This window comes from Pseudophryne corroboree, chromosome 10 (genome assembly GCF_028390025.1).
Source record: "Pseudophryne corroboree isolate aPseCor3 chromosome 10, aPseCor3.hap2, whole genome shotgun sequence".
NCBI lineage: Eukaryota > Metazoa > Chordata > Amphibia > Anura > Myobatrachidae > Pseudophryne > Pseudophryne corroboree.
The window spans coordinates 376,106,046-376,247,961 of NC_086453.1; the positions used below are offsets into that span (position 1 = coordinate 376,106,046).

The window sequence follows — 141,916 nt, forward strand, 5'->3', positions numbered from 1 at the left end:
CTGTGACGTATAGCGGCAGTGACATGACGCACGGCGGGGAATGGAGTATAAGCTGCAGCACGCTGTATAAGCACTGTGACGTATAGCGGCAGTGACATGACGCACGGCGGGGAATGGAGTATAAGCTGCAGCACGCTTGTATAAGCACTGTGACGTATAGCGGCAGTGACATGACGCACGGCGGGGAATGGAGTATAAGCTGCAGCACGCTGTATAAGCACTGTGACGTATAGCGGCAGTGACATGACGCACGGCGGGGAATGGAGTATAAGCTGCAGCACGCTGTATAAGCACTGTGACGTATAGCGGCAGTGACATGACGCACGGCGGGGAATGGAGTATAAGCTGCAGCACGCTGTATAAGCACTGTGACGTATAGCGGCAGTGACATGACGCACGGCGGGGGAATGAGTATAAGCTGCAGCACGCTGTATAAGCACTGTGACGTATAGCGGCAGTGACATGACGCACGGCGGGGAATGGAGTATAAGCTGCAGCACGCTGTATAAGCACTGTGACGTATAGCGGCAGTGACATGACGCACGGCGGGGAATGGAGTATAAGCTGCAGCACGCTGTATAAGCACTGTGACGTATAGCGGCAGTGACATGACGCACGGCGGGGAATGGAGTATAAGCTGCAGCACGCTGTATAAGCACTGTGACGTATAGCGGCAGTGACATGACGCACGGAGGGGAATGGAGTATAAGCTGCAGCACGCTGTATAAGCACTGTGACGTATAGCGGCAGTGACATGACGCACGGCGGGGAATGGAGTATAAGCTGCAGCACGCTGTATAAGCACTGTGACGTATAGCGGGCAGTGACATGACGCACGGCGGGGAATGCAGTATAAGCTGCAGCACGCTGTATAAGCACTGTGACGTATAGCGGCAGTGACATGACGCACGGCGGGGAATGGAGTATAAGCTGCAGCACGCTGTATAAGCACTGTGACGTATAGCGGGCAGTGACATGACGCACGGCGAGGAATGGAGTATAAGCTGCAGCACGCTGTATAAGCACTGTGACGTATAGCGGCAGTGACATGACGCACGGCGGGGAATGGAGTATAAGCTGCAGCACGCTGTATACGCACTGTGACGTATAGCGGCAGTGACATGACGCACGGCGGGGAATGGAGTATAAGCTGCAGCACGCTGTATAAGCACTGTGACGTATAGCGGCAGTGACATGACGCACGGCAGGGAATGGAGTATAAGCTGCAGCACGCTGTATAAGCACTGTGACGTATAGCGGCAGTGACATGACGCACGGCGGGGAATGGAGTATAAGCTGCAGCACGCTGTATAAGCACTGTGACGTATAGCGGCAGTGACATGACGCACGGCGGGGAATGGAGTATAAGCTGCAGCACGCTGTATAAGCACTGTGACGTATAGCGGCAGTGACATGACGCACGGCGGGGAATGGAGTATAAGCTGCAGCACGCTGTATAAGCACTGTGACGTATAGCGGCAGTGACATGACGCCGGCGGGGAATGGAGTATAAGCTGCAGCACGCTGTATAAGCACTGTGACGTATAGCGGCAGTGACATGACGCACGGCGGGGAATGGAGTATAAGCTGCAGCACGCTGTATAAGCACTGTGACGTATAGCGGCAGTGACATGACGCACGGCGGGGAATGGAGTATAAGCTGCAGCACGCTGTATAAGCACTGTGACGTATAGCGGGCAGTGACATGACGCACGGCGGGGAATGGAGTATAAGCTGCAGCACGCTGTATAAGCACTGTGACGTATAGCGGCAGTGACATGACGCACGGCGGGGAATGGAGTATAAGCTGCAGCACGCTGTATAAGCACTGTGACGTATAGCGGCAGTGACATGACGCACGGCGGGAATGGAGTATAAGCTGCAGCACGCTGTATAAGCACTGTGACGTATAGCGGCAGTGACATGACGCACGGCGGGGAATGGAGTATAAGCTGCAGCACGCTGTATAAGCACTGTGACGTATAGCGGCAGTGACATGCGCACGGCGGGGAATGGAGTATAAGCTGCAGCACGCTGTATAAGCACTGTGACGTATAGCGGCAGTGACATGACGCACGGCGGGAATGGAGTATAAGCTGCAGCACGCTGTATAAGCACTGGTGACGTATAGCGGCAGTGACATGACGCACGGCGAGGAATGGAGTATAAGCTGCAGCACGCTGTATAAGCACTGTGACGTATAGCGGCAGTGACATGACGCACGGCGGGGAATGGAGTATAAGCTGCAGCACGCTGTATAAGCACTGTGACGTATAGCGGCAGTGACATGACGCACGGCGAGGAATGGAGTATAAGCTGCAGCACGCTGTATAAGCACTGTGACGTATAGCGGCAGTGACATGACGCACGGCGGGGAATGGAGTATAAGCTGCAGCACGCTGTATAAGCACTGTGACGTATAGCGGCAGTGACATGACGCACGGCGGGGAATGGAGTATAAGCTGCAGCACGCTGTATAAGCACTGTGACGTATAGCGGCAGTGACATGACGCACGGCGGGGAATGGAGTATAAGCTGCAGCACGCTGTATAAGCACTGTGACGTATAGCGGCAGTGACATGACGCACGGCGGGGAATGGAGTATAAGCTGCAGCACGCTGTATAAGCACTGTGACGTATAGCGGCAGTGACATGACGCACGGCGGGGAATGGAGTATAAGCTGCAGCACGCTGTATAAGCACTGTGACGTATAGCGGCAGTGACATGACGCACGGCGGGGAATGGAGTATAAGCTGCAGCACGCTGTGATAAGCACTGTGACGTATAGCGGCAGTGACATGACGCACGGCGGGGAATGGAGTATAAGCTGCAGCACGCTGTATAAGCACTGTGACGTATAGCGGCAGTGACATGACGCACGGCGGGGAATGGAGTATAAGCTGCAGCACGCTGTATAAGCACTGTGACGTATAGCGGCAGTGACATGACGCACGGCGGGGAATGGAGTATAAGCTGCAGCACGCTGTATAAGCACTGTGACGTATAGCGGCAGTGACATGACGCACGGCGGGGAATGGAGTATAAGCTGCAGCACGCTGTATAAGCACTGTGACGTATAGCGGCAGTGACATGACGCACGGCGGGGAATGGAGTATAAGCTGCAGCACGTTGTATAAGCACTGTGACGTATAGCGGCAGTGACATGACGCACGGCGGGGAATGGAGTATAAGCTGCAGCACGCTGTATAAGCACTGTGACGTATAGCGGCAGTGACATGACGCACGGCGGGAATGGAGTATAAGCTGCAGCACGCTGTATAAGCACTGTGACGTATAGCGGCAGTGACATGACGCACGGCGGGGAATGGAGTATAAGCTGCAGCACGCTGTATAAGCACTGTGACGTATAGCGGCAGTGACATGACGCACGGCGGGGAATGGAGTATAAGCTGCAGCACGCTGTATAAGCACTGTGACGTATAGCGGCAGTGACATGACGCACGGCGGGGAATGGAGTATAAGCTGCAGCACGCTGTATAAGCACTGTGACGTATAGCGGCAGTGACATGACGCACGGCGAGGAATGGAGTATAAGCTGCAGCACGCTGTATAAGCACTGTGACGTATAGCGGCAGTGACATGACGCACGGCGGGGAATGGAGTATAAGCTGCAGCACGCTGTATAAGCACTGTGACGTATAGCGGCAGTGACATGACGCACGGCGGGGAATGGAGTATAAGCTGCAGCACGCTGTATAAGCACTGTGACGTATAGCGGCAGTGACATGACGCACGGCGAGGAATGGAGTATAAGCTGCAGCACGCTGTATAAGCACTGTGACGTATAGCGGCAGTGACATGACGCACGGCGGGGAATGGAGTATAAGCTGCAGCACGCTGTATAAGCACTGTGACGTATAGCGGCAGTGACATGACGCACGGCGGGGAATGGAGTATAAGCTGCAGCACGCTGTATAAGCACTGTGACGTATAGCGGCAGTGACATGACGCACGGCGGGGAATGGAGTATAAGCTGCAGCACGCTGTATAAGCACTGTGACGTATAGCGGCAGTGACATGACGCACGGCGGGGAATGGAGTATAAGCTGCAGCACGCTGTATAAGCACTGTGACGTATAGCGGCAGTGACATGACGCACGGCGGGGAATGGAGTATAAGCTGCAGCACGCTGTATAAGCACTGTGACGTATAGCGGCAGTGACATGACGCACGGCGGGGAATGGAGTATAAGCTGCAGCACGCTGTATAAGCACTGTGACGTATAGCGGCAGTGACATGACGCACGGCGGGGAATGGAGTATAAGCTGCAGCACGCTGTATAAGCACTGTGACGTATAGCGGCAGTGACATGACGCACGGCGGGGAATGGAGTATAAGCTGCAGCACGCTGTATAAGCACTGTGACGTATAGCGGCAGTGACATGACGCACGGCGGGGAATGGAGTATAAGCTGCAGCACGCTGTATAAGCACTGTGACGTATAGCGGCAGTGACATGACGCACGGCGGGGAATGGAGTATAAGCTGCAGCACGCTGTATAAGCACTGTGACGTATAGCGGCAGTGACATGACGCACGGCGGGGAATGGAGTATAAGCTGCAGCACGCTGTATAAGCACTGTGACGTATAGCGGCAGTGACATGACGCACGGCGGGGAATGGAGTATAAGCTGCAGCATGCTGTATAAGCACTGTGACGTATAGCGGCAGTGACATGACGCACGGCGGGGAATGGAGTATAAGCTGCAGCACGCTGTATAAGCACTGTGACGTATAGCGGCAGTGACATGACGCACGGCGGGGAATGGAGTATAAGCTGCAGCACGCTGTATAAGCACTGTGACGTATAGCGGCAGTGACATGACGCACGGCGGGGAATGGAGTATAAGCTGCAGCACGCTGTATAAGCACTGTGACGTATAGCGGCAGTGACATGACGCACGGCGGGGAATGGAGTATAAGCTGCAGCACGCTGTATAAGCACTGTGACGTATAGCGGCAGTGACATGACGCACGGCGGGGAATGGAGTATAAGCTGCAGCACGCTGTATAAGCACTGTGACGTATAGCGGCAGTGACATGACGCACGGCGGGGAATGGAGTATAAGCTGCAGCACGCTGTATAAGCACTGTGACGTATAGCGGCAGTGACATGACGCACGGCGGGGATGGAGTATAAGCTGCAGCACGCTGTATAAGCACTGTGACGTATAGCGGCAGTGACATGACGCACGGCGAGGAATGGAGTATAAGCTGCAGCACGCTGTATAAGCACTGTGACGTATAGCGGCAGTGACATGACGCACGGCGGGGAATGGAGTATAAGCTGCAGCACGCTGTATAAGCACTGTGACGTATAGCGGCAGTGACATGACGCACGGCGAGGAATGGAGTATAAGCTGCAGCACGCTGTATAAGCACTGTGACGTATAGCGGCAGTGACATGACGCACGGCGGGGAATGGAGTATAAGCTGCAGCACGCTGTATAAGCACTGTGACGTATAGCGGCAGTGACATGACGCACGGCGAGGAATGGAGTATAAGCTGCAGCACGCTGTATAAGCACTGTGACGTATAGCGGCAGTGACATGACGCACGGCGGGGAATGGAGTATAAGCTGCAGCACGCTGTATAAGCACTGTGACGTATAGCGGCAGTGACATGACGCACGGCGAGGAATGGAGTATAAGCTGCAGCACGCTGTATAAGCACTGTGACGTATAGCGGCAGTGACATGACGCACGGCGGGGAATGGAGTATAAGCTGCAGCACGCTGTATAAGCACTGTGACGTATAGCGGCAGTGACATGACGCACGGCGGGGAATGGAGTATAAGCTGCAGCACGCTGTATAAGCACTGTGACGTATAGCGGCAGTGACATGACGCACGGCGAGGAATGGAGTATAAGCTGCAGCACGCTGTATAAGCACTGTGACGTATAGCGGCAGTGACATGACGCACGGCGGGGAATGGAGTATAAGCTGCAGCACGCTGTATAAGCACTGTGACGTATAGCGGCAGTGACATGACGCACGGCGGGGAATGGAGTATAAGCTGCAGCACGCTGTATAAGCACTGTGACGTATAGCGGCAGTGACATGACGCACGGCGAGGGAATGGAGTATAAGCTGCAGCACGTTGTATAAGCACTGTGACGTATAGCGGCAGTGACATGACGCACGGCGGGGAATGGAGTATAAGCTGCAGCACGCTGTATAAGCACTGTGACGTATAGCGGCAGTGACATGACGCACGGCGAGGAATGGAGTATAAGCTGCAGCACGCTGTATAAGCACTGTGACGTATAGCGGCAGTGACATGACGCACGGCGGGGAATGGAGTATAAGCTGCAGCCACGCTGTATAAGCACTGTGACGTATAGCGGCAGTGACATGACGCACGGCGGGGAATGGAGTATAAGCTGCAGCACGCTGTATAAGCACTGTGACGTATAGCGGCAGTGACATGACGCACGGCGGGGAATGGAGTATAAGCTGCAGCACGCTGTATAAGCACTGTGACGTATAGCGGCAGTGACATGGCGCACGGCGGGGAATGGAGTATAAGCTGCAGCACGCTGTATACGCACTGTGACGTATAGCGGCAGTGACATGACGCACGGCGAGGAATGGAGTATAAGCTGCAGCACGCTGTATACGCACTGTGACGTATAGCGGCAGTGACATGACGCACGGCGGGGAATGGAGTATAAGCTGCAGCACGCTGTATAAGCACTGTGACGTATAGCGGCAGTGACATGACGCACGGCGGGGGAATGGAGTATAAGCTGCAGCACGCTGTATAAGCACTGTGACGTATAGCGGCAGTGACATGACGCACGGCGAGGAATGGAGTATAAGCTGCAGTACGCTGTATAAGCACTGTGACGTATAGCGGCAGTGACATGACGCACGGCGGGGAATGGAGTATAAGCTGCAGCACGCTGTATAAGCACTGTGACGTATAGCGGCAGTGACATGACGCACGGCGGGGAATGGAGTATATACTGCAGCACGCTGTATAAGCACTGTGACGTATAGCGGCAGTGACATGACGCACGGCGGGGAATGGAGTATAAGCTGCAGCACGCTGTATAAGCACTGTGACGTATAGCGCAGTGACATGACGCACGGCGGGGAATGGAGTATAAGCTGCAGCACGCTGTATAAGCACTGTGACGTTATAGCGGCAGTGACATGACGCACGGCGGGGAATGGAGTATAAGCTGCAGCACGCTGTATAAGCACTGTGACGTATAGCGGCAGTGACATGACGCACGGCGGGGAATGGAGTATAAGCTGCAGGACGCTGTATAAGCACTGTGACGTATAGCGGCAGTGACATGACGCACGGCGGGGAATGGAGTATAAGCTGCAGCACGCTGTATAAGCACTGTGACGTATAGCGGCAGTGACATGACGCACGGCGGGGAATGGAGTATAAGCTGCAGCATGCTGTATAAGCACTGTGACGTATAGCGGCAGTGACATGACACACGGCGGGGAATGGAGTATAAGCTGCAGCACGCTGTATAAGCACTGTGACGTATAGCGGCAGTGACATGACGCACGGCGGGGAATGGAGTATAAGCTGCAGCATGCTGTATAAGCACTGTGACGTATAGCGGCAGTGACATGACCGCACGGCGGGGAATGGAGTATAAGCTGCAGCACGCTGTATAAGCACTGTGACGTATAGCGGGCAGTGACATGACGCACGGCGGGGAATGGAGTATAAGCTGCAGCACGCTGTATAAGCACTGTGACGTATAGCGGCAGTGACATGACGCACGGCGGGGAATGGAGTATAAGCTGCAGCACGCTGTATAAGCACTGTGACGTATAGCGGCAGTGACATGACGCACGGCGGGAATGGAGTATAAGCTGCAGCACGCTGTATAAGCACTGTGACGTATAGCGCAGTGACATGACGCACGGCGGGGAATGGAGTATAAGCTGCAGCACGCTGTATAAGCACTGTGACGTATAGCGGCAGTGACATGACGCACGGCGAGGAATGGAGTATAAGCTGCAGCACGCTGTATAAGCACTGTGACGTATAGCGGCAGTGACATGACGCACGGCGAGGAATGGAGTATAAGCTGCAGCATGCTGTATAAGCACTGTGACGTATAGCGGCAGTGACATGACGCACGGCGGGGAATGGAGTATAAGCTGCAGCACGCTGTATAAGCACTGTGACGTATAGCGGCAGTGACATGACGCCACGGCGGGGAATGGAGTATAAGCTGCAGCACGCTGTATAAGCACTGTGACGTATAGCGGCAGTGACATGACGCACGGCGGGGAATGGAGTATAAGCTGCAGCACGCTGTATAAGCACTGTGACGTATAGCGGCAGTGACATGACGCACGGCGGGGAATGGAGTATAAGCTGCAGCATGCTGTATAAGCACTGTGACGTATAGCGGCAGTGACATGACGCACGGCGGGGAATGGAGTATAAGCTGCAGCACGCTGTATAAGCACTGTGACGTATAGCGGCAGTGACATGACGCACGGCGGGGAATGGAGTATAAGCTGCAGCACGCTGTATAAGCACTGTGACGTATAGCGGCAGTGACATGACGCACGGCGAGGAATGGAGTATAAGCTGCAGCACGCTGTATAAGCACTGTGACGTATAGCGGCAGTGACATGACGCACGGCGGGGAATGGAGTATAAGCTGCAGCACGCTGTATAAGCACTGTGACGTATAGCGGCAGTGACATGACGCACGGCGGGGAATGGAGTATAAGCTGCAGCACGCTGTATAAGCACTGTGACGTATAGCGGCAGTGACATGACGCACGGCGGGGAATGGAGTATAAGCTGCAGCACGCTGTATAAGCACTGTGACGTATAGCGGCAGTGACATGACGCACGGCGGGAATGGAGTATAAGCTGCAGCATGCTGTATAAGCACTGTGACGTATAGCGGCAGTGACATGACGCACGGCGGGAATGGAGTATAAGCTGCAGCACGCTGTATAAGCACTGTGACGTATAGCGGCAGTGACATGACGCACGGCGGGGAATGGAGTATAAGCTGCAGCACGCTGTATAAGCACTGTGACGTATAGCGGCAGTGACATGACGCACGGCGGGGAATGGAGTATAAGCTGCAGCACGCTGTATAAGCACTGTGACGTATAGCGGCAGTGACATGATGCACGGCGGGGAATGGAGTATAAGCTGCAGCACGCTGTATAAGCACTGTGACGTATAGCGGCAGTGACATGACGCACGGCGGGGAATGGAGTATAAGCTGCAGCACGCTGTATAAGCACTGTGACGTATAGCGGCAGTGACATGACGCACGGCGAGGAATGGAGTATAAGCTGCAGCACGCTGTATAAGCACTGTGACGTATAGCGGCAGTGACATGACGCACGGCGAGGAATGGAGTATAAGCTGCAGCACGCTGTATAAGCACTGTGACGTACAGGATAGTGCCACTCCCCCCTTCCCCCCCCCCACACAGGGCAGTGACGCCCCCTCTCACACAGGGTAGTGCCGCCCCCCTCACACACACACATAGGGTAGTGCCACCCCCCCATACACACACACGGTAGTGCCACCGCTCACACACACACACACACACACACACACATAGGGTAGTGCCGCCCCCTCACACACACACATAGGGTAGTGCCACCCCCCCCTCCTCCCTATACACACACGGTAGTGCCACCCCCCTCACACACACACATAGGGTAGTGCCGCCCCCTCACACACACACACATAGGGTAGTGCCGCCCCCTCACACACACACATAGGGTAGTGCCACCCCCCCTCCTCCCCATACACACACGGTAGTGCCACCCCCCTCACACACACACACACACACACAGGGTAGTGCCACCCCCCCTCCTCCCTATACACACACGGTAGTGCCACCCCCCTCACACACACACATAGGGTAGTTCCACCCCCCCTCCTCCCCATACACACACGGTAGTGCCACCCCCCTCACACACACACACATAGGGTAGTGCTGCCCCACCCTCCACACAGGGCAGTGAGCAACCCTCACACACACAGAGTAGTGCCAGCCCCCTCACACACACATAGGGTAGTGCCACCCTCCCACACATGAGCTAGCTCCTCCCCGCGGCACAGGAAGCAGAGCCTCAGCTTGTACCTGTATTACCCTGACATCACCATCATTGTAGTCACAGCGCCACCTCCCGGCCGCACACTGCGTCTCAGGCTCATCCCGTAGCGGCGTCAGTCAGAGGCGGCACGATGACGTCATTCACCTAGCGCGGGTGATGCTGGGGGTGGAGTCAGTTGTAGAGATGCTCCGCCCAGGCGCTGGCGGGGGCGGAGTCACGCACAAGAGAGCTCGCAGTTGCTGTTAGAGACGCGGAGGCATGCTGCAAGGCGGAGGCCGCGGACTGGGCGCTCTGGCGAGTGCAGCTTTCCACCGCCTGCCACAGCACTGTAACTATACTCACACCGTCCCGGGGACCGCAATCGTTATGTCCTGTGGTGGGGGTGCGGGGATTCGGACCCCAATCCCTCACCCGCTGTGATGGGGGCGTGGCTCGCGGAGAAGCCACGCCCCTTCTTGATCACGGGGGACACACTTACACCGTTCTTATCAATCATTATATTCCACCACTGTCACACTGTGTCCTCTATATCACATGTATACCTCTCCTGCCTCCCTGACTCTCATGCCTCCCTGCCTCTCCTGCCTCATGTTCCTTCTGTGTCTTCTTCCGCCTCATGCCTCCCTGACTCTCCTGCCTCATGTTCCTTCTGTGTCTCTTGTGCCTCATGCTTCCCTGTCTCTCCCACCTCATGCCTCCCTGACTCTCCTGCCTCATTGTCCTTCTGTGTCTCTTCTGCCTCATGCCTCCTTGTCTCTCCCGCCTCATGCCTCCCTGACTCTCATGCCTCCCTGTCTCTCCTGCCTCATGCTCCTTCTGTGTCTCTCCTGCCTCATTCCTCCCTGTCTCTCATGACTCCCTGTTTCTCCTGCCTCATGCCTCCATCTCACCTGCCTCTTGGTCCTTCTGCTTCTCTTCTGCCTCATGCCTTCCTGTCTCTCATGCTCCTTCTGTGTCTCTTCTGCCTCATGCCTCCCTGTCACTCATGCCACCCTGTTTCTCCAGCCTCATGCTTCCCTGTGTCTCCAGTTTCATGCCTCCCTGACTCTCATGCCTCCCTGTGTCTCCAGCCTCATGCCTCCCTGTGTCTCCAGCCTCATGCTCCTTCTGTGTCTCTCATGCTTCCCTGTCTTTCCAGCATTATACCTCCCTGTTTCCCCAGCCTCATGCCTCCCTGTCTCTCATGCCTCCCTGTGTCTCCAGCCTCATGCCTCCCTGTCTCTCCAGCTTTACGTTCTCCTGTTTCTCCAGCCTCATGCCTCCCTGTGTCTCCAGCCTCATGCTCCTTATGTGTCTCTCATGCTTCCCTGTCTTTCCAGCCTCATGCCTCCCTGTGTCTCCAGCCTCATGCCTCCCTGTGTCACCAGCCTCATGCCTCCCTGTCTCTCCAGCCTTACATTCTCCTGTTTCTCCAGCCTCATGCCTCCCTGTCTCCCCAGCTTCATGCCTCCCTGTCTCTCATGCCTCCCTGTGTCTCCAGCCTCATCCCTCCCTATCTCTCCAGCCTTATGTTCTCCTGTTTCTCCAGCCTCATGCCTCCCTGTCTTTCCAGCCACATCCTCTTTCTGTGTCTCTCCTGCTTTAATGCCTCCCTGTCTCTCCAGCCTCATGCCTCCCTGTCTTTCCTGCCACATGTTCCTTCTGTGTTTCTCCTGCCTCATGCTTCCCTGTCTGTCCAGCCTCATGCCTCCTTTTGTGTCTTCCATGCCTCGCTGTCTCTCCAGCCTGACACAGTTTTAGAAGGAGCTCGGCAGAGAGGTTTTTCCAAAACATTTTGGAGAATTCTTGTTCAAATCCTTCTGTCTCTTCATGTAATCCATGTAATCCCAGACAGACTCAATGATGTTGAGATCAGGGCTCTGTGGGGGCCATATTATCACTTCCAGGACTCCTTGTTCTTCTTTACCCTGAAGATAGTTCATAATGACATAGACTGTATATTTGGGGTCGCTGTCCTGCTGCAGAATAAATTTGGAGCCAATCCGACGCCTCCCTGATGGTATTACATGATGGATCAGTGCCCGCCTGTATTTCTCAGCATTTAAGCACAAAGAATCTGGCAACATTGAGGTGCGTTGACGCACTGGTCAGCCAAGGGAACTTATGCTGCATTCACACCGCAAATGCCGGGTCCTACCCGGTAAGACAAACGTGTACTTACCGGGTGGGATCCGGCATTTGCGCTCCGTTGCAGGCTTCCCGACCCGGCAATATACCGGGTCGGTTGCCATGACAACGGAGGCCGCAGCAGCAGCAGGGGCGGGGGTGGAGGCGGCGTCGGGAGATGAGCTCATCTCCAGCGCCGCCTCTCCCTATCTTGTGAATGGGAACCGTGTCGCATCGACACGGCTCCCATTCACACCGCACCTGACCCGGTAATCAACCCGGGTAAAACCCTTCTTTTTTACCGGGTTGATTTACCGGGTCAGGCGACCCGCTAAATCGCCCAGTGTGCTTTCACATCGCACACTGACCCGGTTCGACACGGCAATATGCCGTGTCGGTACCGGGTTATTTGTGCGATGTGAAAGGGGTATTAGTGTATCAGATGACAGACACATCATGCTTAAGGTGGGTACACACTGGCCGATATATCGTCCGTTCTCTTGAACGGCCGATATATCGCGGGTCCGTCGGCCAGTGTGTATGGACGATATGTCTGTGAACTCCGTCGTTCACAGACATATCGCGTCGGCCCCGCAACACAGCCGACGGCCAATATATCTACCGATATACTGACGCGTCGCTATGTGTGTACGGGCGACCAGCCGGCCGCCCGTACACATGCTGCGGCATTCGGCGGTGATTGACAGCTGAATTGGGCGGGCTTGTGTACACGCCCGCCCAGTTCATGACGTCAGTCCCCGACGAATCGGGCAGTATGTATGCACAGCACACTGCCCGATCCGTCCATAGATATATCTGCAGATCAATTGATCGGCAGATATATCTATCAGTGTGTACCCACCTTTACTTCCCTCCGAAATCAGAAGATGCCCAGCAGTGCCATATGCTCAGAACCTGCAGAAACCAGTGGGACCCAGGTACATCCGTCTACTGTTCAGAGAAGTTTGGCCAGAAGTGGTCTTCATGGAAGAAGGTACAGTAATGAGTGGCTGCAGGCAACAGAGAAGCATGGTGGAGGTTCCTCACAGGTTTGGGGCTGCATTTCAGCAACTGGAGCTGGGGATTTGGTCAGGATTACTGGTGTCCTCAATTCTGAGAAATACAGGCAGGTACTTATCCGTCATGCAATACAATCAGTGTCTGATTGGCTCCAAATGTATTACTTATATACAACAAATATCATTAAGAACTATCATCAGCGTAAAGAAGAACAAGGAGTCCTGGAAGTAATTATATGGCCCCCACAGAGCTCTGATTTTAACATCATTGAGTCTGTCTGGGATCACTTGAAGATATGGAAGCACTTGAGCAAGCCTACATCTGCAGAAGATCTGTGGTTAGTTCTCCAAACTGTTTGGAACAACCTCCCTGCCGAGTTCCTTCAAAAACTGTGCGCGAGTGTACCTAGAACAGTGGTTCTCAAACTCGGTCTTCAGGACCCCACACAGTTCACGTTTTCCAGATCACCTAGCTGGTGCACAGGTGCAGTCATTACTCATTGATACATTTTAAAAGATCCGCAGGTGGAGCTCATTAGTTCACTTGTAATTCTGTGAGGAGACCTGGAAAACGTGAACTGTTTTGGGGACCTGAAGACCGAGGTTGAGAACCTGTCACCTAGAAGACTGATGCTGTTTTGAAGGCAATGGGTGGTCACACCAAATATTGATTTCTCTTCTGTTGATTCACTTTGCATTTTGTTAATATATAAAAAAAAAATTATTAACACTTCTACTTTTTAAAGCATTTTTACTTTGCATAATTTTTTCCATGTCTGCCTAAAACTTTTGCACAGCATTATGTATATATATATATATATACACACATATATATATATATATCATAGTAACATAGTATCTAAGGTTGAAAAAAGACAATTGTCCATCGAGTTCAACCTATTTGTGGTCTCCTATGCACGATTATTTTGTATAAAATGTTGACTGAAGTTGATGACTGCCGTTACGTTTTACCCCTCTTTCTCTGACGTCCTAGTGGTTGCTGGGTACTCCGTAAGGACCATGGGGAATAGACGGGCTCCGCAGGAGACTGGACACTCTAAAAGAAAGATTAGGTACTATCTGGTGTACACTGGCTCCTCCCTCTATGCCCCTCCTCCAGACCTCAGTTAGAATCTGTGCCCGGCTCGAGCTGGTTGCACACTAGGGGCTCTCCTGAGCTTCTAGTAAAGAAAGTATTTGTAAGGTTTTTTATTTTCAGTGAGATCTGCTGGCAACAGACTCACTGCTACGAGGGACTTAGGGGAGAGAAGCGAACCTACCTGCTTGCAGCTAGCTTGGGCTTCTAGACTACTGGAAACCATTAGCTCCAGAGGGATCGAACACAGGCCCAGCCTCGGTCGTCCGGTCCCGGAGCCGCGCCGCCGTCCCCCTTGCAGAGCCAGAAGCAAGAAGAACATCCTGGAAATCGGCGGCTGAAGACTCCGGTCTTCATTAAGGTAGCGCACAGCACTGCAGCTGTGCGCCATTGCTCCCTATGCACACCACATACTCCGGTCACTGATGGGTGCAGGGCGCTGGGGGGGGCGCCCTGGGCTGCAATTAGAGTACCTTACATTGGCAAACAGCACATAATATAGTCTAAAAAACTATATATGTGCAAAAATCCCCTGCCATAATATTAATATAAGAGCGGGAGAAGTCCGCCGTGAAGGGGGCGGGGCTATCTCCCTCAGCACACTGGCGCCATTTTCTCTTCACAGTTCCGCTGGAAGACAGCTCCCCAGGCTCTCCCTTGCAGTTTCCAGGCTCAAAGGGTAAAAAAGAGAGGGGGGGCACTAAATTTAGGCTCAAACTATACATGTAAAGCAGCTATAGGGAAAAATCACTTTGTGTTAGTGTAAATCCCTGATTATATAGCGCTGTGGTGTGTGCTGGCATACTCTCTCTCTGTCTCCCCAAAGGACTTTGTGGGGTCCTGTCCTCAGTCAGAGCATTCCCTGTGTGTGTGCGGTGTGTCGGTACGGCTGTGTCGACATGTTTGATGAGGAGGCTTATGTGGAGGCGGAGCAGGTGCCGATAAATGTGATGTCACCCCCTGCGGGGTCGACACCAGAGTGGATGGATATGTGGAAGGTATTAACCGACAGTGTCAACTCCTTACATAAAAGGCTGGATGACGTAACAGCTGTGGGACAGCCGGCTTCTCAGCCCGTGCCTGCCCAGGCGTCTCAAAGACCATCAGGGGCTCACAAACGCCCGCTACCTCAGATGGCAAACACAGATGTCGACACGGAGTCTGACTCCAGTGTCGACGAGGATGAGACATATACACAATCCACAAGGGGCATCCGTTGCATGATTACGGCAATGAAAAATGTGTTACACATTTCTGACATTAACCCAGGTACCACTAAAAAGGGTATTATGTTTGGGGAGAAAAAGCAGCCAGTGTTTTTTCCCCCATCAGATGAGTTGAATGAAGTGTGTGAAGAAGCGTGGGGTTCCCCTGATAAGAAACTGGTAATTTCTAAAAAATTACTGATGGCGTACCCTTTCCCGCCAGAGGATAGGTCACGTTGGGAGATATCTCCTAGGGTGGATAAGGCGCTCACACGCTTGTCAAAAAAGGTGGCACTGCCGTCTCAGGATACGGCCGCCTTGAAGGAGCCTGCTGATAGAAAGCAGGAGGCTATCCTGGAGTCTGTATATACACACTCAGGTACTATACTGAGACCTGCAATTGCTTCAGCATGGATGTGTAGTGCTGCTGCAGCGTGGTCTGATACCCTGTCAGATAATATTGATACCCTCGACAGGGATACTACTTTGCTAACCATAGAGCATATTAAAGACGTCGTCTTATATATGAGGGATGCACAGAGGGATATTTGCCGGCTGGCATCCAGAATTAATGCAATGTCCATTTCTGCCAGGAGGGTATTATGGACCCGGCAGTAGACAGGTGATGCTGATTCTAAATGGCACATGGAGGTTTTGCTTTATAAGGGTGAGGAATTGTTTGGGGATAGTCTCTCGGACCTCGTATCCACAGCAACAGCTGGGAAATCGACATTTTTACCTCAGGCTCCCTCACAACCTAAGAAAGCACCGTACTATCAGGTACAGTCCTTTCGGCCTCAGAAAGGCAAGCGGATCAAAGGTGCTTCCTTTCTGCCCAGAGGCAGGGGGAGAGGGAAAAAGCTGCACCAGACAGCCAGTTCCCAGGAACAAAAATCCTCCCCTGCTTCTACTGAGTCCACCGCATGACGCTGGGGCTCCACAGACGAAGCCAGGTGCGGTGGGGGCGCGTCTCTGGAACTTCAGCGACCAGTGGGTTCGCTCACAGGTGGATCTCTGGGTTCTACAAGTGGTATCGCAGGGATACAAGCTGGAATTCGAGGCGTCTCGCCGTTACCTCAAATCAGCCTTGCCAACTTCTCCCCAGGACAGGGAGGTAGTACTGGCGGCAATTCACAAGCTGTACCTCCAGCAGGTGATAATAAAAGTTCCCCTCCTTCAACAGGGACGGGGTTACTATTCCACAATGTTTGTGGTACCGAAACCAGACGGTTCGGTGAGACCCATTCTAAATTTGAAATCCTTGAACACTTAGATATTCCTTCGAAAGAAGGGGGTTATAATTATCCCGTACTTGGACGATCTCCTTATAAAGGCGAGGTCCAAGGAGCAGTCGTTGATCGGAGTAGCACTATCTCAGGAAGTGCTACAACAGCACGGCGGGATTCTGAATATCCCAAAGTCGCAGCTGGTTCCTACGACGCGTCTGCTGATATTGGGCATGTTTCTGGACACAGAACAGAAGAAGGTGTTTCTCCCGGAGGAGAAGGCCAAGGAGTTGTCATCTCTGGTCAGAGACCTCCTAAAACCAAAACAGGTGTCGGTGCATCATTGCACGCGAGTCCTGGAAAAGGTGGTAGCTTCTTACGAAGCAATTCCCTTCGGCAGGTTCCATGCAAGGAACTTTCAGTGGGACCTGTTAGACAAGTGAGGATCGCATCTTCAGATGCATCAGCTGATCACCCTGTCCCCGGGGCCAGGGTGTCTTTGCTGTGGTGGCTGCAGAGTGCTCATCTTCTCGAGGGCCGCAGATTCGGCATTCAGGACTGGGTCCTGGTGACCGCGGATGCAAGCCTCCGAGGTTGGGGAGCAGTCACTCAGGGAAGAAATTTCCAAGGACAATGGTCGAGTCAGGAGACTTCCCTACACATAAATATTCTGGACCTAAGGGCCATTTACAATGCCCTAAGGCAAGCAGAACCCCTGCTTCAAAACCAGCCGGTGCTGATTCAGTCAGACAACACCACGGCTGTCGCCTATGTAAACCGACAAGGCGGCACAAGAAGCAGGATGGCGTTGGCAGAAGCCACAAGGATTCTCCGATGGGCGGAGTATCACGTGCTAACACTGTCAGCAGTGTTCATTCCGGGTGTGGAAAACTAGGAAGCAGACTTCCTCAGCAGGCACGACCTCCACCCGGGAGAGTGGGGACTTCATCCAGAAGTCTTCACGCAGATTGTGAATCGTTGGGAACGGCCACAGGTGGACATGATGGCGTCCCGCCTCAACAAAAAGCTAAAAAAGTATTGCGCCAGGTCAAGAGACCCTCAGGCGATAGCTGTGGACGCACTAGTGACACCGTGGGTGTACCAGTAGGTTTATGTGTTCCCTCCTCTTCCTCTCATACCCAAGGTACTGAGGATAGTAAGTAAGAGAGGAGTAAGAACTATACTCGTAGTTCCGGATTGGCCAAGAAGAACTTGGTACCCAGAACTACAAGAAATGATCTCGGAGGACCCATGGCCTCTGTCTCTCAGACGGACCTGTTACTGCAGGGGCCCTGTCTGTTCCAAGACTTACCGCGGCTGCGTTTGAAGGCTTGGCGGTTGAACGCAGGATCCTAACGGAAAAGGGCGTTCCAGATGAAGTGATTCCTACGCTGTTAAAGGCTAGGAAAGACGCTGCCTGAAGTTCAGACGTTGTTAAGGGAGTGCTGCATATTCAGCCCCCTTTTGTGCCTCCAGTGGCACCTTGGGATCTCAACGTAGTGTTGGTTTTCCTAAAATCACATTGTTTTGAGCCACTTCAGAACGTGGAGTTGAAGTATCTCACGTGGAAAGTGGTCATATATATTTGGCCTTGGCTTCGGCTAGGCGTGTGTCAGAATTGGCAGCTTTGTCATGTGAAAGCCCTTATCTAATCTTCCATAGGGACAGGGCAGAATTGAGGATTCGTCCCCAATTTCTCCCTAAGGTGGTATCAGCGTTTCATTTGAACCAACCTTTTGTGGTGCCTGCGGCTACTCGGGACTTGGAGGCCTCCAAGTTGCTGGATGTAGTCCGGCCCTGAAAATTTATGTTTCCAGGACGGCTAGAGTCAAAAATACTGACTCGCTGTTATCCTGCATGCACCCAACAAGCTGGGTGCTCCTGCTTCTAAGCAGACTATTGCTCGCTGGATCTGTGGCGCGAATCAACTTGCACATTCTGCGGCTGGACTGCCGCATCCTAAATCAGTAAAAGCCCATTCCACGAGGAAGGGGGCTCTTCTTGGGCGCCTGCCCAAGGGGTCTCGGCATTACAACTTTGCTGAGCTGCTACCTGGTCGGGGTCAAACACGTTTGCAAAATTCTACAAGTTTGATACCCTGGCTGAGGAGGACCTTGAGTTTGCTCATGCGGTGCTGCAGAGTCATCCGCACTCTCCCGCCCGTTTGGGAGCTTTGGTATAATCCCCATGGTCCTTACGGAGTACCCAGCATCCACTAGGACGTCAGAGAAAATAAGAATTTACTCACCGGTAATTCTATTTCTCGTAGTCCGTAGTGGATGCTGGGAGCCCGTCCCAAGTGCGGACTCTCTGCAATACGTGTATATAGTTATTGCTTAACTAAAGGTTTTTGTTATGAGCCATCTGTTCATGAGGCTCATTTGTTGTTCATACTGTTAACTGGGTATAGTATCACGAGTTGTACGGTGTAATTGGTGTGGCTGGTATGAGTCTTACCCGGGATTCCAAATCCTTTCCTTATTGTGTCAGCTCTTCCGGGCACAGTTTCCCTAAATGAGGTCTGGAGGAGGGGCATAGAGGGAGGAGCCAGTGCACACCAGATAGTACCTAATCTTTCTTTTAGAGTGCCCAGTCTCCTGCGGAGCCCGTCTATTCCCCATAGTCCTTACGGAGTACCCAGCATCCACTACGGACTACGAGAAATAGAATTACCGGTGAGTAAATTCTTATTTTTTTATAATAACCATAGTGCGTGACTATGCCCTGTAACCCTGGATATCCTTATCCATTAGGAATTTATCTAACCCATTCTTAAAGGTGTTGACTGAGTCGGCCATTACAACTCCCTCAGGCAGGGAATTCCAAACACGTGTCGTCCTTACCGTAAAAAAGCCTTTACGCCGTATTGTGCGGAATCTCCTCTCCTCTAACCTGAGCGAGTGTCCACGAGTTCTCTGTGTTGATCTAACCAAAAACAGGTCCTGCGCAAGATCTGTATATTGTCCCCTTATATATTTGTAAATGTTGATCATGTCCCCTCTTAATCTCCTCTTTTCCAGTGTAAACATGCCTAGTCTTGCAAGCCTTTCCTCGTATTCCATCGTCTCCATACCCTTAATTAGTTTGGTCGCCCGCCTTTGAACCTTTTCTAGCTCCAGGATATCCTTTTTGTAGTAAGGTGCCCAGAATTGTACACAGTATTCAAGGTGTGGCCTCACAAGTGATTTATATAACGGGAGTATAATACTCTCATCCCTAACATCAATTCCCCATTTTATGCATGCTATCTTATTAGCCTTCTTTGCTGCAGTCCTACTTTGGGCACTACTGCTTAGTTTGCTATGTATGAGGACACCTAAGTCCTTTTCCAGTACAGAATCCACTAATTTTACCCCATTTAGTAGGTAGGTGTTATTTTGTTCTTGTTACCACAGTGCATTACCTTACACTTGTCTGTATTGAAGCGCATTCTTCATTTCGCTGCCCAAGCTTCTAATTTAACTAAGTCGTTCTGAAGCGACTCAGCATCCCCCTCCGCATTTATAACTTTACACAATTTGGTATCATCTGCAAAAATTGACACCATGCTCTCTAGACCTTCTGTTAAGTCGTTAATGAAAATATTGAACAATAGCGGTCCTAATACTGAGCCTTGCGGCACACCACTTAGCACTTCAGTCCAAGTTGAAAAAGATCCATTAATCACAACGCGCTGCTCCCTATTATCTAACCAGTTTTTGACCCAAGTGCATATTGTGCTTCCTAGCCCTGATTCTTGTAGCTTGTAGATAAGTCTCATGTGTGGTAGAGTGTGAATGCTTTGGCAAAATCTAAAAAGATTACATCCACGTCTTTACCCTGATCTAGGTTTGCGCTTACTGTTTCATAAAAGCCAAGTTAGTTGGTTTGACAGGATCTGTCTTTCATAAACCCATGTTGATTCCTTTTAATGACCTTATTCACTTCAAGGAACTTCTGAATACTATCTCTTAGAATACCTTCCAATACTTTCCCCACTATAGATGTAAGACTAACTGGTCTATAATTACCTTATATATATATTTTACTTATTATGATAACTTTTCTACTTATTGTCTCCCTGGCGACAGACTCTTGCCCCCGGTTTTCCGATGCGGTACAGAGAAGACGCAGGTAAGAGACATGTATGAATGTTGGTGTACAGTGGACTGGTTGCTATGGGATACTGCACATCTTGAACAACAAATTAGTTTTCTCTGTAGTTTAGAAAATGTATATCTGTGATCTCTGCATCCTATAGTGGGGTATATAACTACACAATCTCCCCGCTACGTTGTGACAGTGGTCACGTGTCTGCTTTGTGATGGGAGAGGACAATTAATGCCGCAAATATTCCAATGACCATTTAATTGTTAATTAATCACTCACAAAATAAACCATTTAACCATATCTGCTTAAAATACTACAAGAACACATACTGATATCAAGAACAATGGCACACAGGATGTATCTTCATTTAAGACTCTTATTAAGAATCGATCGTTAATAATCTTTGAATATAGGCCCTCATTCCGAGTTGTTTGCTCGCTAGCTGTTTTTAGCAGCCGTGCAAACGCTATGCCGCCGCCCTCTGGGAGTGTATCTTAGCTTAGCAGAAGTGCGAACGAAAGGATCGCAGAGCGGCTACAAAAAAAGACTGTGTAGTTTCTGAGTAGCTCCAGACCTACTCAGCGCTTGCGATTACTTCAGACTGTTTCGTTCCTGGTTTGACGTCACAAACACGCCCTGCGTTCTGCCAGCCACGCCTACGTTTCCCCAGCCACTCCTGCATTTTTATCCGACACGTCTGCGTTTTTGCACACACTCCCCGAAAACGGTCAGTTACCACCCAGAAACACCCACTTCATGTCAATCACTCTGCGGTCAGCAGTGCGACTGGAAAGCGTCGCTAGACCTTGTATGAAACTACATCGGATTTTGTGAAAGTACTTCGCGCGTGCGTACTGCGCCCCATACGCATGCGTAGAAGTGCCACTTTTTCACCTAATTGCTGCGCTGCGAACGAAAGCAGCTAGCGAACAATTCGGAATGAGGGCCATAGGCCGCTGGGGCGCGCGGGAGGAACCGTGTGAGGGCAGCTTTCTGTTTGTTTTCTCATTGTTTTTAATCACACTTTGCACATTGACATAAAATATACCACTATAATTACAGGGGACTCCGCAGAAAGATCTCTCCTTAACAAACTGATCCGGAAGTCTGTGGTGGAATCTTCTTACAATGTGGAAGTGCAGCACAATGATCCCTCGTCGGCGTTGTTCTCGGTGAAGACGTTTGAGGAGCTGCGACTGTAAGTAGCCCTACTGACGCGCCGTAAGTAGCGGGATCATACTGTAGCAAGTCATTGGGAAGCCCTTTCATCATTAATGTCTATCTTGCTAACAGGATTTGTATATGTTCTTTTATTTGTAGAAATGACTTATTCCATGAGAGTGACTTTTCTCCCTGCAGGAAGCCCGAATTGATACAGGGAATCTACGCAATGGGATTCAACAGACCTTCCAAAATCCAGGGGACGGCTCTTCCGCTGATGCTCGCAGACCCGTAAGGACAATAGAATAGGACATTGTCTCCCATCGTTATATAGTTATTACAGCCTTTCAAACGTTGCTGATCTAATTACTGGTACAGACAGCGATTCCTACTCCATCACCATTAAGAGATAGAAACTATTTATTGTACGTAACTCCACTTCTTAGAACATATTTCTGTTATGTATTTATTTACATATCTATCTATCTATCTATCTATCTATCTATCTATCTATCTATCTATCTATCTATCTCTTACATCCTAGAGAATGCTGGGGTCCATTTTAGTACCATGGGGTATAGACGGGTCCGTTGGGAGCCATGGGCACTTTAAAAGTTTAACAGTGTGGGCTGGCTCCTCCCTCTATGCCCCTCCTACCAGACTCAGTTTAGAAAACGTGCCTGGAGGAGCCGGTCACAGCTAGGGGAGCTCCTAGGAGTTTTTCTAGTTTCTCTGACGTCCTAGTGGATGCTGGGAACTCCGTAAGGACCATGGGGAATAGACGGGCTCCGCAGGAGACTGGGCACTCTAAAGAAAAGATTAGGTACTATCTGGTGTGCACTGGCTCCTCCCTCTATGCCCCTCCTCCAGACCTCAGTTAGAATCTGTGCCCGGCCAGAGCTGGGTGCTCCTAGTGGGCTCTCCTGAGCTTACTAGTAAAGAAAGTATTTATTAGGTTTTTTATTTTCAGTGAGATCTGCTGGCAACAGACTCACTGCTACGAGGGACTGAGGGGAGAGAAGCAAACCTACCTGCTTGCAGCTAGCTTGTGCTTCTTAGGCTACTGGACACCATTAGCTCCAGAGGGTTCGAACACAGGCACCTGTCCTCGATCGTCCGTTCCCGTAGCCGCGCCGCCGTCCCCCTCGCAGAGCCAGAAGACAGAAGAGAAGCGATGAAATCGGCGGCTGAAGACTCCGGTCTTCATTAAGGTAGCGCACAGCACCGCAGCTGTGCGCCATTGCTCCCAGCACACTTACACACTCCGGTCACTGTAGGGTGCAGGGCGCTGGGGGGGGGCGCCCTGGGCAGCAATTGAAGTACCTTTTGGCAATAAAAATACATATATACAGTCTGGCACTGTATATATGTAAAAACCCCGGCCATTTTTTTTACACAGAAAGCGGGACAGAAGCCCGCCACTGAGGGGGCGGGGCCTTCTTCCTCAGCACACCAGCGCCATTTTCTCTTCACAGCTCCGCTGGAAGCAGCTCCCCAGGCTCTCCCCTGCAGTATCCAGGTACAAGACGGGTAAAAAAGAGAGGGGGGGCACATAAATTTAGGCGCAAATAAAACATATAAGGCAGCTATTGGGTTAATCACTTATTATCAGTGAAAATCCCTGTGTTATATAGCGCTGTGGTGTGTGCTGGCATACTCTCTCTCTGTCTCCCCAAAGGACTTTGTGGGGTCCTGTCCTCAGTCTGAGCATTCCCTGTGTGTGTGCGGTGTGTCGGTACGGCTGTGTCGACATGTTTGATGAGGAAGGTTACGTGGAGGCGGAGCAAGGGCAGATAAGTGTGGTGTCGGGGCCGACACCTGATTGGATGGATATGTGGAAGGTCTTAAACGACAATGTAAGCTCCTTACATAAAAGGTTTGATGACGCTGCAGCCTTGGGACAGCCGGGGTCTCAGCCCGCGCCTGCCCAGGCGACTCAGAAACCGTCAGGGGCTCATAAACGCCCTCTATCTCAGATGGTTGACACAGATGTCGACACGGAGTCCGACTCAAGTGTCGACGATGATGAGGCACATTTACAGTCTAAAATGACCAAGGCCATCAGATACATGATTATTGCAATGAAAGATGTATTACACATTTCTGAGAGTAACCCGGTTAATACCAAGAGGGTGTCAAAGTCAGAAAAATATCACTCTACACACTGCCATATTTGCACCTCATGCGTGTCCCCGCTGCGTGTGCATGAGCTCTCCCGTGCGTGCGCATACTCGCTGTTGCGTGCACCCGCAGGCGCACGGTATGCGCATTTACGGTAGAGTTTGTATGCGTCTAGCGTGCGACTCAATCGTAACATATTTTAACCATATAATGTATTTTGTAGATTATGGTCCCTTTGATAGAATCTGAAAGTTTAGTTAATGTAGCATGTTCATAGACAAAGAGATCCCTCTTTGTTTGATACGAAGGGTCAGACAGGGGTTATACAGTGGTGTTTAGTATCCATCGGAAGAGTATTTAATTAGCAATATTCCGGTGTTGGTTTGAAGCAGATTAATCGCTCGTGCGAATAGTTATGGACATAAGAAGTTTATGAACATTTACTATTATTTGCACTTTATTATCCATGCGGTGGGAAACCTAGTTTCCCACCCACCTGAGCAGTTGGAAATAGTCACAGCCCACCTGTATGAATCAACCTATGACCTTTTGTTATAATGCGGAGACGAATTCCTGTGTCCAATGAACAATAAGAATATAGGGATCATTGTACTGTATTGTGTGTAGTGTATAAAAGGACAAGCCGATCTGGGCCAGCTCTCTATTCTCTTCAACGGTTCTCATTGCTGATAATCGGGAGCTGGATATCCAGAAGGCGCATGCGATTGTTTCCCTTTGTGCGTAAGTTTCTCTGCAATCATATTGTCTTTATTGTTATAAGCCATTCTCTCTCTCTCTCTCCCTCCCTCTCTCTCTCTCTCTCTCTCTTTCCTTCCCCTTTAAAAGTAAATTGTATCTTTATTGTATTTTATGTGTAGTTACTTGGTTAGGTATTCTATGTTATTTTGGTAGTGTATAACTTGTATTGTATTATTCTTTTTGAACGTTCATTCATTTCCTTAAAAGGCGTTAGACCCTTAGACCGGTATTGTGTGTTCATTATATTGCAGAGGGTAATAGGAGCGTCTCTATCGCTCAAACAGCTTTAGTGTAAACATGGTTAAGCAGTGTTATATAGCTACAGTGTTTCAATACAAGGTTTACAGTGTAAGAATATCCTTTCTGTGTGTTACATTCAAGGTCTATTGATTGTTATCTTGTAAGCGTCTGCGCCGCTCGTGATCTCCTCGTGGTCTCGAGCGTCCACTACGCTGATAGCGTAGCATTACGGTAGTCGCTCACCTATAGTGTGCCCGATACCAACAGCGTATTCTTGCGAGCGTTTGTGTCGCTCGAGCGGCTCGCTCCCGATACAGCGTCCGCTACGCTAAGAGCGTACCCTTACGGTACCTCGTTCGCCTATTGCGTACTGTGTTCTTTAACCTTTTAGAGTGTTTTAAATAAGATAAATATTAGGCTTTATCAAGGGTTTATATGTTTGGGGAGAAAAAGCAGCCAGTGACTTTCCCCCCATCTGATGAATTAAATGAATTATGTGAAGAAGCGTGGAGTTCCCCTGATAAGAAATTAGTGATTTCTAAGAGGTTACTGATGGCGTACCCTTTCCCGTCAACAGACAGGTTACGTTGGGAAACATCCCCTAGGGTGGACAAGGCGCTGACACGCTTATCTAAAAAGGTGGCCCTGCCGTCTCAGGATACGGCCGCCCTAAAGGAGCCTGCGGATAGAAAGCAGGAAGCTATCCTGAAGTCAGTGTATACACACTCTGGTACTCTACTGAGACCTGCTATTGCTTCAGCCTGGATGTGTAGTGCTGTAGCAGCGTGGACAGATACTCTGTCAGACGACATAGATTCCCTCGACAGAGATACTGTTTTGCTAACCCTGGGCCATATCAAAGACGTCGTCTTATATATGCGGGATGCTCAGAGGGACATTTGCCTGCTGGGCTCTAGAATTAATGCTATGTCCATTTCTGCCAGGAGGGTCTTATGGACTCGGCAATGGGCAGGAGATGCTGATTCTAAAAAACACATGGAGGTTTTGCCTTATAAGGGTGAGGAATTGTTTGGGGACGGTCTATCGGACCTCGTGTCCACAGCGACAGCTGGAAAGTCGACTTTCTTGCCTCAGGTTTCCTCACAGCCTAAGAAAGCACCGTATTATCAAATGCAGTCCTTTCGTTCTCAGAAAGGCAAGAGGGTCAGGGGTCATCCTTCCTTGCCAGAGGCAGGGGTAGAGGTAAGAAGCTGCACCATGCAGCCAGTTCCCAGGAACAAAAGTCCTCCCCTGCTTCCACTAAGTCCACCGCATGACATTGGGGCTCCACAGGCGGAGCCAGGTGCGGTGGGGGCGCGTCTCCGAAACTTCAGCAACCAGTGGGTTCGCTCACAGGTGGATCTCTGGGCTGTACAAATTGTATCTCAGGGATACAAGCTGGAATTCGAAGTGACTCCTCCCCGCCGTTACCTCAAATCAGCCTTGCCAGCTTCCCCCATGGAAAGGGAGGTAGTACTGGCGGCAATTCACAAGCTGTACCTCCAGCAAGTGATTATCAGGGTCCCCCTCCTTCAACAGGGAAGGGGTTACTATTCCACAATGTTTGTGGTACCGAAACCGGACGGTTCGGTGAGACCCATTCTGAATTTAAAATCCTTGAACACTTATATAAAGAAATTCAAGTTCAAAATGGAATCGCTCAGAGCGGTTATTGCAAGCCTGGAAGAGGGGGATTTTATGGTGTCGCTGGACATCAAGGATGCTTACTTGCATGTCCCCATTAACCCACTTCACCAGGAGTACCTCAGGTTTGTGGTACAGGACTGTCATTACCAGTTCCAGACGTTGCCGTTTGGCCTGTCCACGGCACCGAGGATGTTTACCAAGGTAATGGCCGAAATAATGATACTCCTTCGGAAGAAGGGAGTTATAGTTATCCCGTACTTGGACGATCTCCTCATAAAGGCGAGGTCCAGAGAGCAGTTGTTGATCAGCGTAGCACTCTCTCAGGAAGTGTTGCAACAGCACGGCTGGATTCTGAATGTTCCAAAGTCGCAGCTGATTCCTACGACGCATCTGCTTTTCCTGTGCATGATTCTGGACACAGAACAGAAGAAGGTGTTTCTCCCAGTGGAGAAGGCCCAGGAATTAGCAACTCTGGTCAGGGACCTCCTGAAACCAAAACAGGTATCGGTGCATCACTGCACGCGAGTCCTGGGAAAGATGGTGGCTTCATACGAAGCCATTCCCTTCGGCAGGTTCCATGCAAGGATCTTTCAGTGGGATCTGTTGGACAAGTGGTCCGGATCGCATCTTCAGATGCATCGGCTGATCACCCTGTCCCCAAGGGCCAGGGTGTCTCTTCTGTGGTGGCTGCAGAGTGCTCACCTTCTCGAGGGCCGCAGGTTCGGCATACAGGACTGGGTCCTGGTGACCACGGATGCAAGCCTCCGAGGATGGGGGGCAGTCACTCAGGGAAGAAACTTCCAAGGGCTGTGGTCAAGTCTGGAGACTTCTCTACACATAAATATACTGGAACTAAGGGCCATTTACAACGCCCTGAGTCAAGCAGAGCCCCTGCTTCGAAACCGGCCAGTGCTGATTCAGTCAGACAACATCACGGCGGTCGCCCATGTAAACCGCCAGGGCGGCACAAGAAGCAGGATGGCAATGGCGGAAGCCACAAAGATTCTTCGGTGGGCGGAGAATCACGTGCAAGCACTGTCAGCAGTGTTCATTCCGGGAGTGGACAACTGGGAAGCAGACTTCCTCAGCAGACACGACCTCCACCCGGGAAAGTGGGGACTTTATCAAGAAGTTGTCACAACTGAGGGCCTGAGCTGACGGGAGGCAGCCTCAGTTGTAGGGGCTGAGATGTACCGGAACCTGGGAGGTTGTATCAGACCCCTGGACATGTAAGTAACATGAATAATAACTGCCCGAAGGCGTGACCACGACAACTTGGATAAAAGTCAATGATGTTTATTATGACAACTCCGCAACACAGCAGCAGTAAAAGAAAACGTAAAAGTCAGCAAAGAATAAATACAGTTCCTGGGTACTACAGGATGGCAGGAGCCACAGGGCACTGGTAGTGTGAGATAGTTCTTATGATCTTCTAGATGGAAAGTCCTTACCAGGCCCGACTGTAGCAATGGAGATAACCCAGGATTGTGCCAGCTGGTGTTCCAGGAAAAGCTGGGTTGCTGAAGATAAAACAGCTGCTGTGGATACTGGCTGGAACCAGACTGTTGTTAGCACGGAGTGGATACTGGCTGGAACCAGTTAAATAATAAATGAACTTGGGAGCGATGAAATATGAACTGAAATGTAGAACTTGAGAGCGGAGAAATAATAATACCGGTGGAGAGTGGTAAAGTGTAGAAAGGACACCGGCCCTTTAAGGGAAGCTGTACTCTGCTGGAAGCTGAGCTGGAAGCAGGTAATGTTGTAGCTGGAAACAGATGAATCCACAATGGATTGGAGAGTCAGGCTACACCGCAGGTGGAATGCTGGTGCGGGTCTCTATGGTGGAAGTCTTGAGACAGGAGCTGGAACCTGGAAGACAATCACAGGAGAGAGACAAACAGGAACTAGGTTTGACAACCAAAGCACTGACGCCTTCCTTGCTCAGGCACAGTGTATTTATACCTGCAGCAAGGAAGGGATTGGCTAGGCAATTATGCAGATTATCAATACTGAGAACAGATTGGTGGAAATGATCAGCTGACAGAATCCAAGATGGCTGCGCCCATGCAGACACTTGGAGGGAAGTTTGGTTTGTAATCCATGTGGTAATGAAAACAGTAATGGCGGCGCCGGCCACCGGAGACAGGAGGCGCCAGGCTGACAGATGCACATCCAACCACGCGGACACAGCGGAGGCCGCGGCTGACGTAATCGCCACTCAGACACTCTGCATGCAGAAGTTCAGGGACGGCGGCGGAGGCCGCGGGAGACGCCATGCCAGGTGTAATATGGCGTTTACTGTGACAGCGTCCCAGAGTGACAGGAGAGGATACAGGAATGTACACATCAGGATAACAGATGGAATCCGGTCCTGGAGCGCTGAGCCAGCCTTAGGAGGCATCTGATGGGTAAGAAATGGCGTCCAGATACCCGGATCGTGACAGCACCCCCCCCTTTAGGAGTGGCCCCAGGACACTTCTTTGGCTTTTGAGGAAACTTGGAATGGAATCTCCGGACCAAGGCAGGAGCATGGACATCAGAAGCATTGGTCCATGAACGTTCCTCAGGACCATAACCTTTCCAGTCAATAAGATATTGTAGTTGACCGTAACGGTGACGTGAGTCCAGGATCTTGGCCACTTCATACTCAACGCCTCGTTGAGTTTGGACTTTCGGAGTTGGAGGAAGTGAGGAATGAAACCGATTCAAGATCAGCGGTTTCAACAGGGAAACATGGAATGTCCTGGGTATTTTTAAGAAGGGAGGCAACTGGAGTCTGTAAGCAACAGGATTGATGACTTGTTCAATCTTGAAAGGACCGATATAGCGAGGTGCAAACTTCATACTGGGAACTCTTAACCTCAAATTCTTCGTGGATAACCATACCCGATCACCCACCTTGAGAGCAGGAACTGCTCGACGCTTCTTATCCGCAAACTTCTTGTACCTGAACGATGCCTTGAGCAGAGCTGATCGTACGCTCTTCCAGATATTGGCAAACTGATGCAAGGTGATATCCACTGCGGGAACAGAAGTTGCTGGAAGCGGTTGGAACTCAGGGACTTTAGGGTGGAATCCAAAGTTAGTGAAGAATGGTGTTGAAGCAGATGAAGAATGATACTGGTTGTTATGACAGAACTCGGCCCAGGGAAGTAATTGAACCCAGTCATCTTGAGAGGAGGACACATAGATGCGGAGGAAGGCCTCCAAGTCCTGATTCACCCTCTCGGTTTGACCATTGGTCTGAGGATGGTAAGCCGTGGAAAACTTTAGCTTGACTTGGAGGACTTGACATAAACTTCGCCAGAATTTGGCTGTGAATTGAACTCCTCGATCTGAGATAATTTCTTCAGGAAGACCGTGGAGTCGGAAGATCTCTTGTATGAATACTTGAGCCAACTTGGAAGCTGACGGAAGACCGGTGAGAGGAATGAAGTGTGCCATCTTGGTGAACCGGTCAACTACCACCCAGATGGTATTGAACTTGTTGCACATGGGTAAATCTGTAATAAAATCCATCGACAAATGGGTCCAAGGTCGACGGGGAACAGATAGTGGAACCAGTTGCCCCGCAGGCGACTGGCGGGATACCTTATGTTGAGCACACTTTGGGCAAGATGCAATAAACTCCAAGACGTCCTTTTTCAGAGTTGGCCACCAATAGGACCTAGAGATAAACTCCAGGGTTTTTTGGATACCTGTATGTCCGGCAAAACGGGAAGCATGGGCCCAATGCATGAGCTTCTTCCTTAGCATCAGTTTCACAAAACTTTTCCCTGATGGGGGCGTAGAGTCCATCCCTACCGTGGAGAATGCCAACGGATTTATAATAGGATGCTTGTCTGAAGACTCTGACTCATTTTCTTGCTCCCATGAGCGGGAAAGGGCATCGGCCTTGCGATTCTGAGAGCCCGGACAGAACTGGAGTTTAAAGTCGAACCTGGAAAAGAAAAGTGCCCATCTGGCCTGACGAGGGTTAAGACATTGTGCGCCTTTCAGATATAAAAGGTTCTTGTGGTCTGTAAGTATGGTGATTGAATGAGAAGCTCCCTCCAACAGATACCTCCACTCTTCTAGAGCGAGCTTGATGGCTAGCAACTCCTGGTCGCCAATGGCATAGTTGCGCTCAGCTGGGGAGAACTTCCGGGAGAAGAAACTGCAAGGGTGTAAATGGCCATCTTTAGCCCTCTGAGATAACACCGCTCCTACTCCAACGGAGGAGGCATCCACCTCTAAGATGAAAGGAGAGTCGATGTCAGGCTGTTTCAGAACAGGCGCAGAGATGAACCTTTGTTTTAAAAGATGAAATGCTTGCATGGCTTCTTCAGACCACTTGGACGGGTTAGCACCCTTCTTAGTGAAAGCAGTAATAGGCGCCACAATGGTGGAAAAGTCTCGTATAAACTTTCGGTAATAGTTGGCGAACCCTAAGAACCTCTGGACCCCTTTGAGGGTTAAGGGTACCGGCCAATTTTGGATTGCTTGTAGTTTCTCAGGATCCATCTCTAGTCCGGAACCGGACACAATGTACCCTAGAAACGGAATGGACTTGACTTCAAAGACGCATTTTTCTAATTTGCAATAGAGATGATTGACACGGAGACGGGACAGAACCTCTTTAACCCAAAAACGATGTTCCTCTAAATCGTTGGCAAAAATGAGGATATCGTCTAGATAGACCACGACATGACGGTATAGAATGTCTCTGAAGATCTCATTGACAAAATGCTGGAAGACAGCTGGAGCATTGCTCAATCCGAAGGGCATGACGAGGTACTCATAATGTCCGTCACGGGTGTTAAAGGCGGTCTTCCACTCGTCACCCTCACGGATCCGGATGAGATTGTATGCACCTCTCAAGTCCAGCTTTGTAAAGATGGTAGCTCCGCTAACTCTGTCAAAGAGCTCAGTAATCAGGGGTAAAGGATAACGGTTCTTGATGGTAATGTCGTTCAAACCTCTGTAGTCGATGCACGGCCGCAGACCACCATCTTTCTTTTTTACAAAAAAGAAGCCTGCGCCGGCTGGAGAAGAAGAAGGTCGAATGAACCCCTTTGCTAGGTTCTCTTTAATATATTCCTCCATAGAATGCGTCTCAGGCAGAGACAACGGATAAGTTCGGCCTCGAGGTGGAACCTTCCCTGGAACGAGATCAATCGGGCAGTCCCATTCTCTATGAGGAGGAAGGATATCAGCAGAAGCTTTACTGAACACATCCGTGAAATCTTGATATGGAGGAGGTGGAACATCAGACGACCTGGGGGAGGAAGAACAGACAGGCAATACTTTAAACAAACATGTCTCAGCACAGGAGGAACCCCATGCCAGGATTTGCGTAGTCGTCCAATCAATTGTAGGATTGTGAAGACGGAGCCATGGAAGGCCCAGGACCACAGGATGTGTGGCTCTTGGAATCACTAAAAAAGAAATAAGTTCGGAATGAAGAACTCCCACTCTCAGACGAACTGGTAGAGTCCTTAAAGAAATAACTGCATCAAAAATTTTGCTGCCATCCACGGCAGTTAAAGAAATGGACGAAGGAAGTCTCTCGGTGGGTAGGGACCACCGTTTAACATAGGCTTCGGTAATAAAGTTCCCAGCTGCTCCGGAATCAAGGAGGGCAATGACGTTCCGATAACGTTGAGCAACTTGAAGCGAGACTGGGAGATTACAATCTTGAGGAGATGGAGAGGAGATCATTACTCCTAGCCGGCCCTCTCCTTGGCGAGCTAGGATTTGGAGTTTCCCGGACGTTTGGGACAGGCATTAATGGTGTGAGACGGAGCTGCACAATAGAGACAGAGAGACTCGGAGAGACGTCTTCGGCGCTCAGCAGGAGTTAAACGGGAACGGCCAAGTTGCATGGGCTCATCTTTAGATGGTGACAGTTGACGAGGAGGAGGAGCAGAAGATTTTGGAGCAGATGATCTTCCACGCTCAGTTGCTCTCTCTCTGAAACGTAAATCAACTTTCGTGCAGAGTGAGATTAGCTCATCTAACTTAGAAGGTAAGTCTCTGGTAGCTAACTCATCTTTAATACGCTCAGATAAGCCATGCCAGAATGCAGCATACAGGGCCTCGTCGTTCCATGCCAGTTCGGATGCCAGGATCTGGAACTGTATCAGATATTGTCCTACAGTACGTGACCCCTGGCGTAAACGGAGAATCTCGGATGAAGCTGAGGTTACCCGGCCTGGCTCGTCGAAGATGCGCCTGAATGTTGACACGAAGGCAGTGTAGGAAGATAGCAGGGTGTCGGACCTCTCCCATAACGGTGATGCCCAATCAAGGGCTGAGCCATTGAGAAGAGAAATAATGTAGGCAATTTTTGTACGGTCACTGGGAAAATTGCCAGGTTGTAGCTCAAACTGAATCTCACACTGGTTGAGAAATCCCCTGCAGAATCTTGGAGATCCGTCAAATTTTGCTGGCGTTGGAAGATGAAGACGTGGAGCAGAAATGGGTAAGGTGGGTGGGGTTATAGCTGGAGTCACTGTGGTTGACGCACCAGACGCGCCTGATCCACGGAGAGTTGTCTGAATCCCATCCAGCCGAGTAGAGAGATCCTGGAGACAGCGGATGATGTGGCCCTGTGCAGCCTCCTGATGTTCTAGTCGGGCTGCCAGTTCTTGCATCGGCCTGGCCGCTTGATCCTGGTCTCCGGCTGGATTCATTAGGTCAGTGCTTACTGTCACAACTGAGGGCCTGAGCTGACGGGAGGCAGCCTCAGTTGTAGGGGCTGAGATGTACCGGAACCTGGGAGGTTGTATCAGACCCCTGGACATGTAAGTAACATGAATAATAACTGCCCGAAGGCGTGACCACGACAACTTGGATAAAAGTCAATGATGTTTATTATGACAACTCCGCAACACAGCAGCAGTAAAAGAAAACGTAAAAGTCAGCAAAGAATAAATACAGTTCCTGGGTACTACAGGATGGCAGGAGCCACAGGGCACTGGTAGTGTGAGATAGTTCTTATGATCTTCTAGATGGAAAGTCCTTACCAGGCCCGACTGTAGCAATGGAGATAACCCAGGATTGTGCCAGCTGGTGTTCCAGGAAAAGCTGGGTTGCTGAAGATAAAACAGCTGCTGTGGATACTGGCTGGAACCAGACTGTTGTTAGCACGGAGTGGATACTGGCTGGAACCAGTTAAATAATAAATGAACTTGGGAGCGATGAAATATGAACTGAAATGTAGTACTTGAGAGCGGAGAAATAATAATACCGGTGGAGAGTGGTAAAGTGTAGAAAGGACACCGGCCCTTTAAGGGAAGCTGTACTCTGCTGGAAGCTGAGCTGGAAGCAGGTAATGTTGTAGCTGGAAACAGATGAATCCACAATGGATTGGAGAGTCAGGCTACACCGCAGGTGGAATGCTGGTGCGGGTCTCTATGGTGGAAGTCTTGAGACAGGAGCTGGAACCTGGAAGACAATCACAGGAGAGAGACAAACAGGAACTAGGTTTGACAACCAAAGCACTGACGCCTTCCTTGCTCAGGCACAGTGTATTTATACCTGCAGCAAGGAAGGGATTGGCTAGGCAATTATGCAGATTATCAATACTGAGAACAGATTGGTGGAAATGATCAGCTGACAGAATCCAAGATGGCTGCGCCCATGCAGACACTTGGAGGGAAGTTTGGTTTGTAATCCATGTGGTAATGAAAACAGTAATGGCGGCGCCGGCCACCGGAGACAGGAGGCGCCAGGCTGACAGATGCACATCCAACCACGCGGACACAGCGGAGGCCGCGGCTGACGTAATCGCCACTCAGACACTCTGCATGCAGAAGTTCAGGGACGGCGGCGGAGGCCGCGGGAGACGCCATGCCAGGTGTAATATGGCGTTTACTGTGACAGCGTCCCAGAGTGACAGGAGAGGATACAGGAATGTACACATCAGGATAACAGATGGAATCCGGTCCTGGAGCGCTGAGCCAGCCTTAGGAGGCATCTGATGGGTAAGAAATGGCGTCCAGATACCCGGATCGTGACAGAAGTCTTCACACAGATTGCAAAGCGATGGGAACTGCCACAGGTGGACATGATGGCGTCCCGCCTCAACAAAAAGTTAAAAAGATATTGCGCCAGGTCAAGGGACCCTCAGGCGATAGCTGTGGACGCCCTAGTGACACCGTGGGTGTACCAGTCGGTATATGTGTTTCCTCCTCTTCCTCTCATACCCAAGGTACTGAGAATAGTAAGAAAGAGAGGAATAAGAACAATACTCATTGTTCCGGATTGGCCAAGAAGGACTTGGTACCCGGAACTGCAAGAAATGCGCACAGAGGACCCATGGCCTCTGCCTCTCAGACAGGACCTGCAGCAACAAGGGCCCTGTCTGTTCCAAGACTTACCGCGGCTGCGTTTGACGGCATGGCGGTTGAACGCCGGATCCTAGCGGAAAAAGGCATTCCGGATGAAGTTATTCCTACGCTGATAAAGGCTAGGAAGGACGTGACAGCAAAGCATTATCACCGTATATGGTGAAAATATGTTGCTTGGTGTGAGGCCAGGACGGCCCCTACAGAGGAATTCCAGCTGGGTCGATTCCTGCACTTCCTACAGTCAGGGGTGACTATGGGCCTAAAATTGGGGTCCATAAAGGTCCAGATTTCGGCCCTATCCATTTTCTTTCAAAAAGAACTGGCTTCACTGCCTGAGGTTCAGACGTTTGTTAAGGGAGTGCTGCATATTCAATCCCCTTTTGTGCCACCAGTGGCACCCTGGGATCTTAACGTTGTGTTGGATTTCCTGAAATCCCACTGGTTTGAGCCACTTAAGACCGTGGAACTAAAGTATCTCACGTGGAAAGTGGTCATGCTGTTGGCCTTAGCATCGGCTAGGCGTGTGTCGGAATTGGCGGCTTTGTCATGTAAAAGCCCATATCTGATCTTCCATATGGACAGGGCAGAATTGAGGACTTGTCCCCAATTTCTCCCAAAGGTGGTATCATCGTTTCATTTGAACCAACCTATTGTGGTGCCTGCGGCTACTCGGGACTTGGAGGACTCCAAGTTTCTGGACGTAGTCAGGGCTTTGAAAATATATGTTTCCAGAACGGCTGGAGTCAGGAAGACTGACTCACTGTTTATCCTGCATGCACCCAACAAGCTGGGTGCTCCTGCTTCAAAGCAAACTATTGCTCGCTGGATCTGTAGCACGATTCAGCTGGCTCATTCTGCGGCTGGATTGCCGCATCCAAAATCAGTAAAAGCCCATTCCACAAGGAAGGTGGGCTCTTCTTGGGCGGCTGCCCGAGGGGTCTCGGCTTTACAGCTTTGCCGAGCGGCTACTTGGTCGGGTTCAAACACCTTTGCAAAGTTCTACAAGTTTGATACCCTGGCTGAGGAGGACCTTGTGTTTGCTCATTCGGTGCTGCAGAGTCATCCGCACTCTCCCGCCCGTTTGGGAGCTTTGGTATAATCCCCATGGTCCTTACGGAGTTCCCAGCATCCACTAGGACGTCAGAGAAAAATAAGAATTTACTTACCGATAATTCTATTTCTCATAGTCCGTAGTGGATGCTGGGGACTCCGTAAGGACCATGGGGAAATAGCGGCTCCGCAGGAGACTGGGCACATCTAAAGAAAGCTTTAGGACTATCTGGTGTGCACTGGCTCCTCCCCCTATGACCCTCCTCCAAGCCTCAGTTAGGATACTGTGCCCGGACGAGCGTACACAATAAGGAAGGATTTTGAATCCCGGGTAAGACTCATACCAGCCACACCAATCACACCGTATAACCTGTGATCTGAACCCAGTTAACAGCATGATAACAGAGGAGCCTCTGAAAGATGGCTCACAACAATAATAACCCGATTTTTGTAACAATAACTATGTACAAGTATTGCAGACAATCCGCACTTGGGATGGGCGCCCAGCATCCACTACGGACTATGAGAAATAGAATTATCGGTAAGTAAATTCTTATTTTCTCTAACGTCCTAAGTGGATGCTGGGGACTCCGTAAGGACCATGGGGATTATACCAAAGCTTCCAAACGGGCGGGAGAGTGCGGATGACTCTGCAGCACCAATGTGAGAGAACTCCAGGTCCTCCTCAGCCAGGATATCAATTTTGTATAATTTTACAAACGCATTTGCTCCTGACCAAGTAGCTGCTCGGCAAAGTTGTAAAGCCGAGACCCCTCGGGCAGCCGCCCAAGATGAGCCCACCTTCCTTGTGGAGTGGGCATTTACAGATTTTTGGCTGTGGCAGGCCTGCCACAGAATGTGCAAGCTGAATTGTACTACAAATCCAACGAGCAATAGTCTGCTTAGAAGCAGGAGCACCCAGCTTGTTGGGTGCATACAGGATAAACAGCGAGTCAGATTTCCTGACTCCAGCCCTCCTGGAAACATATATTTTCAGGGCCCTGACAACGTCCAGCAACTTGGAGTCCTCCAAGTCCCTAGTAGCCGCAGGCACCACAAATAGGTTGGTTCAGGTGAAACGCTGAAACCACCTTAGGGAGAAACTGAGGACGAGTCCTCAATTCCGCCCTGTCCGAATGGAACATCAGATAAGGGCTTTTTCAGGATAAAGCCGCCAATTCTGACACGCGCCTGGCCCAGGCCAGGGCCAACAGCATGACCACTTTCCATGTGAGATATTTTAACTCCACAGATTTAAGTGGTTCAAACCAATGTGACTTTTGGAACCCAAAACTACATTGAGATCCCAAAGTGCCACTGGAGGCACAAAAGGAGGCTGTATATGCAGTACCCCTTTTACAAACGTCTGAACTTCAGGGACTGAAGCTAGTTCTTTTTGGAAGAAAATTGACAGGGCCGAAATTTGAACCTTAATGGACCCCAATTTCAGGCCCATAGACACTCCTGTTTGCAGGAAATGTAGGAATCGACCCAGTTGAATTTCCACCGTCGGGCCTTACTGGCCTCGCACCACGCAACATATTTTCGCCAATTGCGGTGATAATGTTTTTGCGGTTACATCCTTCCTGGCTTTGATCAGGATAGGGATGACTTCATCCGGAATGCCTTTTTTCCTTCAGGATCCGGCGTTCAACCGCCATGCCGTCAAACGCAGCCGCGGTAAGTCTTGGAACAGACAGGGTCCTTGCTGGAGCAGGTCCCTTCTTAGAGGTAGAGGCCACGGATCCTCCGTGAGCATCTCTTGAAGTCCCGGTTACCAAATCCTTCTTGGCCAATCCGGAGCCACGAATATAGTGCTTACTCCTCTCCATCTTATCAATCTCAGTACCTTGGGTATGAGAGGCAGAGGAGGGAACACATACCCTGACTGGTACACCCACGGTGTTACCAGAGCGTCTACAGCTATTGCCTGAGGGTCCCTGGACCTGGCGCAATACCTGTCGAGTTTTTCCCAACGGTTTATAATCATGTGGAAGACTTCTGGGTGAAGTCCCCACTCTCCCGGGTGGAGGTCGTGCTGAGGAAGTCTGCTTCCCAGTTGTCCACTCCCGGAATGAATACTGCTGACAGTGCTATCACATGATTTTCCGCCCAGCGAAGAATCCTTGCAGCTTCTGCCATTGCCCTCCTGCTTCTTGTGCCACCCTGTCTGTTTACGTGGGTGACTGCCGTGATGTTGTCCGACTGGATCAACACCGGCTGACCTTGAAGCAGAGGTCTTGCTAAGCTTAGAGCATTGTAAATGTCCCTTAGCTTCAGGATATTTATGTGAAGTGATGTCTCCAGGCTTGACCATAATTCCTGGATATTCCTTCCCTGTGTGACTGCTCCCCAGCCTCGCAGGCTGGCATCCGTGGTTACCAGGACCCAGTCCTGAATGCCGAATCTGCGGCCCTCTAGAAGATGAGCACTCTGCAACCACCACAGGAGGGACACCCTTGTCCTTGGTGACAGGGTTATCCGCTGATGCATCTGAAGATGCGACCCGGACCATTTGTCCAGCAGGTCCCACTGGAAAGTTCTTGCGTGGAATCTGCCGAATGGGATTGCTTCGTAGGAAGCCACCATTTTACCCAGAACCCTTGTGCATTGATGCACTGAGACTTGGCTCGGTTTTAGGAGGTTCCTGACTAGCTCGGATAACTCCCTGGCTTTCTCCTCCGGGAGAAACACCTTTTTCTGGACTGTGTCCAGGATCATCCCTAGGAACAGAAGACAAGTCGTCGGAACCAGCTGCGATTTTGGAATATTGAGAATCCAACCGTGCTGCAGCAACACTACCTGAGATAGTGCTACACCGACCTCCAACTGTTCCCTGGATCTTACCCTTATCAGGGAATCGTCCAAGTAAGGGATAAATAAAATTCCCTTCCTTTGAAGGAATATCATCATTTCGGCCATTACCTTGGTAAAGACCCGGGGTGCCGTGGACCATCCATACGGCAGCGTCTGAACTGATAGTGACAGTTCTGTACCATAAACCTGAGGTACCCTTGGTGAGAAGGGTAAATTTTGACATGAAGGTAAGCATCCTTGATGTCCCGAGACATCATGTAGTCCCCTTCTTCCAGGTTCGCAATCACTGCTCTGAGTGACTCAATCTTGAATTTGAACCTCTGTATGTAAGTGTTCAAAGATTTTAGATTTAGAATCGGTCTCACCGAGCCGTCCGGCTTCGGTACCACAACAGTGTGGAATAATACCCCGTTCGCTGTTGCAGGAGGGGTATCTTGATTATCACCTGCTGGGAATACAGCTTGTGAATGGCTTCCAAAACTGTCTCCCTGTCAGAAGGAGACATCGGTAAAGCCGACTTTAGGAAACGGCGAGGGGGAGACGTCTCAAATTCTAATTTGTACCCCTGAGATATCACCTGAAGGATCCAGGGGTCTACTTGCGAGTGAGCCCACTGCGCGCTGAAATTCATTGAGACGGGCCCCCCACCGTGCCTGATTCTGCTTGTAAAGCCCCAGCGTATACTGAGGGCTTGGCAGAGGCGGGAGAGGGTTTCTGTTCCTGGGAACTGGCTGATTTCTGCAGCCTTTTTCCTCTCCCTCTGTCACGGGGCAGAAATGAGGAACCTTTTGCCCGCTTATCCACGAAAAGACTGCGCCTGATAATACGGCGTCTTCTCATGTTGAGAGGCGACCTGGGGTACAAACGTGGATTTCCCAGCTGTTGCCGTGGCCACCAGGTCTGAAAGACCGACCCCAAATAACTCCTCCCCTTAATAAGGCAATACTTCCAAATGCCGTTTGGAATACGCATCACCTGACCACTGACGTGTCCATAACCCTCTACTGGTAGAAATGGACAACGCACTTAGACTTGATGCCAGTCGGCAAATATTCCGCTGTGCATCACGCATATATAGAAATGCATCTTTCAAATGCTCTATAGGCAAAAATATACTGTCCCTATCTAGGGTATCAATATTTTCAGTCAGGGAATCCGACCACGCCAACCCAGCACTGCACATCCAGGCTGAGGCGATTGCTGGTCGCAGTATAACACCAGTATGTGTGTAAATACATTTTAGGATACCCTCCTGCTTTCTATCAGCAGGATCCTTAAGGGCGGCCATCTCAGGAGAGGATAGAACCCTTACAAGCGTGTGAGCGCTTTATCCACCCTAGGGGGTGTTTCCCAACGCACCCTAACCTCTGGCGGGAAAGGATATAATGCCAATAACATTTTAGAAATTATCAGTTGTTATCGGGGGAAACCCACGCATCATCACACACCTCATTTAATTTCTCAGATTCAGGAAAACTACAGGTAGTTTTTCCTCACCGAACATAATACCCCTTTTTGGTGGTACTCGTATTATCAGAAATGTGTAAAACATTTTTCATTGCCTCAATCATGTAACGTGTGGCCCTACTGGAAGTCACATTTGTCTCTTCACCGTCGACACTGGAGTCAGTATCCGTGTCGGCGTCTATATCTGCCATCTGAGGTAACGGGCGCTTTAGAGCCCCTGACGGCCTATGAGACGTCTGGACAGGCACAAGCTGAGTAGCCGGCTGTCTCATGTCAACCACTGTCTTTTATACAGAGCTGACACTGTCACGTAATTTCTTCCAACAGTTCATCCACTCAGGTGTCGACCCCCTAGGGGGTGACATCACTATTACAGGCAATCTGCTCCGTCTCCACATCATTTTTCTCCTCATACATGTCGACACAAAAGTACCGACATACAGCACACACACAGGGAATGTTCTGATAGAGGACAGGACCCCACTAGCCCTTTGGGGAGACAGAGGGAGAGTTTGCCAGCACACACCAGAGCGCTATATATATACAGGGATAACCTTATATAAGTGTTTTTCCCCTTATACAGGTTGAGTATCCCATATCCAAATATTCCGAAATACGGAATATTCCGAAATACGGACTTTTTTGAGTGAGAGTGAGATAGTGAAACCTTTGTTTTTTGATGGCTCAATGTACACAAACTTTGTTTAATACACAAAGTTATTAAAAATATTGTATTAAATGACCTTCAGGCAGTGTGTATAAGGTGTATATGAAACATAAATGAATTGTGTGAATGTAGACACACTTTGTTTAATGCACAAAGTTATAAAAAATATTGGCTAAAATGACCTTAAGGCTGTGTGTATAAAGTGTATATGTAACATAAATGCATTCTGTGCTTAGCTTTAGGTTCCATCGACATGATATCTCATTATGGTATGCAATTATTCCAAAATACGGAAAAATCCGATATCCAAAATACCTCTGGTCCCAAGCATTTTGGATAAGGGAGACTCAACCTGTAGCTGCTGTATAGTTAATACTGCGCCTAATTTGTGCCCCCCTCTCTTTTTTAACCCTTTCTGTAGTGTAGTGACTGCAGGGGAGAGCCAGGGAGCTTCCCTCCAACGGAGCTGTGAGGGAAAATGGCGCCAGTGTGCTGAGGAGATAGGCTCCGCCCCCTTATCGGCGGCCTTATCACCCGTTTTTTTATGTATTTTGGCAAGGGTTAAATGCATCCATATAGCCCAGGAGCTACCGGAGTGTGAAGTGTGCTGAGAGCAATGGCGCACAGCTGCAGTGCTGTGCGCTACCTTGTTGAAGACAGGACGTCTTCTGCCGCCGATTTTCCGGACCTCTTCTGCCTTCTGGCTCTGTAAGGGGGCCGGCGGCGCGGCTCTGGGACCCATCCAAGCTGGGCCTGTGATCGTCCCTCTGGAGCTAATGTCCAGTAGCCTAAGAAGCCCAATCCACTCTGCACGCAGGTGAGTTCGCTTCTTCTCCCCTTAGTCCCTCGATGCAGTGAGCCTGTTGCCAGCAGGTCTCACTGAAAATAAAAAACCTAAACTAAAACTTTCACTAAGAAGCTCAGGAGAGCCCCTAGTGTGCACCCTTCTCGTTCGGGCACAGAGATCTAACTGAGGCTTGGAGGAGGGTCATAGGGGGAGGAGCCAGTGCACACCAGATAGTCCTAAAGCTTTCTTTAGATATGCCCAGTCTCCTGCGGAGCCGCTATTTCCCCATGGTCCTTACGGAGTCCCCAGCATCCACTTAGGACGTTAGAGAAAATAAGAATTTACTTACCGATAATTCTATTTCTCGTAGTCCGTAGTGGATGCTGGGGACTCCGTAAGGACCATGGGGAATAGCGGCTCCGCAGGAGACTGGGCACAAAAGTAAAGCTTTAGAACTACCTGGTGTGCACTGGCTCCTCCCCCTATGACCCTCCTCCAAGCCTCAGTTAGGATACTGTGCCCGGACGAGCGTACACAATAAGGAAGGATTTTGAATCCCGGGTAAGACTCATACCAGCCACACCAATCACACCGTATAACTCGTGATCTAAACCCAGTTAACAGCATGATAACAGAGGAGCCTCTAGAAAAGATGGCTCACTACAGCAATAACCCGATTTTTTGGTAACAATAACTATGTACCAGTATTGCAGACAATCCGCACTTGGGATGGGCGCCCAGCATCCACTACGGACTACGAGAAATAGAATTATCGGTAAGTAAATTCTTATTTTCTCTAACGTCCTAAGTGGATGCTGGGGACTCCGTAAGGACCATGGGGATTATACCAAAGCTCCCAAACGGGCGGGAGAGTGCGGATGACTCTGCAGCACCAAATGAGAGAACTCCAGGTCCTCCTCAGCCAGGGTATCAATTTTGTAGAATTTTACAAACGTATTTGCTCCTGACCAAGTAGCTGCTCGGCAAAGTTGTAAAGCCGAGACCCCTCGGGCAGCCGCCCAAGATGAGCCCACCTTCCTTGTGGAGTGGGCATTTACAGATTTTTGGCTGTGGCAGGCCTGCCACAGAATGTGCAAGCTGAATTGTACTACAAATCCAACGAGCAATAGTCTGCTTAGAAGCAGGAGCACCCAGCTTGTTGGGTGCATACAGGATAAACAGCGAGTCAGATTTTCTGACTCCAGCCGTCCTGGAAACATATATTTTCAGGGCCCTGACAACGTCTAGCAACTTGGAGTCCTCCAAGTCCCTAGTAGCCGCAGGCACCACAATAGGTTGGTTCAGGTGAAACGCTGAAACCACCTTAGGGAGAAACTGAGGACGAGTCCTCAATTCCGCCCTGTCCGAATGGAAAATCAGATAAGGGCTTTTACAGGATAAAGCCGCCAATTCTGACACGCGCCTGGCCCAGGCCAGGGCCAACAGCATGACCACTTTCCATGTGAGATATTTTAACTCCACAGATTTAAGTGGTTCAAACCAATGTGACTTTTGGAACCCAAAAACTACATTGAGATCCCAAAGTGCCACTGGAGGCACAAAAGGAGGCTGTATATGCAGTACCCCTTTTACAAACGTCTGAACTTCAGGGACTGAAGCTAGTTCTTTTTGGAAGAAAATTGACAGGGCCGAAATTTGAACCTTAATGGACCCCAATTTCAGGCCCATAGACACTCCTGTTTGCAGGAAATGTAGGAATCGACCCAGTTGAATTTTCTCCGTCGGGCCTTACTGGCCTCGCACCACGCAACATATTTTCGCCAAATGCGGTGATAATGTTTTGCGGTTACATCCTTCCTGGCTTTGATCAGGATAGGGATGACTTCATCCGGAATGCCTTTTTTCCTTCAGGATCCGGCGTTCAACCGCCATGCCGTCAAACGCAGCCGCGGTAAGTCTTGGAACAGACAGGGTCCTTGCTGGAGCAGGTCCCTTCTTAGAGGTAGAGGCCACGGATCCTCCGTGAGCATCTCTTGAAGTTCCGGTTACCAAGTCCTTCTTGGCCAATCCGGAGCCACGAATATAGTGCTTACTCCTCTCCATCTTATCAATCTCAGTACCTTGGGTATGAGAGGCAGAGGAGGGAACACATACACTGACTGGTACACCCACGGTGTTACCAGAGCGTCTACAGCTATTGCCTGAGGGTCCCTTGACCTGGCGCAATACCTGTCGAGTTTTTCCCAACGGTTTATAATCATGTGGAAGACTTCTGGGTGAAGTCTCCACTCTCCCGGGTGGAGGTCGTGTCTGCTGAGGAAGTCTGCTTCCCAGTTGTCCACTCCCGGAATGAATACTGCTGACAGTGCTATCACATGATTTTCCGCCCAGCGAAGAATCCTTGCAGCTTCTGCCATTGCCCTCCTGCTTCTTGTGCCACCCTGTCTGTTTACGTGGGTGACTGTCGTGATGTTGTCCGACTGGATCAACACCGGCTGACCTTGAAGCAGAGGTCTTGCTAAGCTTAGAGCATTGTAAATGTCCCTTAGCTTCAGGATATTTATGTGAAGTGATGTCTCCAGGCTTGACCATAAGCCCTGGAAATTCCTTCCCTGTGTGACTGCTCCCCAGCCTCGCAGGCTGGCATCCGTGGTCACCAGGACCCAGTCCTGAATGCCGAATCTGCGGCCCTCTAGAAGATGAGCACTCTGCAACCACCACAGGAGGGACACCCTTGTCCTTGGTGACAGGGTTATCCGCTGATGCATCTGAAGATGCGACCCGGACCATTTGTCCAGCAGGTCCCACTGGAAAGTTCTTGCGTGGAATCTGCCGAATGGGATTGCTTCGTAGGAAGCCACCATTTTACCCAGAACCCTTGTGCATTGATGCACTGAGAGTTGGCTCGGTTTTAGGAGGTTCCTGACTAGCTCGGATAACTCCCTGGCTTTCTCCTCCGGGAGAAACACCTTTTTCTGGACTGTGTCCAGGATCATCCCTAGGAACAGAAGACGAGTCGTCGGAACCAGCTGCGATTTTGGAATATTGAGAATCCAATCGTGCTGCCGCAACACTACCTGAGATAGTGCTACACCGACCTCCAACTGTTCCCTGGATCTTACCCTTATCAGGGAATCGTCCAAGTAAGGGATAACTAAAATTCCCTTCCTTCGAAGGATTATCATCATTTCGGCCATTACCTTGGTAAAGACCCGGGGTGCCGTGGACCATCCATACGGCAGCGTCTGAACTGATAGTGACAGTTCTGTACCATAAACCTGAGGTACCCTTGGTGAGAAGGGTAAATTGGGACATGAAGGTAAGCATCCTTGATGTCCCGAGACATCATGTAGTCCCCTTCTTCCAGGTTCGCAATCACTGCTCTGAGTGACTCAATCTTGAATTTGAACCTCTGTATGTAAGTGTTCAAAGATTTTAGATTTAGAATCGGTCTCACCGAGCCGTCCGGCTTCGGTACCACAACAGTGTGGAATAATACCCCGTTCCCTGTTGCAGGAGGGGTACCTTGATTATCACCTGCTGGGAATACAGCTTGTGAATGGCTTCCAAAACTGTCTCCCTGTCAGAAGGAGACATCGGTAAAGCCGACTTTAGGAAACGGCGAGGGGGAGACGTCTCGAATTCCAATTTGTACCCCTGAGATATCACCTGAAGGATCCAGGGGTCTACTTGCGAGTGAGCCCACTGCGCGCTGAAATTCATTGAGACGGGCCCCCCACCGTGCCTGATTCTGCTTGTAAAGCCCCAGCGTCATACTGAGGGCTTGGCAGAGGCGGGAGAGGGTTTCTGTTCCTGGGAACTGACTGATTTCTGCAGCCTTTTTCCTCTCCCTCTGTCACGGGGCAGAAATGAGGAACCTTTTGCCCGCTTGTCCACGAAAAGACTGCGTCTGATAATACGGCGTCTTCTCATGTTGAGAGGCGACCTTGGGTACAAACGTGGATTTCCCAGCTGTTGCCGTGGCCACCAGGTCTGAAAGACCGACCCCAAATAACTCCTCCCCTTAATAAGGCAATACTTCCAAATGCCGTTTGGAATCCGCATCACCTGACCACTGTCGTGTCCATAACCCTCTACTGGTAGAAATGGACAACGCACTTAGACTTGATGCCAGTCGGCAAATATTCCGCTGTGCATCACGCATATATAGAAATGCATCTTTCAAATGCTCTATAGGCAATAATATACTGTCCCTATCTAGGGTATCAATATTTTCAGTCAGGGAATCCGACCACGCCAACCCAGCACTGCACATCCAGGCTGAGGCGATTGCTGGTCGCAGTATAACACCAGTATGTGTGTAAATACATTTTAGGATACCCTCCTGCTTTCTATCAGCAGGATCCTTAAGGGCGGCCATCTCAGGAGAGGGTAGAGCCCTTGTTCTTACAAGCGTGTGAGCGCTTTATCCACCCTAGGGGGTGTTTCCCAACGCACCCTAACCTCTGGCGGGAAAGGATATAATGCCAATAACATTTTAGAAATTATCAGTTGTTATCGGGGGAAACCCACGCATCATCACACACCTCATTTAATTTCTCAGATTCAGGAAAACTACAGGTAGTTTTTCCTCACCGAACATAATACCCCTTTTTGGTGGTACTCGTATTATCAGAAATGTGTAAAACATTTTTCATTGCCTCAATCATGTAACGTGTGGCCCTACTGGAAGTCACATTTGTCTCTTCACCGTCGACACTGGAGTCAGTATCCGTGTCGGCGTCTATATCTGCCATCTGAGGTAACGGGCGCTTTAGAGCCCCTGACGGCCTATGAGACGTCTGGACAGGCACAAGCTGAGTAGCCGGCTGTCTCATGTCAACCACTGTCTTTTATACAGAGCTGACACTGTCACGTAATTCCTTCCAACAGTTCATCCACTCAGGTGTCGACCCCCTAGGGGGTGACATCACTATTACAGGCAATCTGCTCCGTCTCCACATCATTTTTCTCCTCATACATGTCGACACAAATGTACCGACACACAGCACACACACAGGGAATGCTCTGATAGAGGACAGGACCCCACTAGCCCTTTGGGGAGACAGAGGGAGAGTTTGCCAGCACACACCAGAGCGCTATATATATACAGGGATAACCTTATATAAGTGTTTTTCCCCTTATAGCTGCTGTATTGTTAATACTGCGCCTAATTAGTGCCCCCCTCTCTTTTTTAACCCTTTCTGTAGTGTAGTGACTGCAGGGGAGAGCCAGGGGAGCTTCCCTCCAACTGAGCTGTGAGGGAAAATGGCGCCAGTGTGCTGAGGAGATAGGCTCCGCCCCTTTTTCGCGGACTTTTCTCCTGCTTTTTTATGGATTCTGGCAGGGGTTAAAATTCATCCATATAGCCCTGGGGGCTATATGTGATGTATTTTCGCCAGCCAAGGTGTTTTTATTGCTGCTCAGGGCGCCCCCCCCTAGCGCCCTGCACCCTCAGTGACCGAAGTGTGAAGTGTGCTGAGGAGCAAAGGCGCACAGCTGCAGTGCTGTGCGCTACCTTGGTGAAGACAGGACGTCTTCTGCCGCCGATTTTCCGGACCTCTTCTGTCTTCTGGCTCTGTAAGGGGGGCGGCGGCGCGGCTCTGGGACCCATCCATGGCTGGGCCTGTGATCGTCCCTCTGGAGCTAATGTCCAGTAGCCTAAGAAGCCCAATCCACTCTGCACGCAGGTGAGTTTGCTTCTTCTCCCCTTAGTCCCTCGATGCAGTGAGCCTGTTGCCAGCAGGTCTCACTGAAAATAAAAAACCTAAAACTAAACTTTTCACTAAGCAGCTCAGGAGAGCCACCTAGTGTGCACCCTTCTCGTTCGGGCACAGAAATCTAACTGAGGCTTGGAGGAGGGTCATAGGGGGAGGAGCCAGTGCACACCAGGTAGTTCTAAAGCTTTACTTTTGTGCCCAGTCTCCTGCGGAGCCGCTATTCCCCATGGTCCTTACGGAGTCCCCAGCATCCACTTAGGACGTTAGAGAAATAAGAATTTACTCACCGGTAATTCTATTTCTCGTAGTCCGTAGTGGATGCTGGGCGCCCGTCCCAAGTGCGGACTTTCTGCAATACGTGTATATAGTTATTGCTTAAATAAGGGTTATTGTTATGAGCCATCCGTTGAGTGAGGCTCAGTTGTTGTTCATACTGTTAACTGGGTAAGGTTATCACAAGTTGTACGGTGTGATTGGTGTGGCTGGTATGAGTCTTACCCTGGATTCCAAAAATCCTTTCCTTGTAATGTCAGCTCTTCCGGGCACAGTTTCCCTAACTGAGGTCTGGAGGAGGGGCATAGAGGGAGGAGCCAGTGCACACCAGATAGTACCTAATCTTTTCTTTAGAGTGCCCAGTCTCCTGCGGAGCCCGTATATTCCCCATGGTCCTTACGGAGTTCCCAGCTTCCACTACGGACTACGAGAAATAGAATTACCGGTGAGTAAATTCTTATTTTTATTGTTTTTTTAAAAGAGTTAGGTACAGGGAGTCTGCTGGCAACAGCCTCCCTGCTTCGTGGGACTTAGGGGGGGAGTAGGAACCAACTCTTGAAGTTAATGGTTCTCTACCTCCGCTGACAGGACACTGAGCTCCTGAGGGTGCTGATCGCAAGCCCACGAGGCGACCGCTCACTCCCGCAGCACGGCCGCCACCCCCTAACAGAGACAGAAGAAAGAAGAGTGGTGAGTACAGCGCCGACGGCCCGGGTAGCAGGTCGCCGGCGGGAATGGTGGCACAAGGCTGCGCTCCGGAAGGCTCAGCAGCACTATGTGTACAGCGCTTTGAGGGGCGTCCTGGGCCAGCGCGGATCACCCTACACTGGTCAAAACTGCTAACGGGCTAATCCCGCTGTTAGCGACGACATACCTCAGGCCAGTATAAACAATTTAGTGTGGGAAGAGGCGCGCCATTACAGGGGGCGGGACTTCTCCTCAGAGCGGATCCAGCACTCACCAGCGCCATTTTCTCCCTGCAGATCATAGGAAAAAGCTGACAGGGAGCGCTGATTACCCTATTAAGGTTAACTAGTCAGCGCCGGGCTTTTATTATATTAACTGCCTAAGGAGGCGCTGTGTGGCTGGCTCCTTATACTCTGTGACTCTCTGAAGGTACTCTGGGGGGAAACTGTATCTGACATTTTCCTGTGTGTGTGTGTGTGTGTGTGTGTGTGTGTGTGTGTGTGTGTGTGTGTGTGTGTGTGTGTGTGTGTGTGTGTGTGTGTGTGTGTGTGTGTGTGTGTGTGTGTGTGTGTGTGTGTGTGTGTGTGTGTGTGTGTGTGTGTGTGTGTGTGTGTGTGTGTGTGTGTGTGTGTAAGTCTGTATATCTCACAATACCATGTCTAAGGACTCTGTGTCCTGTGCTGCAGAGTGTGTATCTTCTCCTGAGGAGTCTATCCCATGTACTCAGGACTGCAATGTGCTTTTTCTGCCTTCTGAGTCCGAACCCCCATGAGTGGATTCTATAAGGGGAATGATATCCCAGATTTCAACAAGGATGTCACATACTCAGAAAGAAACGCAGGTTTTGAGGAAATCTGTGGACGGTTTGAAGTATTCAGCTCCCGCTACCTCATCAAAGACCCCAACTACATACCCGAAAAAAAGCGTGCACTTCCCCAGATAATGCAAGCTGACACTGATACCGACTCTGATACAGGGGACGGTGATGGGGATATGCAGGGGGGGGGGGGAATGCATCCCTTGCTAAGGGGGTGCAACTAATGATTGAAGCCATTAGGGACATTTTACACATTACTGAGAAGGTACCTGAGCAGGTAGAGGAAGCTTACTTTACAGAAAATAAGAAAGCCTCGCTTACCTTGCCTGCTTCTAAGGAGTTAAACTCCTTGTTTGAAAAATCCTGGGAAAACCCAGAGAAAAAATTCCAGATCCCAAAAAGGGTTCTCGTTGGTTTTCCTTTCACTGAAGAGGACAAGAAGAAGTGGGAAAACCCGCCTATAGTAGACACTTCTGTATCTAGGTTGTCTAAAAAGGTGGTTTTACCTGTCCCTGGTTCAACTGCTTTGAAAGAGCCGGCTGACCGCAAGATTGAGACTACACTCAAATCACTATACACAGCTACAGGCATAGCTTTACGGCCCACTATTGCTTGTGCGTGGATTTCTAAAGCCATAGTATGGTGGTCAGGCACATTACTAGAGGAATTAGATACTATAGTTAGAAGTGACATTGAATTGTTTTTGCGTCACATACAGGATTCTGCAGGTTTTATGGTGGAGGCCATGAAGGACCTTGGCCTGCTTAATGCAAGGGCTTCTTCCATGGCTATCTCGGCACGCAGAGGACTCTGGCTGCGCCAATGGTCTGCGGATGCAGAATCCAAGAAAAGTGTGGAGAACCTACCCTTTACAGGATGCGTGGATCTCCACGGCAACTGGGGGTAAGTCAACTTTTCTCCCCTCAGCAGCACCACCGACTAAGAAATCTTATCCTACGTCTACACTGCAGTCCTTTCGGACCACAAAAGTTAAAAAATCCAAGCCCCCTCCCACCTTCTTTAGAGGAGGTCGGGGGAAATCCAGAAAACCTGCTCCAACAGGTTCCCAGGAACAGAAACCAGGTTCTGCTTCCTCAAAATCTTCAGCATGAAGGTGGACCTCCCAGCCTGGAAATCGGGCAGGTGGGAGCGAGACTAAAAGTTTTCAGTCACATCTGGGCGTCATCATGCCTAGACCCCTGGGTAAAAGACATTGTTGCCCAGGGGTACAGACTGGAGTTTCAGGAACTCCCACCTCACAGATTCTTCAAATCAGTCTTACCAGCTTCGCTGACAGAAAGTGCTATCCTACAGGAAGCCATTCAAACATTGGTACAAACAAATGTCATTGTTCCAGTTCCACCTCACCTAACAAACAAGGGTTATTACTCAAACCTGTTTGTGATACCGAAACCGGACGGGTCGGTAAGGCCAATATTAATCCTAAAGTCATTAAACCCCTACTTGTGGGAATTCAATTTCAAGATGGAGCCTCTGAGAGCGGTGATCTCAGGTCTGGAGGAGGGGGAATTCCTGGTATCCCTGGATATCAAGGATGCATACAGTACCTTCACGTTCCAATCTGGCCGCCTCACCAGACTTATCTAAGATTTGCACTGCTGGACTGTCACTATCAGTTCCAGGCATTGCCATTTGGCCTCTCCACAGCACCGAGGGTGTTCACCAAGGTCATGGCAGAGATGATGCTACTCCTCTGCAAGCAGGGAGTGAACATAATTCCATATCTGGACGATCTGCTGATAAAAGCATCTTCCAGGGAGAAGCTGTTACAGAGCATTGCTCTCTCAACTCGACTACTCCAGGATCATGGGTGGATCCTGGTCCTTCCAAAGTCACATTTGGAACCGACAAGGAGACTGTCCTTCCTGGGGATGATTCTCAACACGGAAGTGCAGAGGGTGTTTCTACCGGTGGAGAAAGCGTTGGTGATCCAATCAATGGTCCGGGATGTTCTGAAGCCTGCCCGGGTATCGGTTCATCAGCGCATTCACCTTCTGGGGAAGATGGTTGCCTCCTACGAGGCTCTACAGTACGGAAGATTTCATGTACGGTCCTTCCAACTGGATCTCCTGGACAAATGGTCGGGATCTCATCTTCATATGCACCAGCGGGTACGCCTGTCGCCGAAAGCCAGAATTTCGCTCCTCTGGTGGCTGCAGGTTCGGGATTCAGCATTGGATCCTTCTAACCACGGATGCAAGTCTCAGAGGTTGGGGAGCAGTCACCCAGGGGGAAAACGTCCAAGGAAAGTGGTCAAGTCTGAAATCCATCCTTCCGATAAACATTCTGGAACTAAGGGCCGTGTACAACGGCCTTCTACAAGCGGCACATCTTCTACAAGATCAGGCCATTCAGGTTCAGTCGGGCAATGTAACGGCGGTGTCCTACATAAATCGACAGGGCGGAATGAAGAGCAGGGCGGCAATGTCAGAGGTCACAAGAATCCTCCTCTGGGCAGAAAAGTATGCGGTGGCACTGTCAGCAATCTTCATTCCGGAAGTGGACAACTGGGAAGCGGACTTCCTCAGCAGACACGATCTGCATCCAGGAGAATGGGGCCTCCACCTGGAGGTGTTCGCGGAGGTAATAATTTGTTGGGGTGTACCTCAAATAGACATGATGGCCTCCCGCCTCAACAAGAAGCTTCGGAGGTACTGTTCCAAGTCAAGAGACCCACAAGCAGTGGCGGTGGATGTCCTAGTAACTCCGTGGGTGTTCCAGTCAGTGTATGTGTTCCCCCCTCTTCCGCTCACCCCAAGGATTCTCAAACTAATAAAAATCGATCCTCATTGCTACGGACTGGCCAAGAAGGGCTTGGTACGCGGATATTCTGGAATTACTGCTGGAGGATCTGAGGCCTCTTCCTCTTCGCGAGGACCTTCTGCAACAGAGGCCGTTCGCCTATCAAGACTTACCGCGGCTACGTTTGACGGCATGGAGGTTGAACGCCAGATCTTAGCTCGGAAGGGCATTCCGAACAAGGTCATTCCTACTCTGATCCAAGCTAGGAAGGGAATAATGTCTAAGCATTACCATCGGATTTGGAAAAAGTATGTGTCTTGGTGTGAATCCAAGAAGTTTCCTACGGTGGAGTTTCAACTGGGACGGTTTCTCCTCTTTCTGCAAGCAGGTGTGGATGTGGGCCTACGCTTGGGCTCCATTAAAGTCCAGATTTCGGCTTTGTCCATTTTCTTCCAGAAACAATTGGCTGCTCTCCCTGAGGTTCAGACATTCTTGAAAGGGGTTCTGCACATCTAACCACCCTTTGTGCCTCCTACGGCACCTTGGGATCTTAATGTGGTGCTGCAGTTCCTGCAATCAGATTGGTTTGAGCCTTTACAGGAGGTAGATGTCAAGTTTCTTACTTGGAAGGCGGTCACACTGTTGGCATCGGCATCTGCTCGATGTGTGTCAGAATTGGGGGCATTGTCTTGCAAGAGCCCCTACTTGATTTTCCATGAAGATAGGGCTGAGCTCAGAACATGTCAGCAATTTCTTCCAAAGGTTGTGTCAGCTTTTCATATCAACCAACCTATTGTGGTGCCAGTGGCTACTGACTCCTCAATTACCTTAAATTCCTTGGATGTTGTGAGGGCTTTGAAGATTTATGTGAAGAGAACTTCTCGTCACAGGAAGTCGGACGCACTGTTTGTCCTTTATGATCCCAACAAGGTTGGGTGTCCTGTTTCTAAGCAGACGATTTCTCTCTGCATCAGGTTTACTATCCAGCATGCTTATTCTACGGCAGGCTTACCGTGTCCAAAACCTGTTAAGGCCCACTCTACCCGTAAAGTGGGTTCTTCCTGGGCGGCTGCCCGGGGTGTCTCGGCTTTACAGCTTTGCCGAGCGGCTACTTGGTCAGGGTCGAACACGTTTGCTAAGTTCTACAAGTTCGATACTTTGGCCTCTGAGGACCTTAAGTGTGGTCAATCTGTTCTGCAGGAACCTCAGCATTCTCCCTCCCGTACTGGGAGATTTGGTACATCCCCATGGTACTAACATGGACCCAAGCATCCTCTAGGACGTAAGAGGTAAATCCTTTTCTCGTAGTCCGTAGAGGCTGCTGGGTGCCCGCCCAGTGCTTCGTATTCCTGCATTGTTACTTGGTTAAGTATTGTTGGTTCATTCGTTGCTGAAGTATGTCCATCTCCTCGGGCACAGTTTCTAGACTGACTCTGGTAGGAGGGCATAGAGGGAGGAGCCAGCCCACACTCTTAAACTCTTAAAGTGACCATGGCTCCCAAGGGACCCGTCTATACCCCATGGTTCTAAAATGGACCCCAGCATCCTCTACGGACTACGAAAAAAGTATTTAATCATCTATATCTGTCTGTCTGTCTGTCTATTTATCAGAGGTGGATACATTTTTACAGAGTACAGAGTACTATCCTCCTCCCTATCAGTAGATTCCTGGGGGGGGATAACCTGACACCAGGATCCCGAAGGACGCGGCAATCCCAGCCTCACAATACCGACAGCCAGAATCCTGAACGTCCATTTAGTGGGATGTGCTGGCGTCCTGCCGCGGCGGGTGTGTGGTCAGTTTAAGGTAGGAGAAGGGGGGAGAGGGTGCAGGGCCGGGTTAGGTTTAGGCACTTAGAAGGGTTGGTTAGGGTTAGGCACCAAGTGGGAAGGGTTAGGGTTAGCCAGTGGTAAGGGAGGGTTAGGGTAAGGCTCTACCGGGAAGGGTTCGTTTTAGGCAACCACAAGGGAGCGTTAGGGTAGGGGGTAGAGGAGGGTTATACCCCTTTTACACCGCCAGCATATAACACGGGTTATTGCACATGAACGTGCATAACCCGTGTTGCTGGTTGGTGTAAAAGGGTTGAGTTGGAATAATCCAGGTTGAGTGACCCGGTATTCCAGCTCGGGTAGTTTGCAGGGTTGAACACGTGTTCAACTCGGCAAACTGTGCTGTGTAAACGGTAGCCGGGTCGCATGTACAGGCGGCGCTTGGAGGTCATGTAATCTCCAAGCGCCACTGCGTCATCAGCGACGTCACCAATCCGGCAATAAGCCGGGTTGGCAGATGCGGTGTGAAAGGGGCCTGACGCGGGTCGCAGCCGGGTACCTCCTGTGACAGGATCCCTGCTGCAACCCGCAAAATTTGGTCTAAAAGAGGTATTAGAGTTCTTTAGAGGCTGCTATCTGGATTCTGATGGACGGGATCCTGATGTCGGTATCCTGACCACCGGCATCCCATCCGTCGGGAAATCATACTGAACCCTCCTTGGTGGCTACTCTCCTCCTCCCTGTCGGCAGATCTCTGGAGGCCACTCTCCTCTTCCCTTTCAGCAGATCTCTGGAGGCCACTCTCCTCCTCCTTGTCGGCAGATCTCTGGAGGCCACTCTCCTCCTCCCTGTCGGCAGATCTCTGGAGGTCACTCTCCTCCTCCCTGTCGGCAGATCTCTGGAGGCCACTCTCCTCCTTCCTGTCGGCAGATCTCTGGAGGCCACTCTCCTCCCTGTCGGCAGATCTCATGGAGGCCACTCTCCTCCTCCCTGTCGGCAGATCTCATGGAGGACACTCTCCTCCCTGTCGGCAGATCTCTGGAGGCCACTCTCCCCCTCCCTGTCGGCAGATCTCTGGCGGCCACTCTCCTCCTCCCTGTCGGCAGATCTCTGGAGGCCACTCTCCTCCTCCCTGTCGGCAGATCTCTGGAGGGCACTCTCCTCCTCCCTGTCGGCAGATCTCTGGAGGCCACTCTCCTCCCTGTCGGCAGATCTCATGGAGGCCACTCTCCTCCTCCCTGTCGGCAGATCTCTGGAGGCCACTCTCCTCCTCCCTGTCGGCAGATCTCTGGAGGCTCTGGAGGCCACTCTCCTCCTCCCTGTCGGCAGATCTCTGGAGGCCACTCTCCTCCTCCCTGTCGGCAGATCTCTGGAGGCTCTGGAGGCCACTCTCCTCCTCCCTGTTGGCAGATCTCTGGAGGCCACTCTCCTCCTCCCTGTCGGCAGATCTCTGGAGGCCACTCTCCTCCTCCCTGTTGGCAGATCTCTGGAGGCCACTCTCCTCCCTGTCAGCAGATCTCATGGAGGCCACTCTCCTCCTCCCTGTCGGCAGATCTCTGGAGGCCACTCTCCTCCTCCCTGTCGGCAGATCTCTGGAGGACACTCTCCTCCTCCCTGTCGGCAGATCTCTGGAGGACACTCTCCTCCTCCCTGTCGGCAGATCTCTGGAGGACACTCTCCTCCTCCCTGTCGGCAGATCTCTGGCGGCCACTCTCCTCCTCCCTGTCGGCAGATCTCTGGAGGCCACTCTCCTCCTCCCTGTCGGCAGATCTCTGGAGGCCACTCTCCTCCTCCCTGTCGGCAGATCTCTGGAGGCCACTCTCCTCCTCCCTGTCGGCAGATCTCTGGAGGCCACTCTCCTCCTCCCTGTCGGCAGATCTCTGGAGGCAGGGAGCAATTGAATATTTTAACTGAAATAAATTGGATTTCTACATGAGGCTTCATTGGATACCATTGGCTCTTCAGCAAAATCTATGGAATGTACAGTTGTGTCCAGGAGAACCCTCGGGTTACACCGTTGGGCAGCTGATGCCCAATTTAAAATTTGCTCGGTCACTCTCCTTTGTCAAGGATAACCTGTGCTCTGTGATAATGAAATAGTCAGGAGGGAATTGTGACCAGTTTGTCACAAGAGCAATGGGCCAGATTTATTTCAGCTAACCTTTATCACGTTGGTAATTCACAGAGATAAGGAGCTATAAACATGCCAGTCATTACGCAGAGTGATCCTTCTGCATTCAGTCAGCCTTTTTGGGCGCCCAGGGTAAAAAGAAATGCAATGCTCATTTCCTAAATTATAGATACATTTACCTTCAAATCATCTTAAGGAATCTGCAACAGAGGTACTGTCTCTCGCTAGTGGGACAGCAGCATGGGAGCACTGCATTTCTATCTGGGAAGTATACCGGGCAACTATATCCGGACCCCCAGGGGGACTTTACATATATGTCCTCATACATCTAGCCTCAATGCACCATGCAGCGTGAAATGCCTGGCACAAGAGCTGACAGGTCCCGTGCAACTCTGCTAACGTCGGGCGTCTTTTTTTTGTCAAAAATGCTGCTTACCTGTAACATGATGCAACAAGTCGCACCAGGAGACTTGTGGGTGACTGAGTCTGCATATAAAGCACATAGGAACTTAACACAGAAAAAAAGCAGCCTGCTACATTGTAGCACTTAGTATGCAGATTCAGAGACTCAGTCGCACACAATATACAAGGGTCATATATCACATTACTCAGCGCAGTCTTCCCGTGCGTCACAGTCACATCACGTTGCGACTAAGATGCATTTTCGGCAAAAAGGACGCACAGTGCTAAAGAGTCTCACAGGACCTGTCGTGCCAAGAGGGGCTGTTTGGCGTCACTTCGTCTGTACCTACATAGAGGAGACTCATGCCTGGAGGATACGCTACATATATACTCACCTCTGTACCCTGATTAGAGTGGTATTAACCCATTGTAGGGCAGCAATAGAGTACTGAAGGAGAACAGGAGTTAGCAGGCATTTATAAATCAGTGCTTATCATTCTATCACCTCTCTCATACTGTACATGTACTGTTTGCAGCCCCCAGAATCTGATCGCTCAGAGCCAGTCTGGAACTGGGAAAACAGCCGCTTTCGTACTCGCCATGCTCAGCCGCGTGGATGCCATGGAAAAATATCCACAGGTGAGTTTCTGACTCTGCACCACTGTCAGGTATTGTTCCCCAATATAGTAAACAGAGAACCGTCATTGCCTGATGCCGTAGCCCTGGGTTACTCATCACATGACTGTTCTGTAGCAATGCAGCAGCACGATGGTAATACAGCAGCCCATAGCTCTCTCAGTGCAGAGTTATAGAACAGGACGGGGGGATTCTGTCCTCATGCGCTGTACAGACAGCACAGTCCGGCTTTAGGTAACAATATACGGTGTAAGTAAGGGAAGAGGATAGGGCCAGTGCTGCCCCATTGGGATCAGTTATACATTATACGGTGTAAGTAAGGGAAGAGGATAGGGCCAGTGCTGCCCCATTGGGATCAGTTATACATTATACGGTGTAAGTAAGGGAAGAGGATAGGGCCAGTGCTGCCCCATTGGGATCAGTTATACATTATACAGTGTAAGTAAGGGAAGAGGATAGGGTCAGTGCTGCCCCATTGGGATCAGTTATACATTATACGGTGTAAGTAAGGGAAGAGGATAGGGCCAGTGCTGTCCCATTGGGATCAGTTATACATTATATGGTGTAAGTAAGGGAAGAGGATAGGGCCAGTGCAGCCCCATTGGGATCAGTTATACATTATACTGTGTAAGTAAGGGAAGAGGATAAGGCCAGTGCTGCCCCATTGGGATCAGTTATACATTATATGGTGTAAGTAAGGGAAGAGGATAGGGCCAGTGCTGCCCCATTGGTATCAGTTATACATTATACGGTGTAAGTAAGGGAAGAGGATAGGGCCAGTGCTGCCCCATTGGGATCAGTTATACATTATACAGTGTAAGTAAGGGAAGAGGATAGGGCCAGTGCTGCCCCATTGGGATCAGTTATACATTATATGGTGTAAGTAAGGGAAGAGGATAGGGCCAGTGCTGCCCCATTGGGATCAGTTATACATTATACGGTGTAAGTAAGGGAAGAGGATAGGGCCAGTGCTGCCCCATTGGTATCAGTTATACATTATACGGTGTAAGTAAGGGAAGAGGATAGGGCCAGTGCTGCCCCATTGGGATCAGTTATACATTATACGGTGTAAGTAAGGGAAGAGGATAGGGCCAGTGCAGCCCCATTGGGATCAGTTATACTTTATACAGTGTAAGTAAGGGAAGAGGATACGGCCAGTGCTGCCCCATTGGGATCAGTTACTTATTATACGGTGTAAGTAAGGGAAGAGGATAGGGCCAGTGCTGCCCCATTGGAATCAGTTATACATTATACGGTGTAAGTAAGGGAAGAGGATAGGGCCAGTGCTGCCCCATTGGGATCAGTTATACATTATACAGTGTAAGTAAGGGAAGAGGATAGGGCCAGTGCTGCCCCATTGGTATCAGTTATACATTATACGGTGTAAGTAAGGGAAGAGGATAGGGCCAGTGCTGCCCCATTGGGATCAGTTATACATTATACAGTGTAAGTAAGGGAAGAGGATAGGGCCAGTGCTGTCCCATTGGCATCAGTTATACATTATACGGTGTAAGTAAGGGAAGAGGATAGGGCCAATGCTGCCCCATTGGGATCAGTTATACATTATACGGTGTAAGTAAGGGAAGAGGATAGGGCCAGTGCTGCCCCATTGGGATCAGTTACTTATTATACGGTGTAAGTAAGGGAAGAGGATAGGGCCAGTGCTGCCCCATTGGGATCAGTTATACATTATACGGTGTAAGTAAGGGAAGAGGATAGGGCCAGTGCAGCCCCATTGGGATCAGTTACTTATTATACGGTGTAAGTAAGGGAAGAGGATAGGGCCAGTGTAGCCCCATTGGGATCAGTTACTTATTATACGGTGTAAGTAACGGAAGAGGATAGGGCCAGTGCTGCCCCATTGGGTTCAGTTATACATTATACGGTGTAAGCAAGGGAAGAGGATAGGGCCAGTGCTGCCCCATTGGGATCAGTTATACATTATACAGTGTAAGTAAGGGAAGAGGATAGGGCCAGTGCTGCCCCATTGGGATCAGTTATACATTATACGGTTTAAGTAATGGAAGAGGATAGGGCCAATGCTGCCCCATTGGGATCAGTTATACATTATACGGTGTAAGTAAGGGAAGAGGATAGGGCCAGTGCTGCCCCATTGGGATCAGTTACTTATTATACGGTGTAAGTAAGGGAAGAGGATAGGGCCAGTGCTGCCCCATTGGGATCAGTTATACATTATACGGTGTAAGTAAGGGAAGAGGATAGGGCCAGTGCAGCCCCATTGGGATCAGTTACTTATTATACGGTGTAAGTAAGGGAAGAGGATAGGGCCAGTGCTGCCCCATTGGCATCAGTTATACATTATACAGTGTAAGTAAGGGAAGAGGATAGGGCCAGTGCAGCCCCATTGGGATCAGTTACTTATTATACGGTGTAAGTAAGGGAAGAGGATAGGGCCAGTGCTGCCCCATTGGGATCAATTATACATTATACAGTGTAAGTAAGGGAAGAGGATAGGGCCAGTGCTGCCCCATTGGGATCAGTTATACATTATACGGTGTAAGTAAGGGAAGAGGATAGGGCCAATGCTGCCCCATTGGGATCAGTTATACATTATACGGTGTAAGTAAGGGAAGAGGATAGGGCCAGTGCTGCCCCATTGGGATCAGTTACTTATTATACGGTGTAAGTAAGGGAAGAGGATAGGGCCAGTGCTGCCCCATTGGGATCAGTTATACATTATACGGTGTAAGTAAGGGAAGAGGATAGGGCCAGTGCAGCCCCATTGGGATCAGTTACTTATTATACGGTGTAAGTAAGGGAAGAGGATAGGGCCAGTGTAGCCCCATTGGGATCAGTTACTTATTATACGGTGTAAGTAAGGGAAGAGGATAGGGCCAGTGCTGCCCCATTGGGATCAGTTATACATTATACGGTGTAAGTAAGTGAAGAGGATAGGGCCAGTGCTGCCCCATTGGGATCAGTTATACATTATACAGTGTAAGTAAGGGAAGAGGATAGGGCCAGTGCTGCCCCATTGGGATCAGTTATACATTATACGGTTTAAGTAATGGAAGAGGATAGGGCCAATGCTGCCCCATTGGGATCAGTTATACATTATACGGTGTAAGTAAGGGAAGAGGATAGGGCCAGTGCTGCCCCATTGGGATCAGTTACTTATTATACGGTGTAAGTAAGGGAAGAGGATAGGGCCAGTGCTGCCCCATTGGGATCAGTTATACATTATACGGTGTAAGTAAGGGAAGAGGATAGGGCCAGTGCAGCCCCATTGGGATCAGTTACTTATTATACGGTGTAAGTAAGGGAAGAGGATAGGGCCAGTGCTGCCCCATTGGCATCAGTTATACATTATACAGTGTAAGGGAAGAGGATAGGGCCAGTGCAGCCCCATTGGGATCAGTTACTTATTATACGGTGTAAGTAAGGGAAGAGGATAGGGCCAGTGCTGCCCCATTGGGATCAATTATACATTATACAGTGTAAGTAAGGGAAGAGGATAGGGCCAGTGCTGCCCCATTGGGATCAGTTACTCATTATACAGTGTAAGTAAGGGAAGAGGATAGGGCCAGTGCTGACCCATTGGGATCAGTTATACATTATACGGTTTAAGTAAGGGAAGAGGATAGGGCCAATGCTGCCCCATTGGGATCAGTTATACATTATACGGTGTAAGTAAGGGAAGAGGATAGGGCCAGTGCTGCCCCATTGGGATCAGTTACTTATTATACGGTGTAAGTAAGGGAAGAGGATAGGGCCAGTGCTGCCCCATTGGGATCAGTTATACATTATACGGTGTAAGTAAGGGAAGAGGATAGGGCCAGTGCAGCCCCATTGGGATCAGTTACTTATTATACGGTGTAAGTAAGGGAAGAGGATAGGGCCAGTGCTGTCCCATTGGCATCAGTTATACATTATACGGTGTAAGTAAGGGAAGAGGATAGGGCCAGTGCTGCCCCATTGGGATCAGTTATACATTATACAGTGTAAGTAAGGGAAGAAGATAGGGCCAGTGCTGCCCCATTGGGATCAGTTACTTATTATACGGTGTAAGTAAGGGAAGAGGATAGGGCCAGTGCTGCCCCATTGGGATCAGTTATACATTATACGGTGTAAGTAAGGGAAGAGGATAGGGCCAGTGCAGCCCCATTGGGATCAGTTACTTATTATACGGTGTAAGTAAGGGAAGAGGATAGGGCCAGTGCTGCCCCATTGGCATCAGTTATACATTATACAGTGTAAGTAAGGGAAGAGGATAGGGCCAGTGCAGCCCCATTGGGATCAGTTACTTATTTTACGGTGTAAGTAAGGGAAGAGGATAGGGCCAGTGCTGCCCCATTGGGATCAGTTATACATTATACGGTGTAAGTAAGGGATGAGGATAGGGCCAGTGCTGCCCCATTGGGATCAGTTATACATTATACTGTGTAAGTAAGGGAAGAGGATAAGGCCAGTGCTGCCCCATTGGGATCAGTTATACATTATATGGTGTAAGTAAGGGAAGAGGATAGGGCCAGTGCTGCCCCATTGGTATCAGTTATACATTATACGGTGTAAGTAAGGGAAGAGGATAGGGCCAGTGCTGCCCCATTGGGATCAGTTATACATTATACAGTGTAAGTAAGGGAAGAGGATAGGGCCAGTGCTGCCCCATTGGGATCAGTTATACATTATATGGTGTAAGTAAGGGAAGAGGATAGGGCCAGTGCTGCCCCATTGGGATCAGTTATACATTATACGGTGTAAGTAAGGGAAGAGGATAGGGCCAGTGCTGCCCCATTGGTATCAGTTATACATTATACGGTGTAAGTAAGGGAAGAGGATAGGGCCAGTGCTGCCCCATTGGGATCAGTTATACATTATACGGTGTAAGTAAGGGAAGAGGATAGGGCCAGTGCAGCCCCATTGGGATCAGTTATACTTTATACAGTGTAAGTAAGGGAAGAGGATACGGCCAGTGCTGCCCCATTGGGATCAGTTACTTATTATACGGTGTAAGTAAGGGAAGAGGATAGGGCCAGTGCTGCCCCATTGGAATCAGTTATACATTATACGGTGTAAGTAAGGGAAGAGGATAGGGCCAGTGCTGCCCCATTGGGATCAGTTATACATTATACAGTGTAAGTAAGGGAAGAGGATAGGGCCAGTGCTGCCCCATTGGTATCAGTTATACATTATACGGTGTAAGTAAGGGAAGAGGATAGGGCCAGTGCTGCCCCATTGGGATCAGTTATACATTATACAGTGTAAGTAAGGGAAGAGGATAGGGCCAGTGCTGTCCCATTGGCATCAGTTATACATTATACGGTGTAAGTAAGGGAAGAGGATAGGGCCAATGCTGCCCCATTGGGATCAGTTATACATTATACGGTGTAAGTAAGGGAAGAGGATAGGGCCAGTGCTGCCCCATTGGGATCAGTTACTTATTATACGGTGTAAGTAAGGGAAGAGGATAGGGCCAGTGCTGCCCCATTGGGATCAGTTATACATTATACGGTGTAAGTAAGGGAAGAGGATAGGGCCAGTGCAGCCCCATTGGGATCAGTTACTTATTATACGGTGTAAGTAAGGGAAGAGGATAGGGCCAGTGTAGCCCCATTGGGATCAGTTACTTATTATACGGTGTAAGTAACGGAAGAGGATAGGGCCAGTGCTGCCCCATTGGGATCAGTTATACATTATACGGTGTAAGCAAGGGAAGAGGATAGGGCCAGTGCTGCCCCATTGGGATCAGTTATACATTATACAGTGTAAGTAAGGGAAGAGGATAGGGCCAGTGCTGCCCCATTGGGATCAGTTATACATTATACGGTTTAAGTAATGGAAGAGGATAGGGCCAATGCTGCCCCATTGGGATCAGTTATACATTATACGGTGTAAGTAAGGGAAGAGGATAGGGCCAGTGCTCCCCCATTGGGATCAGTTATACATTATACGGTGTAAGTAAGGGAAGAGGATAGGGCCAGTGCTGCCCCATTGGGATCAGTTATACATTATAAGGTGTAAGAAAGGGAAGAGGATAGGGCCAGTGCTGCCCCATTGGGATCAGTTATACATTATACGGTGTAAGTAAGGGAAGAGGATAGGGCCAGTGCGGCCCCATTGGGATCAGTTATACATTATACGGTGTAAGTAAGGGAAGAGGATAGGGCCAGTGCAGCCCCATTGGGATCAGTTACTTATTATACGGTGTAAGTAAGGGAAGAGGATAGGGCCAGTGCTGTCCCATTGGCATCAGTTATACATTATACGGTGTAAGTAAGGGAAGAGGATAGGGCCAGTGCTGCCCCATTGGGATCAGTTATACATTATACAGTGTAAGTAAGGGAAGAAGATAGGGCCAGTGCTGCCCCATTGGGATCAGTTACTTATTATACGGTGTAAGTAAGGGAAGAGGATAGGGCCAGTGCTGCCCCATTGGGATCAGTTATACATTATACGGTGTAAGTAAGGGAAGAGGATAGGGCCAGTGCAGCCCCATTGGGATCAGTTACTTATTATACGGTGTAAGTAAGGGAAGAGGATAGGGCCAGTGCTGCCCCATTGGCATCAGTTATACATTATACAGTGTAAGTAAGGGAAGAGGATAGGGCCAGTGCAGCCCCATTGGGATCAGTTACTTATTTTACGGTGTAAGTAAGGGAAGAGGATAGGGCCAGTGCTGCCCCATTGGGATCAGTTATACATTATACGGTGTAAGTAAGGGAAGAGGATAGGGCCAGTGCTGCCCCATTGGGATCAGTTACTTATTATACGGTGTAAGTAAGGGAAGAGGATAGGGCCAGTGCTGTCCCATTGGCATCAGTTATACATTATACGGTGTAAGTAAGGGAAGAGGATAGGGCCAGTGCTGCCCCATTGGGATCAGTTATACATTATACAGTGTTAAGGGAAGAGGATAGGGCCAGTGCTGCCCCATTGGGATCAGTTATACATTATACGGTGTAAGTAAGGGAAGAGGATAGGGCCAGTGCTGCCCCATTGGGATCAGTTATACATTATACGGTGTAAGTAAGGGAAGAGGATAGGGCCAGTGCTGCCCCATTGGGATCAGTTACTTATTATACAGTGTAAGTAAGGGAAGAGGATAGGGCCAGTCCTGCCCCATTGGGATCAGTTATACATTATACGGTGTAAGTAAGGGAAGAGGATAGGGCCAGTGCTGCCCCATTGGTATCAGTTATACATTATATGGTGTAAGTAAGGGAAGAGGATAGGGTCAGTGCTGCCCCATTGGGATCAGTTATACATTATACGGTGTAAGTAAGGGAAGAGGATAGGGCCAGTGCAGCCCCATTGGGATCAGTTACTTATTATACAGTGTAAGTAAGGGAAGAGGATAGGGCCAGTGCTGCCCCATTGGTATCAGTTATACATTATATGGTGTAAGTAAGCGAAGAGGATAGGGTCAGTGCTGCCCCATTGGTATCAGTTATACATTATACGGTGTAAGTAAGGGAAGAGGATAGGGCCAGTGTTGCCCCATTGGGGTCAGTGATACATTATACGGTGTAAGTAAGGGAAGAGGATAGGGCCAGTGCAGCCCCATTGGGATCAGTTACTTATTATACAGTGTAAGTAAGGGAAGAGGATAGGGCCAGTGCTGCCCCATTGGGATCAGTTATACATTATACAGTGTAAGTAAGGGAAGAGGATAGGGCCAGTGCTGCCCCACTGGGATCAGTTATACATTATACGGTGTAAGTAAGGGAAGAGGATAGGGCCAGTGCAGCCCCATTGGGATCAGTTACTTATTATACGGTGTAAGTAAGGGAAGAGGATAGGGCCAGTGCTGCCCCATTGGGATCAGTTATACATTATACAGTGTAAGTAAGGGAAGAGGATAGGGCCAGTGCTGCCCCATTGGGATCAGTTATACATTATACGGTGTAAGTAAGGGAAGAGGATAGGGCCAGTGCTGCCCCATTGGGATCAGTTATACATTATACGGTGTAAGTAAGGGAAGAGGATAGGGCCAGTGCAGCCCCATTGGGATCAGTTACTTATTATACGGTGTAAGTAAGGGAAGAGGATAGGGCCAGTGCTGCCCCATTGGGATCAGTTATACATTATACAGTGTAAGTAAGGGAAGAGGATAGGGCCAGTGCTGCCCCATTGGGATCAGTTATACATTATACGGTGTAAGTAAGGGAAGAGGATAGGGCCAGTGCTGCCCCACTGGGATCAGTTATACATTATACGGTGTAAGTAAGGGAAGAGGATAGGGCCAGTGCTCCCCCATTGGGATCAGTTATACATTATACGGTATAAGTAAGGGAAGAGGATAGGGCCAGTGCTGCCCCATTGGGATCAGTTATACATTATACAGTGTAAGTAAGGGAAGAGGATAGGGCCAGTGCTGCCCCATTGGGATCAGTTATACATTATACGGTGTAAGTAAGGGAAGAGGATAGGGCCAGTGCTGCCCCATTGGGATCAGTTATACATTAAACTGTGTAAGTAAGGGAAGAGGATAGAGTCAGTGCTGCCCCATTGGGATCAGTTATACATTATACAGTGTAAGTAAGGGAAGAGGATAGGGTCAGTGCTGCCCCATTGGGATCAGTTATACATTATACGGTGTAAGTAAGGGAAGAGGATAGGGCCAGTGCAGCCCTATTGGGATCAGTTACTTATTATACGGTGTAAGTAAGGGAAGAGGATAGGGCCAGTGCTGCCCCATTGGGATCAGTTACTCATTATACGGTGTAAGTAAGGGAAGAGGATAGGGCCAGTGCTGCCCCATTGGGATCAGTTACTTATTATACGGTGTAAGTAAGGGAAGAGGATAGGGCCAGTGCGGCCCCATTGGGATCAGTTATACATTATACGGTGTAAGTAAGGGAAGAGGATAGGGCCAGTGCGGCCCCATTGGGATCAGTTATACATTATACGGTGTAAGTAAGGGAAGAGGATAGGGCCAGTGTTGCCCCATTGGGATCAGTTATACATTATACGGTGTAAGTAAGGGAAGAGGATAGGGCCAGTGCTGCCCCATTGGTATCAGTTATACATTATACAGTGTAAGTAAGGGAAGAGGATAGGGCCAGTGCAGCCCCATTGGGATCAGTTACTCATTATACAGTGTAAGTAAGGGAAGAGGATAGGGCCAGTGTAATCCCATTGGGATCAGTTATACATTATACGGTGTAAGTAAGGGAAGAGGATAGGGCCAGTGCTGCCCCATTGGGATCAGTTATACATTATACAGTGTAAGTAAGGGAAGAGGATAGGGCCAGTGCTGCCCCATTGGGGTCAGTGATACATTATACGGTGTAAGTAAGGGAAGAGGATAGGGCCAGTGCTGCCCCATTGGGATCAGTTATACATTATACAGTGTAAGTAAGGGAAGAGGATAGGGCCAGTGCTGCCCCATTGGGATCAGTTATACATTATACGGTGTAAGTAAGGGAAGAGGATAGGGCCAGTGCAGCCCCATTGGGATCAGTTATACATTATACAGTGTAAGTAAGGGAAGAGGATAGGGCCAGTGCTGCCCCATTGGATAAGTTACTCATTATACGGTGCAAGTAAGGAAAGAGGATAGGGCCAGTGCTGCCCCATTGGGATCAGTTATACATTATACAGTGTAAGTAAGGGATGAGGATAGGGCCAGTGCTGCCACATTCGGATCAGTTATACATTATACGGTGTAAGTAAGGGAAGAGGATAGGGCCAGTGCTGCCCCATTGGGATCAGTTATACATTATACAGTGTAAGTAAGGGAAGAGGATAGGGCCAGTGCTGCCCCATTGGGATCATTTACTCATTATACAGTGTAAGTAAGGGAAGAGGATAGGGCCAGTGCTGCCCCATTGGTATCAGTTATACATTATACGGTGTAAGTAAGGGAAGAGGATAGGGCCAGTGCTGCCCCATTGGGATCAGTTATACATTATACGGTGTAAGTAAGGGAAGAGGATAGGGCCAGTGCGGCCCCATTGGGATCAGTTATACATTATACGGTGTAAGTTAGGGAAGATGATAGGGCCAGTGCTGCCCCATTGGTATCAGTTATACATTATACGGTGTAAGTAAGGGAAGAGGATAGGCCCAGTGCTGCCCCATTGGGATCAGTTATACAATATACGGTGTAAGTAAGGGAAGAGGATAGGGCCAGTGCAGCCCCATTGGGATCAGTTATACATTATACAGTGTAAGTAAGGGAAGAGGATAGGGCCAGTGCTGCCCCATTGGGATAAGTTACTCATTATACGGTGTAAGTAAGGAAAGAGGATAGGGCCAGTGCTGCCCCATTGGGATCAGTTATACATTATACAGTGTAAGTAAGGGAAGAGGATAGGGCCAGTGCTGCCACATTCGGATCAGTTATACATTATACGGTGTAAGTAAGGGAAGAGGATAGGGCCAGTGCTGCCCCATTGGGATCAGTTATACATTATACAGTGTAAGTAAGGGAAGAGGATAGGGCCAGTGCTGCCCCATTGGGATAAGTTACTCATTATACGGTGTAAGTAAGGAAAGAGGATAGGGCCAGTGCTGCCCCATTGGGATCAGTTATACATTATACAGTGTAAGTAAGGGAAGAGGATAGGGCCAGTGCTGCCACATTCGGATCAGTTATACATTATACGGTGTAAGTAAGGGAAGAGGATAGGGCCAGTGCTGCCCCATTGGGATCAGTTATACATTATACAGTGTAAGTAAGGGAAGAGGATAGGGCCAGTGCTGCCCCATTGGGATCATTTACTCATTATACAGTGTAAGTAAGGGAAGAGGATAGGGCCAGTGCTGCCCCATTGGTATCAGTTATACATTATACGGTGTAAGTAAGGGAAGAGGATAGGGCCAGTGCTGCCCCATTGGGATCAGTTACACATTATACGGTGTAAGTAAGGGAAGAGGATAGGGCCAGTGCGGCCCCATTGGGATCAGTTATACATTATACGGTGTAAGTAAGGGAAGATGATAGGGCCAGTGCTGCCCCATTGGTATCAGTTATACATTATACGGTGTAAGTAAGGGAAGAGGATAGGGCCAGTGCTGCCCCATTGGGATCAGTTATACAATATACGGTGTAAGTAAGGGAAGAGGATAGGGCCAGTGCTGCCCCATTGGGATCAGTTATACAATATACGGTGTAAGTAAGGGAAGAGGATAGGGCCAGTGCTGCCCCATTGGGATCAGTTATACAATATACGGTGTAAGTAAGGGAAGATGATAGGGCCAGTGCGGCCCCATTGGGATCAGTTATACATTATATGGTGTAAGTAAGGGAAGAGGATAGGGCCAGTACGGCCTATTGGTTTCTGCGGACCTTTAACCTATACTACAGTATTTACCTTCATGTAAGTTGCTTACATGATGGAGCCACATGTTTGGCATTAAGCCTGAGACCAGTGAAATGCGTTGTGTTGTGAGGTCACATGTGGGATAAACACTGGGTGGGGCAATTAGGCAAATTCACGTTTCTACGCTGGCAATGTGGTCTGAGGAGTTGTGTAGCTGGTTAAGTCCGTGTTTGTCAATAATATATACCAAAGCGTGCAATACTGTGTTCAATGCAACAAATGTGACAGCTGGATTTATTTTTGTCCAAAAAATTATCTGTCCCTCCGCTGCAGCAGGTGACATAATTATCTGTCCCTCCGGTGCAGCAGGTGACATAATTATCTGTCCCTCCGGTGCAGCAGGTGACATAATTATCTGTCCCTCAAGTGCAGCAGGTGACATAATTATCTGTCCCTCCGGTGCAGCAGGTGACATAATTATCTGTCCCTCAAGTGCAGCAGGTGACATAATTATCTGTCCCTCCGCTGCAGCAGGTGACATAATTATCTGTCCCTCAAGTGCAGCAGGTGACATAATGATCTGTCCCTCCGCTGCAGCAGGTGACATAATTATCTGTCCCTCCGGTGCAGCAGGTGACATAATTATCTGTCCCTCCGGTGCAGCAGGTGACATAATTATCTGTCCCTCCGGTGCAGCAGGTGACATAATGATCTGTCCCTCCGCTGCAGCAGGTGACATAATTATCTGTCCCTCCGCTGCAGCAGGTGACATAATTATCTGTCCCTTCGGTGCAGCAGGTGACATAATTATCTATCTCTCCGGTGCAGCAGGTGACATAATTATCTGTCCCTCCGGTGCAGCAGGTGACATAATTATCTGTCCCTCAAGTGCAGCAGGTGACATAATTATCTGTCCCTCCGCTGCAGCAGGTGACATAATTATCTGTCCCTCTGCTGCAGCAGGTGACATAATTATCTGTCCCTCAAGTGCAGCAGGTGACATAATTATCTGTCCCTCCGGTGCAGCAGGTGACATAATGATCTGTCCCTCCGCTGCAGCAGGTGACATAATTATCTGTCCCTCCGCTGCAGCAGGTGACATAATTATCTGTCCCTCCGGTGCAGCAGGTGACATAATTATCTGTCCCTCCAGTGCAGCAGGTGACATAATTATCTGTCCCTCTGGTGCAGCAGGTGACATAATTATCTGTCCCTCCGGTGCAGCAGGTGACATAATTATCTGTCCCTCCGGTGCAGCAGGTGACATAATTATCTGTCCCTCCGGTGCAGCAGGTGACATAATTATCTGTCCCTCCGTTGCAGCAGGTGACATCATTATCTGTCCCTCCGGTGCAGCAGGTGACATAATTATCTGTCCCTCCGCTGCAGCAGGTGACATAATTATCTGTCCCTCCGCTGCAGCAGGTGATATAATTATCTGTCCCTCCGCTGCAGCAGGTGACATAATTATCTGTCCCTCCGGTGCAGCAGGTGACATAATGATCTGTCCCTCCAGTGCAGCAGGTGACATAATTATCTGTCCCTCCAGTGCAGCAGGTGACATAATTATCTATCTCTCCGGTGCAGCAGGTGACATAATTATCTGTCCCTCCGGTGCTGCAGGTGACATAATTATCTGTCCCTCCGCTGCAGCAGGTGACATAATTATCTGTCCCTCTGGTGCAGCAGGTGACATAATTATCTGTCCCTCCGCTGCAGCAGGTGACATCATTATCTGTCCCTCCGCTGCAGCAGGTGACATAATTATCTGTCCCTCTGGTGCAGCAGGTGACATAATTATCTGTCCCTCCGTTGCAGCAGGTGACATAATGATCTGTCCCTCCGCTGCAGCAGGTGACATAATTATCTGTCCCTCCGCTGCAGCAGGTGACATAATTATCTGTCCCCCCTCCGGTGCAGCAGGTGACATAATTATCTGTCCCTCCAGTGCAGCAGGTGACATAATTATCTGTCCCTCCGGTGCAGCAGGTGACATAATTATCTGTCCCTCCGGTGCAGCAGGTGACATAATTATCTGTCCCTCCGGTGCAGCAGGTGACACAGGTCTTCTGCAAGGCCTGACTTGCTTTGCTGAAATGTGGTTGGTTCACTTAGGGGCGGGGCCAGCGATGTCACAGCAGCTCTAAAAACTGCCTTCTCGCTTTGTGACCTGTAGGAATCCCATCACGGCCCCGTCCTAATTACATGGGAGGAGATATTGCTGTCTGTAATGGAGAGAGGAGGTATTACTATACTTCATAACGGCTGTAGCAGAATATTGGGGTATCACTGGACAATGATTCATGACTCATATCTGAAAATTTCAGTATTGCGTTTAATTGTCCTTTAATATGTAGCCGAAATAAAGAAACTTGTGTTTATATTCTCACCATCGTTTCCCCCCTAGTGTATCTGTCTCAGTCCTACGTTCGAATTGGCGTTGCAAACAGGACAAGTTATAGAACAGATGGGACGGTTCTGCGACGGCATCAATGTGATTTATGCTACACGTGGGTCCAGACGTAAGTATCTTTGTTACAGTGTATTGTAGTTACTTGTGCCGTACTGTTATGTAGCGCTGGCGGAGGATGTTATGTACGCTGGCGGAGGATACTCATTTAGTGCCGTAACAAATACCTTAGACTTTTTTTTACTGCTTCCTAGTTTGTTTTTCTGCAATGTCTTTATGTCATCCTTCCCTGGAACATGACGCAGTTCTGTGTTCTCTGCATTGGATACAGTTATCACCAGACAGTTGCTACAATATTGTCCCTCATTCCGAGTTGTTCGCTCTGTAATTTTCTTCGCATCGCAGCGCTTTTCCGCTAATTGCGCATGTGCAATGTTCGCACTGCGACTGCGCCAAGTAAATTTGCTATGCAGTAAGGTATTTTACTCACGGCATTACGAGGTTTTTTCTTCGTTCTGGTGATCGTAATGTGATTGACAGGAAGAGGGTGTTTCTGGGTGGAAACTGGGCGTTTTATGGGTGTGTGCGAAAAAACGCTACCGTTTCTGGGAAAAATGCGGGAGTGGCTGGAGAAAAGGGGGAGTGTCTGGGCGAACGCTGGGAGTGTTTGTGACGTCAAACCAGGAACGAAACTGACTGAACTGATCGCAGATGCCGAGTAAGTGTGGAGCTACTCAGAAACTGCTAAGAAGTGTCTATTCGCAATTCTGCTAATCTTTCGTTCGCAATTTTACTATGCTAAGATTCACTCCCAGTAGGCGGCGGCTTAGCGTGTGCAAAGCTGCTAAAAGCAGCTTGCGAGCGAACAACTCGGAATGACCACCCTTGCCCAGGGCTAGACGGAATACATGTGATGAGGCAATGTCACTGTCGGCAGCATTATACCAGCACCGCAATGCCGACAAGGTGAAAAATGCTACTTAAAGCTTTTGTACCGTGTTAGCAGTTGTTATTATTATCCTGTATTTATATGCCGCCACAAGGGTTCCACAGCGCCTTACAAAGAACATAAACAAATGAGCCAAACAAGAAAACCGCTACTTACAGTAGAAGACAATGCAGGACAAAATACAGGGTATATAAACGTAAACTGGATTGCAGCGTAACAGATATTTATGCATAAACAACAATGATAATGGTGGTCATTCCGAGTTGATCGCTAGCTGCTTTCGTTCGCAGCGCAGCGATCAGGCAAAAAGTCGGCAGTTCTGCGCATGCACGTCGTACTCTTACAACAAACGATGTAGTTTCACACAAGGTCTAGTGACGCTTTTCAGTCGCACTGCTGGCCGCAGAGTGATTGCAGGAAGTGGGTGTTTCTGGGTGTCAACTAATCGTTTTCAGGGAGTGAGCGGAAAAACGCAGGCGTGCCAGATAAAAACGCAGGTGGGCTGGTGAAACGTAGGCATGGCTGGCCGAACGCAGGGCGTGTTCGTGACGTCAAAACAGGAACTAAATAGTCTGCAGTGATCGCAAGCTAGGAGTAGGTCTGGAGCTACTCTGAAGCTGCTCGAAATTATTTTGGAGCCGCTGTGCGATCCTTTCGTTCGCACTTCTGCTAAGCTAAGAAACACTCCCAGAGGGCGGCGGCTTAGCGTTTGCACGGCTGCTAAAAGCAGCTAGCGAGCGAACAACTCGGAATGAGGGCCAATATGCGGTTAAGTAAATCCAAGCTACTGATTACTTTGTCTTATCTGATTTCTTGCTCAGCATCCAGAGGCAGCAGAATAGAAGCTCAGATCATCGTCGGAACCCCGGGAACAGTAATGGATTGGTGCCTTAAGCTAAAGCTTTTTAACCTGCAGAATATCCGCGTGTTGGTCCTGGATGAAGCTGATGTCATGATCGCAGTTCAGGGTTATTGTGACCATAGTGTACGAGTGAAGAGGTAAGTCTCCATAGATCCATGTCATATAGTAGCCTTAAAAACCAAGAGACCCCGACACACCATGCTGCTGCGCCATATTTAAATGGCCTGTGCTGCGGTGTCATATTTAAATGGACTGTGCTGTGGCGCCATATTTAAATGGACTGTGCTGCAGCGCCATATTTAAATGGACTGTGCTGCCATGCCATATTTAAATGGACTGGGCTGCCGTGCCATATTTAAATGGACTGTGCTGTGGCGCCATATTTAAATGGACTGTGCTGCCATGCCATATTTAAATGGACTGTGCTGCCATGCCATATTTAAATGGACTGTGCTGCGGTGCCACATTTAAATGGACTGTGCTGCGGTGCCACATTTAAATGGACTGTGCTGCCGTGCCATATTTAAATGGACTGTGCTGCCATGCCGTATTTAAATGGATTGTGCTGCGGTGCCACATTTAAATGGACTGTGCCGCTAGGCGCCGTTTGTTCAATAAATATACATTTATTTTTCATCCACTAGGGGGTCACTGGAGTACTCTTGGGATATGGACGGCTTAGCAGAAACAAAGGCACTGAATATTTAAATTTAGAACTCTCCACCCCTCCATATCCCAAAGTACCTCAGTGTACGACCTCAGTGTTTTTTCCGTGCTCACAGCAATAACAAGGCTTGTGGGGACTTCCCACACTCGGTGGAAGATTTTATTAATTTTTCATTTTTACTTTTTCATTTTTACACTTAGCACATCCCTTCCCAGTTTCTGGAAAAACATGGGTCCGGGATAGTGCCGCTGCACTTGCAGCGCATGGCGTGTCGGTCCTCACAAAGAGCACCCTCACAGCCACAGGCCCACTGGCTCCTGCAACAGCTGGACGGAGCTTACAGGAAAGAAGCCCCGTCACAGCCATGAAGAAGTGATCAAAGAGCTGGACGGAGCTTACAGATAGAAGCCCCGTCACAGCTATGACCAGAGAGCTCTGAGCTTAGAAGCCCGTCGCAGACCTCCTACAAAAGGTATGCTGGGGAAACGGGGCGGTCAGCGCAGGCTGCCGCCCCGCTGTGTGGGGTCCGTTGGGTGCGCCCACTCACTACCGCTCACTGCCACTTAGCCCAGCCGCTCCGTCCAGCGCTCCGTCTGCCGCTCCGTCCTCCCGGCCCAGGCGCTCCGTCCTCCCGCCAGGCGCTCCGTCAGCGCTGTATGAAAAGTGCAGCGCCCAGAGGGGGAGACCCGCCGCAGCTCGGCTAGCGACAGCTACGCGCGCCGGCCAGCCGCCCTCCGCTACTTTGAAGTACAGAGAGCTTGCCTCCCTGCAATGAGCTTCCCGGGCTCACCGCTAACACAGCGCTACAGGGAGTACAGAGAGGGGAGGGGGGGGGGGGACCTGGCTGATTACAGCGCGGCTGCAAGGGGAAATAGCAGGCTGCCATATCTATAGGAATGTTAATACAAAATTAACTGCAGGCAGTGTTTATATTAACTGGATTGTGACCTGCCTGTGATTATCACTGTATAATAGGCTATTGAGCCTATATTAACACTGAAGGCATGTATTGTAACCTGCATGTGTTTATTACTGTTTACTAGACATTCCTGCCATACATCTCTACTCCACACGGAGGCGCAGGGGTGTTAGTGGGAATTTTGGTTCAGGTTTCACATAGGCTAGCCATGTGAACTGTATTTCGACATAAATATATATATATATATATATTACACACCTTAAGTAAAGACTTTACTGGGTTGCGCAAGTGTCTGGCCTTTGGCTATTGTGTTGTCTGTGTGTATAAGGAGTAAGGCTCCAACACAGACTAAAAACAAGGTTTACTACAATGTATGTACATAAATCTACCACAGATTCAGTTGCGTTGTAGGTTTCCACTCCGGAAGCCTGTTCATTCCCAGATCCTATGTTAAGCATTGGCAATTCAAATTGACTCCGTTTGTCAGGAGTGGTAAGATCGGAGTCTCGGAAGTTACTCCGCCAGCTCTAACGGAGGAGTCTCAGACTTTCCAAAGGTCCAACTTCCTTTTGGGTACCAGGGTGTTAATTTAACTGGTCTTATCATTTAATGCAGTCTGACAAATTCTATGTCAAACCTCACAGCGCTAAATACGAGTGAGGAGGGCACATTAGACCAGCAGTCAGGTAGTGCGGGTTTTGACAACCATACATTGCTAATGACCAGTGAGTCAATGTCTCAAATTTACAGAGACTAAGGAGACTCTAACATCTAATCCGTCGAATTTAATAAACGACAGATCTTCAATGAGTTTCTTATTTAGAATATCTGACTAAGATTTAAGTCTATTTACCCGTTTCCACATCTAAATGGGAGAATCCGCCATTGGTGAATTCGTCTGTGTCAAACATTATAAAGACCCAAGATACATTTGGGTCACTAGACGCTCTATGTATGGAAACAATGACGATCACGTTAGACTTATCGCTAATAAGAAGCGGCAGAGTATCTCTGTAAAGCTTCTGCTGCCGCCTGTTACCTCGATTCTCGCTTTTTATCGTCGCTAGTTTCAGCACGACAAGGCCAGAAGTTGTTTGGTACTAAATTTGATATTCAGGCCAAGGCGGGGGGGGGGGGTTAAAGTCTAGCCATTGCCTCCTCCGGTATCAAAACGGAAATACTTTGGTCCGGCGTTTAAAGTCTTTAGACTTCACTCTTTTCAAGGCTGTGGTACAAAAACAGTCACGCCTTGTAACGCCAGGGCGCTAAAGTCAACAAGCCAGTGGCTTGACGGCCTCTTAGGCCATCTCGAATTTCCAATTGTGGGAGTGCGCCTTTACACGTTACATTTGCCGGGTTTCCAGCCATCCACTCATGGATGTATCCGCTATTTAGGGTTAAAAGACAAGACTGCCTCTGTCGGACGAAATTAGGCGTTTTGGCAGGTTGCCATTCAGTCTCTGCTGGTTTCAGCAGTTTTTATTTCCAGGCCTGGTACACCAACAAAGTCAGGGTTATTATTCCCCTCTGTTTGTGGTACCGAAGCCGGAGGGCTCCGTCGCAGTCTCAATCAGCAAGTCACTTACTACAGATTGAAAATGGATTTCTGCGGTTAGTATTTGCATATTTGGAGCCACACGATTGCATGATTGCGCTTGATCTTCAGAATGCGTATTTACCCATTCCGGTTTGGTCACCGCATCACAGGTTCTTGCGTTTTGCAATACGCCACAACCATTAACCGTTTCAGGTTCTACCGTTTGGCCTCTTGTCAGCGCCTCGGGTATTCACCAAAGTGAGGTTGGTGATGATAGCTCATCTCAGAGCCCTGGCAGTGACAATCGTTCCATACTTAGACGATCTGCTCATAAGAGCTCCGTCTCAACAGAGGTTCCTCTTACTTGCGCTACTAACGTACACCACGGTTGCAGTGTCAAGTTCAAAAACAATCGCATCTAATTCCGTCTGAACGACTTCAATTCCTAGGTATGAGTATAGATACGGTAAATCAAAGAGATTTACCTACTACACCAGGAAGAACAGATTATACCATCTAGTACAATTAGTGCAAAAGCCACGCACACTAGCGGTACATTGGTGTATTCGCCTATTAGGAACAATGATGTGTTTTCGAAGCGCTTTAGTTCGCCGGGTTTCACTCGCGTTTCCCACAGGGGGGCGAGGGTGTCTATACTCTGGGCGAGAGTCTCAGAGGTTGATGAGTTGTAGTTAAAAAGGTCAGCGACAGGGGTTCTAAAACGGATCACGACAGATTGCTGTCTATAAATGTCCTGGAACTCCGTGCAATTTACAATGCACTACATGCTTCGCTTTCAGTCTGTCCAAGTGCAGTCAGACAACGCAACGGGAGTTGCATACACAACATCCAGGGAGGACCGAGTAGCCGCATGGCAATGCGGGAGGTAGCTCGAATCCTCAATTGCCCAGAATACCACAAGGTGATATTGTCGACGGGGTTCATTCCGGGAGTGGACATCTATTAGACAGATGATCTTAGCCGTCGGGATTTTCATCCAGAAAACTGGGCATTAAATCCAGAGGGGTTTCACATGTGGGTCCACAGGTGGGGTTATCTTCAGGTGTACATGATGGCATCTCGCCACAATTACAAACGCTCAGTATGTGTACAGAACGACAGATCACAAGGGCAGTGGCGGTGGAGGCTTTCACATTCGCGTGGTCGTACAGCCTCGTGTATCTGGGTCCACCGTTTTCCGCTGCTCTCTCCGTTGCTAAAACGGATCATAAGACAGTTCGTCACAGTCATACTAGTGATATCTCATGGGTTTCGGAGAGCTTGCTTCTCGAATCTCCAAGGAATACTCGCACACGATCCTTGCCCGCTCATACTACGTCCAACCTGTTACAACAGGGACCGTTCTTTTACCCCTATTTACCTATGTACCGCGGCTGCGGTTGACGGGGTGGTGGTTGAGACCGCCCTCTTAAGAAAAGAGATAGGGCATTACAGTATCGGTTATACCAACCATGTTACAAGCTAGGAAGCCGGTTACGGCAGCTCATTATTACAGAATTTGGTGTGCCTATATAGGTTGGTGTGAAGCTCGGAAGTTTCCGACATCATCTTTCAAGTTACCCGTATTCTGTTATTTTACAGACGGGGTGGGATGGAGAACTGCGTTTATCTACACTGAGGGTGCAGGTATCTGTGTTGTCAATTTATTTTCAAAGACGTTTGACTTTATTGCGTCGGTACACACCTTTCTACAAGGTGTCATCAGAGTGCAGCCTCCATTTATCCCACCTACAGAGCCATGCGACTTGAAGCTGGGTTCAAATTTCTTACAGTTTTCATATTTTGAACCCTTACAACAAATGGGGATTAAGTTTCTCACTTGGAAAACGTTTTTTTCTTCTAGCCTTAGCTTCGGCAAGGGTTTTGTTTTCAAATTTGGGTGCCTTGTATTCCAAGCCACCGTATTTGGGTTTCCTCATGACAGAGCGGAACTTCGGACGAATTCCGATTTCTTATTTTTCACATCAATAAACCAATAGTGTTTCCTGTGTTGACAGCACATTCTAGAATTCTGAATGTGGTACGCGCATTACGCGTTTATATGTCCCGAACGTCTACAGTTCGTAATACGGATACGTTGTTTGTTCTCTATGATGCTGCCAACTGGGGTTAGCCAGTTTCTCAGCAGACATTATCCAGTTGGATAAAACTGACTACACGTCAGGCTTACCTTAAGGCTAAGTTACAGTCGCCTACGTCAGTAATAGCTCATCCCACAGGTTCTGGGGGAATGTCATGACCAGCTGGTCGTGGAGCTTCTACGACGCGGCTACATAGTCTTCAGTGCACACGTTTGTGCGCGTTTACAAGTTTTGAAACGTTTGCGGCATCAGCATCTAGCTTTGGCTGCCTACTGTTACAGGTGTCAAACAGCTCTCCCGCCCACGAGGGAAGCTTTGGTACGTCCCAAGAGTACTCCAGTGACCCCTAGTGGATGAAAAAGAAAATAGGATTTTGGTACTTACCAGGTAAATCCTTTTCTTTGAATCCATAGGGGGCACTGGACGCCCACCCAGAGCAGTTTTACCTGGTTTGTGGTAAGCTCAGAGGATCTTATGGTAACACATTTTCACCGATTGGTTCAAATTATAAGGTTCTATCGGTTATGGTGTCAACTGTTTAGTTGTCAGTAACGTTATGTGTCAACTTTGTTGTTGTCCGTTATGTTATAGGAATTCTCCATTGTCAACCTCTCTATAGTAGTTCGCTCAGTAAAAAACACTGAGGTCGTACACTGAGGTACTCTGGGATATGGAGGGGTGGAGAGTTCTAAATTTAAATATTCAGTGCCTTTGTTTCTGCTAAGCCGTCCATATCCCAAGAGTACTCCAGTGACCCCTATGGATTCAAAGAAAAGGATTTACCTGGTACTGTAAGTACCAAAATCCTATTTTTAATGTTTTCAATGTGCCGCAGTCCTCCTCTGGCGACTGCGCAACGCTTCTGATTAGCCCCATCGGGGTTCTATGTGCCAGCAGCCGCGACATACGGTAGACTAATGATTTATGCCATCTCCACAGAGCGATGCCGCCAAGCTGCCAGATGCTCCTGTTCTCCGCGACGTTTGAGGAGTCCGTGTGGCGCTTTTCGGGGAAGATTGTGCCAAACCCTAACATCATAAAACTGAGGAAAGAAGAGCTGACGCTCGATAACATTCAGCAGTTTTATGAAGCTTGTGAGGAGAAGGAAGACAAGTACCAGGCGCTGTGTAACATCTATGGCACAATCACCATCGCTCAGGCCATTATCTTCTGTCAGGTATTATTGCCAGGCTTTTTATTCACTACTTCTGTGAGCGCAGTTTATTCTGTATGGCTGTTGTTGTGCTTCGCCTGTCTCTATGAGTGCGCCGTACTGATTGACAGGTAGAGGCGGACGGAGGCAGTGGCGGACCGGTGTGGGGCGGTGCAGGGAAAAACGGGGCCGGTCGGCAGCGTTTTTGGTGCAGCACCGTGACATTGCACGTAGCCACTACGATAGGAAAAATGGCGGCTGACTGCCTGCATACGCAGCCTACCTGCGGCTGCACCGGGTCCACCACAATTGCTGCGACCGCAATATAAAATGTGGTTGCAGCTGGTGGCCGCTAGTTAGCATACTGGGCGGTCTTGCCCTGGAATGGGCGGCCCCCGGCATGCTACAGAAGGGATTGCAGAATCTGCAATCCTTGCTAAATAACCCCCTGCTCACAAAGCAACTCTCTTATAACAGTCTGCTTTACCTGTCAGGGTGCAGACCATTGAGAGAAACAATCCTTGACCATCCCTGCCCCTAATCTAAGAGCTTTCACCTCTCTATGAGATTAACCACAGGAACCGGAACCTTTATAAAGACCATTTTTGGGGTCGTTGTATGAATTGATGTGAACCTTGAATGACTTGTTTTCTATTACCTCATGCTCAGTGATTCTAGGACAGTGGTTTGGTACATCTCCCCCTCAGTCGCCCTGTCTCTCTCTTTTGCTTACTTGTATTATTTTTCTTTGACCAGACGCGGCAAACAGCCAATTGGCTGTCACATGAGATGGCTAGGGCTGGCCACTGCGTGGTGCTACTAAGCGGAGAGCTCCCGGTGGCAGACCGCGCCGAAATTATACGGAGATTTCGCGATGGCATGGAGAAAGTCCTCATCACTACAAATGTCTGCGCCCGAGGTAAAACCTACTTCTCTATCTCTCTGGACTCTGCTAATAAGATGGGGGGGTTTTCAAGTTAGGGACAGTTTGGGGGTGGGTACGGCGGCAGCAGCCGTATCACAAAACAGACGACAAGGCCAGGGTCTCTGTCTGTCTACTAGTTTTTGGAAAGCTTTCTAGAGCTTGTCGTTCCAGGTTGTCCTGCTGTGGCCCAGTCCTGGGTGGGATTAGGCAGAGTGACCAAAGGTTTGGCAGAGTGTCCAAAGGTTTGGTCATTGACGAGGTTTCCGGTTATTTCAGCATTAATGAGTAGCTCCCAAACTGCAGGAGAATTTCTACTTGTGGGTGTTTTTGAGTGTTTGTGTTTTTGCTGCGTACTTACTGTAGTTGTGGCACTTAGGGGCTCATTCCGAGTTGATCGCTAGCTGCATTTGTTCGCAGTGCAGCAATCAGGCTAAAAAAACGGCAATTCTGCACATGCGTATGCGGCGCAATGCGCACGCGCGATGTACGGGCACAACGAACGATGCAGTTTTGCACAGGGTCTAGCGATGCATTTCAGTCGCACTGCTTGCCGCAGAGTGATTGACATGAAGTGGGCGTTTCTGGGTGGCAACTGACCGTTTTCAGGGAGTGTGCGGAAAAACGCAAGTGTGCCAGGTAAAACGCAGGCGTGGCTGGGCGGGTGTGTGACGTCAAATCCGGAACTGAATAGGCTGAAGTGATCGCAAGCGCTGAGTAGATTTTGAGCTACTCCGAAACTACCCAAAATTTTACACACTTCTGCTAAGCTAAAATACACTCCCAGTGGGCGGCGGCATAGCGTTTGCACGGCTGCTAAAACGGCTAGCGGGCGATCAACTCGGAATGACCCCTATAGGCAATTAGTTTAGGTGCAGCATTGACCATGCAATTACAGAATTATTGGCCGTGTAATGACAACAAAGCTAACTAGAAAAGTCCAGTAACTTTGTTCTACTCTTTTCCATAGGAATTGATGTGGAACAAGTGTCCATTGTAGTCAACTTTGACCTTCCTTTGACTTTGGGGGGCTACGTAGATTACGAGACTTACCTGCATCGAATTGGCCGCACCGGCAGATTTGGCAAAAAGGGCGTGGCCATCAATCTGGTGGAGAAATGCTGCTTATATATGCTGCGGGACATTGAGGAGCATTTTGGTGAGTATAGGGTGGTAATATAATCACCCCCTTTGTCTCGTTGTCATTTCTTGAAGGAGATCTAGGAGGAGCGGCCGGAGACAACGGGCCTAATTCAGAGGTGGACGGAGGAGAGCAAGCGCCCAATGCTTTTCCTCTGCGCTTGCGTCCGTAATGCACTGCTCGTGCATCCCGATGGTTAACGCCGTTGGGCACATATCGGAACTGCATGGAGATCTATGAAATTCCAATAGGTATTCCTTGGAGGTGACGGGGTGGGTGGCTCGTGTCGGGGGCGGCAGACAGATATCATTGGACATCCTGAGCTACCACGATGGTGCTGCTTTGTGCGCACTATGGCGGATTGCAGCTGCAGCTCAGTAGACAGCCCATCGAATGCAACATTTGCAGCTGCTACTGCTCAGCGCCACCTCTGAATGAGGCACCACGTCACCTCGATGGCTCCTTCTTCTGTACTGGTTTAGTGTTTGTCAGACGTGACAGCGGGTTCTGGCGCTGTAGCAGTCTACACTTAGCGACTGACTCCGGAACTCATATTGTTCCGCTCATAGCTGTGGTTGTCAGGGTAACCACAGTCACATCCTCCTCGTATTGCTCAGGAGCTTATGGCTGGACTGTTCGTGTCCGTCTGTTGGCCCGGAGAAGTTTATATAGCTGGCCTAGCTGGTTACCCATGGCGGTGCTAGTCCATGCTTCATTGTAGTGACCTGGGCTGCCTGATGTATCATTTAGCCGCACACTATATACTATATACCACTATATACCATCATACAACGGTTAAACTATTGTATGTACACTAGGCTGGAACACTTGAGAACATCTATTAAGACCTGGTTAGTTTGTGTGAGGATATCGGGTGTTAGAACCATAGATCGCTAACTGGGCACAGATCCTAGGTTCAGCGATCACACAGGTAAGGAGGAGAGAAATGTGTAACAGCCACTTCATGGCACAAAAAGCGCACACAAGTGCAATACAATAGTCTAAATATCCACTACAAAGTGTAACACATTCACTGGTCTATTCATGAAGCAGTGCAAAGAGCGGAGAAGCGAGCCTGTAGAGAAGTTGCCCATGGCAACCAATCAGCCGCTTCGACGGGGTGATGCCTTTAACATGTCCTCAAAGGTGAAACAGGTTTTCAGCAGTCCAGCAGAATGTCTCCTATTTATATCCTAGGTTCTGGTAGAGATCAGAATCTCAGCACCAGGCCAGATCTCTATACAAACACCAACCCAACATGTGCTGCCCCTTTTCCAAAAGTCCCCCATTCTTCCAGGGTAGACCTGCGCTCCAGGGGTGTCCCAGGCGTGGTGCTCTCTGCGTATTGGCTCTGCAGTAATAGGGGTTGGAGATGGGATGGAGGAAGGCCAGGTTCAGTTCTGGATAAAACCTGACCCTGCTACATGTCTAGGACAGAACAATAGATACTAATGAAGCTTTAGCCTTTCCCCAAATCTCAGAGGGTGCCAAGACACTACCAGAATGAACCCCTTATATGCCTTTGTGACAGGCGAGGGATTTCAGCTGCTATTTGTCTGGCATAACATTATTCCTTGTAACAATAACTATACACTGAACACAGTATAACAAAAGCAAGTACATATTTCAGATATAATGGATACATTATAACAACGCACCTCTATCTGTTATGAGGACCGGGGATAAAAAGTAACCAATCATCCTCGTGCAAAACGAGATACCGCTTGGATGTTCAATAAGGACCCCTCGTTTTGTAACATCTTGTCTTTCTCTAACGTCCTAAGTGGATGCTGGGACTCCGTAAGGACCATGGGGAATAGCGGCTCCGCAGGAGACTGGGCACAACTAAAGAAAGATTTAGGACTACCTGGTGTGCACTGGCTCCTCCCACTAAGACCCTCCTCCAGACCTCAGTTAGAATCTTGTGCCCGGCTGAGCTGGATGCACACTAGGGGCTCTCCTGAGCTCCTAGAAAGAAAGTATATTTTAGGTTTTTTATTTTACAGTGAGATCTGCTGGCAACAGACTCACTGCAGCGAGGGACTAAGGGGAGAAGAAGCGAGCCTACCTAACTGGTGGTAGTTTGGGCTTCTTAGGCTACTGGACACCATTAGCTCCAGAGGGATCGACCGCAGGACCCGACCTTGGTGTTCGCTCCCGTAGCCGCGCCGCCGGCCCCCTTACAGAGCCAGAAGCAAGAAGTGTTCCGGAAAATCGGCGGCAGAAGACTTCTGTCTTCAACAAGGTAGCACACAGCACTGCAGCTGTGCGCCATTGCTCTTCATGCACACCTCATACTCCGGTCACTGATGGGTGCAGGGCGCTGGGGGGGGGCGCCCTGGGGGCAATATAAGACACCTTGGCTGGCAAATCTACACCATATATAGTCAGGAAGGCTATATAGGTGTAAAAATACCCCTGCCAGAATTCCAGAAAAAGCGGGAGAAGTCCGCCGGAAAAGGGGCGGGGCTATCTCCCTCAGCACACTGGCGCCATTTTTCCCTCACATCTCCGCTGGAAGGACGCTCCCTGGCTCTCCCCTGCATTGTGACAAGCTACATAAGGGTAAAAAAGAGAGGGGGGCACTAAATTTAGGCGCAGTATATATATATAAAATATAAGCAGCTATAAGGGAAAAAACACTCATTTATAGTGGGATCCCTGTGTTATATAGCCCTCTGGTGTGTGCTGGCATACTCTCTCTCTGTCTCCCCAAAGGGCTTTGTGGGGTCCTGTCCTCTGTCAGAGCATTCCCTGTGTGTTTGCGGTGTGTCGGTACGGCTGTGTCGACATGTTTGATGAGGAGGCTTATGTGGAGGCGGAGCAAATGCCGATAAATGTGATGTCACCCCCTGCGGGGTCGACACCTGAGTGAATGGTTCTGTGGAAGGAATTACGCGACAGTGTCGACTCCTTGCATAAAAGGTTTGACGACATACCAAATATGGGACAGCCGGCTTCTCAGCCTGTGCCTGCCCAGGCGTCTCAAAAGCCATCAGGGGCTCTAAAACGCCCGCTACCTCAAATGGCAGACACGGATGTCGACACGGATACTGACTCCAGTGTCGACGACGATGAGACAAATGTAACTTCCAATAGGGCCACACGTTACATGATTGAGGCAATGAAAAATGTGTTGCACATTTCTGATGTTACCCCAGGTACCACAAAAAAGGGTATTATGTTTGGAGAGAAAAAACTACCAGTTGTTTTTCCTCCATCTGAGGAATTAAATGAAGTGTGTGAAGAAGCGTGGGCTTCCCCCGATAAGAAAATGGTAATTTCTAAGAGGTTACTAATGGCGTACCCTTTCCCGCCAGAGGATAGGTCACGTTGGGAAACATCCCCTAGGGTGGATAAAGCGCTCACACGCTTGTCAAAGAAGGTGGCACTACCGTCTCCGGATACGGCCGCCCTGAAGGAATCTGCTGATAGAAAGCAGGAGGCTATCCTGAAGTCTATATATACACACACAGGTGTTATACTGAGACCAGCTATTGCGTCAGCATGGATGTGCAGTGCTGCAGCTGCGTGGTCAGATTCCCTGTCGGAAAATATTGATACCCTAGACAGGGACACTATATTGCTAACCGTAGAGCATATTAAAGACGCACTCTTATACATGAGGGATGCACAGAGGGATATTTGCCGGCTGGCATCCAAAATAAGTGCAATGTCCATTTCTGCCAGGAGAGGGTTATGGACTCGGCAGTGGACAGGAGATGCAGATTCTAAAAGGCACATGGAAGTTTTGCCTTATAAGGGTGAGGAGTTGTTCGGGGATGGTCTCTCGGACCTCGTTTCCACAGCAACAGCTGGGAAGTCTACATTTTTACCCCATGTTCCCTCACAGCCAAAGAAAGCACCGTATTATCAGGTACAGTCCTTTCGGCCCAATAAGGGCAAGCGGGTTAAAGGTGCGTCCTTTCTGCCCAGAGGCAGAGGTAGAGGGAAAAAGCTGCAGCATACAGCCAGTTCCCAGGAGCAAAAGTCCTCCCCCGCTTCCTCTAAGTCCACAGCATGACGCTGGGGCTCCACAGGCGGAGCCAGGTACGGTGGGGGCCCGTCTCAAAAATTTCAGCGATCAGTGGGCTCGCTCACGGGTGGATCCCTGGATCTTTCAAGTAGTATCTCAGGGGTACAAGCTGGAATTCGAGACGTTTCCCCCCCGCCGTTTCCTCAAATCTGCCTTGCCAACAACTCCCTCAGGCAGGGAGGCAGTGTTTGAGGCAATTCACAAGCTGTATTCACAGCAGGTGATAGTAAAGGTGCCCCTACTTCAACAAGGACGGGGTAACTATTCAACAATGTTTGTGGTGCCGAAACCGGACGGTTCGGTGAGACCCATTTTAAATTTGAAATCCTTGAACACATATATAAAAAAATTCAAGTTCAAGATGGAATCGCTCAGGGCGGTTATTGCAAGCCTGGACGAGGGGGATTACATGGTATCACTGGACATCAAGGATGCTTACCTGCATGTCCACATTTACCATCCTCACCAGGAGTACCTCAGATTTGTGGTACAGGATTGTCATTACCAATTCCAGACGTTGCCGTTTGGTCTATCCACGGCTCCGAGGGTATTTACCAAGGTAATGGCCGAAATGATGATACTCCTTCGAAAGAAGGGAGTTTTAATTATCCCGTACTTGGACGATCTCCTGATAAAGGCGAGGTCCAGGGAGCAGTTGTTGGTCGGGGTAGCACTATCTCGGGAGGTGCTACAACAGCACGGCTGGATTCTAAATATTCCAAAGTCACAGCTGGTCCCTACGACACGTCTACTGTTCCTGGGGATGGTTCTGGACACAGAACAGAAAAAGTGTTTCTCCCGGAGGAGAAGGCCAAGGAGCTGTCATCTCTAGTCAGAGGCCTCCTAAAACCAAAACAGGTGTCGGTGCATTACTGCACGCGGATCTTGGGAAAGATGGTAGCTTCCTACGAAGCAATTCCATTCGGCAGGTTCCATGCGAGAACCTTTCAGTGGGACCTGTTGGACAAGTGGTCAGGATCGCATCTTCAGATGCATCGTCTGATAACCCTCTCTCCAAGGACCAGGGTGTCTCTGCTGTGGTGGCTGCAAAGTGCTCATCTTCGAGAGGGCCGAAGATTCGGCATACAGGACTGGGTCCTGGTGACCACGGATGCCAGCCTTCGGGGCTGGGGGGCAGTCACACAGGGAAGAAACTTCCAGGGACTATGGTCAAGTCAGGAGACTTCCCTACACATAAATATTCTGGAACTAAGGGCCATTTACAATGCCCTAAGTCAGGCAAAACCCCTGCTTCAAAATCAGCCGGTACTGATCCAGTCAGACAACATCACGGCAGTCGCCCATGTAAACCGACAGGGCGGCACGAGAAGCAGGACGGCGATGGCAGAAGCCACAAGGATTCTCCGATGGGCGGAAAATCACGTGTTAGCACTGTCAGCAGTGTTCATTCCGGGAGTGGACAACTGGGAAGCAGACTTCCTCAGCAGGCACGACCTCCACCCGGGAGAGTGGGGACTTCATCCAGAAGTCTTCCAACTGATTGTAAACCGTTGGGAACAGCCACAGGTGGACATGATGGCGTCCCGCCTAAACAAAAAGCTAGAAAGATATTGCGCCAGGTCAAGAGACCCGCAGGCGATAGCTGTGGACGCTCTAGTGACACCGTGGGTGTACCGGTCGGTTTATGTGTTCCCTCCTCCTTCTCTCATACCAAAGGTACTGAGGATAATAAGGAGAAGAGGAGTAAGAACTATACTCATTGTTCTGGATTGGCCAAGAAGAGCTTGGTACCCGGAACTGCAAGAAATGATGTCAGAGGACCCATGGCCTCTGCCGCTCAGACAGGACCTGCTGCAGCAGGGGCCCTGTCTGTTCCAAGACTTACCGCGGCTGCGTTTGACGGCATGGCGGTTGGACACCGGATCCTGAAGGAAAAGGGCATTCCGGAGGAAGTCATTCCTACGCTGATTAAAGCTAGGAAAGAAGTAACCGCAAACCATTATCACCGCATATGGCGAAAATATGTTGCGTGGTGTGAGGCCAGGAAGGCCCCAACGGAGGAATTTCAGCTGGGCCGTTTCCTGCACTTTCTACAGTCAGGGGTGACTATGGGCCTAAAATTGGGTTCCATTAAGGTCCAGATTTCGGCTCTATCGATTTTCTTCCAGAAAGAACTGGCTTCTCTACCTGAAGTTCAAACTTTTGTTAAGGGAGTGCTGCATATTCAGCCCCCTTTTGTGCCTCCAGTGGCACCTTGGGATCTCAACGTGGTGTTGGATTTCCTAAAGTCACATTGGTTTGAGCCACTGAAAACCGTGGAATTGAAATATCTCACGTGGAAAGTGGTCATGTTGTTGGCCTTGGCTTCGGCCAGGCGTGTATCAGAATTGGCGGCTTTGTCATGTAAAAGCCCTTATCTGATTTTCCATATAGATAGGGCAGAATTGAGGACTCGTCCCCAATTTCTCCCTAAGGTGATATCAGCCTTTCATCTGAACCAACCTATCGTGGTGCCTGCGGCTACTAAAGACTTGGAGGCTTCCAAGTTGTTGGACGTAGTCAGGGCCCTGAAAATTTATGTTTCCAGGACAGCGGGAGTCAGAAAGACTGACTCGCTATTTATCCTGTATGCGCCCAACAAGTTGGGTGCACCTGCTTCAAAGCAGACTATTGCTCGCTGGATCTGTAGTACGATTCAGCTTGCACATTCTGCGGCTGGACTGCCGCATCCTAAATCAGTGAAAGCCCATTCCACGAGGAAGGTGGGCTCTTCTTGGGCGGCTGCCCGAGGGGTCTCGGCTCTACAACTTTGCCGAGCAGCTACTTGGTCGGGGTCAAACACGTTTGCTAAATTCTACAAGTTTGACACCCTGGCTGAGGAGGACCTAGAGTTTGCCCATTCGGTGCTGCAGAGTCATCCGCACTCTCCCGCCCGTTTGGGAGCTTTGGTATAATCCCCATGGTCCTTACGGAGTCCCAGCATCCACTTAGGACGTTAGAGAAAATAAGAATTTACTCACTGGTAATTCTATTTTTCGTAGTCCGTAGTGGATGCTGGGCGCCCATCCCAAGTGCGGATTGTCTGCAATACTTGTATATAGGGGGTCATTCCGAGTTGTTCGCTCGTTATTTTTTTTTCGCAACGGAGCGATTAGTCGCGAATGCGCATGTGCAATGTCCGCAGTGCGACTGCGCCAAGTAAATTTGCTATGCAGTTAGGAATTTTACTCACGTTTTTTTCTTCGTTCTGGTGATCGTAATGTGATTGACAGGAAGTGGGTGTTTCTGGGCGGAAACTGGCCGTTTTATGGGTGTGTGCGAAAAAACGCTACCGTTTCTGGGAAAAACGCGGGAGTGGCTGGAGAAACGGAGGAGTGTCTGGCCGAACGCTGGGTGTGTTTGTGACGTCAAACCAGGAACGACAAGCACTGAACTGATCGCAGATGCCGAGTAAGTTTGAAGCTACTCAGAAACTGCTAAGAGGTGTGTAATCGCAATTTTGAGAATCTTTCGTTCGCAATTTTACTATGCTAAGATTCACTCCCAGTAGGCGGCGGCTTAGCGTGTGCAAAGCTGCTAAAAGTAGCTTGCGAGCGAACAACTCGGAATGAGGGCCATAGTTATTGCCTAACTAAAGGGTTATTGTTGAGCCATCTGTTGAGAGGCTCAGTTGTTATCATACTGTTAACTGGGTATTGTATCACGAGTTATACGGTGTGATTGGTGTGGCTGGTATGAGTCTTACCCGGGATTCAAAATCCTTCCTTCTTGTGTCAGCTCTTCCGGGCACAGTATCCTAACTGAAGTCTGGAGGAGGGTCATAGTGGGAGGAGCCAGTGCACACCAGTTAGTCTAAAGCTTTCTTTTAGTTGTGCCCAGTCTCCTGCGGAGCCGCTATTCCCCATGGTCCTTACGGAGTCCCAGCATCCACTACGGACTACGAGAAATAGAATTACTGGTGAGTAAATTCTTATTTTTCTCTGACGTCCTAGTGGATGCTGGGACTCCGTCAGGACCATGGGGATTAGCGGCTCCGCAGGAGACAGGGCACAAAAGTAAAAGCTTTAGGATCAGGTGGTGTGCACTGGCTCCTCCCCCTATGACCCTCCTCCAAGCCTCAGTTAGATTTTTGTGCCCGGCCGAGAAGGGTGCAATCTAGGTGGCTCTCCTAAAGAGCTGCTTAGAGTAAAAGTTTTGTTAGGTTTTTTATTTTCAGTGAGTCCTGCTGGCAACAGGCTCACTGCATCGAGGGACTTAGGGGAGAGAAGTGAACTCACCTGCGTGCAGGATGGATTGGCTTCTTAGGCTACTGGACACCATTAGCTCCAGAGGGAGTCGGAACACAGGTCTCACCCTGGGGTTCGTCCCGGAGCCGCGCCGCCGACCCCCTTGCAGATGCCGAAAAGTGAAGAGGTCCAGAAACCGGCGGCAGAAGACTTTTCAGTCTTCATAAGGTAGCGCACAGCACTGCAGCTGTGCGCCATTGTTGTCAGCACACTTCATAGCAGCGGTCACTGAGGGTGCAGGGCGCTGGGGGGGGCGCCCTGGGCAGCAATGATAGTACCTTATTCTGGCTAAAAATACATCACATATAGCCCCTGGGGGCTATATGTATGTATTTAACCCCTGCCAGGTCTCAGAAAAACGGGAGAAGAAGCCCGCCGAAAAGGGGGCGGGGCCTATTCTCCTCAGCACACAGCGCCATTTTCCCTCACAGAAATGCTGGTGGGAAGGCTCCCAGGCTCTCCCCTGCACTGCACTACAGAAACAGGGTTAAAACAGAGAGGGGGGGCACTTATTTGGCGATATGACTATATATATTAAAATGCTATAAGGGAAAAACACTTTTCTCTATCGTCCTAAGTGGATGCTGGGGTTCCTGAAAGGACCATGGGGAATAGCGGCTCCGCAGGAGACAGGGCACAAAAAAGTAAAGCTTTACTAGGTCAGGTGGTGTGCACTGGCTCCTCCCCCTATGACCCTCCTCCAGACTCCAGTTAGATTTTGTGCCCGAACGAGAAGGGTGCAATCTAGGTGGCTCTCCTAAAGAGCTGCTTAGAGAAAGTTTAGTTTAGGTTTTTTTCTTTACAGTGAGTCCTGCTGGCAACAGGATCACTGCAACGTGGGACTTAGGGGGAAAGTAGTAAACTCACCTGCATGCAGAGTGGATTTGCTGCTTGGCTACTGGACACCATTAGCTCCAGAGGGATCGAACACAGGCCCAGCCGTGGAGTCCGGTCCCGGAGCCGCGCCGCCGACCCCCTTGCAGATGCTGAAGCGTGAAGAGGTCCGGAAACCGGCGGCTGAAGACTCCTCAGTCTTCATAAGGTAGCGCACAGCACTGCAGCTGTGCGCCATTTTCCTCTCAGCACACTTCACTGGGCAGTCACTGAGGGTGCAGAGCGCTGGGGGGGGGCGCTCTGAGAGGCAAATATAAACCTTATACAAGGCTAAAAATACCTCACATATAGCCCATAGGGGCTATATGGAGATATTTAACCCCTGCCTGACTGGAAAAATAGCGGGAGAAGAACCCGCCGAAAAAGGGGCGGGGCCTATCTCCTCAGCACACGGCGCCATTTTCTGTCACAGCTCCGCTGGTCAGAACGGCTCCCAGGTCTCTCCCCTGCACTGCACTACAGAAACAGGGTAAAACAGAGAGGGGGGGCACATTAATGGCTATATATATATATATATTAAAGCAGCTATAAGGGAGCACTTAATATAAGGATATCCCTTGTATATATAGCGCTTTGTGGTGTGTGCTGGCAGACTCTCCCTCTGTCTCCCCAAAAGGGCTAGTGGGTCCTGTCTTCATTAGAGCATTCCCTGTGAGTTTGCGGTGTGTGTCGGTACGTGGTGTCGACATGTATGAGGACGATATTGGTGTGGAGGCGGAGCAATTGCCAAATATGCAGATGTCACCCCCCAGGGGGTCGACACCAGAATGGATGCCTTTATTTGTGGAATTACGTGATGGTTTATCTTCCCTTAAACAGTCAGTTGAGGACATGAGGCGGCCGGACAATCAATTAATGCCTGTCCAGGCGCCTCAAACACCGTCAGGGGCTGTAAAACGCCCTTTGCCTCAGTCGGTCGACACAGACCCAGACACGGGCACTGATTCCAGTGACGACGGTAGAAATTCAAACGTATTTTCCAGTAGGGCCACACGTTATATGATTTTGGCAATGAAGGAGACGTTACATTTAGCTGATACTACAGATACCGTAAAACAGGGTATTATGTATGGTGTGAAAAAACTACAAACAGTTTTTCCTGAATCAGAAGAATTAAATGACGTGTGTGATGAAGCGTGGGTTGCTCCTGATAAAAAGTTGATAATTTCAAAAAAGTTATTGGCATTATACCCTTTCCCGCCAGAGGTTAGGGCGCGCTGGGAAACACCCCCTAAGGTGGACAAGGCGCTCACACGCTTATCCAAACAAGTGGCGTTACCCTCTCCTGAGACGGCCGCACTTAAGGATCCATCAGATAGAAAGATGGAAGTTATTCAAAAGAATATATACACACATGCAGGTGTTATACTACGACCAGCTATAGCAACTGCCTGGATGTGCAGTGCTGGAGTAGTTTGGTCAGAATCCCTGATTGAAAATATTGATACCCTAGATAGGGACAATGTTTTACTGTCGTTAGAACAAATAAAGGATGCATTTATCTATATGCGTGATGCACAGAGGGATATTTGCACACTGGCATCTCGGGTGAGTGCTATGTCCATTTCAGCCAGAAGAGCCTTATGGACACGACAGTGGACAGGCGATGCGGATTCAAAACGTCACATGGAGGTTTTGCCGTATAAAGGGGAGGAGTTATTTGGAGTTGGTCTATCAGACTTGGTGGCCACGGCTACTGCCGGGAAATCCACTTTTTTACCTCAAGTCACTCCCCAACAGAGAAAGGCACCGACCTTTCAACCGCAGCCTTTTCGCTCCTACAAAAATAAGAGAGCAAAGGGCTTGTCGTACCTGCCACGAGGCAGAGGAAGAGGGAAGAGACACCAACAGGCAGCTCCTTCCCAGGAACAGAAGCCCTCCCCGGCTCCTGCAAAAACCTCAGCATGACGCTGGGGCCTCTCAAGCGGACTCGGGGACAGTGGGGGGCCGTCTCAAAAATTACAGCGCGCAGTGGGCTCACTCGCAGGTAGACCCCTGGATCCTGCAGATAATATCTCAGGGGTACAGGTTGGAATTAGAGACGGATCCTCCTCATCGTTTCCTGAAGTCTGCCTTACCAACCGTCTCTTCCGAAAGGGAGAGGGTGTTGGAAGCCATTCACAAGCTGTACGCTCAGCAGGTGATAGTCAAAGTACCCCTATTACAACAAGGAAAGGGGTATTATTCCACTCTATTTGTGGTACCGAAGCCGGATGGCTCGGTAAGGCCTATTCTAAATCTGAAGTCCTTGAACCTCTACATAAAAAAGTTCAAGTTCAAGATGGAGTCACTCAGAGCAGTGATAGCGAACCTGGAAGAAGGGGACTTTATGGTATCCTTGGACATCAAGGATGCGTATCTACACGTTCCGATTTACCCCGCACACCAGGGGTACCTCAGGTTCATTGTTCAAAACTGTCACTATCAGTTTCAGACGCTGCCGTTCGGATTGTCCACGGCGCCTCGGGTCTTTACCAAGGTAATGGCCGAGATGATGATTCTTCTTCGAAGAAAAGGCGTATTAGTTATCCCATACTTGGACGATCTCCTAATAAGGGCAAGGTCCAGAGAACAGCTGGAGACAGCTTTAGCACTATCTCAAGAGGTGCTAAGACAACACGGGTGGATTCTGAATATTCCAAAATCCCATTTAATCCCGACAACTCGTCTGCTGTTCCTAGGAATGATTCTGGACACGGTTCAGAAAAAGGTTTTCCTTCCAGAGGAAAAAGCCAAGGAGTTATCCGATCTGGTCAGGAACCTCCTAAAACCAGGAAAAGTGTCAGTACATCAATGCACAAGAGTCCTGGGAAAAATGGTGGCTTCTTACGAAGCAATTCCATTCGGCAGATTCCATGCAAGAATATTCCAAAGGGATCTGTTGGACAAATGGTCAGGGTCGCATCTGCAGATGCACCTGCGAATAACCCTGTCACCAAAGACAAGGGTGTCACTTCTGTGGTGGTTGCAGAAGGCTCACCTATTAGAAGGCCGCAGATTCGGCATTCAGGATTGGATCCTGGTGACCACGGACGCCAGCCTGAGAGGCTGGGGAGCAGTCACACAAGGAAGAAACTTCCAGGGAGTATGGACGAGTCTGGAAAAGTCTCTTCACATAAACATTCTGGAACTAAGAGCAATCTACAATGCTCTAAGCCAGGCGGAACTTCTCCTGCAAGGAAAGCCGGTGTTGATTCAGTCGGACAACATCACGGCGGTCGCCCATGTAAACAGGCAGGGCGGCACAAGAAGCAGGAGTGCAATGGCAGAAGCTGCCAAGATTCTTCGCTGGGCGGAGAATCACGTGATAGCACTGTCAGCAGTGTTCATCCCGGGCGTGGACAACTGGGAAGCAGACTTCCTCAGCAGACACGATCTTCATCCGGGAGAGTGGGGTCTACATCCAGAAGTCTTCAACATGTTAATAGACCGTTGGGAAAGACCAATTGTAGACATGATGGCGTCTCGCCTCAACAAAAAACTGGACAAATATTGCGCCAGGTCAAGAGATCCACAGGCAATAGCTGTGGACGCACTGGTAACTCCTTGGGTGTACCAGTCAGTGTATGTGTTTCCTCCTCTGCCGCTCATACCAAAGGTATTGAAGATCATACGGCAAAGAAGAGTAAGAACAATACTAGTGGTTCCGGATTGGCCGAGAAGGACTTGGTATCCGGAACTTCAAGAGATGCTCACGGACGAACCGTGGCCTCTACCTCTGAGAAGGGACCTGCTACAGCAGGGTCCCTGTCTTTTTCAAGACTTACCGCGGCTGCGTTTGACGGCATGGCGGTTGAACGCCAGATCCTAAAAGGGAAAGGCATTCCAGAAGAAGTCATTCCTACCTTGATTAAGGCACGGAAGGAAGTCACCGTGAAACATTATCACCGCATTTGGCGAAAATATGTAGCGTGGTGCGAGGATCGGAGGGTTCCGACGGAGGAATTCCAACTGGGTCGTTTCCTACATTTCCTGCAATCAGGATTATCTATGGGTCTCAAATTGGGATCCATTAAGGTTCAAATTTCGGCCCTGTCAATATTCTTCCAAAAAGAATTGGCCTCTGTCCCTGAGGTCCAGACTTTTGTCAAGGGAGTACTGCATATACAGCCTCCTGTGGTGCCTCCGGTGGCACCGTGGGATCTAAATGTAGTTTTAGATTTCCTCAAATCCCATTGGTTTGAACCATTGAAAAAGGTGGATTTGAAATATCTCACATTGAAAGTGACTATGTTACTAGCCCTGGCCTCTGCCAGGAGAGTATCTGAATTGGCGGCTTTATCTTATAAAAGTCCTTATCTAATCTTCCATTCGGATAGGGCAGAACTGCGGACTCGTCCGCATTTTCTCCCTAAAGTGGTATCAGCATTTCATCTGAACCAACCTATTGTGGTGCCTGCGGCCACTAGCGACTTGGAGGACTCCAAGTTGTTGGACGTTGTCAGAGCCTTAAAAATATACATTGCAAGGACGGCTGGAGTCAGAAAATCTGACTCGCTGTTTATATTGTATGCACCCAACAAGTTGGGCGCACCTGCTTCTAAGCAGTCGATTGCTCGTTGGATTTGTAACACAATTCAACTTGCACATTCTGTGGCAGGCCTGCCACAGCCTAAAACTGTAAAAGCCCACTCCACAAGGAAGGTGGGCTCATCTTGGGCGGCTGCCCGAGGGGTCTCGGCATTACAACTCTGCCGAGCAGCTACGTGGTCGGGGGAGAACACGTTTGTAAAATTTTACAAATTTGATACCCTGGCAAAGGAGGACCTGGAGTTCTCTCATTCGGTGCTGCAGAGTCATCCGCACTCTCCCGCCCGTTTGGGAGCTTTGGTATAATCCCCATGGTCCTTTCAGGAACCCCAGCATCCACTTAGGACGATAGAGAAAATAAGAATTTACTTACCGATAATTCTATTTCTCGGAGTCCGTAGTGGATGCTGGGCGCCCATCCCAAGTGCGGATTATCTGCAATACTTGTACATAGTTATTGTTAACTAATTCGGGTTATTGTTAAGGAGCCATCTTTAAGAGGCCCTTTCTGTTGTCATACTGTTAACTGGGTTTAGATCACAAGTTGTACGGTGTGATTGGTGTGGCTGGTATGAGTCTTACCCGGGATTCAAAATGCCTCCCTTATTGTGTATGCTCGTCCGGGCACAGTACCTAACTGGAGTCTGGAGGAGGGTCATAGGGGGAGGAGCCAGTGCACACCACCTGACCTAGTAAAGCTTTACTTTTTTGTGCCCTGTCTCCTGCGGAGCCGCTATTCCCCATGGTCCTTTCAGGAACCCCAGCATCCACTACGGACTCCGAGAAATAGAATTATCGGTAAGTAAATTCTTATTATATAAAGGTTGTCCCTGTATAATTATAGCGTTTTTGGTGTGTGCTGGCAAACTCTCCCTCTGTCTCCCCAAAGGGCTAGTGGGGTCCTGTCCTCTATCAGAGCATTCCCTGTGTGTGTGCTGTGTGTCGGTACGCGTGTGTCGACATGTATGAGGACGATGTTGGTGAGGAGGCGGAGCAATTGCCTGTAATGGTGATGTCACTCTCTAGGGAGTCGACACCGGAATGGATGGCTTATTCAAGGAATTACGTGATAATGTCAACAGAGACGGCCGGCAAACAAAATAGTACCTGTCCAGGCGTCTCAAACACCGTCAGGGGCTTTAAAACGCCCATTTACCTCAGTCGGTCGACACAGACACAGACACGGACACTGATTTCAGTGTCGACGGTGAAGAAACAAACGTATTTTCCTTTAGGGCCACACGTTACTTGTTAAGGGCAATGAAGGAGGTGTTACATATTTCTGATACTACAAGTACCACAAAAAAGGGTATTATGTGGGGTGTGAAAAAACTACCTGTAGTTTTTCCTGAATCAGATAAATTAAATGAAGTGTGTGATGATGCGTGGGTTTCCCCCGATAGAAAATTATTGGCGGTATACCCTTTCCCGCCAGAAGTTAGGGCGCGTTGGGAAACACCCCTTAGGGTGGATAAGGCGCTCACACGCTTATCAAAACAAGTGGCGGTACCGTCTCCAGATAGGGCCGTCCTCAAGGAGCCAACTGATAGGAGGCTGGAAAATATCCTAAGAAGTATATACACACATACTGGTGTTATACTGCGACCAGCTATCGCCTCAGCCTGGATGTGCAGAGCTGGGGTGGCTTGGTCGGATTCCCTGACTAAAAATATTGATACCCTTGACAGGGACAGTATTTTATTGACTATAGAGCATTTAAAGGATGCATTTCTATATATGCGAGATGCACAGAGGGATATTTGCACTCTGGCATCAAGAGTAAGTGCGATGTCCATATCTGCCAGAAGATGTTTATGGACACGACAGTGGTCAGGTGATGCAGATTCCAAACGGCACAAAGAAGTATTGCCGTATAAAGGGGAGGAGTTATTTGGGGTCGGTCCATCGGACCTGGTGGCCACGGCAACTGCTGGAAAATCCACCGTTTTTACCCTAAGTCACATCTCTGCAGAAAAAGACACCGTCTTTTCAGCCTCAGTCCTTTCGTCCCCATAAGAGTCATATCTGCCCAGGGATAGAGGAAAGGGAAGAAGACTGCAGCAGGCAGCCCATTCCCAGGAACAGAAGCCCTCCACCGCTTCTGCCGAGTTTCTCAGCATGACGCTGGGGCCGTACAGGACCCTTGGATCCTACAAGTAGTATCCCAGGGGTACAGATTGGAAAGTCGAGACGTTTCCCCCTCGCAGGTTCCTGAAGTCTGCTTTACCAACGTCTCCCTCCGACAGGGAGGCAGTATTGGAAACAATTCACAAGCTGTATTCCCAGCAGGTGATAATCAAAGTACCCCTCCTACAACAAGGAAAGGGGTATTATTCCACACTATGTTGTGGTACTGAAGCCAGAAGGCTCGGTGAGACCTATTCTAAATCTGAAATATTTGAACACTTACAAAGGTTCAAATCAAGATGGAGTCACTCAGAGCAGTGATAGCGAACCAGGAAGAAGGGGACTATATGGTGTCCCTGGACATCAGGGATACTTACTTCCATGTCCCAATTTGCCCTTCTCACCAAGGGTACCTCAGGTTCGTGGTACAGAACTGTCACTATCAGTTTCAGACGCTGCCGTTTGGATTGACCACGGCACCCCGGGTCTTTACCAAGGTAATGGCCGAAATGATGATTCTTCTTCAAAGAAAATGGATAAGAGCAAGGTCCAGAGAACAGTTGGATGGAGTAGCACTATCTCAAGTAGTTCTACGACAGCACGGGTGGATTCTAAATATTCCAAAACCGCAGCTGTTTCCGACGACACATCGGCTGTTCCTAGGGATGATTCTGGACACAGTCCAGAAAAGGGTGTTTCTCCCGGAGAAGAAAGCCAGGGAGTTATCCGAGCTAGTCAGGAACCTCCTAAAACCAGGAAAAGTGTCAGTGCATCATTGCACAAGGGTCCTGGGAAAAATGGTGACTTCTTACGAAGCGATTCCATTCGGCAGATTTCACGCAAGAACTTTTCAGTGGGATCTGCTGGAAAAATGGTCCGGATCGCATCTTCAGATGCATCAGCGGATAACCCTGTCTCCAAGGACAAGGGTGTTTCTTCTGCGGTGGCTGCAGAGTGCTCATCTACTAAAGGGCCGCAGTTTCGGCATTCAGGACTGGGTCCTGGTGACCACGGATGCCAGCCTGAGAGGCTGGGGAGCAGTCACACAGGGAAAAAATTTCCAGGGAGTGTGATCAAGTCTGGAGACTTCTCTCCACATAAATATACTGGAGCTATGGGCAATTTACAATGCTCTAAGCTTAGCAAGACCTCTGCTTCAAGGTCAGCCGGTATTGATCCAGTGGGACAACATCACGGCAGTCGCCCACGTAAACAGACAGGGCGGCACAGGAAGCAGGAGGGCAAGAAACTGCAAGGATTCTTCGCTGGGCGGAAAATCATGTGATAGCACTGTCAGCAGTGTTCATTCCGGGAGTGGACAACTGGGAAGCAGACTTCCTCAGCAGGCACGACCTCCACCCGGGAGAGTGGGGACTTCATCGGGAAGTCTTCCACATGATTGTGAACCGTTAGGTAAGACCAAAGGTGGACATGATGGCGTCCCGCCTGAACAAAAAATTGGACAGGTATTGCGCCAGGTCAAGAGACCCTCAGGCAATAGCTGTGGACGTTCTGGTAACACCATGGGTGTACCAGTCGCTGTATGTGTTCCCTCCTCTGCTTCTCATACCCAAGGTACTGAGAATTATAAGACGTAGAGGAGTAAGAACTAGGGCCCTCATTCCGAGTTGTTCGCTCTGTATTTTTCATCGCATCGCAGTGAAAATCCGCTTAGTACGCATGCGCAATGTTCGCACTGCGACTGCGCCAAGTAACTTTACTATGAAGAAAGTATTTTTACTCACGGCTTTTTCTTCGCTCCGGCGATCGTAATGTGATTGACAGGAAATGGGTGTTACTGGGCGGAAACACGGCGTTTCAGGGGCGTGTGGCTGAAAACGCTACCGTTTCCGGAAAAAACGCAGGAGTGGCCGGAGAAACGGTGGGAGTGCCTGGGCGAACGCTGGGTGTGTTTGTGACGTCAACCAGGAACGACAAGCACTGAACTGATCGCACAGGCAGAGTAAGTCTGGAGCTACTCTGAAACTGCTAAGTAGTTAGTAATCGCAATATTGCGAATACATCGGTCGCAATTTTAAGAAGCTAAGATTCACTCCCAGTAGGCGGCGGCTTAGCGTGTGTAACTCTGCTAAATTCGCCTTGCGACCGATCAACTCGGAATGAGGGCCTATATTCGTGGCTCCGGATTGGCCAAGAAGGACTTGGTACCCGGAACTTCAAGAAATGCTCACAGAGGACTCATGGCCTCTGCCGCTAAGAAGGGACTTGTTTCAGCAAGTACCATGTCTGTTCCAAGACTTACCGCGGCTGCGTTTGACGGCATGGCGGTGGAACGCCGGATCCTAAGGGAAAAAGGCATTCCGGAAGAGGTCATTCCTACCCTGGTCAAAGCCAGGAAGGAGGTGACCGCACAACATTATCACCACATGTGGCGAAAATATGTTGCGTGGTGTGAGGCCAGGAAGGCCCCACGAAGAAATTTCAACTCGGTCGATTCCTGCATTTCCTGCAAACAGGAGTGTCTATGGACCTCAAATTGGGGTCCATTAAGGTTCAAATTTCGGCCCTGTCAATTTTCTTCCAGAAAGAATTGGCTTCACTTCCTGAAGTCCAGAAGTTTGTCAAGGGAGTACTGCATATACAAACCCCTTTTGTGCCTCCAGTGGCACTGTGGGATCTCAACGTAGTTCTGGGATTCCTCAAATCACATTTTAAACCGCTCAAATCTGTGGATTTGAAATATTTCACATGAAAAGTGACCATGCTGTTGGCCCTGGCCTCGGCCAGGCGAGTGTCAGAATTGGTGGCTTTGTCTCACAAAAGCCCATATCTGATTGTCCATTCGGACAGGGCAGAGCTGCGGACTCGTCCCCAGTTTCTCCCTAATGTGGTGTCAGCGTTTCACCTGAACCAGCTTATTGTGGTACCTGCGACTACTAGGGACTTGGAGGACTCCAGGTTGCTAGATGTTGTCAGGGCCCTGAAAATATAGTTTCCAGGACGGCTGGAGTCAGAAAAACTGACTTGCTGTTATCCTGTATGCACCCAAAAAACTGGGTGCTCTTGCTTCTAAGCAGACGATTGCTAGTTGGATGTGTAGTACAATTCAGCTTGCACATTCTGTGGCAGGCCTGCCACAGCCATAATATGTAAATGCCCATTTCACAAGGAAGGTGGGCTCATCTTGGGCGGCTGCCCGAGGGGTCTCGGCTTTACAACTTTGCCGAGCTGCTACTTGGTCAGGGGCAAACACGTTTGCAAAATTCTACAAATTTGATACCCTGGCTGAGGAGGACCTGGAGTTCTCTCATTCGGTGCTGCAGAGTCATCCGCACTCTCCCGCCCGTTTGGGAGCTTTGGTATTATCCCCATGGTCCTGACGGAGTCCCAGCATCCACTAGGACGTCAGAGAAAATAAGAATTTACTTACCGATAATTCTATTTCTCGTAGTCCGTAGTGGATGCTGGGCGCCCATCCCAAGTGCGGATTGTCTGCAATACTTGTACATAGTTATTGTTACAAAAATCGGGTTATTATTGTTGTGAGCCATCCTTTCAGAGGCTCCGCTGTTATCATACTGTTAACTGGGTTCAGATCACAGGTTGTACAGTGTGATTGGTGTGGCTGGTATGAGTCTTACCCGGGATTCAAAATCCTTCCTTATTGTGTACGCTCGTCCGGGCACAGTATCCTAACTGAGGCTTGGAGGAGGGTCATAGGGGGAGGAGCCAGTGCACACCACCTGATCCTAAAGCTTTTACTTTTGTGCCCTGTCTCCTGCGGAGCCGCTAATCCCCATGGTCCTGACGGAGTCCCAGCATCCACTACGGACTACGAGAAATAGAATTATCGGTAAGTAAATTCTTATTTTAATGAACTCCTCCTCTTTGACCATCACCTGCTCTCTATTAACAGATCCCTCTCTCTTTCTCCACCTCTACCTCCTAAGGCTTCCATCACTAAGTGTAACATTGAGGCTAGCGACACCGTTTACCTATCCTCCCTGACCGACTCACTTCTCCCTCCTATTCTCTCTCTCTCTCTGTCCTGCCCTGAACAAGCCACTTCCCCATACAATGCTTCCCTTACTTCTGCTCTTGACCCTGTCGCTCCACCAACCACTATTCATCTTTGCAGATCAACACCTCAACACTGGCATTCCAGATGTAGCAGATACCTGTAAAAGTGCCGAGCGAAACTTATGCCTTTTCCCTCTTTGAATAGTCGTATTTCAAAAACCTCATCTCCACCAGCCTCAAACCCCCACCGTCCCTTCTCTACTGTCAACTCCTTCCTTTGCCCACCCCTGCCTCAACTCCCTTCCTCAGTCTCTGCCGTTGACTTTGCCACCTGCTTCACATAAAAAAAGGGCCTCCATGCGTCATGACATCATATCCCACCAGACCCACAGTACCACTCCTTTCCCAGACCACCCCACCCCATCCATCTCACCAACTCTGACTTCTTTCCCACTGTATCTGGAGACAAAGTCATAGCCCTCATCTGGTGTCCCCCCCACCACCACCTCCCCGCTTAACCCTATTCCCTACCACCTCCTCAGATACCTCTCTCTTTCTGCCTATTCCCATCTTGCTCACCTGCTCACTGTCCCTCTCATCAGGCACTGTCCCCTCTTCCTTCATGCCTGCCCTTGTTTCACCCAGTCGTGTAAACCTACCCTTGATCCAAATACCCTCTCCAACTATCGACCCATCTCTCTCCTTCCTTTTGCCTCCAAACTCCTTGAGCGTACTGTCTTTCTTTCCTCCCACTCACTGCTTGACCCATTCCAGTCTGGTTTCCATCCTCACCACTCCACTGAAACTGCCCTCACAAAAGTCTGCAATGACCTCCTATCTGCTAAATCCAAGGGTCACTACTCTCTGCTTATTCTTCTTGACCTCTCTGCTGCATTTGACACTGTAGACCGCCCTCTCCTTCTGCAAATCATTCACTCCCTTGGTCTGAGTGATACTGACCTCTCCTGGCTGTCCTCCTACCTCTCTGATCGTTCCTTCTCTGTCTCCTCTCATGACTCCACCTCCCCCCCACTTCCTCTACCAGTAGGTGTCCTCCAAGGTTCTGTTCTTGGTCCTCTCCTTTTCTCTTACGTCCTAGAGGATGCTGGGGACTCCAAAAGGAGCATGGGGTATAGACGGATCCGCAGGAGGCATGGGCACACTAAAAAGACTTTTACTGGGTGTGAACTGGCTCCTCCCTCTATGCCCCTCCTCCAGACCTCAGTTAGACTTTGTACCCAGGAGTGACTGGACACACACTAGGGAAGCTCTACTGAGTTTCTCTGGAAAGGACTTATGTTAGGCTTTTTTATTTTCAGGGAGACCTGCTGGCTACAGACTCCCTGCATCGTGGGACTGAGGGGAGAGAAGTCAGACCTATTTATTCTTAGTTCAAGGGCTCTGCTTCTTAGGCTACTGGACACCATTAGCTCCAGAGGGTTCGATCACTTGGTTCGCCTAGCTGTTTGTTCCCGGAGCCGCACCGTCACCCCCTCACAGAAGCCAGAAGAAAGGAGTCGGGTGAGTATGAGAAGATCAGAAGGCATCAGACGGCAGAAGACTTCAGTAACGGAGGTACAGCGCAGCGGTCGCGCTGCGCTCCATGCTCCCACACAAACATCACCAACGGCACTTGCAGGGTGCAGGGCGCAGGGGGGGAGCGCACTGGGCAGCAGTTACTGGGGTCAGTTCTGACTGGCAAAGAGTATAATCGGTGCCGGGCACCGAATACCGTACCCCCGCCAGTATAAATATTTTACATTTTAGCGGGACTACAGCGCCCCGGGAAGGGGCGGGGCTTAGCCGCACAGCTCGCCAGCGCCATTTTCTCTCTCTTCACAGCCGCTGCAGAGACGCTGGCCCGGTCCTCCAAGCTCCTTCAAGTAACAAGGGAGCAAAATGGGGGTGGGGGGGGGGCACATACAATTTGGTGCTTTTTTGTTGTTAAATACAGCGCTATCCACATATATTTCTCTATCGTCCTAGTGGATGCTGGGGTTCCTGAAAGGACCATGGGGAATAGCGGCTCCGCAGGAGACAGGGCACAAAAAGTAAAGCTTTAGGATCAGGTGGTGTGCACTGGCTCCTCCCCCTATGACCCTCCTCCAAGCCAGTTAGATTTTGTGCCCGGCCGAGAAGGGTGCAATTCTAGGTGGCTCTCATAAAGAGCTGCTTAGAGAGTTTAGCTTAGGTTTTTTATTTTACAGTGATTCCTGCTGGCAACAGGATCACTGCAACGAGGGACAGAGGGGAGAAGAAGTGAACTCACCTGCGTGCAGGATGGATTGGCTTCTTGGCTACTGGACATGAAGCTCCAGAGGGACGATCACAGGTACAGCCTGGATGGTCACCGGAGCCACGCCGCCGGCCCCCTCACAGATGCTGAAGCAAGAAGAGGTCCAGAATCGGCGGCTGAAGACTCCTGCAGTCTTCTTAAGGTAGCGCACAGCACTGCAGCTGTGCGCCATTTTCCTCTCAGCACACTTCACACGGCAGTCACTGAGGGTGCAGGGCGCTGGGGGGGGGCGCCCTGGGAGGCAAATGAAAACCTTTAAAAAGGCTAAAAATACCTCACATATAGCCCCAGAGGCTATATGGAGATATTTACCCCTGCCTAAATGTACTAAATAGCGGGAGACGAGCCCGCCGGAAAAGGGGCGGGGCCTATCTCCTCAGCACACGGCGCCATTTTCTGTCACAGCTCCGCTGGTCAGGAAGGCTCCCAGGTCTCTCCCCTGCACTGCACTACAGAAACAGGGTATAACAGAGAGGGGGGGCAAAATAAATGGCTATATATATATTAATATAAAAGCAGCTATAAGGGAGCACTTAATCATAAGGCTATCCCTGTCATATATAGCGCTTTTTGGTGTGTGCTGGCAGACTCTCCCTCTGTCTCCCCAAAGGGCTAGTGGGTCCTGTCTTCGTATAGAGCATTCCCTGTGTGTCTGCTGTGTGTCGGTACGTGTGTGTCGACATGTATGAGGACGATATTGGCGTGGAGGCGGAGCAATTGCCTGTAATGGTGATGTCACTCTCTAGGGAGTCGACACCGGAATGGATGGCTTATTTAGGAAATTACGTGATAATGTCAACACGCTGCAAAGTCGGTTGACGACATGAGACGGCCGACAAACAATTAGTACGGTCCAGACGTCTCAAAAACACCGTCAAGGGTTTTTTTTTTAAAACGCCCGTTTACTTTAGTCGGTCGACACAGACACAGACAGGGACACTGAATCCAGTGTCGACGGTGAATAAACAAACGTATTCCTTATTAGGGCCACACGTTAAAGGCAATGAAGGAGGTGTTACGTATTTCTGATACTACAAGTACCACAAAAGAGGGTATTATGTGGGATGTGAAAAAACTACCATAGTTTTTCCTGAATCAGATAAATTAAATAAAGTGTGTGATGATGCGTGGGTTCCCCCCGATAGAAAATTATGGGCGGTATACCCTTTCCCGCCAGAAGTTAGGGCGCGTTGGGAAACACCCCTTAAGGTGGATAAGGCGCTCACACGCTTATCAAAACAAGTGGCGGTACCGTCTATAGATAGGGCCGTCCTCAAGGACCAGCTGACAAGGCTGGAAAATATAATAAAAAGTATATACACACATACTGGTGTTATACTGCGGCCAGCGATCGCCTCAGCCTGGATGTGCAGAGCTAGGGTGGCTTGGTCGGATTCCCTGACTAAAAATATTGATACCCTTGACAGGGACAGTATTTTATTGACTATAGAGCATTTCTATATATGCGAGATGCACAGAGGGATATTTGCACTCTGGCATCATGAATAAACGCGATGTCCATAACTGCCAGAAGATGTTATGGACACGACAGTGGTCAGGTGATGCAGATTCCAAACGGCACAGTATGGCCGTATAAAGGAAGAGGACTTGTTTGGGGTCGGTCCATCGGACCTGGTGGTCACGGCAACTGCTGGAAAATCCACCGTTTTTTACCCTAAGTCACATCTCTGCAGAAAAAGACACCGTCTTTTCAGCCTCAGTCCTCTCGTCCCTATAAGATCATATCTGCCCAGGGATAGAGGAAAGGGAAGAAGACTGCAGCAGGCAGCCCATTCCCAGGAACAGAAGCGTTCCACCGCGTCTGACAAGTTCTCAGCATGGCGCTGAGACCGTACAGGACCCCTGGATCCTACAAGTAGTATCCCGGGGGTACAGATGGGAATGTCGAGACGTTTCCCCTTCGCAGGCTCCTGAAGTCTGCTTTACCAAGTCTCCCTCCGACAAGGAGGTAGTATGGGAAAAAATTCACAAGCTGTATTCCCAGCAGGTGATAATTAAATTACCCCTCCTACTACAGAAAAGGGGTATTATTCCACACTATATTGTGGTACTGAAGCCAGAAGGCTAGGTGAGACTTATTCTAAAAATTTTTTTTTGAACACTTACAAAGGTTCAAATTAAGATGAAGTCACTCAGAGCAGTGATAACGAACCAGGAAGAAGGGGACTATATAGTGTCCCGGGACATCAGGGATGCTTACCTCTATGTCCCAAATTTGCCCTTCTCACTAAGGGTACCTCAGGTTCGTGGTGCAGAACTATCACTATCAGTTTCAGACGCTGCCGTTTGGATTGTCCACGGCACCCCGGGGTCTTTACCAAGGTAATGGCCGAAATGATGATTCTTCTTCGAAGAAAAGGCGTCTTAATTATCCCTTACTTGGACGATCTCCTGATAGGGGCATAGTCCAGGGAACAGTTGGAGGTCGGAGTAGCACTATCTCGGATACTGCTACAATCAGCACGGGTGGATTCTAAATATTCCAAAATCGCAGCTGATCCCGACGACACGTCTGCTGTGCCTAGGGATGATTCTGGACACAGTCCAGAAAAAGGTGTTTCTCCCGGAAGAGAAAGCCAGGGAGTTATCCGAGCAAGTCAGGAACCTCCTAAAAAAAACAGTGCATCATTGCACAAGGGTCCTGGTAAAAATGGTGGCTTCCTACGAAGCAATTCCATTCGGCAGATTTCACGTAAGAACTTTTCAGTGGGATCTGCTGGACAAATGGTCCGGATCGCATCTTCAGATGCATCAGCGGATAACCCAATATCCAAGGACAAGGGTGTCTCTCCTGTGGTGGTTATAGAGTGCTCATCTTCTAGAGGGCCGCAGATTCGGCATTCAGGATTGGATGCTGGTAACCACGGAGCCCAGCCTGAGAGGCTGGGGAGCAGTCACACAAGGGAAAAATTTCCAGGGAGTGTGATCAAGTATGGAGACTTTTCTCCACATAAATATACTGGAGCTAAGGGTAAATTTATAATGCTCTAAGCTTAGCAAGACCTCTGCTTCAAGGTCAGCCGGTATTGATCCAGTGGGAAAAACATCACGGCAGTCGCCCACGTAAACAGACAGGGCGACACAAGAAGCAGGAGGGCAATGGCAGAAACTGCAAGGACTTTTCGCTGGGCGGAAAATCATGTGATAACACTGTCAGCAGTTTTTCATCCCGGGAATGGAAACTGGGAAGCAGACTTCCTCAGCACGACCTCCACCCGGGAGAGTGGAAACTTCATTGAGAAGTTTTTTCCACATGATTGTAAACCGTTGGGAAATACCAAAGGTGGACATGATGGCGTCCCGTCTGAACAAAAAACGGGACAGGTATTGCGCCAGGTCAAGAGACTCTCAGGCAATAGATGTGGACGTTCTGGTAACACCGTGGGTGTACCAGTCGGTGTATGTGTTCCCTCCTCTGCTTCTCATACCTAAGGTGCTGAGAATTATAAGACGTAGAGGAGTAAGAACTATACTCATGGCTCCGGATTGGCCAAGAAGGACTTGGTACCCGGAACTTCAAGAGATGCTTACAGAGGTCTTATGGCCTCTGCCGCTAAGAAGGGACTTGCTTCAGCAAGTACCATGTCTGTTCCAAGACTTACCGCAGCTGCGTTTGTCGGCATGGCGATGGAAAGCCGGATCCTAAGGGAAAAAAGGCATTCCGGAAGAGGTCATTCCTACCCTGGTCAAAGCCAGAAAGGAGGTGACCGCACAACATTATCACCACGTGTGGCGAAAATATGTTGCGTGGTGTGAGGCCAGGAAGGCCCCACAAAGAAATTTCAACTCGGTCGTTTCCTGCATTTCCTGCAAACAGGAGTGTCTATGGGCCTCAAATTGGGGTCCATTAAGGTTCAAATTCGGCCCTGTAAATTTTCTTCCAGAAAGAATTGGCTTCAGTTCCTGAAGTCCAGAAGTTTGTCAAGGGAGTATTGCATATACAAACCCCTTTTTTGTGCCTCCAGTGGCACTGTGGGATCTCAACGTTGTTCTGGGATTCCTCAAATCACATTGGTTTAAAACCAGTCAAATATGTGGATTTGAAGCATCTCACATAAAAAGTGACCATGCTCTTGGCCCTGGCTTGGACCAGGCGAGTGTCAAATTGGTGGTTTTTTCTCAAAAAAGCCCATATCTGTTTGTCCATTCGGACAGGGCAGAGCTGCGGACTCGTCCCCAGTTCTCTCCCTAAGGTGGTGTCAGTGTTTCACCTGAACCAGCTTATTGTGGTGCCTTGCACCTACTAGGGACTTGGAGGACTCCAAGTTGCTAGAAGTTGTCAGGGCCCTGAAAATATGTTCCAGGACAGCTGGAGTCAGAAAATCTGACTCGCTGTTTATACTGTATGCACCCAACAAGTTGGGTGCGCCTGCTTCTAAGCAGTCGATTGCTCGTTGGTTTTGTAACACAATTCAACTTGCACATTCTGAGGCAGGCCTGCCACAGTCTAAATCGGTTAAGGCCCATTCCACAAGGAAGGTGGGCTCATCTTGGGCGGCTGCCCGAGAGGTCTCGGCATTACAACTCTGCCGAGCAGATACGTGGTCAGGGGAGAACACGTTTGTAAAATTCTACAAATTTGATATCCTGGCAAAAGAGGACCTGGAGTTCTCTCATTCGGTGCTGCAGAGTCATCCGCACTCTCCCGCCCGTTTGGGAGCTTTGGTATAATCCCCATGGTCCTTTCAGGAACCCCAGCATCCACTAGGACGATAGAGAAAATAAGAATTTACTTACCGATAATTCTATTTCTCGGAGTCCGTAGTGGATGCTGGGCGCCCATCCCAAGTGCGGATTATCTGCAATACTTGTACATAGTTACAAAAATCGGGTTATTATTGTTGTGAGCCATCTTTTCAGAGGCTTCGCTGTTATCATACTGTTAACTGGGTTTAGATCACAAGTTGTACGGTGTGATTGGTGTGGCTGGTATGAGTCTTACCCGGGATTCAAAATTCCTCCCTTATTGTGTACGCTCGTCCGGGCACAGTACCTAACTGGCTTGGAGGAGGGTCATAGGGGGAGGAGCCAGTGCACACCACCTGATCCTAAAGCTTTACTTTTTGTGCCCTGTCTCCTGCGGAGCCGCTATTCCCCATGGTCCTTTCAGGAACCCCAGCATCCACTACGGACTCCGAGAAATAGAATTATCGGTAAGTAAATTCTTATTTATTGCTGGTAGTATATGGGCGCTGGGGTGTGAGCTGGCATATTCCCTCTGTGTTTCTCCCTGTAGGCTTCCCTGTGGGTCTGTCCCCTTGTTTGAGAGTGTGGGTGTGTCGGTACTACGTGTCGACATGTCTGAGGCTGAGTGTTCCTCCCCGGAGGAAGTTACTGGGGGCGCAGAAAAGGATTTGGGAATGACCCTGTCGGCACAGCCGACTGCTGATTGGGTGAATATGCTGAGTACACTGAATGCAAATGTGGCTTTATTGTCTAAGAGGCTGGATAAATCTGATTCTCAGACACAAACATGGAGGAAATCCATGGAGGACGCTTTGTCTCAGGTACAGACCCCCTCGGGGTCACAGAAACGTTTATTTACCCAGATGGCAGATACAGATGCCGACACGGACTCTTGATTCCGATGTCGATTTCAATGAAGCTACTTTACACCCAAGGGTAGTTAGGAGTATTCAGTACATGATTGTGGCTATTAAAGATACTTTACAAATCTCTGAGGAACCTGCTGTTCCAGACACAAGGGTTTGCTTATTTAAAGGGAAAAAACCTGAGGTGACATTTCCCCCCTCTCATGAAATTAACGCTCTTTGTGAAAAGGCTTGGGAGTCGCCGGATAAGAGGTGGCAGATTCCCAAGAGAATATTTATGGCGTATCCTTTCCCCTCTGACGACAGGGAGAAATGGGAGTCGTCTCCCAATGTGGACAAGGCTCTATCCTGATTGTCCAAGAAGGTGGCGCTTCCGTCTCCTGACACGGCTGCTCTCAAGGATCCGGCGGATCGCAAGCTGGAGACGACATTGAAGGCCATTTTCATTAATACTGGTGCATTGCTCAGACCTGCTGTGGCGTCGGTGTGGGTGAGTAGTGCTATTGCTAAATGGGCTGATAATTTGGCTTCTGACATGGATACCCTTGATAAGGATAACATTCTTTTGACTCTTGGTTATATCAAGGACGCTGCAGATTACCTAAAGGACGCATCGAGGGATGTTGGACTCTTGGGATCAAGAGCTAATGCCATGGCGGTCTCGGCCAGGAGGGCGCTGTGGACTCATCAATGGAATGCTGATGCCGATTCCAAGAACAATATGGAAGCTCTCCCTTTTAAAGGTAGTGTCTTGTTTGGTGACGGCCTTGCTGACCTGGTGTCTACCGCTACTGCGGGTAAGTCATCTTTTCTTCCTTATGTTCCCACACAACAGAAGAAGGCACCCCATCAGCAGATGCAGTCCTTTCGGCCTAATAAATACAAAAGCGGTAGGGGCTCGTAATTCCTCGCTTCAAAGGGTAGAGGAAGGGGAAAGAGATCACCTGCAGTGTCAGGCGCCCAGGACCAAAAGTCCTCCCCCGCCTCTACCAAGTCCACCGCATGACGCTGGGGCTCCCCTGCGGAAGTCCGTGCCGGTGGGGGGCCGTCTCCGAGTCTTCATTCAGGCCTGGTTTCAATTGGACCTGGATCCTTGGGTTTTAGACGTAGTGTCCCAAGGGTACAAACTGGAGTTTCAGGAGATGCCCCCCCACCGCTTTTTCAAGTCGGCCCTTCCAGTTTCTCTTCCAGAAAGAGCAGTAGTAAATGCTGCGATTCAAAAGCTGTATCAACAGAGGGTCGTGGTGCCGGTTCCCCCGCCCCAACGGGGGGAAGGGTTCTATTCAAGCCTCTTTGTTGGGCGAAAGCCGGACGGCTCGGTCAGACCGATTCTGAACCTAAAATCCCTCAATCCATACTTGAAAACTTTCAAGTTCAAGATGGAATCTCTTCGAGCTGTTAACTCCAGCTTAGAAGGGGGGGATTTTATGGCATCAGTCGACATAAAGGATGCCTACTTACACGTCCCGATCTATCCTCCTCATCAGGCCTTCCTGAGATTTGCGGTGCAGGATTGTCATTACCAATTTCAGACGTTGCCGTTTGGCCCCGAGGGTTTTCACCAAGGTTATGGCGGAAATGATGGTACTCCTTCGCAAGCAAGGGGTCACAATTATCCCGTACTTGGACGATCTCCTGATAAAGGCGAGATCGAAGGAAAAGTTGCTAAGAAATGTGGAACTCTCCCTGTCGGTTCTGCGACATCACGGTTGGATTCTAAATTTGCCAAAGTCTCAGTTGATCCCGACAACTCGGCTGCCCTTCCTGGGCATGATCCTAGACACGGAGCTTCAGAGAGTGTTTCTTCCGGAGGACAAAGCTCTGGAAATCCAGACCATGGTCAAGGAACTTCTGAGACCGGCAAGAGTGTCGATTCATCAATGCACTCGATTGCTAGGGAAGATGTTGCGGCTTTCGAAGCCATTCCGTTTGGCAGGTTTCATGCTCGGGTGTTTCAGTGGGATTTGCTGAACAAATGGTCCGGGTCTCACCTGCACATGCACCGGAAAATAAGTCTATCTTCCAGGGGCAGGATCTCTCTCCTGTGGTGGCTGCAAGGCTCTCACCTTCTAGAGGGACGCAGGTTCGGAATCCAGGACTGGGTCCTGCTGACCACAGATGCAAGTCTCCGAGGCTGGGGGGCAGTCACGCAAGGAAGAAGTTTCCAGGGAAAATGGTCAAGCCAGGAGTCTTGTCTCCACATAAATGTTCTCGAGTTAAGAGCCGTTTACAACGGCCTCCTGCAAGCGAGGAACCTTCTTCAGGATCTCCCTGTCCTGATCCAGTCGGACAACATAACAGCGGTGGCGTACGTAAACCACCAAGGCGGAACAAGGCGCAGGGCGGCGATGGCGGAAGCCACAAGATTTCTCCGCTGGGCGGAACAGCACGTGAGCGCTCTGTCAGCAGTCTTCCTCCCGGGCGTGGACAACTGGGAAGCAGACTTCCTCAGCAGACACGATCTCCAGGAGAGTGGGCTCTTCATCAAGAGGTAGTTGCGGAAGTGACAGGGCGTTGGGGCATTCCTCTGATAGACATGATGGCGTCTCGTCTCAACAAGAAGCTTCCGAATTATTGTTCCAGGTCGAGGGATCCCCAAGCCTGTGCGGTGGACGCCAGGGTAACTTTGTGGGTGTTTCGGTCGGTGTATGTGTTCCCTCCGCTTCCTCTCATTCCAAAGGTGTTGAGGATCATAAGACGAACAAGGGTTCAGGCAATACTCGTCGCTCCAGATTGGCCTCCGAGGGCCTGGTATCCGGATCTTCAGGAATTACTAGTGGAAGATCCCTGGCCGCTTCCTCTAAGAGAGGACCTGTTACTGCAGGGGCCATGCGCGTTCCTGGACTTACCGCGGCTGCGTTTGACGGCGTGGAAGTTGAACGCCAGATCCTAGCCTGGAAGGGTATTCCCGGGGAGGTCATCCCCACTCTCCTTAAGGCTAGAAAGGAGGTCACGGCGAAACATTATCACCGTATTTGGAGAAGGTATGTGTCGTGGTGTGAGACCAAAGCAGCTCCTGCGGAGGAGTTTCACTTGGGTCGTTTCCTCCATTTTTTACAGGCAGGCGTGGACGCAGGCCTGAAATTGGGTTCCATCAAAGTGCAGATTTCGGCTTTATATATCTTTTTTCAAAAGGAATTGTCCGTCCTTCCTGAGGTTCAGACGTTCGTGAAGGGAGTGCTGCATATCCATCCTCCATTTGTGCCACCCGTGGCCCCGTGGGATCTTGAAGTGGTGTTGCAGTTTCTTATGTCTCACTGGTTTGAACCTTTACGTAAGGTGGAGTTAAAGTTTCTCACTTGGAAAGTGGTCATGCTTTTGGCTTTGGCGTCTGCCAGACAGTGTCCGAGTTGGCGGCTTTGTCTCACAAGAGCCCATATTTGATTTTTCATGTGGATAGAGCGGAATTGCGGACTCGTCAACAATTTCTGCCGAAGGTGGTTTCTTCGTTTCACATAAATCAACCTATTGTGGTACCTGTGGCTACGGATGCTGTGGCGGTTCCAAAGTCTCTTGATGTTGTAAGAGCTTTGAAAATTTACATCGCCAGAACGGCTCTTACCAGGAAAACAGAGGCTTTGTTTGTCCTGTATGCTGCCAACAAGATTGGAAATCCTGCTTCTAAGCAGACTATCGCACGCTGGATTGTAATACGATTCAGCAGGCTCATTCTTCGGCTGGGCTACCGTTGCCGAAGTCAGTAAAGGCCCATTCTACCAGGAAGGTGGGCTCATCTTGGGCGGCTGCCCGAGGGGTCTCGGCGCTTCAACTTTGCCGAGCAGCTACATGGTCGGGTTCAAACACTTTTGCTAGATTCTACAAGTTTGATACCCTAGCTGAAGAGGACCTCATGTTTGCTCAATCGGTGCTGCAGAGTCATCCGCACTCTCCCGCCCGGTCTGGAGCTTTGGTATAGACCCCATGGTCCTTTTGGAGTCCCCAGCATCCTCTAGGACGTATGAGAAAATAGGATTTTATTACCTACCGGTAAATCCTTTTCTCCTAGTCCGTAGAGGATGCTGGGCGCCCATCCCAGTGCGGACTGTTCCTTGCAGTTGTTTTGATTCTGGTTACGTTTGGCAATGGTTACACCAGGTTTGTGTATCAGTGTATTCAGCTTGTTGCTTGTTATCTGGTTTCCTGTTGTTCCAGTTGTACGGTATGTTTGTGGTGTGGGCTGGTAGTTTTCTCGCCCTTAGTTAACAAAAATCCTTTCCTCGAAATGTCCGTCTCTCCTGGGCACAGTTCCTATAACTGAGGTCTGGGGGAGGGGCATAGAGGGAGGAGCCAGTTCACACCCAGTAAAAGTCTTTTTAGTGTGCCCATGTCTCCTGCGGATCCGTCTATAACCCATGGTCCTTTTGGAGTCCCCAGCATCCTCTACGGACTAGGAGAAAAGGATTTACCGGTAGGTATTAAAATCCTATTTTCTCTCTCTATTCGTCCTCTTTAGGTGATCGCATTATCTCATTTGACTTACAATATCATCTCTATGCTGATGATACTCAAATCTACCTTTCCTCCCCTGACCTCTCCCCTGCTCTCCTCACTTGTACCTCCAACTGTCTCTCTGCTGCCTCTTCCTGGATGTCCCAGAGCTTTCTTAAACTTAACATGTCTAAGACTGAGCTGATCATCTTCCCTCCCTCCTCATAACCTCACCTCCTACAATCTCATTATCTATTGATGGCACTACTATCTCCTCTAGCCCCCAAGTGCGCTGTCTTGGAGTAATCCTTGACGCCTCCCTCTCCTTCAAACCACACATTCAGCACCTCTCACACCTTTCTCACCCAGGATGCTACTAAGACCCTCATCCACTCACTGGTCATCTTCAGACTGGACAACTGTATTCTCCTATCTTGCCTCCCTGACAAACTCCTCTCTCCACTCCAATTTATCCTCAATGCTGCAGCCCGGCTCATCTTCTTCACGAAAACGTACTATGTCCACCTCCCTATTCTTACTAGTCCTTCACCGTCTCCCCTTCTCCTTCAGAATTCAGTTTAAGCTTCTCACTTACAAAGCCCTCACCCACTCCTCTCCCATCTACATCTCTGACCGTATCTCCCTTTACTCTCCCAGCCTCTTTGTTAGGCGCTGCAGAACCCTTGTGGCGCCATAATAATAATTAGTGATAAACCTTTACTACCTAAGTCCTGGGAGCATCTGAGTTCAGCTTGAAGGAGAAGGCGGCTACCGTAGGTGATGATCTCTTTTAGAGGTTATAAATGTCTTATTGCTTACTCACGGGTGTTATAACATTATTGCCGTTACTAGTACACGTGAAATAACCGTCAGATTGACCCAAGATACTTTAATTGTTGCATCTTACGTGATCTCTGTCCCGTCTCATCTCAGGCGCAGGATAGACGGTATCTGCCATTATTCTGTTAGCTAAGCCAGTTCCAGAGTAGGACAGTTTCACAGAGAAAACTGGTATGTTCTAGGCTGTTGTAGCCTTCTGTACAAGTTCCTGTTCTGCCCCCTAGTGCTGTATACCCGACACTGCACCACGTCATGGATGCACAATACATACGGATTTCTGGTTCTCCTGTCACCTATAAATGATGATACTACTATGACCCAATATAGGCCCTCATTCCGAGTTGATCGCTCGCTAGCGTTTTTTAGCAGCCGTGCAAACGCATAGTCGCCGCCCACTGGGGAGTGTATTTTTGCTTTGCAGAAGTGCGAACGCCTGTGCAGCGGAGCGCCTGCAAACACATTTTGTGCAAAACAAGACCAGCCCTGTAGTTACTCTTCGTGTGCGTTGATTCTAACGACGGAGCGACGGCTTTTGACCACACACACCCGCCCAGTGAACGCCCAGCCACGCCTGCGTTTTTTTCTGCCACACCTGCGTTTTTCTAAGCACTCCCTGAAAACGGTCGGTTGCCACCCAGAAACGCCCACTTCATGTCAATCTTCCTGTGTTCGGCCGTGCGACAGGAATGTTCGTTACACTCTGTGCAAACCCACGATGCTCATTGTACCCGTACGACGCGCCTGCGCATTGCGGTGCATACGCATGCGCAGATATGCCGATTTTTAGCCTGATTGCTGCGCTGCGAACAACGGCAGCTAGCGATCAACTCGGAATGACCCCCATAATCCAGCGCATATTGTAATGCAAGCTATAATATGTACTAAGAAAGCAGTGTACATTATAAGGCGCATTGGTGGCAGGAGAGCAGCTGGGTGAAGCCAGGGGCAGTTACTCTGATTCGGAGGTGGGAGTAAAGCACAAAAGAGCAACTACAGATGTGTCCTCATACATCTCGCCTCAATACGCCACGTACAGGGCAATGCCTGGCGTGAGAGAGCTGACAGGTCCCGGGCAACTCCGTTATCACTGGGCGTCTTTTTTGCCGAAAAATGCTTCGTATTCGCATCATTATGTGACTAGGGCGCACACACAGCTTATGCTGATTACAATGATATGCGTCATGCCTGTATTCTGTGTGTGACTGCGGCTGTATCTGCAACAAAGTGCTACGCAGTGACGTGCGGCGACCCACCTGCTGTGCAGCATGGTGTTACCCAGGTCTCTCTGCACATGTTACCTCTGCCCCACCTGCTGTGCAGCATGGTGTTACCCAGGTCTCTCTGCCCATGTTACATCCATCTACCCTGCAGCGCAGCATGGTGTTACCCAGGTCTCTCTGCACATGTTACCTCTGCCCCACCTGCTGTGCAGCATGGTGTTACTCCGGTCTCTCTGCACATGTTACATCCACCTACTCTGCAGTGCAGCATGGTGTTACTCAGGTCTCCCTGCCCATGTTATACCTGCACCACCTGCTGTGCAGCATGATGTTACTCAGGTGTCTCTGCCCATGTTACCTCTGCCCCACCCGCAGTGCAGCATGGTGTTACTCAGGTCTCTCTGCCCATGTTATACCTGCCCCACCTGCAGTGCAGCATGGTGTTACTCAGGTCTCTCTGCCCATGTTACCTTTGCCCCCACCTGCAGTGCAGCATGGCGTTACCCGGGTCTCTTTGCACATGTTACCTCTGCCACCCCTGCAGTGCAGCATGATGTTACTCAGGTCTCTCTGCCCATGTTACCTCTGCCCCCACCTGCAGTGCAGCATGATGTTACTCAGGTCTCTCTGCCCATGTTACCTCTGCCCCCACCTGCAGTGCAGCATGGCGTTACCCGGGTCTCTTTGCACATGTTACCTCTGCCCCCACCTGCAGTGCAGCATGGCGTTACCCGGGTCTCTTTGCACATGTTACCTCTGCCCCCCCTGCAGTGCAGCATGGCGTTCTCGGGTCTCTTTGCACATGTTACCTCTGCCCCCCCTGCAGTGCAGCATGGCGTTACCCGGGTCTATCTGCCAGCCCCTCTGCTTCCCTGCACCCTCCCCCCACTGTCTGCCGTGCTGCCAATCACTGCTGATCGGTCTGCACAGCCGTACCCCCCACCCAGTGGCTGCACAGAGGAGCAGCCTCCCGGGAAATGTAAATGATCCCTCCTCAGCGCCCCAGTGTGTACCAGATGAGCAGCCGCTGGGGAAATCAAAGTCATGATGGTCTGATTGTGATGGTCGCAATGATCTGGTGTTTAAAAAAAAAAAAAAAAAAATATTCTAAAATTTTTAAAAAATATATATTTTACTTTTTTAATAAAATGGTTTTGGAGCAGTTTTACATACAGTATATGTTCCTGACCTAATTCCATCATAGAAAAAAATTTCTTAGCGTTTTAAAAAACAAAACAAAAAAAAAAAAGGATTGCCAGGTAAGTGCTACAGGGGCCCATTTATCAAATAATATTTGTGGCTATGTACCCGAAAATACCCGTTTTCAGGGGTTAGCTGCAAATATTAAGTATCCCTGGAATATATAAAGGAGGGATCGCAGCGGTTAACTCCAATACCTACTGCGATCCCTCCATTTCTGTCCGCAGCCCGATGTACCAATACTTCATCACAGTAACTAGTGACGCGAGATCTGAGAACGACGTCTGTGGAGAAAAATAAAATCATTGTTTCCTTTTCAGACACAAAAATCAAGAAACTGAACACAAGCGACATGGACGAGATGGAGAAGTTGTGTCACTGAGGGAAATGATATCTGCGCGATTCCGGAACTCTGCTTTATATGTTCAATGCTAATGCTGAAAGTGTATGTAACTGAGCGACATAGCATCTGTGTAATTCATAAATTGTGGTTATATGTTTAGTGTTACTGTTAGAAATAAAAGTGTTTCAGCACTGTGGGCTGCCACCAACGTGTCCTGTGTGTATAATCTGTAGGTACCATGTGCCACCAACGTGTCCTGTGTGTGTAATCTGTAGTTACCACCAACGTGTCCTGTGTGTGTATTCTGTAGGTACCAGGTGCCACCAACGTGTCCTCTGTGCGTAATCTGTAGTCACTGATAAAGTCAATTATTTACCTTTGAACATAAGCTATATACTTATTATGGACTAGTACGCAATCGCGCACGGAGTACCGTAAGGGTACGCACTTAGCGTAGCAGACGCTAAACCGTGGGCGCGACGCACGAGCGGCACGTACGCTCACGGGCTTACGCTTGGTATCGAGCGCGCTATAGGCGGCCCGAGTACCGTACTGCTACGCTGTTGGCGTAGCGGACGCTGTGCCGTGAGAGTGAGACACGAGCGGCGCTGCCGCTCACTGAATGACACACTGTAAACCTTGTTTAACAACACACTGTAAGGGTATGCTTATACTGTAAACCTTAGTACTGTAATATTACCACAAAGTAACGCTTATTGACCTTGATAATATGAAAGCTGTTTGAGCGATTGAGACGCTCAGAAACCCTATACAATAACTGGTGAAACACACAAGACCTGGTAAGGTTCCAACACCTTCGTAGAAGATACTTTAGTATAAAAGGGGAAAAACAGTTACAGCTTATACACTACAGACCTAACATCAATATCTAAACAGAGTAACAAGAAATAAATGTGAACAATAGCAAACGATAGCAAACAGAATAAACACAAAGAGAATAAAATGGCAAACACTTAAAGGATAACAGAATGAGAACGAATGGCGTACACAAGGAATAACAAAATGGCTACAGAGAAACTTACACACGTGGGAATGATTCGCAAGCGCGTCCTGGACCAGCCCTCAGCCTTCAGTGTGAAAACCTTTGTAGAGAGAGTGAGTGCTGGTCCAGCAATGGTGGCCTTTATATACACAGCATACAGTACGATACAATGGTCCCTACAATCTCATTGTTCATTGGACACAGGAATGTGTCTCTGCATTATAACAAAAGGTCATAGGTGGGTTCGAACAGGTGGGCAGTGTCTTTCCAACTGCTCAGGTGGGAGGTATCCTCAGGATTCCCGCCGCATGGATAATGAACAGTAAATACAATAAATGTCTAGAAACTACTTTTAAACATAACTATACGCAGGAGCGAACAATCTCTTCCTAACCAACACCGAAATGTTACATTTAAAATACTCTACAGCTGGATACTAGACATCACCGTTCTACCTTTGTCTGACCCTTCATATCATGCAAAGAGGAATTTCTCTGTCCAAGAACCGTTTACACTAAACATACTTTCTGACATTGTTAAGGGAAATACTATCTATAAAACACACTATTTAGGTTAAATATGTAGCGATCGAGTCGCTCGCTAGACGCTCACAAACTCCACCGTAAATATACATCTCCATGCGCAGGAGACGTCTGAGCGTCCCTTACGCAACCTGAGGGGATGCGTCCGCACGGGGGAGTGGGTGCACGAGCAGCGGGCATGTGCATTGGGGTTAGTACAAGGCATTGTGAATCACGATATTTTTCGACTTTGACAGTCCACCCTTTGGCAGTCAACAATAACTGCCACTATCTAAACAATTCAAGCAGAAAAATATATGTTATCATGAAATACCTCATTATGATTGGGAGTAGGGAGGAGAGGAGGAGGTGGGAAATGTATGACCTAGTGAGATAGTAATAGCATGTGTGTCTGAAATCCATGTCTGAGGGGTCATGTATCATCGTGCCGTATGTGTTCTAAATCAAGCTTCGAGGTATTGCGAAGTATATATTGAATCCTTCTTATCCCGTATTAAGGGTCTGTGGATGGGCTGTCAAACTCTACCGAGCTCTTTTCGGCTATTGGTTACAACAAATGGGGTGCACATTAGTTGATGAGACATGAAAGTGGAAAATATGTGAGTGCTAATATATGTGCCTATATTATCTGTCGACTATGTGTGTCACTACCTGAAGATAGCAGAGATGAAGATAAGAAACATGCGTTATAAATGCATTCATATGATTATGTATGTGATCGCCGATTGGAGTCTTGTTGATGTCTTGTCTGATGTCTTGTCTGGTTGTCGTATCTTTACTGTAGCTTTTGCGGTAATTGGCAAGCAAAGCTTCTTCAAGTGTCCATAAAAAGAATTACAGTCTCTAAAAGCTCATTAGGTGTCTGTGACACAGTTCATCAGTGGTCTGTATAAAAGGTCATCGAATTCTTCTTCCAGGTGGATTTCTTGGTACCTCGGAGAAAATCAAAGGAGAAACGGGTGAAAGAAACGGACCGTGGAATCACATTTTATCACAACATTGTCTCGATTGACGGGTCATAAATTAAACTAGTTGTTGTTACAATGCCCTCGCTCCTCAAACTCATCAATTTGGTTCTACGCTTGCAATTCATTAAAATCCGAACACATTTGAATATCAGACCAATCATTATGACAACTCCTAGGATACATAAGAGGAACTTCCCTACAGTAACGACAACATTTTGAGCCCATTCTCCTAAACCTGAGAACCAATTACGTGGGTTCAACCATGATACCCAGCCGGTTAGTTCATTACCCACAGAAGCAAGGGTAAGGTTGTGTCTCCTTCGGAACTCCCACTTCAATTGCAAGATATCGTCCATCTTTTGATCTATGACCTCTGTTGGGTCCTCAGTGCTGTTTGTGATATACGTACAACACTTCACTCCATACTGAGTTGCTAGGGTGACACAATACCCTCCTGTCACTGCTGTGATGTAATTGAGAACCATCCTGTGCTGGATCAGTTCCGTTTTGTAAGCTTGCAATTCTCTCCCAGTATATCTAAAGGTGTCATCATACATCTCGGTGATATTGTCTATCAGGTTCGCTAGCGCGGTAATATACCTAAAATGTATAACTCCTCTGGTGGTACGGGTGATATCTAACGCGAGTAGGAATTGAATCCCGGTGGATTCGTGAATCAAATCAGAGGCTGCATGCTCTGTCCTATCTATAAGGTGTCTTTTTACAATGTGTTCGTAATGGGTGTGAGTGTAAGGAGCTTGAGCATTGCGGTGAACATCTTTTATCTTTTCATGGGTAATGGTCATTACTTCCGGTAACACTCTTCCAATGTAACACAATCCCTCTGAGTTTGGGGCAAGCCACTTATATGCCTTCCTCCCACATATGAAATATGCATCATCGGGGAGAACATATGGGACAGAATATGACATAACCATATTACAAACCTTCCAGGTGAAAACTCCTATCCCTAACTCTCTCATCTGACTAGTACACGTATCAGGTTGTATGATATGCGCACAGTATCCTGGTGATACTTCTCCAACTCGCATGGGCCTACTTCCTAGAGTGTACCTATATTGGAAATATCTTCCACTGTTGGCTATTTGGCGTATAAGCTCTGAGTCGATGGGCATTCTATCGGCTCTGTGTGAGAATGTCATGGTTCGGTTGTTTCATGTCCCTTCTAGAGATGAGCGCCGGAAATTTTTCGGGTTTTGTGTTTTGGTTTTGGGTTCGGTTCCGCGGCCGTGTTTTGGGTTCGACCGCGTTTTGGCAAAACCTCACCGAATTTTTTTTGTCGGATTCGGGTGTGTTTTGGATTCGGGTGTTTTTTTTAAAAAACAGCTTAAATCATAGAATTTGGGGGTCATTTTGATCCCAAAGTATTATTAACCTCAAAAACCATAATTTACACTCATTTTCAGTCTATTCTGAATACCTCACACCTCACAATATTATTTTTAGTCCTAAAATTTGCACCTAGGTCGCTGGATGACTAAGCTAAGCGACCCTAGTGGCCGACACAAACACCGGGCCCATCTAGGAGTGGCACTGCAGTGTCACGCAGGATGTCCCTTCCAAAAAACCCTCCCCAAACAGCACATGACGCAAAGAAAAAAAGAGGCGCAATGAGGTAGCTGTGTGAGTAAGATAAGCGACCCTAGTGGCCGACACAAACACCGGGCCCATCTAGGAGTGGCACTGCAGTGTCACGCAGGATGTCCCTTCCAAAAAACCCTCCCCAAACAGCACATGACGCAAAGAAAAAAAGAGGCGCAATGAGGTAGCTGTGTGAGTAAGATAAGCGACCCTAGTGGCCGACACAAACACCGGGCCCATCTAGGAGTGTCACTGCAGTGTCACGCAGGATGTCCCTTCCAAAAAACCCTCCCCAAACAGCACATGACGCAAAGAAAAAAAGAGGCGCAATGAGGTAGCTGTGTGAGTAAGATAAGCGACCCTAGTGGCCGACACAAACACCGGGCCCATCTAGGAGTGGCACTGCAGTGTCACGCAGGATGTCCCTTCCAAAAAACCCTCCCCAAACAGCACATGACGCAAAGAAAAAAAGAGGCGCAATGAGGTAGCTGTGTGAGTAAGATAAGCGACCCTAGTGGCCGACACAAACACCGGGCCCATCTAGGAGTGGCACTGCAGTGTCACGCAGGATGTCCCTTCCAAAAAAACCCTCCCCAAACAGCACATGACGCAAAGAAAAAAAGGCGCAATGAGGTAGCTGTGTGAGTAAGATAAGCGACCCTAGTGGCCGACACAAACACCGGGCCCATCTAGGAGTGGCACTGCAGTGTCACGCAGGATGTCCCTTCCAAAAAACCCTCCCCAAACAGCACATGACGCAAAGAAAAAAAGAGGCGCAATGAGGTAGCTGTGTGAGTAAGATAAGCGACCCTAGTGGCCGACACAAACACCGGGCCCATCTAGGAGTGGCACTGCAGTGTCACGCAGGATGGCCCTTCCAAAAAACCCTCCCCAAACAGCACATGACGCAAAGAAAAAAAGAGGCGCAATGAGGTAGCTGTGTGAGTAAGATAAGCGACCCTAGTGGCCGACACAAACACCGGGCACATCTAGGAGTGGCACTGCAGTGTCACGCAGGATGGCCCTTCCAAAAAACCCTCCCCAAACAGCACATGACGCAAAGAAAAAAAGAGGCGCAATGAGGTAGCTGTGTGAGTAAGATAAGCGACCCTAGTGGCCGACACAAACACCGGGCCCATCTAGGAGTGGCACTGCAGTGTCACGCAGGATGGCCCTTCCAAAAAACCCTCCCCAAACAGCACATGACGCAAAGAAAAAAAGAGGCGCAATGAGGTAGCTGTGTGAGTAAGATAAGCGACCCTAGTGGCCGACACAAACACCGGGCCCATCTAGGAGTGGCACTGCAGTGTCACGCAGGATGGCCCTTCCAAAAAACCCTCCCCAAACAGCACATGACGCAAAGAAAAAAAGAGGCGCAATGAGGTAGCTGTGTGAGTAAGATAAGCGACCCTAGTGGCCGACACAAACACCGGGCCCATCTAGGAGTGGCACTGCAGTGTCACGCAGGATGTCCCTTCCAAAAAACCCTCCCCAAACAGCACATGACGCAAAGAAAAAAAGAGGCGCAATGAGGTAGCTGTGTGAGTAAGATAAGCGACCCTAGTGGCCGACACAAACACCGGGCCCATCTAGGAGTGGCACTGCAGTGTCACGCAGGATGTCCCTTCCAAAAAACCCTCCCCAAACAGCACATGACGCAAAGAAAAAAAGAGGCGCAATGAGGTAGCTGTGTGAGTAAGATAAGCGACCCTAGTGGCCGACACAAACACCGGGCCCATCTAGGAGTGGCACTGCAGTGTCACGCAGGATGTCCCTTCCAAAAAACCCTCCCCAAACAGCACATGACGCAAAGAAAAAAAGAGGCGCAATGAGGTAGCTGTGTGAGTAAGATAAGCGACCCTAGTGGCCGACACAAACACCGGGCCCATCTAGGAGTGGCACTGCAGTGTCACGCAGGATGGCCCTTCCAAAAAACATTCCACAAACAGCACATGACGCAAAGAAAAATTAAAGAAAAAAGAGGTGCAAGATGGAATTGTCCTTGGGCCCTCCCACCCACCCTTATGTTGTATAAACAGGACATGCACACTTTAACCAACCCATCATTTCAGTGACAGGGTCTGCCACACGACTGTGACTGAAATGACGGGTTGGTTTGGACCCCCACCAAAAAAGAAGCAATTAATCTCTCCTTGCACAAACTGGCTCTACAGAGGCAAGATGTCCACCTCATCATCATCCTCCGATATATCACCGTGTACATCCCCCTCCTCACAGATTATCAATTCGTCCCCACTGGAATCCACCATCTCAGCTCCCTGTGTACTTTGTGGAGGCAATTGCTGCTGGTCAATGTCTCCACGGAGGAATTGATTATAATTCATTTTAATGAACATCATCTTCTCCACATTTTCTGGATGTAACCTCGTACGCCGATTGCTGACAAGGTGAGCGGCGGCACTAAACACTCTTTCGGAGTACACACTTGTGGGAGGACAACTTAGGTAGAATAAAGCCAGTTTGTGCAAGGGCCTCCAAATTGCCTCTTTTTCCTGCCAGTATAAGTACGGACTGTGTGACGTGCCTACTTGGATGCGGTCACTCATATAATCCTCCACCATTCTTTCAATGTTGAGAGAATCATATGCAGTGACAGTAGACGACATGTCCGTAATCGTTGTCAGGTCCTTCAGTCCGGACCAGATGTCAGCATCAGCAGTCGCTCCAGACTGCCCTGCATCACCGCCAGCGGGTGGGCTCGGAATTCTGAGCCTTTTCCTCGCACCCCCAGTTGCGGGAGAATGTGAAGGAGGAGATGCTGACAGGTCGCGTTCCGCTTGACTTGACAATTTTCTCACCAGCAGGTCTTTCAACCCCAGCAGACTTGTGTCTGCCGGAAAGAGAGATCCAAGGTAGGCTTTAAATCTAGGATCGAGCACGGTGGCCAAAATGTAGTGCTCTGATTTCAACAGATTGACCACCCGTGAATCCTTGTTAAGCGAATTAAGGGCTCCATCCACAAGTCCCACATGCCTAGCGGAATTGCTCCGTGTTAGCTCCTCCTTCAATGTCTCCAGCTTCTTCTGCAAAAGCCTGATGAGGGGAATGACCTGACTCAGGCTGGCAGTGTCTGAACTGACTTCACGTGTGGCAAGTTCAAAGGGCATCAAAACCTTGCACAACGTTGAAATCATTCTCCACTGCGCTTGAGACAGGTGCATTCCACCTCCTATATCGTGCTCAATTGTATAGGCTTGAATGGCCTTTTGCTGCTCCTCCAACCTCTGAAGCATATAGAGGGTTGAATTCCACCTCGTTACCACTTCTTGCTTCAGATGATGGCAGGGCAGGTTCAGTAGTTTTTGGTGGTGCTCCAGTCTTCTGTACGTGGTGCCTGTACGCCGAAAGTGTCCCGCAATTCTTCTGGCCACCGACAGCATCTCTTGCACGCCCCTGTCGTTTTTTAAATAATTCTGCACCACCAAATTCAAGGTATGTGCAAAACATGGGACGTGCTGGAATTTGCCCATATTTAATGCACACACAATATTGCTGGCGTTGTCCGATGCCACAAATCCACAGGAGAGTCCAATTGGGGTAAGCCATTCCGCGATGATCTTCCTCAGTTGCCGTAAGAGGTTTTCAGCTGTGTGCGTATTCTGGAAACCGGTGATACAAAGCGTAGCCTGCCTAGGAAAGAGTTGGCGTTTGCGAGATGCTGCTACTGGTGCCGCCGCTGCTGTTCTTGCGGCGGGAGTCCATACATCTACCCAGTGGGCTGTCACAGTCATATAGTCCTGACCCTGCCCTGCTCCACTTGTCCACATGTCCGTGGTTAAGTGGACATTGGGTACAGCTGCATTTTTTAGGACACTGGTGACTCTTTTTCTGAGGTCTGTGTACATTTTCGGTATCGCCTGCCTAGAGAAATGGAACCTAGATGGTATTTGGTACCGGGAACACAGTACCTCCAACAAGTCTCTAGTTGGCTCTGCAGTAATGATGGATACCGGAACCACGTTTCTCACCACCCAGGATGCCAAGGCCTCAGTTATCCGCTTTGCAGTAGGATGACTGCTGTGATATTTCATCTTCCTCGCAAAGGACTGTTGGACAGTCAATTGCTTGGTGGAAGTAGTAAAAGTGGTCTTACGACTTCCCCTCTGGGATGACCATCGACTCCCAGCAGCAACAACAGCAGCGCCAGCAGCAGTAGGCGTTACACGCAAGGATGCATCGGAGGAATCCCAGGCAGGAGAGGAATCGTCAGAATTGCCAGTGACATGGCCTGCAGGACTATTGGCATTCCTGGGGAAGGAGGAAATTGACACTGAGGGAGTTGGTGGGGTGGTTTGCGTGAGCTTGGTTACAAGAGGAAGGGATTTACTGGTCAGTGGACTGCTTCCGCTGTCACCCAAAGTTTTTGAACTTGTCACTGACTTATTATGAATGCGCTGCAGGTGACGTATAAGGGAGGATGTTCCGAGGTGGTTAACGTCCTTACCCCTACTTATTACAGCTTGACAAAGGCAACACACGGCTTGACACCTGTTGTCCGCATTTCTGTTGAAATACTTCCACACCGAAGAGCTGATTTTTTTGGTATTTTCACCAGGCATGTCAGTGGCCATATTCCTCCCACGGACAACAGGTGTCTCCCCGGGTGCCTGACTTAAACAAACCACCTCACCATCAGAATCCTCCTGGTCAATTTCCTCCCCAGCGCCAGCAACACCCATATCCTCCTCATCCTGGTGTACTTCAACACTGACATCTTCAATCTGACTATCAGGAACTGGACTGCGGGTGCTCCTTCCAGCACTTGCAGGGGGCGTGCAAATGGTGGAAGGCGCATGCTCTTCACGTCCAGTGTTGGGAAGGTCAGGCATCGCAACCGACACAATTGGAGTCGGACTCTCCTTGTGGATTTGGGATTTCGAAGAACGCACAGTTCTTTGCGGTGCTACTGCTTTTGCCAGCTTGAGTCTTTTCATTTTTCTAGCGAGAGGCTGAGTGCTTCCATCCTCATGTGAAGCTGAACCACTAGCCATGAACATAGGCCAGGGCCTCAGCCGTTCCTTGCCACTCCGTATGGTAAATGGCATATTGGCAAGTTTACGCTTCTCCCCCGACAATTTTATTTTAGGTTTTGGAGTCCTTTTTTTACTGATATTTGGTGTTTTGGATTTGAAATGCTCTGTACTATGACATTGGGCATCGGCCTTGGCAGACGACGTTGCTGGCATTTCATCGTCTCGGCCATGACTAGTGGCAGCAGCTTCAGCACGAGGTGGAAGTGGATCTTGATCTTTCCCTAATTTTGGAACCTCAACATTTTTGTTCTCCATATTTTAATAGGCACAACTAAAAGGCACCTCAGGTAAACAATGGAGATGGATGGATACTAGTATACTTATGGATGGACTGCCGAGTGCCGACACAGAGGTAGCTACAGCCGTGGACTAACGTACTGTGTCTGCTGCTAATATAGACTGGATGATAATGATATGAAATCAATATATATATGTATGTATATATAATATCACTAGTACTGCAGCCGGACAGGTAGATAATATATTTATTAGGTAATGATGACTGATGACGGACCTGCTGGACACTGTCAGCTCAGCAGCACCGCAGACTGCTACAGTAAGCTACTATACTATAGTAGTATGTACAAAGAAGAAAGAAAAAAAAAAACCACGGGTAGGTGGTATACAATTATGGATGGACTGCCGAGTGCCGACACAGAGGTAGCTACAGCCGTGGACTACCGTACTGTGTCTGCTGCTAATATAGACTGGATGATAATGATATGAAATCAATATATATATGTATGTATATATAATATCACTAGTACTGCAGCCGGACAGGTAGATAATATATTTATTAGGTAATGATGACTGATGACGGACCTGCTGGACACTGTCAGCTCAGCAGCACCGCAGACTGCTACAGTAAGCTACTATACTATAGTAGTATGTACAGGTTGAGTATCCCTTATCCAAAATGCTTGGGACCAGAGGTATTTTGGATATCGGATTTTTCCGTATTTTGGAATAATTGCATACCATAATGAGATATCATGGTGATGGGACCTAAATCTAAGCACAGAATTCATTTATGTTACATATACACCTTATAAACACAGCCTGAAGGTCATTTTAGCCAATATTTTTTATAACTTTGTGCATTAAACAAAGTGTGTCTACATTCACACAATTCATTTATGTTTCATATACACCTTATACACACAGCCTGAAGGTAATTTAATACAATATTTTTAATAACTTTGTGTATTAAACAAAGTTTGTGTACATTGAACCATCAAAAAACAAAGGTTTCACTATCTCACTCTCACTCAAAAAAGTCCGTATTTCGGAATATTCCGTATTTCGGAATATTTGGATATGGGATACTCAACCTGTACAAAGAAGAAAGAAAAAAAAAAACCACGGGTAGGTGGTATACAATTATGGATGGACTGCCGAGTGCCAACACAGAGGTAGCTACAGCCGTGGACTAACGTACTGTGTCTGCTGCTAATATAGACTGGATGATAATGATATGAAATCAATATATATATGTATGTATATATAATATCACTAGTACTGCAGCCGGACAGGTAGATAATATATTTATTAGGTAATGATGACTGATGACGGACCTGCTGGACACTGTCAGCTCAGCAGCACCGCAGACTGCTACAGTAAGCTACTATACTATAGTAGTATGTACAAAGAAGAAAGAAAAAAAAAAACCACGGGTAGGTGGTATACAATTATGGATGGACTGCCGAGTGCCGACACAGAGGTAGCTACAGCCGTGGACTAACGTACTGTGTCTGCTGCTAATATAGACTGGATGATTGATAATGAGATGAAATCAATATATATATGTATGTATATATAATATCACTAGTACTGCAGCCGGACAGGTAGATAATATATTTATTAGGTAATGATGACTGATGACGGACCTGCTGGACACTGTCAGCTCAGCAGCACCGCAGACTGCTACAGTAAGCTACTATACTCTATAGTAGTATGTACAAAGAAGAAAAAAACCACGGGTAGGTGGTATACAATTATGGATGGACTGCCGAGTGCCGACACAGAGGTAGCTACAGCCGTGGACTACCGTACTGTGTCTGCTGCTAATATAGACTGGATGATAATGAGATGAAATCAATATATATATATGTATGTATATATAATATCACTAGTACTGCAGCCGGACAGGTAGATAATATATTTATTAGGTAATGATGACTGATGACGGACCTGCTGGACACTGTCAGCTTAGCAGCACCGCAGACTGCTACAGTAAGCTACTATACTATAGTAGTATGTACAAAGAAGAAAGAAAAAAAAAAACCACGGGTAGGTGGTATACAATTATGGATGGACTGCCGAGTGCCGACACAGAGGTAGCTACAGCCGTGGACTAACGTACTGTGTCTGCTGCTAATATAGACTGGATGATTGATAATGAGATGAAATCAATATATATATATGTATGTATATATAATATCACTAGTACTGCAGCCGGACAGGTAGATAATATATTTATTAGGTAATGATGACTGATGACGGACCTGCTGGACACTGTCAGCTCAGCAGCACCGCAGACTGCTACAGTAAGCTACTATACTATAGTAGTATGTACAAAGAAGAAAGAAAAAAAAAAAACCACGGGTAGGTGGTATACAATTATGGATGGACTGCCGAGTGCCGACACAGAGGTAGCTACAGCCGTGGACTAACGTACTGTGTCTGCTGCTAATATAGACTGGATGATTGATAATGAGATGAAATCAATATATATATGTATGTATATATAATATCACTAGTACTGCAGCCGGACAGGTAGATAATATATTTATTAGGTAATGATGACTGATGACGGACCTGCTGGACACTGTCAGCTCAGCAGCACCGCAGACTGCTACAGTAAGCTACTATACTCTATAGTAGTATGTACAAAGAAGAAAGAAAAAAAAAAACACGGGTAGGTGGTATACAATTATGGATGGACTGCCGAGTGCCGACACAGAGGTAGCTACAGCCGTGGACTAACGTACTGTGTCTGCTGCTAATATAGAGTCTAGACTGGATGATAAATTATTGATAATGAGATGAAATCAATATAATATCACTAGTACTGCAGCCGGACAGGTACTATATATATTTATTATGTAATGACTGATGACGGACCTGCTGGACACTGTCAGGTCAGCACAGCACCGCAGACTGCTACAGTAAGCTACTATAGTAGTATGTATAAAGAAGAATTAAAAAAAAAAAAAACACGGGTAGGTGGTATACAATATTATATATATATATATATTATATACAATTATATATATATATATATATATATATATATATATTAAACTGGTGGTGATTGATTATTAAACTGGTGGTCACTTCAGGTCACGTTGCAACTTGCAACTAGTACTCCGAGGCCTAAGCAGACAATCACAAAATATATTATTATACTGGTGGTCAGTGTGGTCACAACAATGGCAGTGTGGCACTGACTCTGGCAGCAAAAGTGTGCACTGTACGTTATATGTACTCCTGAGTCCTGCTCTCAGACTCTAACTGCTCCCCACTGTCAGTTTCTCCCCCACAAGTCAGATAATACACTTACAGTCACACTATCTATTATCTAATCTAGTATAAATATCACTTCAGCAAGTAGTATAGTAGTATACAGTATAGTAGTACTCCTCCTAATAATGCTCCCCAAAATACTGTGTCTCTCTCTTCTCTAAACGGAGAGGACGCCAGCCACGTCCTCTCCCTATGACTCTCAATGCACGTGTGAAAATGGCGGCGACGCGCGGCTCCTTATATAGAATCCGAGTCTCGCGATAGAATCCGAGCCTCGCGAGAATCCGACAGCGTGATGATGACGTTCGGGCGCGCTCGGGTTAGCCGAGCAAGGCGGGAAGATCCGAGCCTGCTCGGACCCGTGTAAAAAACCTGAAGTTCGGGCGGGTTCGGATTCAGAGGAACCGAACCCGCTCATCTCTAGTCCCTTCCCAATTTCCCGGCTTTCGGGAATTGGAAATGTTAAAACATATTAAGGACCTATCTATATGGTATTGGTGGAGCTTCAAACTAGGAGGGAAAAAAATATTAAATTTCTTGTCCACCGGTCTCCCACCCCTTAATTCAAGTACCTCATCTATCGTTAAAGAGTATGGCACTAGTCCTGACTTTCTATGACCTTGAGGTACTTGTGAGCACACCCAGCATTCCGTTTGGTTTAAAACCTTACCCACTAATGAGTGATAGTCACTCAATGGATGACGGTCCATATTGATATTACTGCTGGACTGACATCTCTGGATGCACCCGTCCTTAACTATGTTATCACAATTTCTACATATACAATTCTCTTCAGCTAACAATCCTTCACAATGTCTATTAATGTCATGGCTACCAGATCGTTTTCTGATACTCGCTTTTACTCGGTGATTGTGTTGCTCTTGGAATTCTACGAATCCATCCTGATTATCAGAACCCATTCCAGATCCTTTCTCGACCTCACTGGTACTCTCACCGAAACAGACTGCTCTGGTCAACAACAGGGTCAACAGGAAAACACGGACTGCAGTCTCTTGAGGCGAGTCCATCTTACAGGAGGAGAAAGGGAAAGTTGTAATGGGGTACAGAAAATAATTGAAGGGGAAAGAAACTTGTTACGATAATTTGTCCTCTAGTCTTGTTGTTCTTCTTGCTCGGCTGTCATCTCAAAGGTGCTGTCTCTCAGTCTTCCCAAAACGAACATTCCGGTGATACAATATTCTTTCCAAATCAGCGATCTTTCTGTAAGGAGCATAAATCTTGCATTACCATTTGTCTAACTGAGGTGTGACATACTATCCGTACAACATGAAAGAACAAAAAGAGAGAGAGAACAAATAGAAAAGAAAAACATTGTCAGATTCATCAACAGGCTGTCGCATCAACATGTCCACCGGTATCTCTGCACAGTCTCCCCCACCAGTATCTCCACTCTCCACCCTTTGCGTCTGGCCAAACACAACGATGCTGGTAAGATATACTGGGGTTGGGTGGACCTCTGGAAAGACCAAGTAGTCATGTGACGTTTGAGTTCCGTTGGTGAACGTTAGAGATGAGAAGGAAACATTTAAAGATAAATTACAAAGTTTACCCGGCCGTCCCTGTGTCCACAAGGAACTGACCTCCCAATTACATTGACTGTAACCTCAGGCTTACTATCAAGGCTAATGATCAACTTTACTGGCTGCAAATTACAGGTGCGGCCCAAAATTCTTCATATATGATCCCTGATTATAATTACGTGTGTCATAACTTTGCTCGTGTTCTTGTCTAGAGGGTCTGACTTTATGTGGGCTGTTACAGTTGCTGGCATAATACCCTTCCCTTTTACAAAGATAACAAACCCTCGGCTTCCTCCATGTGCCAGTGGCCTCGGGTTTTGGTTGATTTGATGCCTCCTCTGGTGCTTGGATGCTCATCACCATCAACCGCTCTCCCTGTGCTTCCCTGGTTCTTTGGATATTACAGTCATGCTGTTGTCTAAGGGGTTGATATACCTTATGTGCATCTTTAAACATACAATCTCGTGCATGATGACCTTTCCTCTGGCAACTATAACATCTTATCACATTTGACTTACCCACAGGGGTCTGGGGTTTTGACTGAGGTAGCTTACTTATGGTCATCAGCTTACCCCCCTGTGACTCCCTGTGTTTGCTGATGTTCCGATCGTGCCCAACAGCGGACTTTCTTAATGCAGCCACCGAGATACTTCTCCAGTTAGGTTGAGTGGTCTGTACCCTTGTTCTCAACGCTTTTGTTAAAGCTTCCATCAATACATAAACTGCTACTTTTCTATGCTGTTCATTTTCCTCAATGTCCGCGATCCCAGTGTATCTAGCCATTCCTTGCAGTGCTCGATTGAAATAATCAGAAGCTATTTCACCCTCTTTTTGTCTTATGGAGAAGATTTTGTTCCACTTAACAACAGCTGGGAAATATACTCCTAATTGAATATTGATCTGTTTAACATTTTCCTGATTGTATGCATCGGTGAGAGGTCTCTCTTCGTCTAACCTACAATCAGAAATGAATTTCAAGGGGTCAATAGTAGAGGGCAAACATGCCCGCAGTACTGTTCGCCAACCTTTGTTAGTGGGTTCAGTGGCGTTACCTAGTTCTTTAATAAAACTTTGGCATGCAGCTAGATCGCTCCTGGGATCGGGAAATTCAGACATAATTGTCCTCAATTCTGTCCAGGACCAGGGACAATGCATAGCAATGTCTCTGGCGGGAGTGATTCCCAGAGCGTCAGTCCTACCATTGGGGACTGTGATCACCCTGACAGAATTTAGTTCAATTACACCATCTTGTGTTGACTCTACAATGTGAGGTGCAATTGTCTGTGCATGATATACAATACCGTACTTACATGTGGACACGACCTCACCTGACCCTCCGTTAGGGGGCTTGACTACTGCCTTTACAGATTGGGCCGTGCCCACCTGGGTGTCTCGTATGATGGCTGCTGGAAAAGGTGCCGACATCGTGCTGGGCTCACTTTCTTGCTTGTAATCCTGAGGGAAGTTTAACATGGGGTGCAACTTGCACGGGTTAGAATTTGTACATTTATCAGTTTTCCTTCTATCAATTTTACATTTATTACATTTATTCTTATCATCGTTAATACAGTTACTAAGTGCATTATTATCATCATATCCCAGTATGCCATTCTCTGTAGCCATTGTTTCTCCAGTTGCCATGTGTTTCCTGCTAAAGTGAGAACAAGCTGTGTAAGTTAATTCCCTTTGTATCTCACTTTCCTGTTGCCATAAATGTAAACAATTATAATGTCTATTCCGTTGCTTTCCGGATTTTATGAGACCTATCCTTCTCCTTAAATTTTGCAACACCTCAGGATCAAAACTGCCCACCCTGGAGAACTGTTCTCCATCGTTCACAGTCATACGTTCCCACTCATTGCATAAAACCTCTGTGTGTGATCCGTATTTTTCACACATTATATACCTCGCCGACCCAACTGGTCGTGGTACTAAATCAACCTGAACCTTGGTTGATCGTCCCTTACTTGAGCAACTGGCCCACATTATTTGCTTGTATTGCCTTCTTTGCGAATTCCTACAAAAAACCAAGTTGCCTGAGGTAAGGCGACGGTGAAAGCTCAACGAGTGCCTTCACTCCCTCTCGCCCACGTTGACCAATACACCCAGAAACTGCATTAGCGCTGCTGTACTCAACCTAGGGCCCCTATGAACCGCTATTTACTGGGGCGTGTGGGAGTATGCTACCCTCCCCAGTAAGTATTGGCCGTTGAAGAATTCCTGAGTGAACAGCGAACCTCCCTTAAAATAAAAAAAACCTACACAAATCACGTTAGAATGTACAAATAGCGTTTATGATCCCACAAAAACTGAATGGGTATCAAGGTAACAAACTAATGCACACAATTACGTGCGGTACAGTCGCACTTCGTATAAGTAACTATTATCCGCCTTACGACCAGCGGAATCGGTTGTTTAGGCTGCGAAACCTTCAGCCGGAGCGTATTCTCAACACGGGCCTATATGGGTTTTGCGCCAACCCCCCTCTGGGTTGCGCTCACTTACCTCTGACTTTTCTTAAGTCAGGGTCTTCAGAACTTCGTATAGGTACTTTTAACGGATTTCTGATTTTAGCGACCTTCTGGTCTGCTGTAACACTACTTGCTCCTTTTACCTTATTTCACTGTTAACGTGAGATGCCTCCCACGCCACCACGTGCTTCACTTCACGGGTGTACTTCTACGAGATCCCGATTTTTCTCAAGGTTCACCCAAAAGAAAAATTCACTTGCATACACACGCTTCTATCACTTCATATATACTTTGATTTTTCTGTACAGAAAATTACTTTCATTCAGGTAACACAGGTTAATCCTAGAGGAGATGCAGCAAGAGAAGGATCTTTTTCCTTTAACTAGTTTTTAGGAAACTGAAAAAAATTGTGCTATTATCTCGTGGCTTCCGTATCGCCTTACTAAAACAATGCTATCGTGTGATTTGTATCTAGTGGGCGTATCTGTACGCACGTTGCGTAATTTACGCCACGTGTGTAGGCCTTTGCGTCGCGTACGCTTGACTCGCACTCGGTGAGAGACACGTGTACACAGGCTGGATACGTCCGCAGTAACACAAATAACACGCTTCTATAAATGTAAGCGATATTTCACTATAAACGCTTACCAAACACCACACAGTATCTTCTATGCTGCGTGCATGTTTTTACAATTACTCCCTAAAGTATTACTCTTTACTTTTAACTAAAATAGCAACAAATTTTCTCAGCACGTTATCAATGCAAATGGCAAACAGGAAAGTAGATATGTGAAAGTACACAAATGAAAATACAGGTGTGTGTGTGTGTGTGTGTGTGTTGCGTATGCAATTTGCACCACACAGAAATTAAAACAGTTTAAAAAAAACAAAAACAATAGCTTAACGTTCTTACCTTTCGGTTCCGGATCCCACCAGCATCCCTACAAACCAAGCAAAGCAGACGCTTATCTGATCAGCACTACCGTATCCCCAACCATAAACACGGATACAGGGGATACTACCTTACCGCCCTTTGCTGATGGATAAAAGTCTGCCTGGTTCCGCTTGACTGTGGGTATGAGGAGTCCCGGACGATGCCCCCAATTGATAAAGTCAATTATTTACCTTTGAACATAAGCTATATACTTATTATGGACTAGTACTCAATCGGCGCACGGAGTACCGTAAGGGTACGCACTTAGCGTAGCAGACGCTAAACCGTGGGCGCGACGCACGAGCGGCACGTACGCTCACGGGCTTACGCTTGGTATCGAGCACGCTATAGGCGGCCCGAGTACCGTACTGCTACGCTATTGGCGTAGCGGACGCTGTGCCGTGAGAGTGAGACACGAGCGGCGCTGCCGCTCACTGAATGACACACTATAAACCTTGTTTAACAACACACTGTAAGGGTATGCTTATACTGTAAACCTTAGTACTGTAATATTACCACAAAGTAACGCTTATTGACCTTGATAATATGAAAGCTGTTTGAGCGATTGAGACGCTCAGAAACCCTATACAATAACTGGTGAAACACAAAATACCTGGTAAGGTTCCAACACCTTCGTAGAAGATACTTTAGTATAAAAGGGGAAAAACAGTTACAGCTTATACACTACAGACCTAACATCAATATCTAAACAGAGTAACAAGAAATAAATGTGAACAATAGCGAACGATAGCAAACAGAATAAACACAAAGAGAATAAAATGGCAAACACTTAAAGGGTGACAGAATGAGAACGAATGGCGTACACAAGGAATAACAAAATGGCTACAGAGAAACTTACACACGTGGGAATGATTCGCAAGCGCGTCCTGGACCAGCCCTCAGCCTTCAGTGTGAAAACCTTTGTAGAGAGAGTGAGTGCTGGTCCAGCAATGGTGGCCTTTATATACACAGCATACAGTACGATACAATGGTCCCTACAATCTCATTGGCCCTCATTCCGAGTTGTTCGCTCGTTCTTTTTCATCGCATCGCAGTGAAAATCCGCTTAGTACGCATGCGCAAAGTTCGCACTGCGACTGCGCCAAGTAACTTTACTATGAAGAAAGTATTTTTACTCACGGCTTTTTCTTCGCTCCGGCGATCGTAATGTGATTGACAGGAAATGGGTGTTACTGGGCGGAAACACGGCGTTTCAGGGGCGTGTGGCTGAAAACGCTACCGTTTCCGGAAAAAACGCAGGAGTGGCCGGAGAAACGGTGGGAGTGCCTGGGCGAACGCTGGGTGTGTTTGTGACGTCAACCAGGAACGACAAGCACTGAAATGATCGCACAGGCAGAGTAAGTCTGGAGCTACTCAGAAACTGCTAAGTAGTTAGTAATCGCAATATTGCGAATACATCGGTCGCAATTTTAAGAAGCTAAGATTCACTCCCAGTAGGCGGCGGCTTAGCGTGTGTAACTTTGCTAAATTCGCCTTGCGACCGATCAACTCGGAATGAGGGCCATTGTTCATTGGACACAGGAATGTGTCTCTGCATTATAACAAAAAGTCATAGGTGGGTTCGAACAGGTGGGCTGTGTCTATTTCCAACTGCTCAGGTGGGAGGTATCCTCAGGATTCCCGCCGCATGGATAATGAACAGTAAATACAGTAAATGTCTAGAAACTACTTTTAAACATAACTATACGCAGGAGCGAACAATCTCTTCCTAACCAACAGCGAAATGTTACATTTAAAATACTCTACAGCTGGATACTAGACATCACCGTTCTACCTTTGTCTGACCCTTCATATCATGCAAAGAGGAATTTCTCTGTCCAAGAACCGTTTACACTAAACATACTTTCTGACATTGTTAAGGGAAATACTATCTATAAAACACACTATTTAGGTTAAATATGTAGTGATCGAGTCGCTCACTAGACGCTCACAAACTCCGCCGTAAATATACATCTCCATGCGCAGGAGACGTCGGAGCGTCCCTTACGCAACCTGAGGGGATGCGTACGCACGGGGGAGTGGGTGCACGAGCAGCGGGCATGTGCATTGGGGTTAGTACAAGGCATTGTGAATCACGATATTTTCGACTTTGACATCACCAGGTGCCACCAATGTGTCCTGTGTGTGTAATCTCTAGGTACCAGGTGCCACTAATGTGTCCTGTGTGTGTAATCTCTAGGTACCAGGTGCCACTAATGTGTCCTGTGTGTGTAATCTCTAGGTACCAGGTGCCACTAATGTGTCCTGTGTGTGTAATCTGTACTCACCAGGTGCCACCAACATGTCCTGTGTGTGTAATCTGTACTCACCAGGTGCCACTAATGTGTCCTGTGTGTGTAATCTGTACTCACCAGGTGCCACTAACGTATCCTGTGTGTGTAATCTGTACTCACCAGGTGCCACTAACGTGTCCTGTGTGTGTAATCTGTACTCACCAGGTGCCACTAATGTGTCCTGTGTGTGTAATCTGTAGGTACCAGGTGCCACTAATGTGTCCTGTGTGTGTAATCTGTAGGTACCAGGTGCCACTAATGTGTCCTGTGTGTGTAATCTGTAGGTACCTGGTGCCACTAATGTGTCCTGTGTGTGTAATCTGTAGGTACCAGGTGCCACTAATGTGTCCTGTGTGTGTAATCTGTAGTTACCATGTGCCACCGTGTCCTGTGTGTGTAATCTGTAGGTACCAGGTGCCACAAATGTGACCTGTGTGTGTAATCTGTAGGTACCAGGTGCCACTAATGTGTCCTGTGTGTGTAATCTCTAGGTACCATGTGCCACCAACGTGTCCTGTGTGTGTAATCTGTACTCACCTGGTGCCACTAACGTGTCCTGTGTGTGTAATCTGTAGTTACCAGGTGCCACTAATGTGTCCTGTGTGTGTAATCTCTAGGTACCAGGTGCCACCAACGTGTCCTGTGTGTGTAATCTGTAGTCACCAGGAGCCACTAATGTGTCCTGTGTGTGTAATCTGTAGTCACCAGGTGCCACTAATGTGTCCTGTGTGTGTGTAATCTGTAGGTACCGCTAATGTGTCCTTTGTGTGTAATCTGTAGTCACCAGGTACCACTAATGTGTCCTGTGTGTATAATCTGTAGGTACCACAAATGTGTTCTGTGTGTGTAATCTGTAGTCACCAGGTACCACTAATGTGTCCTGTGTGTGTAATCTCTAGGTACCACTAATGTGTCCTGTGTGTGTAATCTGTAGTCACCAGGTACCACTAATGTGTCCTGTGTGTGTAATTTCTAGGTACCAGGTGCCACCAACGTGTCCTGTGTGTGTAATCTGTAGTCACCAGGTGCCACTAATGTGTCCTGTGTGTGTAATCTGTAGTAACCAGATGCCACTAATGTGTCCTGTGTGTCTAATCTGTAGGTACCACTAATGTGTTCTGTGTGTGTAATCTGTAGTCACCAGGTACCACTAATGTGTCATGTGTGTAATCTGTAGGTACCACTAATGTGTCCTGTGTGTATAATGTGTAGGTACCGCGAATGTGTCCTATGTGTGTAATCTGTAGTCAGAAGGTGCCACTAATGTGTCCTGTGTGTGTAATCTATAGTTACCAGGTGCCACTAATGTGTCCTGTGTGTGTAATCTGTAGTCACCAGGTGCCACTAATGTGTCCTGTGTGTGTAATCTGTAGGTACCATGTGCCACTGATGTGTCCTGTGTGTGTAATCTCTAGTTACCAGGTGCCACCGATGTGTTCTGTGTGTGTAATCTGTAGTTACCAGGTGCCACTAATGTGTCCTGTGTGTGTAATCTGTAGGTACCATGTGCCACTGATGTGTCCTGTGTGTGTAATCTCTAGTTACCAGGTGCCACCAACGTGTCCTGTGTGTGTAATCTGTAGTCACCAGGTGCCACTAATGTGTCCTGTGTGTGTAATCTGTAGTCACCAGGTACCACTAATGTGTCCTGTGTGTATAATCTGTAGGTACCACTAATGTGTTCTGTGTGTGTAAACTGTAGTCACCAGGTACCACTAATGTGTCCTGTGTGTGTAATCTGTAGGTACCACTAATGTGTCCTGTGTGTGTAATCTGTAGTCACCAGGTACCACTAATGTGTCCTGTGTGTGTAATCTCTAGGTACCAGGTGCCACCAACGTGTCCTGTGTGTGTGTAATCTGTAGTCACCAGGTGCCACTAATGTGTCCTGTGTGTGTAATCTGTAGTCACCAGATGCCACTAATGTGTCCTGTGTGTGTAATCTGTAGGTACCGCTAATGTGTCCTGTGTGTGTAATCTGTAGTCACCAGGTACCACTAATGTGTTCTGTGTGTGTAATCTGTAGGTACCACTAATGTGTCCTGTGTGTATAATCTGTAGGTACCACTAATGTGTTCTGTGTGTGTAATCTGTAGGTACCACTAATGTGTTCTGTGTGTGTAATCTGTAGTCACCAGGTACCACTAATGTGTCCTGTGTGTGTAATATGTAGGTACCACTAATGTGTTCTGTGTGTGTAATCTGTAGTCACCAGGTACCACTAATGTGTCCTGTGTGTATAATCTGTAGGTACCGCGAATGTGTCCTGTGTGTGTAATCTGTAGTCACCAGGTGCCACTAATGTGTCCTGTGTGTGTAATCTGTAGTTACCAGGTGCCACTAATGTGTCCTGTGTGTATAATCTGTAGGTACCGCGAATGTGTCCTGTGTGTGTAATCTGTAGTCACCAGGTGCCACTAATGTGTCCTGTGTGTGTAATCTGTAGTTACCAGGTGCCACTAATGTGTGTAATCTGTAGTCACCAGGTGCCACTAATGTGTCCTGTGTGTGTAATCTGTAGTCACCAGGTGCCACTACTGTGTCCTGTGTGTGTAATCTGTAGGTACCATGTGCCACTGATGTGTCCTGTGTGTGTAATCTCTAGTTACCAGGTGCCACCGATGTGTTCTGTGTGTGTGTAATCTGTAGTCACCAGGTGCCACTAATGTGTCCTGTGTGTGTAATCTGTAGTCACCAGATGCCACTAATGTGTCCTGTGTGTGTAATCTGTAGGTACCGCTAATGTGTCCTGTGTGTGTAATCTGTAGTCACCAGGTACCACTAATGTGTCCTGTGTGTGTAATCTGTAGGTACCACTAATGTGTCCTGTGTGTATAATCTGTAGGTACCACTAATGTGTTCTGTGTGTGTAATCTGTAGGTACCACTAATGTGTTCTGTGTGTGTAATCTGTAGTCACCAGGTACCACTAATGTGTCCTGTGTGTGTAATATGTAGGTACCACTAATGTGTTCTGTGTGTGTAATCTGTAGTCACCAGGTACCACTAATGTGTCCTGTGTGTATAATCTGTAGGTACCGCGAATGTGTCCTGTGTGTGTAATCTGTAGTCACCAGGTGCCACTAATGTGTCCTGTGTGTGTAATCTGTAGTTACCAGGTGCCACTAATGTGTCCTGTGTGTATAATCTGTAGGTACCGCGAATGTGTCCTGTGTGTGTAATCTGTAGTCACCAGGTGCCACTAATGTGTCCTGTGTGTGTAATCTGTAGTTACCAGGTGCCACTAATGTGTGTAATCTGTAGTCACCAGGTGCCACTAATGTGTCCTGTGTGTGTAATCTGTAGTCACCAGGTGCCACTACTGTGTCCTGTGTGTGTAATCTGTAGGTACCATGTGCCACTGATGTGTCCTGTGTGTGTAATCTCTAGTTACCAGGTGCCACCGATGTGTTCTGTGTGTGTTATCTGACGTCAGCTCCGGCTCCGATCAGCAGTATCACATCACAGCGGCTGAGTAAATCCTGGGCTGCGCAGAGACTGCACAAACTGATTTTTGTGCAGCTCTGCTATAGAAGCGAACGCACACTTGCACAGGCTTTTCCCCTCCCCCTGTACAACTATCTGATCACAGGGCAGCAAAAACGCCATACTTGCCTACCTGCCCCTCTCCATGAGGGAGAAAATGCTCTGTTCCTGGACTTTCCTGGTAATGTATGATTGCCATCACCTGTGGTGAAACACCTTTCTTATCAATTATCTAGCTCACCACAGGTGATGGCAATCATACACTACCAGGAAAGTCCAGGAACAGAGCATTTTCTCCCTCATGGAGAGGGGCAGGTAGGCAAGTATGAAAAACGCAGCCCAGCGATCTGATCTGAATTAGGCCCATAGTCACTAACTTGATATGAATGAAGATCAAACTCCAAGTAATAGCTGCTAACTGCGTAGAGTCTGCAGCAAAGACACCTGTATGCAGTGAGCTGGGTTATATAGTGCAGGTCTGTCTCAAACGGCATTATGACATCATAATGACATCATAATGGCAGTTTGTTCCTCTGCATATTTTGTTTTTGTCAATAAAGTTTTTTTTGGGGGAAAAAAGAAGCTACATTTGAAGTTTAAGTTTTTTTTGTCAATAAAGTTTTTATTCTTATGAAGAAAAAAAATGCAACGGTAGAGGAATGAAAGTTTTGTGTCCCATCATGTGATCTGATCATGTTTCCTATATGGTCTTCCAGCATAGCCCCTAACTGTCCCGATTTTGGCGGGATAGTCACGTTTTTCTGGGACTGTCCCGCTGTCCCACCCCCGGGTCACAATGTCCCGCAGTGAAGTGGGAGTCAGTTGGGAGACCCTCTCTCGCTTCTGTGCTAGCAGAGCAGCGGTGAATAGACGCTGTGTGCATGCGCACAGCAACTGTTCACTGGGAGAGAGGGGGGTAGGCCAGCAGCTCACATAGCGCTTGGCATGCCTCCTACAGCCGCGAAAATGGGGCCTGCAATGTAACAGATCCACCTCTCGCCCGCAGTGTAACAGCGCCACCTCCCGCCCGCAGTGTAACCGCCACCTCCCGCCCACAGTGTAACAGATCCACCTCCCGCCTGCAGTGTAACAGCGCCACCTTCTGCCTGCAGTGTAACAGCGCCACCTCCTGCCGGCAGTGTAACCGCCACCTCCCGCCCACAGTGTAACAGATCCACCTCCCGCCTGCAGTGTAACAGCGCCACCTCCCGCCCGCAGTGTAACCGCCACCTCCCGCCCACAGTGTAACAGATCCACCTCCCGCCTGCAGTGTAACAGCGCCACCTTCTGCCTGCAGTGTAACAGCGCCACCTCCCGCCCGCAGTGTAACCGCCACCTCCCGCCCACAGTGTAACAGATCCACCTAACCGCCTGCAGTGTAACAGCGCCACCTTCTGCCTGCAGTGTAACAGCGCCACCTTCCACCTGCAGTGTAACAGCACCACCTTCCACCTGCAGTGTAACAGCACCACCTTCCACCTGCAGTGTAACAGCGCCACCTCCTGCTGGCAGTGTGACAGTGCCGCCTGTCGTGCCACCTCCCGCCCACAGTGTATCAGCGCCACCTTCCGCCTGCAGTGTAACAGCACCACCTCCCACCAGCGATGTGACAGCGCCACCTCCCACCCGCAGTGTAACAGCACCATTTCCCACCCGCAGTGTAACAACGCCACCCCCTGCCGGCAATGTGTAACAGCGTCACCTCCCTCCTGCAATGTAACAGCACCACCTCCCACCCACAGTGTAACAGCGCCACCTCCCGCCAGCGATGTGTTAGCGCCACCTCCTGCCCGCAGTGTAACAGCACCACCTCCCGCCTGCAGTGTAACAGCACCTC

At 48.9% G+C, this 141,916-nt stretch overlaps 1 protein-coding gene across 2 annotated transcripts; it reads left to right on the plus strand.

Moving 5' to 3' along the window:
- The first annotated feature begins 10,157 nt into the window (after positions 1 to 10,157).
- LOC134966779 (ATP-dependent RNA helicase DDX25-like) lies at positions 10,158 to 116,864 on the plus strand. Of its 2 annotated transcripts, none has more exons than XM_063943786.1 (11): positions 10,158 to 10,430; positions 20,825 to 20,867; positions 21,906 to 22,041; positions 22,164 to 22,295; positions 56,956 to 57,058; positions 70,691 to 70,805; positions 72,464 to 72,641; positions 78,669 to 78,906; positions 79,639 to 79,801; positions 80,775 to 80,963; positions 116,638 to 116,864. In XM_063943786.1, exons 2-11 carry the CDS (start codon positions 20,846 to 20,848, stop codon positions 116,697 to 116,699), a joined length of 1,338 nt encoding a protein of 445 aa, XP_063799856.1. In that variant the 5' UTR covers positions 10,158 to 10,430; positions 20,825 to 20,845; the 3' UTR covers positions 116,700 to 116,864. The 2 variants fall into 2 exon arrangements, with proteins under 2 accessions (XP_063799856.1, XP_063799857.1); XM_063943787.1 differs by having other exon boundaries at positions 10,165 to 10,430; positions 22,203 to 22,295.
- Positions 116,865 to 141,916: the final 25,052 nt, after the last annotated feature.

Coding starts and splice junctions, on each gene's coding strand:
- LOC134966779 (XM_063943786.1), top strand. CDS start 20,846: ATGCGGTACAGAGAAGACGCAG. Junction 57,059..70,690: donor CCATGGAAAAATATCCACAG/GTGAGTTTCTGA, acceptor TTTCCCCCCTAG/TGTATCTGTCTCAGTCCTAC. Junction 70,806..72,463: donor TGCTACACGTGGGTCCAGAC/GTAAGTATCTTT, acceptor TTTCTTGCTCAG/CATCCAGAGGCAGCAGAATA.